General features: G+C 41.2%; 2 protein-coding genes and 2 long non-coding RNA genes across 9 annotated transcripts; 2 read left to right on the top strand and 2 right to left on the bottom strand.

Moving 5' to 3' along the window:
* Positions 1-35,147: 35,147 nt before the first annotated feature.
* On the bottom strand, positions 35,148-40,173 carry LOC125390619 (uncharacterized). Its single transcript, XR_007228823.3, has 3 exons — positions 40,114-40,173; positions 38,980-39,249; positions 35,148-35,596 (listed from the first exon to the last, which is right to left on the bottom strand). It is a non-coding gene; the product is annotated as an uncharacterized LOC125390619 (long non-coding RNA).
* Positions 40,174-40,259: 86 nt separating this feature from the next.
* On the top strand, positions 40,260-89,445 carry Znf475 (zinc finger protein 475). 6 transcript variants are annotated; one of them, XM_087896061.1, is made up of 6 exons: positions 40,260-40,422; positions 45,002-45,088; positions 55,726-56,156; positions 65,155-66,283; positions 85,847-86,027; positions 89,278-89,445. In XM_087896061.1, the coding sequence occupies exons 4-6, from the start codon at positions 65,360-65,362 to the stop codon at positions 89,427-89,429; spliced, it is 1,257 nt and encodes a 418-aa protein (XP_087752187.1). In that variant the 5' UTR covers positions 40,260-40,422; positions 45,002-45,088; positions 55,726-56,156; positions 65,155-65,359; the 3' UTR covers positions 89,430-89,445. The 6 variants fall into 6 exon arrangements, with proteins under 6 accessions (XP_087752187.1, XP_048275590.3, XP_048275591.3 ...); XM_087896063.1 differs by lacking the exon at positions 40,260-40,422 and adding an exon at positions 41,961-42,023; XM_048419633.3 differs by lacking the exon at positions 55,726-56,156.
* Positions 89,446-112,399: 22,954 nt separating this feature from the next.
* On the bottom strand, positions 112,400-116,897 carry LOC125390649 (uncharacterized). Its single transcript, XR_007228832.3, has 3 exons — positions 115,969-116,897; positions 115,216-115,365; positions 112,400-112,971 (listed from the first exon to the last, which is right to left on the bottom strand). It is a non-coding gene; the product is annotated as an uncharacterized LOC125390649 (long non-coding RNA).
* Positions 116,898-116,970: 73 nt separating this feature from the next.
* LOC125390442 (glycerol kinase-like) lies at positions 116,971-118,839 on the top strand. The gene has a single exon (XM_048419464.3). The coding sequence runs from the start codon at positions 117,004-117,006 to the stop codon at positions 118,654-118,656; it is 1,653 nt and encodes a 550-aa protein (XP_048275421.1). The 5' UTR covers positions 116,971-117,003; the 3' UTR covers positions 118,657-118,839.
* Positions 118,840-122,101: the final 3,262 nt, after the last annotated feature.

The following is a 122,101-nucleotide window of genomic DNA, read 5'->3' as shown; positions in this document are numbered from 1 at the left end:
TTACACAATTCAGGACCACCCGCCCAGGGGTGGGACCACCCACAATTCTAGTGTCTCCGTCCTAAATCAGGAAACTGCCCCACAGGTTTGCCCACAGTTCAATCTGGCGGAGACACTGTCTCAACAGATTCTTTCTTTTCAAACCCACTCAATCTAGCTTGTGTCAAGTTGGCAAAAAACAACTAAGCAACCAACCAATTAACAACAAATAAATTAAAATAACTAACCAGTCTACATCTTCATTACAAAGATGAAGGGTTAATTAATCACAGAAGTGGAACAGAACTGTGGAGTGGTAACGTTTATTCATAAAAACATACATTACACAAATATCATAAAATTGAAAGGTACAATAAAGGGATATATAGTAAAAAGTTTTCCTTCTCCACTGCTCATCAGACTCAGATACTAGGGAACCCCAGGAAGCTCTTACTAATATTTTATGTGTCAATCTATATATACACATACAAAAGCACATAAGCGTATGTAATTATCCCAAAAATACATTTAGGAATTGGTGTTTTAATGTCTTTTTTTCTGTTACTAATCTACAACCTATCTACTAATCCTGATAATCATTACATGTTAGTGAAGATGGAGTAGGTTTGCTGTGTTTGCAGACTCCTACAGTGTTCCTTAACTATATTAAGTTTTATCTGTATAACAAGCCTTACTCAGACCGACGTCCTTTCCAGTGTTTTGTAGGCAACACCTCAGTGGGTATCCTTGTTCTTATAGCTTTGACCTCATGCTCGCACATGCAAGATAAATTCCTAGAAATTACATTTTAGTAAAAAGATATATGCATTTTAAACTTGTTAGCTACTTTCAAACTGCCTGCCGAAAGGATGGTTTCGGCTTCTATCCACATCAACTGCTCCTGCTTTATGAATCTTCCTTGTTCCAGGATGTCCCTAGGTATTTTAATCTCTATCAAGCTGATAAAGGGTTATTTACTGTGGGCATCTTCTCGTGTATAGAGGTAGTCTGTTTTCCCATTCCTACATGTTCATATCCTCTGTCTCCTGAACTACGCAATCCTTTCAATTTGATTTAAGGGAGTAAGGGTATTGAAGAGTGAACTGGGCTTTTCAGTTTTTTATTTGTTTGTAGTACTTTTGTTCTGGACAAAAATTAAATGTCATTTATCTGTTTTTTTAGTGAATAACCCTATCTTTCAACAGTCTTTTACTTTGCTTACAGGCTTTAGAAAGCCATTGTTATTTTGAAAGTGAAAAAAATCTTCCAATATTTCTTTTTAGTATATTTATGGTTTCCTTCCTGTACCAAAAATCTACCATTCTTTTCAATATGAAGAGAAATTTAGATTTTTGCTCTTGTCCATATTACAAAACTCTTTTAATGACTGTATTTTCTTGTTACCTTTTTGATGCTATGATAAAATCCCAGGAACAAAAGCAGCTCTACAGGAAGAGAGATTTATTTTGGTTTAAGGTTCTAAAGAAGTAGAGTCCACCAGGATGGGAAAAGCCAACTAAGCAAGGACAACAGTTGAGCGACTGGCGGTGGCAGAAGCAGGACACTGATCACGTTTTTATCCACACGCAGGAAAGAGAGAGAGAGGAAAGGGGGAGAGAATGAGAGAGGGGAGGAGGGAAGAAGAGAGAGAGAGAGAGAGAGAGAGAGAGAATTGGGTACCTCAAAACCTGTCCCTAGTGTCATACTTCCTCCAGCAAGGCTTCACCTCCCTAACAGTGCTATCAGCTAGGGACCAAGCATTCAAGCACAGGAACCTATGCGGGTCATTGCTCATTTAAACCACCACTCCGCAGGATGTTGTCTTCTTGAGATTCCATCTGCCATCTATCCCTTGGGACTCAGTAACTCGGCAGGATCATTCAAACCATTTCTTCCCAGCAAGGTCTGTTTCTTTTTCTCATTATAGCTCATAAATAAAGGACAGTGGTGTGTGCACAGTGTGCAGACACAGATAAGCCGCCAATGGACGGTTTCCCCAAGTCTTGTGTCATTCAACTGGTGGAGAGCAGGGCTATTCATGTGTGTAAGTTGCTGATTACCTTCAGTGTGTGGAACAGAATAGTCTGCTATTAAGAGAATAAATAAGGTCTGCTGCACTGCCTTCTCTTTCAGATCTACAATAGCAGTTGCGAGACTATGTCACCCAAGGAGCCGTGTGCTGAAAAGCAATGTGGAAATGATGGGACCTTTGCAAAGAGAGGTGGAAGGCATCGATCACACGAACGCCACCCTCAGGAATAAACTAGTCCTGTACTGTGAAAGAAAGTGACCAAAAGAAAAGTGACACCACGAGGAGGACCACTTATATCCCCAGAAACCCTTAAAAATAACAACGACAACAACAGCATCAACAACGAAAACAGCAGCCATGAGCAGTGAGCACATAATCACACTGTCATGTAGGCAAATTTCCCAAAAGGGCAACCACTGGGAAGCCTGGCCTACTTGGGAGCTTTAGGTTGGAAGAGATTCTGTCTCAGAGATCAAGGTAGACAGCATCTGAAGAATGACCCTTGAGGTTTACCCCTATTTACAAACACACCTACATATGTGCCCAGACACATGCGCGCGTGCGCGCGTGCGCGCGCACGCACGCACACACGCGCGCACACACACACACACACACACAAATACAAAGATAGTCAAATGCTATCAAGTCAATAAAACAGGCTATTTCATGAAAGTATTTTCTACATTTTTTTCTCAACAACCTGAAATAGTAGGTTTATCTGTATTTACAACTCTTTTAACATTCCCTTCTGAGGATTAAAATCTTAGCGGTTTTCATGTGATGACTTGGGTCAAAATGGATGATGCTAGCATTCATGTTCAGGTGAAGGCAGGTATAGCCATGCATAGGTGATCACTGGGAAGAATGAGCGTGGACATCTTAAAAGTTAGAAAAAGGACATAATAGGAGGTGGTTCAGCCAAAATCTCAGCACCATGTTCAGCACTGCCCACGTAATATTTCATGGAGTAAGGCAAGTTATCTTATGTAAATAAGACAGCTGGCCGCAGAGAGGCGAAGTGATTGGCAATCACATAGTCAGTAAACGCTAATGTCAGACTGGGACAATTCTACCAAACAGAGCAAAAGAATGTTTGAAGGCTCGGGAACTGGGAGTCAGCATTTTTGGGAAAAAAAGGAAGTTAATAAGGCAAGGTACACTGCCCCTCAAGTGACCTGAGCCATATCTTCCTAGGGCACATTTCTCCACAGTCAGCTCCCTGGATGCCGCTTCTGCGTTGGGTATGACAGAACAAAATGAAGTAGTTCCCTCTCTGAAGGCACAGGGAGTGGCCACATCAGGGCAAGTGGAAAGGCTGATGAAAGGGAATGCAAGACCTCACCATCCCCACCAGCTGGGCTGTTTTGGACCAGGTCCTGGCAAGAAGATTAAGGCCAACAAGGAGACAAGGAGGCACCCAGGGGATGCCTACCCTCTGCATCTGCCTGGCACACCCATGCACTGACCACACAGCTGCCCTTGTCGAGACAGAAGACTCTAGATTAGGCTGGGACAGTCTGCTACAAACTGGAGAGGAGGAAGGATGCAGGGGAACTGGTCTGAGCTGGTGTGGAGCCCCAGAACCCTGTCTTGTATCTGTTCATTTTCTAGGGGCTTTCCCCAAAGTTATTCTGGTCTTGAAGCCTGCCAGACCTGGCTTAGGCAGCCAGAGAACAAAGGGAGAAAACATCGTCTGTGCTTGTACCTCGGGAAACTGGCAAATGTTCAAAATGAATTGTATGCGTTTCTGAGATTTTGAATACCTAATCTTTTTAAAATAAGGTCTCAAGCGTTTAGAGTTTAGGAATATGTGTGGGACGAAATATGACTGTAGCACATAGATTTTTTTTAAAGAAGAAATACACTCTAACTTTCTGTAATGTATATTTTGTTAGAGACACATGTATATTATTGTTTTAGGAACCTGATTATTTGATCAAGTATTATTGCTGGCAGTGATATTTTTTTTACTTAAAACAAAATACATAAATAATGAAAAAAGTCCTAATATTTTATCAATAAAAGGTCTCACAGAAAACATATGCTATAGTATATATTCTACTTAGTAAACAAAGCTTGCCATTTATAGGTTTGAATTCTTAGTTTTACATCCTTCTTAGGAGTACTAAAAGTTTACTTTTCTTTTAGTATCTTTTTGTTCCAAACTGAAAAACCAAAGGAAGAACAGGAAAGTAGTTGTGTTGGCTAATTAACATAGTTAACCCCTGTGTGTTTCACATTGGTAAAATAATTTATACAATTAAAGTAATGGTGGACACAGCATGGGCTTAGGACCAGTCACGGCCAGTGAGACTTCTGCCTTTGTCACATATTGCTGTGTACTTGTGGGTAGTGGCTTTGACTTCTCCGAGCCCTCTTTAGTCTTTTCTCCTGTAGGATGGTGACCATAAAACCCATCCTGGCAGGTATTGATGAGATCCATGGCATCAAGTCGTTACTTAATAGCGGTGTTGGTTACTATTACGTGGAATGTAAATTGTCAACCCAGAGCAAAATGTGCCCTGGACTGAAGCTGGCTAGAGCCACTGTGATACAAACGAGACCACAATCTACCCGGGTTGTCGGGATTTCTCTCTATGTAGTGGGACAGAACAACAGAAGCCTGAAGCTGACTCTGCAGGGTAAAGCTAATGCCGCAGGAGTGGAGCAAGGACCACAGAGGAGAAAGGGTTTGGGGTCCTCTGTCCATCTCTGCCACTGTTTTATTATTTCTAGAATACTGGGGGTGGGGAGCCGCTTTGAGCTGAAATGAAAGACGCGATTCTTTTGTTTTGGAACATCATTTATCAATATGTTATTTTCCATATCTATAAACAGTATTTAAAAGTGAAACAAAATCGGGCAGTGAAAGCCCGGTGTTTATTTTCCCCTTGGAAGATGCGGTGCTCCGTCAGACTGTTTGGAAAAGATGATTTTTCTGCTTTGGTCAAAGTGGCCTACTTTCTTTTTGTGTTGAAAAGCTTTGAAATGAGAAGTTATTTGTATTTCCCCAGGGAGTGTCCACTTTAGGAAGAAAGAAAATTATATGCCTGAGGAACATAGTTGGCCAGTTTATTGTTTATGTCTACCCTGGGCTAGCAAGGAAATACATAGGATTTGAGTCTACTATCTGAATCTATATTTTCTGGAAAATATAAAATATAACATCTCATTTCATTTTATAATGGCATAATATTAGTCTCCTTATTTAGTGGTCCTTTCAGGTGACTTCTCGATCATGGGGTCACAGATTAAACCGAATCAGATCTGAAGAGAAATGGAATAAACAAAAGAATTTTAAAAACTTCACTTTAAAAAGTAAAAATGTTTCAGTTATTTGAGTACATTCTGACCCCTCTAACGTGCTGATTTTGACAACATTTATAAAATCAATTTCTTCTGCCATTGTTTCTTCTGAGAAATCAGCATCGAAAGCAGCTGGAACATCTAGGGGTTCTCATCATGAGTAACGTGTAATGAAGTTGTTCTTAGGCCAAAAAGAGTTTCGCAAAGCGCACAGAAAAGAAATTAATTAGTAAAGTGCAGCAAGTACGCGCGAGGAGTCTTGGAAGCTGGTGTTGGGGAGAACCTCGTTCACTTGTGCTAGGCGCCCTCTTCTGGCCATTGTGAGCAATGTTTACTAGTTTACTCCGTCTTACCATGAAGCACACGTGCAATAGAGCATGTAGTCTGAGCTGAGCTTCACTTTCTAAAAATAGAGGACATTTAATTTGTTGGCGTTGGACTCACTCGCCCGCCTCAGTCCAGCACGTTTGTTCAACAGGCTGTGCCTGGCTAGCCCCACGTGGCAGGAGTGGCCTTTGGTGAACTGGAGAATTTCCTTACCCATCTTTTGGGCTTTACTTTCAGCCCAGGCGATCATAATCATGGTCTGATTATTCGACAGAAAGTGACAGACTTGTGGGATAGACAGGCCACCTCCAATATTAACAGGCCCAGAACAGAACATCTCCCCAACTTCACCCCCATGAGAGTCAGCTGTACGCACCCCAGCGTTCTCATGCTCAGGGAACAGGGCGCCCATGGAGACTGAGTGTCCCACGTAAAATGTTCCTGAAGCTACCGGCTTACTCACTTTCCCATACGTTTTGGGAACTAGGAAGAAGGCAGTAGAACTCGGAGCCAGAAGCCTACCACTGAGAAGCTATGATCTCAGGAAAGGGATTCTCAGGAAAGCTAGCTTTGAAAGGACAAAATGATTTTAGCGTCTAAAGCTATAGACTCTCAGAGTGGGCATGGCTATGTCTTCTAGTCTCCAGTCTTAGTAGAGGATATGCATGAACTGTCAACTTGTGCTGAGAGCTACAGCAGGTATATTCTACACAACCAATCACCAAACAAACAAACAAGCAAACAGCCATCACCCCCACCAGGCTTGCTGACTGTTGGTTATAAATTTGTTAGATTTGCTGCATTCAATGTTCTACAGCTTTGAGACAAATCTTCATGTCAAACCCACCAATGCATTGATTCATGCCACTGAGACCGAGTGTGTAACTGTGCAGGTCCGTACACTGCTTCCTGTGCCGCAGGCAAAACCGCCCTGTGTCTATGTCATCAGAGTTCCCGTCTTTGGTCAATGGAACAGTACTGGACTGGCTTGCACGTTTTTACATAGCACACAAACGAAACCTCAGCCCAACAATAGCCTCCCAGGAGGCTAGAATTTTCCCTGCCTTCTCTAAGGATCTATTTACCTTCTTTGTATGTGAGATTCTACACCAGCTTTAGCAGCTGATTAATGTCCCATCCAACACTGATAATAGGCTGTCTGTAGACATCAGAACACTTAAAATGCTCAGAATATGTAAACACACAGACAATATGTTTCTTGTCAGAAATCAAAATTCAGAAACAATTTCTCAAATGTTGATGTCTTGATGTTTTACACAATAAAATAGCTCAAGCCCACCAGGGACTAGATGCCTAGCCATTGCCCTCACGAAGATGAAGGGAGTGAATTCATTCAACACAGACAGCCCTAGACCACACTATGGTTTCAGTACTAAGAGTTAACGTTACTGATATTTTAAAAAGTGAACCCAACATTGCCTGTCAAGTCCTCGTAAAAAGGGTAACTATGGGTATGTAACAAAGGATAGCTAAAGAGATAAGAAAAGTGAGATTATTATTTTAATATTAGTTTTAATTTCATTGGGTGCCTACTGTCCTGGTAATTTTTGTTCTCTCTCAAAAGTTGAGTGAAAAAAATAAGCACCCATTTGGAATCCATATCACTGAATTTAGAAGGTGTTGATAATTTCGCTAGATCCAGGCAAGTGATGGAAACCAAGGCATTTAAACTGCAGAATGTTCCCACCATATGGCAAAGTAGACTCCAAGAAAAGTAGCATGGAGAACAATAATTATTTGTATTTTTTGAGATTATAACATCATTGCATTATTTCCCACTTCCCTTTCCACCCTCCAAACCTTCTTATATACTTCTTTGCACGCTTCCAAGTTCATGATCTCTGTTTTCATTAATTGTTGCTATAGACATGTGTGTGTGTGTGTGTGTGTGTGTGTGTGTGTCCTCTGTGTGTGCACATATGTGGAGGACAGAGGAGAATGTTGGATATTTTGCTCAATATGCTTCGCCTTATTCCCTTGCAACAGGATCTCTTGCTGAATGTGTAGGCAGTCTGACAGTAAGCCACAGGCTTCTTCCTGGCTTGGGCTTCCTCCCACAGTACAGGGAGTGCAGATGTCCAGTCAAACCTGGGCTTTTATTTCTGTACTGGGAATTAGAATTCAGCCCCTCATGTACGCACAGAAAGCATTCCTGTGCACTGACCCATCCCCACCGCCCCTTCATCCCTCTTTTCCGAAGTGTCTAACATTCTATCCTGCATTCAGACCCTGCTTATTCTTAACACACAAAGCAAAGCTTGGAATTTATTGTTTTAAGTTCTACTTCAATGAGATCTGAATTTCAGCAAAATTATTTCATAAAGGATTTTGAAAAGCTTGACCCATAGATTAAAATCTGAGCAATTGTATTATTTATTAACAGACTTAACAGACTATCAGCTACTTTTACCCTGGGAAGGTGAACGTCTAGGACTAACTTTAATTCTTTAGGACAATAGAGCAAAGGAGGAAACAGGATAACCATGTGGCAACAACTGAAACACCAAAAATCCCATTAGCTGTATTCAACTTGGTGAAATCCAACCCACTGTTGCTTCAAGCTTGGTTCTTCCTATTGACTTTATTTACTTGCCCATTGGTGCGCCCTTTTGTGATCCGATGTGTAACAACAAAATAAAACAACCTGTTACAACCCAATGGGTAGCAACAACCTATAAAAAGGTGTGTCTAAATAAAATGAGTGAGTACTGACAATTTGGGGAAAAAATGAGAGTGAAATCTACCCAATACTCAGGTAGCTGGTAGGCTCTAAAGGAAATAACACTCACATAAGCCCTTGTCTTGTCTAAGACTGAAAAGACAGAAGAATATGGTCCGTGACTCTCACCACCTGCATATCCTCACCCCATCAATCTCTCTCACCTGTATAACCCCCTTTGTCCTCTTTTGTCCGTTGTACTACAAACATGAAGAAACAACTCCACAGACAGGTCTTTCCTCATATAATAGAGCTGCCTTTCATTTGTGTTCTTATTACAAATGTGTTGACAGAACACTGGCAGGGCAGAATGCCTGTTAATGCAGAAACCCACAGGAAGACAAGGGACTGCCATGGACATAGTGCCCAAAATTAACAGTCATGGCACTCAAAAATAATTGCTTCTTTCTGCTTTCTTGTTAACTGTATCACGGTTTGTCTCCCCCATGGACCCTATGGCGACTGACACCATATCGTCACTGTTAACTAAGCAACCTGTGGGCCTGCAAGACGCCAGAAGGCATGAAGGTCTTACCATCAAACTGGGTGACCTGAGTTCAATCCCTGTGGTGGAAAGAGGGAACCAGACTTGGTAAGTTGGCGTCTGGACTTCATACATGTGCTATGGCTTGTGTGCACACACAAGCAGAAAAATAGAGCAAAGAAAATGCTGCTATTTGAAATAAAGCAAGAATGTTTTTTCCAACTTTCTATTTGGGTATGTGACTCAAACATGAATGAGAATGAGTGTGTGTGTGTGTGTGTGTGTGTGTGTGTGTGTGTGTGTGTGTCTGTGTGTCTGTGTGAAGGAAACAGGGTAAGAAGTAAATAAAACTTACAGGGAAACCTGAATATATAGAATTTTCTCAAAACTTTCTTCTTACCTGGTACCTGCTGGGTGGTTTTTTTTTTTCAGTTTCTTCTTATTTTCTTATTAACTTAACAAATTCAAACATGGCAACTTTAGTTGATCTGGCATAGACTTTGACTTGGTAACAGAAAGGCATCCGATTATCTTACAAAGCAATTCTAAGATTTATGCCCTTCAAACAGTGTTCGACAGTTCTAGTTTCAAGCATCCTTACTAATACTTATTTCACCAGCCTGCTGAATCAGTCATTCAGGTTGGTATTGAATACCATCTAATGCAATTTCAAGATTAGCTCTTTGCTTGATTTAGAATAGAATTTTGAAATTTCCACAAAAAAGCTCATGACACCTAGAACATTTTCCCTTGATAATTAGAATTTAAAAACAAAACAGTCAATATTAAGAAAACCAAGCATATTGTCTGTCACCATTAGTTGTAGACTTGTTTTGCACGATCCTAGAGTATGTAATAAAAATGCATTGTATTGTACAGATGGGCTCTCTGAGGACCAAAAGACACTAGATGCTCCCTCTTAAGAGAGTTTCTCCAGGGAGGAAGCAGGAGTGCATATTAGAAACACAGAAGTATCAAGTCAGGCAGAAGTAGGCAAAATCCGAGTTTGAGGCCAGCCTGGTCTTCAGAGTGAGTTCCAGGACAGCCTATACACAGAAGTTCTGTCTCAAGTCCACAAGAGAAGAAAAATTTAAATATATAAGGTGAGAACGAAGGAGCTATGGGAAAATGTCAAGTGGCTTCACATATGTAAGTGTAGCCTTTCCAAGAAAAATTGGCAGAAAGAAATTGAAAAAGTGGTTCACACTCTCCAAACTTGTAAAGAGTTAAAAATTTATAGCCTCAATAAGTATAATACTAGCCACAAGAAACACCACATACAGATTAATCACAACCAAATTTGCAAAACCTATAATAGGAATGGAAGTTTCCAAAAGAGGTAGAAAGGAACACAGATAAAATTCTCATCACATTTTTCAAAGAAATAATTCAGATGGCAAAATAGTGGAAAATACTTTTAAGAAACTACGGGAAGAAAACTGACAGTTTTAGAATCTCATGCCTAATCAGTTCTCAAAAATATGAGAGGTAAAATAAAGATTTCTTTCTGAGCTATTCAAAAAGCTGAGAAAATTCATCAGCAGATCTGAGCTACACTAAAGATTAAATGGGAAACGATAGCAGTAGAAACAGACATTTGTAAAAGGAGGGCATCAGGGAAGTGCACGTGCAATGCTGTTTTATGGAAGGAGGAAAACTATTTTCTAGATCTACTTGAGTCCTAGTAACTGGGTTGGAGAGATGGCTCAGGGTTGTGTGCTTGCTTCTTTTCCAGAGGACCTGACTTTGCTTTCCTGTACCACATGGCTGCTCCTGTACTGACACCTGTAACTCCAGCTCCAAGAAATCTGGTGCTCTCTTCTGGCCTCTGAAGGCACATATACACACAAACACATAAAGAAGTAAAGTAAAACATTTTTGAAAGATGACTATTTAAAATGACAGCCAAGTATTGTATAACTTATAACAGTAACAGCTGCGTGAAAATGATAACAATTCTCCAGAGGGGAGAAATGAGTAAGCTCTGCAAGAATTGGTATAATCCCAAACAAACCAGGTTGGTAAGATAACACGTTGCTCTCTAAAAACTGACATCAGGCCCCATTACTGAGGATGACACTCACACCACTCGTTGAACTTGGCAAAATAGAGCTAGTGCCTACCTAGCATTCATCCCTATGTTCTAGTATCTTTACTGCAGGAAGGTATTATGCATGCTGTCAAAAGAGAAACATAAACACCAACCCAGCCACAAAACCTTTGACCTACAATCTGTCCCGCCTACAAGTTGTGCTGGGGTAATCGTGGCACAGAACTTGTGGGAGTAACCAATCAATGTCTGATTTGATTTAAGGCCTACCCTACCATATGGAACCCATACCTGATACTGCTTGTGTGACCAAGAACCAGAGAATAGATAGCACAGAGACCCAGGGTAAATCAAACACTACTGGTATAAAAACAAAGCGAAAGAACAAGTATCAACAAAATGAGTCCTAATTATATTTTGCTATACTCATAGATCAGTGCCTTATTCAGTTATCATCAGAGACACTTCCTCCCGCAGCAAACAGGAACAGATGCAGTGACCTACAGCTAAACCTCATGGTTGGGGTGGGGGGGGGGGGAGAGAGAGAGAGAGAGAGAGAGAGAGAGAGAGAGAGAGAGAGAGAGAGAGAGAGAGAGTTTGGAACACACAGCTCTAATTCTCTCCCTCTCAGAGCTCAGAAACGGAGGTGGAAAAAGAGTATAAGAACCAGGAGGGATGGAGGACAATGGGGGAACAAGGCTCTCTGAATTAACAGAGTGAAGCAAACCCAGGGCTGACACAGGTCTGCACCAGGTCCTCTCCATACATTTTATAGCTCTCAGTTTGGTATTTTTATGGGACTCCTGAGTGTGTGAGTGAGCAGGTCTCTGATTCTCTTGACATCCTCTGGGACTCTTCCTCCTGTGGATTGCCTGTCCCAATCTTTTTACGAATTTTTGCTTTATCTTAATATGTTTTATTTTGGCATGCTTGCTTGCTATCTCTTAGAAGTCTGTTCTTTTCTAATAAGAGACAGACAGCAAGGGAGTGAATCTGGAGGGGAGGTGGGAAAGAACAGAAAGGAGTAACAGGAAGGAAACTGTAAACAGAATATATTGTACAAGAAAAGAATCTATTTTCAAGAAAAAAAGAAATGATCTAACATCACTGTTCCATAAACCTTCCCCGAACCTCTAAAGCAACTAAAATAAACAAGTGGAAACTTTAAATAGAATCATAAAAATATTCAATTCTTTAAAAGGGGAATGACTATTTATGTAACAGCTGGTATATGTCAACTCAATAGTGTCGGGAAAGATACTCACAAAATCCAAAATCCATTCATATTAAAAACCTACAAAGGGCATGTAGCTCAGGGTCAAATACTGACTGTTCTCCTGAAGATAAGAGTAAGAGGCAAATGTTTCTTTACTCACATTTATTCAGTGCTAGACTTGAGAGTCTGATCATTTAATAAGATAAAAATAATAAGGCATCTAGAAGGGAGTAAAGTCATCTTTATCATAGACAAAATAACCATCTTTGTAAGACATATGGTGGAATCTACCAAAAATGGAATTAGTAGGTGTGTTTAGCAATATTGCGGGATATGGAGTTATTATAATAATCCAACTATGCTTCTATACACTAGCAATGACCAAGTAAAGTCAATGCAACTTGCAAGATATCTGATAAGTAAGAAATATTTAGGGACAGATTTACAGCAGCTACAAAGATCTATACGATGAAAGCCACAAAGCCCTGGTAAAGGAAAGTAAAGAGGGAAAAAGTAAGAGGGGAGGAAGAGTCTGCTCAGAATCAGAAGACATTTATATATTAACAAACAGATAACTCTCACCTTTAACCCTAGCACTTGCAAGGCTGAGACAGAATGACCTTGAATTAGAAGTCAGCTTCAGCTGCGTAACAAAATATAGTCCAGCCTGTGCTACATAATGAGTCAATCTCTGTCTCTCTCTTTCTCCGTATCTCCTTTCTCTCCACTCCCTAACAACAACTATCAGTCTTTGTTTTATCTATAGATTCCATACCTTATAATCTAAAGTGCCAAATGGCTCTTTTGTAAACATGGATAAGCCAATTCTATAACACAAGTGAGAAGTTAAAGACAACACAGCTACAATTTTGAGATAGAGAAACAAAGGAAACAATATTGATTTAAAGATAGACACATTAAATAGAGAATAGAAATAGATCCACATCTATATATCTAGCTGATTTTCCACAAGATTCAAGGCGATTCAATGAAGAAAGGATAATTTATTCAACCAGTGGTGCTAGAACAAATAGATAGCCAAAGACAAACAAGTAAATTTTGATCCTGTCTTTGAATATGATATACAAAAATTAATTCAAATTTAAAACCTAGAACTAAAAAATGCCCAGAAAAAACAGGATTCAATCTTTTTGATTTTAGGAAAAGATCTCAGAAAACAAAACCAGCAAAACTCACATAAACATTGATACAATGCAGTCCGTCAAAATTTAAAATGTCCAGGTGTTTTGTTTTATTTTATTTTATTTGTTTTTTTTCTTGGTTTTTCAAGACAGGGTTTCTTTGTGTAGCCTTGGCTATCCTAGAACTAGCTCTGTAGACCAGACTGGCCTTGAACTCATAGAGATCTACCTGCCTATCCCTCCTGAGTGCTGGGATTAAAGGCCTGCACTAGCACTGCCTGGCAAAAATGTTCAGTTTTAAAGGACATTTTGGAGAGAATGAAGACAAACCAAAAATGGTTTTTAAAAGCCCTTGAAAGTTATATACACCACAGTGGCTTTACTGAAACTTTAAAAAGACACTCAGAATTCAACAGTGTGCAATCCACTAAAGTGGGAGAAAGATGTCCGCCATCTGCTCACCGAGGATCTATTAAGAGTAACAGATGTGCAACTGAGCTGACGTTTAAAATTAGTCATCGTTAGTCAAATCGCAGTGAAAAACCGCAACACATCTACTGGAATAACCAGAGCTCCAGGCTCGCTCATATCAGTCTCTGAGAAAGGCAGAGAGGATTCCTAACTCTCAAGGACTGCTGTCGACAATATAAAATAGTACGATTGCTTTGAGAAGCACTCTGGTGATTTCTCACAAAGATAAGCAGGCACCTGCCAGATGGTCCAACCATCCTTCCTAGACAGTCACAGATGACAGCTACATCCCCTTGAAGACTAAGATGCAAATACCCAGATCAGCTTTATTAGTAACAACCAGAAGCTGTAAACAACCTAAGTGCCCATCAATATGGGAGCATAGTAACCACCATAGCAACGCACCACTCGGCAGGGAAGTGGCCATCTGGAAACACAACAATGTGGATGAAGTAGAACTATTTTTTCCAAGTGAAAAATTGCAACAAAAAGAATAAATACTGTGTGACTCTAATTATGCAAAATTCTAGCAAAATGAACTAGAGTGTGAGGGGTTTTCAAGGCTGACCCAGGTTGATGGGTTCAGATTGAAGGGGAAGGACAGCAAAGCCCAAAGAAGCTCATGGAGATGATGGGCATGTTTGCAGTCTTCACTGTGGTGGTGGTCTCACACACACACAAATAAGTTACTTTCTAAGATACCCACCCACACTTCCTACCTCCAAAGATGGAAGGAAAGAAAAATCCCTCTGCTGCGTAGATACTGAAGACATATTAATATTGAGAACAGTTAATTAATATTATTTACTTGTTTTTGAGGCAGCCTCACACTATAGACCAGGATAACTTGAACTAGTGTAGACCAGGCTGGCCTCAAACTTGTAGCAGCCCTCCTGACTCTGACTCCCACGTGCTGGGTTTGCTGGCGTGCATTCTCTACACTGGGCTGGATTGTGGGGAGAGGATTTTGCAGACACTGTGTCACGTAGCTTAGTCTGCCTTCAAATTCACTTTGTGTTCAAAGATGACCTTGACCTCTTGATAGTTCTGCTACTGCTCCCAAGGGCTGAGATTATAGGCATGAGAAGTCACTGTTTCCAACTGAGAGCAATTAATTTTTACAACTTTCTGCCTACTGGACAAGCAAAATAATTCCAAAGTTCCAGACTTAGCTTTTAGGTATTTATGTACCGGTTATGTTCACCTCTTCCAGGCTTCCTGGTCATCTCTGCAGGGTGTTATTTGAAAAAGAGTTTGTTTGCAAATATAGAGTTCAACAGTCACTGATTTATGAAATATTGAACACAGTTTAGCTAATGTATTTAATATAGAAACATATAAAATTCAATTTACTGGGGAAGCCCAGATACAGTGTCTAATGACCAGAATCTCATCACTATTATAAAATACCAGCCTCCAAACAGTGATGGGGATAGGATTTGATTTTTAGCAGGATAACATAAAAGGTGGCTAGTATGTGATGAAGAACTTCATTGGTTCTTAACTAATAAGACTTCCTTCCGATGGCGTGTCATTTCCCCGAAATTTCTAATGCCTGGATAAATTCTGCCTGCACATCTCCCACATCAACTAATCCCTCAAATTAAAAAGACAAAATTCTTACTTATTCTCTTCTCTTTCACACTACTAGAATTATACTCAAGTGGTACCTAACTACCAAATGTATCTTCTAAGGAGCTAGGAGTTATGTTTATTTTTATTGTAAGTGTACCCTTTGGTAATTTCTCACACACGTTATGTGTGTGTGTGTGTCTATACATGTATAATGCATTTAGATTTCTCTCATCCCCCACCCTGTCTTATTTCTCTTGAATCCATGCTATTGCTCTCTTCCCTACAAGTTTCTTTCCCATGTTGATGTCTTGTTTTGTTTTGTAACGGAGTTCAGTCAGGGTTCTCTGAGTATCGTGGTTATGAGTTTTCTAGGGGAGCCTGGTGGTTTTGTCAGTGGGTACCTAACTCAAGATAATGACTCCTCCCTCCCCCTTATTCAAAATCTTTGGTAGATAATAGTTCAGCACTGAGAGCTCAGATCCCAGTCTTGATTGGCTGTTTTAATGTTCAGTCTCGTTCGGCCCCAGGACACTCAGTCAGAGCTGCTGTGAGTTCATGATTACAAGGTTTGCAGTGAGCAGAAAAGATAACGTTGTACAGCCCTTATCCCCTCCCCTTTCACATCTTAAAATCCTTCTCACTACTGCAATACTCGCTGAGCCTTCAAGGAAGTAGTGTAATTGTCTTCTTTAGAACTGAGCACTCAAATGACCCCTTTTCTCAGCACCTTCAACAGCCAACAGCCTCTGCATTCTGCCCCCCCCCAACTTACAGAAAAGAAAGTTTCTCATTGAGGCCAAGAGAATAGCATTTGTCTGTAGATGTAAACGTAGGTGTTTAGAAGGCAATTTGATGCAATATCAATTTAACTAAACAACAGTAGTAAGTTCCCCCTAAGGCCTATGGCCTCCCTAACCTTGAATTTTTAACCATGTTCACAGTACCAGGCTGGAAATCCCTCCCTCGAAGCACACCTCCAATTCCATTAGAAGCAGTTGGAGACCCCATAATAGTTGCAATGGTCGGCACATTTTGCCTGGTGAGTTGTTGTTGTACCTCCCAGAGTTCACAGCTGGGTAACACCATTGACGTCTTCCTCAGCAGTCTTCACAGTACTTTATACACAGTTTTTAAAAGTTTAACAATAATAAAGAGTATAAGAAAGCCTGTTTCATGCAAACTATGAAGAAAGCAAGAAATAAATTGGTCCTCCAGTCAGTGTATAAGATTGGATGGATCATGACTGACGCTTGACAACATCACAAGGAGGAAACTGAGCCAGCATTAAAATTAAATGCAGAGTAATGCACTTGAGGATTTGGGCAATGTCTCCCTAGCTGTCTAAAATCTGCATACCAAAATTAGGTCAATGTCATATTCTTCCTCAAGTTTTAATGATTTGCTAGCTCCATGATTACCAGGTATCTCATGTTTAAAGAACTGTCACACTGTTCTAAGGTTCTTATCTTAGGACTATGTATCACAGTCCACGCTATGCTTTTTCTTTTAATGATGTCATGCATGAAGTAGGGATGCCTCTTAAACAGTGATTCTTCCATTTCCAAACCTAGACTTTCTCCTCTGTCCCTGAGATCAAGCAAGTTGTAACTTTCATCCCTGGAAAGGCAGGATGTAAGCCCCCTTTCAGTCTGGTTTTCAGCAAAGGAAACTTCAATCATCATCAGTTCTTAATGGATTGAAGTCTCAGAGAGACAAAATGAGTACCCCCCCCAAAAAAACCAACAAAACAACAGCAACAAAAAGTCATGGAAACTTATGGAGACAGGGAAAGAAAAGACCATTCACCCCTCACCCCACCCTGACTCCCTGCCTGCCTGAGTCTAACTGGCTGGGACTAAAATTCTTGCAAAGGGCTATAGTTGTTTTTCTGGGAGAGCCTCACAGTCCGCTGAAGAAAGAGATGGTCAAAATGGATGCCTTGACTTTGCAATGACCTTTTTACGACCTATGGTTTTGCCGTATCAGTCTGCAAATCTATACGATGCACTTCATAAAACCATCCTCTAGTCTTGCTTGCTGAAGAAATTTCCTTAGGTAAGATAATCGCACACAGGCATTTTTTTTATACTTAATCTTTTAAATCCTTTGAATAATGGGACTGTGAAGCCACCTAAATCATGTGCATACAGTTATTGTTAAAACACTTAAAAAGCACTTTCTTGTGAAACCCAACACACCCTCCTTAAGTAGGTACAGATGTCCTGTTCCTACCTTCCCCCCACCCATGCTCCTGCTTAAAATGATAAACCTTTCAGTAAGCTCCAAATCTGGTTTGAAAATTAACTGTTTAGTAAATAGCGGCTCTTCCCCTCAAAAGTATAAAGAAGTTATAGGTAAATGATAGCAGACGCTTAAATAAGTTCTCATTGCGAATGACAAGCGTACTTCTCACAAGGTGGTGCATAACTAAATGGCCAGTGAACATTCCAGAAAAGGATCACTGTGGGCTAGTAGGGAACAGCTTTAAAAGCAGCAGGCCTGAAGCTTGGTCCTGGAGGGTTGTGTAACAGACCAAATGTTTGGCTAGACAGAAGAGACACACAATTGCTTTTAATAAACGGTGGGCCAACGCTTCGTGTTTAGAGAGTCAATATGTTCAGGGAATGCATTCTGCCAGTAAAGTCAGTCCCTGTGGATGCTGCTGCTGGCTCCTCTGCCAATGAATCTCTTCTCCCAGGCCAAATACACAGTGTGACTGGAAGTCTCAAGGGGTCAGTTAGAAATGCCCCACTTGTTGGAAGCAGGATGTGTTTGTGGAGTTGGTGAGGCACCTGTGCCTACCCATACCTGGCCCTAGTAATAAGCTCTTCATTTTTCCAAGTGGCAAACTTGTTCACAGATGTTACTGCAGGGGAAGGAAGTGCTCAGTTTTCACGGCGAATCTGTTCTGAAGAAATCATTACACTCCACTGAGGAAATGCCATCTTTATTTTGGTATTCCATTAACGTCGGAAACTTTTATTATTTGCGAGGTTGACCAAAACCATTTTTTTTATCCACAAATAAACATCACATTCCTGTTTAATATAGCAAATGTTATTGGTCTTTTAAAAAAATAAAGAACAGGCAGGTCATTCCTGTCCCCACCCAGCAGCTTAGTGATCTTTCCGGTATCAACAAGTTAGACACATATACTTTTATCCTGTCCTCAGTGGAATGTCTAATTCAAAATGTTGAGACATTCTGATGGTCCCTTTTCGTCCTTACATGACTGAAGTGGCAGCAAAGAATTGGCAGTGACCAAATGTTACTGAGGGACATTTCACAATGTATCTCTCTGTGGCAATCAAGAAATTCCCACCTAATAAAAACTATTACTTGGTCTCATAAATTGCAGCCTTTTCTGAGACGGATGAATGCAAGAGAGTTTAGCTGGGTCCTCTCTTTATTCTTCTTGACTGAGGAAATATTTGTCTCTTAGGTAATCAGAATAATGCAATTACAACTTGGTTGGCTTTTGATTAGTTTTGCATATATATATATATATATATATATATATATATATATATATGAAATCTGTGTCATGTAGAAGACTGAAAGAATGTTAGGATTAATTGAAGGCTCCTTTGATTGCTTTATATAAATTGCCTCAAACTCCTCTATGGTAATTGTCTTTGTGGATACAGTGGCTTGATGGGGCTGGTGGAATGGCCCTCAGATTCTGTTCCAGCTACCTTCTGTTGAAATTCCAGTCTCCACTCTCCCTTCTGCCGACTGAGTGTGACACTGACTTATGCCACCCTAGATGGCCAAGACCAAGGCTGTGTGTGGTGAACAAGGTCGCAGACAGCATGGGGAGAGTGAAACAGTTCCCTTGCCTATGAGATGTTTGTGTTTGAAAACATCCTCAACATTCTCCGACCAAACCAGCCCCACTCCAGCTTCTCTTCATGTTGTAGCTCTGTGTTCTTAAAAGTCTTGCTGCTCCTGACACCAAAAATACCCATTGTGTTTCTATCTCCCAAATTTGTCCCATGGCCGTTCTCTCCAATAGAGTTTGCATGAAAATAGAAATGGTCTCTAAAATACTGAACAATATCAGAGCCACTAAACATGTGCGTGCATTTGAAATGAAGCACCGTATTGAATTTTAATTATTTTACATTTATATTGCAATAGCTTTTTATACTGGATAGCATAGCTTTTTCAGAAATGGTGTTGACTGGAAGGTAACCCATTCTCAATTGAACAGACCTATTAATATGTGTTTATCAAAGATACGGATTTCTTTCTGCGGCATCTAAAAGAATTCCTACTTGTTTATGACTGTGTGTTCACATACATGAGTCTTACCACATAAACTGAGCCTGCCAGTCTCATATTTCTCAACCATATTTCTTTAAACATATGCTTATGCATTCATTAAATGCCAGTATCAACTGTAAATTAGCAAATCTCAGCTCTACGTTGAGGCAACTGACAAATTTGTAAAGTAATCCAACAACTTAGTTTATCTAAATCATGCTTTTAAAATAGCTTCTATGACTAATGTCAGGGCACTCCACTGTAGGTATATATATGCTTTCTTCAGTATTCAGCAGAAATTGGCACTTTATCTGTTGATGGGAGGCTTTTCTCTCAAGCAGAATGCGCCTATGTTATTAGGGTCTCCTGCTTCTCACTGTCCCCTGGGGTACAGAGAGCAAGTTCCCCCATGCTTCCATTCTTCCAGAAGAAGTGTTCTTATCCTAAGAGCATGGACTTTGTTTCACAATGTATATTTACCTTCTACATTCCTTCCTTTCAAACGTTTATTACAAATGTTAATCTTCCACAGCTGGGCTTTATTGTTTGTGGTGAATGCATTTAATAGAGCCTGTGAACACTTCCCTTGACCAAAAGACTGTTTTCTTTGAGCCAAGGCCTGACACAATATTTCCTCTCTCAAACACGCCTCTGTATAACTGTTTGCTTGTTTTCCATTTACGTTTCTTCTGTGTTTGGCTCCAGTCCTTCCAGGATTGTACACGAAAATGGATCTCTTGTATTCACATGTTGATATGCACATGCATTCCTTGCCGGGCTCAGCTCTTCAGCTTGCATACATGTCTTCCTCCACTTGCGGGACAAAGCTGTTGTCTGAATTCTATTGGGCAAAAAGAGTTCTGCAAAAGAAACCTTCCGTATTGGACTGGCTGTTCCCTTCATTTCAGTCCTTCCTCCTAAGTGGAGTCTCAGTGTATACTGGCTTCTGTCTGCAGCAGCTCTATCTTGCTAACTCGATGGCACAACACTTGGCAAGCTTTGATTTGGTCATCCTTAATGCTTAGGAGTGAGCTCATGAAGTCACAGTTACCTTTATTATTTTTCTAGATTTTGAAAGTAGCACAACCATATGAATAAAAATACAAAGAAAATTAACCATCTGTGACCTTAATGAAATCATACTTTGTTTTCATGGGTAAATTTTTATATTGTTATAGTAATGATATCCATACATTTTAGGGTTTTTCTTTAGAATCAACTTTTTGTTAGATTTTTCACACATTGTGTCAGAGTTTACACAACTCTCCTTTCTTGTAGCTACCATTTTCCCCAGGTAGACAACAAATCTGAAACAGGAAAGAACAGATATGGCTGCTTGAATGAGAATGTCCCTCATAGGCTCACATACTTGAACATGTGGTGCCCAGTTGGTGATGCTGTTTGGAGTGGTCTAAGGGGTGTGACCTTATTGTAGGAAATTCTTCACTAGGGAAAGGCCTTGAGGTTTCTAAGTGTTGTGCCATCTCCATTGCTCTCTCTGCTTTGGGCTTATGGCAAAAGACATGGGCTCTGTCTAGGTGTCCTGCTCCAGCTGCCATGCCCGGCTGCTTGCTGCCCATGCCTCCCTGCCACGACAGACTCTCATCTCCTGGAAACCACAAGCCCATTCTCATCCCTCTGGAACCACAGCCCATGGAAACTTGCTCCTCTAAACTGCCTTGGTCGTGCCGTTTTATCACAGCAAGGGGAAAGTAACTGCTACATGGAGCAAGGTAGGAGCTGCATCATCTCAGGTGGACTTCGTTACAGAATTAGGCTCTGGAATCTCACTTACACCAATCTTCCACTGAGTCGGTAGCTCCAGGCTCTCATTTCACAAATTTAAGGAAGCATTTTCATGGACTATGAGGGAAAGGGAGGCTTAGAAAGGAGTTTATAGGTCTTTTCGATGAGAGTGTAAGACAATGTGAACAAGTGGAACGCTGGTATGCCTGAAACTGTTCGATCCTTATAGATAAAGTAAGTGGTCCCACATATGGGTCCCCATCTGAGACATTTATGGGCTGAGATACAGGCGTTGGGCTGGTCCTGCCATGGGCTGTGCGGACAGCCTACCCACAAGGTGTCTAGGAGTCTCTCGCTTTTGGTTGCATTTTCCCATGTAACTTTGCAGGCATCTGTGACCAGCCAGGTGGTATAAAAGAAAGATAAGAAGCCAAAGCAAGAGCCAGAACCCACTTCTGGCATTTCTTGCCTCTGCCCAGGACAGAGTTCTGGATATTTCTGGCCTCTAGCTAAGGACAAAAATCAAGGTCCCTGTCTCTAAACTGCCTGAGAAGTTTCTATCTCCCATTCTCAGCATGATTTGGCTCTGGTAAGACCCTTCTAACATGCTGTCTTTCTGCATCTTCATATGGTGGAAAGCAGAAATCAACTCAAAGAAGCTTATTTTTTTTTTAAAAAAAATGTATGTTTATGTAGGTATGTGTAGTAGCTGCTTTTGTGTTCAGGTGCCCACAGAGGCAGGAAAAGGATGTCACAGCCCGTGGAACTGAAGTTACAAGCAGTTTTAGTTCCTTGACATGGGTAGTAGGACCCAAACTCATGTGCTTGAGAAGAGCAGGAAGTGCTCTCAATTGCTGGGCTGTCTCTCCAGCCCTAGGCCTATTCATAATGGCACTGGCTATATTGTGTAAGTAGTAGTCCCAAAGGGCACCCACTGCTGCATTTGGTGAGGATATAGACACTTAGACTACAGCACCAAAAGAGACACTGTCTCTGTCTTGACAACCACTTTTGCAGAACAAACAATATTTGGGGGGAAATTAAAGAACACAAAGGGATGAAACCTCCTACTCTTAAAGCCCTGGATTTAACATCTGATTAATGCCCAACAAAGGAAGAATTAGAAAAACCATAAGGCATGGCAGAGAAAGGTGGTTCTGGGAGGAAAATAACACACAACCCAGAAGCATATCCATATATAAGGAATTAAAGGAAGACTGAGCTGGAGAGGAGATCATGTAACTTAACATTCATCAGTAACCATAATTCATTAGTAGTCTTTGGTTGGCTGATGGATAATTGAATTATATTAAGCTTCCTTCCAACAAAAGTCAGTTCACTTTAATACACAGCAATACATTAGTGACTGGTTCGACTACTTATTTCCAATATTAGATAATACAATTTTGTCTATTTTAATAGTCAAGAATTTGAAAAGAGGGTATTTATATTTTAATTACTTTTTAGATCATATGCAATGATTTTAGGAAAACACTCAAGAGATCTGTGCAAAGAGATCTCCCAGAATTCTTTTAAGTCTAAAATTCTGATTGTTCCTCCTTTGGCTTAGGGTATAGAAAGCCTTTGGCAGTCTGTGAATTCACTAGAGAGAAGGGTAATAGACAAAATTCCTCATTCATAATCATTATACATATTATTTTTTTACAGTCATTCATAAGCAGTGTCGCTAAGGAATAGATTTCACTGGCGTTGCTTGGATGGCACAGTCTGAAATGGAAATGGTTCCTACTAAGTTTTCTACTTGGAAAACAAAGACTTAAGGCAAGGCTGCCAGGTGTATGAAGAGCTGGGAAGCAGAAGTATGTGGCAGAAAGGTGGTATTGCTTACAAAATTTGGAAAAAGTTCATTTGTGGTATTTTTGTCTTATTTGTTTGTTTTGATTTTTATTTTCAATTTTTTGAGAAACAGAGAGAAAGAATAGTCTTAAAATATTATCTGAAAATTTCTTATCGTTAAAAGCATATAAGAAAGAACAAAAAAGAAAGCAGAACAGTTAAAAAATTAAATATATATTCTTATAGAATTTATAGTTATAAAAAAAGCTGGTAAGTAGCTTAAAGTATATAGTCAAGCGATTTCCTGACAATAGTCAATCTAGAGGAAAATGGAAAATATCTTTGAAAAAATATTTTTGCAGAATATTGAATGTTTTGCCTTTCTGTTGTATAAGCCAACATGGTCATGTTTTTCCCTATGCTCTTGGCTATTAGCCATGTATTAAAAGGCCCATTCAATACCTGAGGAGGCCATGAAAAACTGCCCTAGATAGGAAAGGCAGTAATCAATGTAGTTGCCAGCACTAAATGAGGTGGAAAATTTAATTTCTATTTGATTCTAGAAATCATGTTAACCAGTGTTTGCAGGCTGATCACATGACATTTAAAGCTGGCTAATTAAGTTTTGTAGTCGCTGCTGTCTCTCAAGAAATAAGCTGCTTCTCCTTCCACTGAGAAGTCATACTCACTCTCGCTCTACACCTTCCTTAACTTGTGGCTTGTTTTGAACAAGAGAAGGGAAGCAGGAGGGAGGCATCAGAGAATGCAATGAGATGGACTCACTTTGACCCAGACCCATTCAGCAGCCACAGGGAAACGCAGGGTCATCTGAACTACTGACTCAATAAAAATAAAGTCCTCTGGTAGTCTCAGCCAAAGGAAAATGGACGACAGCAAATAAGCCTTCATCTGGATGCACTCCTTCTGCTTTGTAGTTAAGCCAGAAACTTTCAACTTCTGCCAAAGGAGTCCTGAGAGTTCCCGGGAAACTCTCGCTGTCTTTTGAAGACAAATCTACTTTTTCCCCTACAAGTCACTACGGCCATGATAATAAACAAAGCAGATGCTCTTTCAGTAAGATAGCCCAGAGTTGTCCACTCCATCATCCTTGCTATTCCTGAGGCAAAATAGCAATCTCATACACCAAGGACCCAAAGTTATACTGTCACCTTTAGTAAGAATATCTGTTTATATCACCACGGAAGAATTTAGCACAGATATAGCAGTGCTGTGTAATTCCAGACTCTTTTGATTTGTTTTAATTCATTTTATGTTTATTCTACTCCCGCTCTCTGCTGAGTTCAAATATGAGATCATGGTGTCTAGATCAGAGTGACTGACAGAAATGGGCCTATGATCAATAATCTGTACTTTGTCTTGATCCTCAGCGTGCACAATAAACCCACATGGCCAGAAGGCTCCTTCTTCCCGTCAGATCATTTACCTACAAAATGTCTCTTTAAGCTTCTTGCACACAGAAAACGAATGGTCTCAGAATAACATTTCACTAGATGCATCTCTCAGAGTGATCATTAGTCAGGCACTTGCTGGGTACTTCTCGACAAAATACTAGAAAAAGTTCTTGAGGCTTTATTATTATTACTAGATTTATTATTAGTGACATTTGATCAATCGGAATCCTGTGGACCAGAATGTGAGAAGGTACTGAACTAAATAAATCAGAGCCAGAATGAGTTAAATTAAGGGAAAAGAACTATAATGTGGTATGGAATTTCTTTATAAAAGTACATTCTATTGGGGAATTACCATCAATAGAAAGAGGAGGACTTATATCCCGGGGTAATTACACACCTGCAGTTGTTGCTGAAAAATAATTATTTTATTTAAATTCCTGGTTGTGTAACCTCCTAGCAGCAGCCTGACTAGTGAATTTGATGGACTCATGTGTCCTCAATGCATTCTTCATTTTCTATCCTCATTTTTTCTCTATAGATGCTCATAACATAATAGTGGGAACTTGAGTATTTATAACACTGAGGAGGAAACCACATGATTGTGGAGAAATAAGGTGCAAAGTATAAAATTCAGGTATCTAGTACTATACAGCTACATCTCGTTCCTGAACTGCTTACCCTCAGACTACTAACTGAGTTTAGTTATATTTCTAACTGGAGCTACTGTTAGTTGATTTTTCAGAAAATGAAGCCATTACCTAATTCATGAAGTGAAAAAATTGAGATGGTAAACTAAAATACCAACAATTTAGACAGAGGTATATATTCATTCTTTGTGAGTAAGATGCATTCAGGATAATGTGAAAATTATTTTAAATGTGTTGTTGTTAAAGTTGTATTCCCTAGTATTTGTTTGGGATTTGAATAAACAAGTGTTATACTTAAAATGCATATTAGCTTACTTGTATCACAGAATTTGCAATTCTGTAACCCATGTCTTCAATAGAAAATATCAAAAGACACCTTTGGGTGTCAGTAAATTTCACTGGCTAATTTTATACATTCCTCTATGGGAAATCACTTGCTCTTTTATATCTCAGAATAGCTTAATAAGAATAAGAAAATAGTAAAAACTCTACAAAATCAATCTTCTTTTCTGCATTTTTGTGCTAATATTAAATAGCAGATAGTTATGCACTTAAGACATTTTTTTAGAAGCACACCTGAGTGTTTTCTGATCCTGTGAAGTCCACAGACACAGACTTGCCATTTCTTTGACCCTTTGGGAGACGTCCGTAACGTTTGCTATCTGGTTGACCATTTACAAGCTTAGTTTTAATTGGCTCTGCTTAGTTCTTGTAATAGAACAGAACTGTTGGTAATGTGACAACTGACCATTTAAACAATAATAACATTAAATATTTTAGTCAAACAAGAATTAGAATAAAGCGATTCCATTAAAAACGAAGTCTAGAAATCGGAGGTCCGTTTTGACTTGAGTGACGTGATGGCATCATCAAAGACCCAGATACCTTCTGCTCTCTGATGTTTTCATCGCTCCCTCTGCCACCATGTCTAACACGCTGACACAGTCCCGTGCTCACATTCCTTCTTCAATCCTAGTGAAAAGCAAGAAGCTGGAGGGAAGGATGGAAGCAGTTTTCTCCTTTCTGCTTCTGTACAACTTGAGAAGGAGCATGCTTGCCGGGAGCCTTAATACTTTATTACTCAAGCTGTGATCTCCCAGACCTCAGAATCCACGACCACCTGTCAACTTTATCAAAATACAATATTCCAGGGCTGACCCCAATTGGCTATTCCTATTTTGCATCTTAATAAAATTCACAGGTAGTCCCCCGACCCAGTAAAGTTTGAATGTTCTACAATATTTATGTTTTCCTGTGGACTTGAGTTAAATACCGGACACAGGCCTATCCTAGGGTGAAAGAGAAGATGGCAAAGTAATCTTTCTTGGCCTCTTCAGTGGAAACAGGAATGAGTACACAAGATGGAGAGGCTGTTGGGCAAGTTGTTTCCAGAGTCTGATGTGGTATTTTTCCATGGACAGAGTAGTATCACACGTCATGCTCCCTGCACTTGACTCTTGCCTGCTGTGACTCTGTGACTTTCTTGGTGCCCAGGGAATGAAACCTGGCTTCAGAAGCAATATTTTCAAGAGAAGGTTGAGACTTTACCCTTGTGGTTTGGGGACGGTTCCTCGTTTTTATAATCTTGAGGTTTAAGAGCACCGTCTGACCTGGGGGAATTCAAAGCACAAACATTGATACTGGCAGAATTCAACAGAAGGTGAAGATTGTAAAATAACAGGTTTCTTTGTAGTTCTAGTTGGTATGAGATCTATTTTTTTTCTCCACCGGAATGGCTAATGAAATTTATTTTCGTGTACATTTTTTCCCCTTTGCCATGCATTAGTTCTAAGGATTTATGGCAAATGTTTACTAAGAAGCTTGCTTTAAAATATGAAATAACTGCCTCAGGGGAGCTTGAACTAACTTTTTAAATGAGAATTGCAGTGTTTCACAGTTCAGCCATTAATAAACCATGTCTTAAGGGTTTCATAAAGTAAAATTGTGACAAGTTTTCCAATCGTATAAAGTAATAAAACATAATGGCAAATGGGGTGAAAATAATAAAGCAAGGGGAAAATGCATAACCTAATCTTTGACTAATGCACTTCTAAATGCCAACTTAAGTTCATTTAGATGACCTGATGACCTTCAATTGCATCTACAGGTTTACTTAGAGCACACCTAGTAATCAGTCCTACGGGCTAGTCAAGGGCATTTTGAAAATCAACCTTGGGTTCCATTTTGTTTTGTCTCTGGAAAATATGTGTTGTCAATAAACCTACCTCGTTGTAGCATTACCAATGTAGCATGACACCAACTGTTGCCTTCCTGACTAGATGGGAGACCCAGAGACACTGCCATACTTACAGAGAAAAAAATTGTAAGACCCTTCAATATTGAAACATGTTTGACCTCAGAAATGCTGCTTACATACACAATGTGTGCTCCTAAGCTGAATGTGTGATAGAGTGACGGGTGGCAGGAGAACCCCACACCAGGGGACAGGATGCTCTTTACCCTGCTAGTCATGTTTTGGGTGCACACAGCTCTCAGGGAATTGGCTGGAAGGCCCCTGCTGAGATCCTTTGGCAAACTCTGGTGCCCATAAAACAACTGTGACTTTCAATAAAAGCTCATGCCATGGGTGCCAAGGCAAACTTGCGAAAATTGCCCTCTTACAGGCAACCCAGACAAAACCTTAGGAGGGCTAGAGTCACTATTTAAAGGCCTCTTTGAAAGCCAAGAGAAATGTATCCCTGATTTGTTTGAATACCGGTCCTTGTAAATGGCGAAGCTACAATGAGCCAATTTGCGTTTCATGCCTACAACTCGGATTGGGCTCAGCCTAACGTAGAGAGTGGAAACAATAAGAGCCTGTGGCCCCCCTTTCCTCTTAGACTACCTGGAGCGTTCATAGAAAAGCGGCAGCATGTTTGATTAAGAAACTATAAACATTAATTCAATATGGTTTCTCTTTTTTTCTTGGTGTTTGAATTTAAGATTCTCATTATATCCATTCAGTCTAGTGCTAAATCAGAATTGTCACCACTGGCTGCTGGCACAGGTACCTGGTAATGAGGATGAAAGGTACACGGAACAATTTGTGTCTCTCTGAGTCACCAAATGTTCCTTCCACAGCACAAGTGTGTCATGGGTTTGTCACATCTGGTCTTGAGCAATAGAAGCTGTGGTGGCCACAAGGGGGATTGGGCGGGCTACTGGTCTGCAGGATATGGGGCAATAATTATATGTGAATATTTGCCCATAATTTCATGGTTTTTTGAGAATGCTATATAGGAGCTTGTAATAGAAGTTGCTACTGGAATTGAGTGCTTATAGTTTTCATTTTAAAATTTGTAAATGGTGGCTGAGTATGCAGATATAGATAGATAATCCAGTCCAGAAAATAAATAATATCAAAAGAGAGTACAAAAAACACATTTTGTGGGTTCTGCTTTCAACAGGGAGGAAAATTTTCTTTCTCTAGATTTTAGTTGTCTTTTCCCTTAAATAAGGTGGAGAAAATGCAAAACAGCTAATATTTCTTAAAATAGTAACTCTGTAATTATAAAAAACACACCCTTTTAGTGAAATCTAGTGTTAGAGAAAGACAATACGTTATTGATAACAACAGAGAACATCAGTTATACTCCTCTAGTCAAAACATTAATAATTCCCCATGTGTTGATGGGAGGATGTTAGGAAAAGGAGCACTGGGTGAGGAGGAGAAGTCTGGTAGGTTAGAGGCTGTAGAAGACAGGGCAATGGGTTACTAAAGGTCTGGAGGAAATAATAAAAAGAGCATATGCTAGGACAGAATCTGATGAAGACTAAACTCACCTAGCTAACATCATCACCATGGAGGGTCCTCGCTATGCTATGCTTTGAGGAGATGCTGGCCCACTTGGGTGTGGTTGTTCTTAAAGGACCCAGATGATCTTATCATCCCTCTGTTCTGGCTTTCGTCTCACATCTCAGAGTCTAAGTTACTTACACATCAGACAACCCCTACCTTCACTGCTGCCCACTCCAGTAATCCCATTACTGTTGCCATGGGAACAACTGGCTTCTATTTCTTGCCCTGGGTTTTGTCTAACTGACCTGTGTGTGACAAAGTGATTTTATTCTCAGTCACACCTTCTCTCACCTCAGATGAATATCAAGAGCTCATATGCTCAAGGCAGATGATGTTAAAAAGAATATGGGCCCCGAAATGGGCCTGGCTGGACTAGCAGTCATATGTCAAAGGTGACCTCATGACAGAGGTGAAAATAAGAATGAGCTATGCAGATCCTCTATGCCTGCTGCTTTGTATGTAATGGGAGTCCTTAGGTACGTGCTCTGTGCTGAGAAAGAATCTGTTGGCTCACTGTATTTTAGAAACAAATCGTTCTTGCTTAAACCCCACTTCACAGACAGTACAGAGCACAAAGCTCGACATTGGCACTCTGGTTGTTTTAGACCAGATAAATCAAAATTTTGTTCATTTTGAAGTGCATTTGTAAAGATGTTTGCCAGCATCTCTGCTCTCTAGCCATGAGCAACACCCCCTGTGTGATATGTAACAATACAAGATATCTCTAGGTCTCGACATTGCCAACCCCAGTGGTAAAGGAATTACCATTGCTTGAACATAACTGATTGAAGATGGTTTTCCTATAAAACTTCATTTTGGCTCAGATCGAGCTAGGGTGGGTATTGGGAAAGCATTGGCTTTATCTGCCATCTTCATCCCTTTGAGTCACATGCATCCCCTTCTGGCTGTGCTAGATAGCTGGCTGGAGTCAGGGGGACACCTGTGTACAGTACAGGCCCTCCATAAGAGTCAACTTGAGGTGTGAGTGTCCAGCGTGGTATCTATATAGCAGACATACTTACCCTTGCTAATATACGCTGTTCCTTTTGTAAAACTTTCCTCCGTGGTTACCCAAACCTTTCTGGCTTCTTATCACAGACATTTGGGAAACCAGGAAGTGAAGAGAGACCGAAAACCACTGACCAAGGGAGATCCTAGTCACCTGCTGCTTGGTGCAAGACCTACGAGCGCATTGGCACTTTCTCCTCACCACCCTTAAATGATGACACCAGGAACTATGACTGAGAGCTAGGGTTTAGATTCCTTACTTCTCATCAGTATTGAGTTGAACCTGAGGAATTTTGACTCATCCCAGCCCCATGCACTGGAGCGGAAAGAACATTTATTTTTAATGGGTAAAGGGGTGGTGATTCTATGAAGAGTCTTAAACTTGCTATGGGGCAGGGATAGGAAAGACTCACAAGTGGAGTGACTGCAGATCACTGGTGAGGCTTAAGAGAACATTTCAGTATGAGACAGGAATAAAAACTATACGGTAGGAGAGAGATGGATAAAAATGAAAGAAAGTACATGAAGACTGAGATACAGGGGCTCAGACCAATCTTTCTTAAGAAGGCAGTGGGAGACTGTGTTCATTACAGAGGCTTTTATTTAATAATGAAAAGTTTAATAAGTAATACAGCACAGCAAATGTCTCTGAAATTCAAAATAAAGTATTACGTTGTATGAGCATTAAAAAGCCATAATTCCAGAAACAGCCAAAAACCTTTAATATATTAAATGATTGATGATAAATGAACAAAACCATTTAAAAGTCGGTGCTTAAAAACACTAGCAATGTCACTGAAGGCAGAGATGCTGCTCTGGTGAAGATTTCTTCTCAAGAGGAGACATCTGAATCCAGTGAAGAGGAGGCAGCCACAGAGTAAGAGAAATTGAAAGTGCTACAGAGAAGGAGATAAATGTCGAAAATAAAATGCCAGAGAGGTGAAACATTCTTTCTCAGAGAATGAAGGGAAAATGAACACAAGATGGAATCTTTTAATAACTAACCTTCTGCCTTTAATGAAGACACTGAAATGTCTCACTGGCCTACAGGGAGTGAGCTCTCTCAATTGATTGTTCACAGTCAGTTACAGATTGAACCCTTATTCTACACTTTCCCCTTCTTACCACTTTTCTTCGCTTAAAAAAAACAGAAGAAATGCAAATGTCCATATTAAATGTCTGTAATATACAAATGAAAAGTCAAGATATTACATTGTCATCAGCCTTGAGCACCGATGAAATCTTTGTGAAATCTTTGTGAAATAAACTCATGAATAATTATATATTGAACCTCCCTTGTTTATAAGTCATAATGATTCAGACAGGCCAAATGTCTGAAGAGAGGCAACTTATTTCAGAAAGTCAATATTATACCCACGGGAAATTTGAGTACCGACCCAACGTTAACATTTTATATCTCTTGTCATCTTCAACCAGCTATTTGTACCTTAAAAAATGGTAGTAGAAAGTATGCATTTGGTTGAGGGAGCAAATATAAGCACCCATTTTGTATGAGTCTTGTGCTTGGTTGTGATTTAAGGCAGTTGAAAAAGAGCTGGGTAAACTGAGTAGAAAATTATCAGGAAAACCAGGACTGCTCGGACTCAAAGCAAACATTGAAAACCTAGAACAGTTGTTCCTTGAAACAGTAGGATTTATAATGCAATATATACAAAGCACGCCATTATCACTAAGTATAATACTGAAGAAATATCCCTCTGCCATTAGAAAGAAAGGGTCAATTCTTCTATATAAGGTGAGAGAAAGGCTTAAGTGAACATGGAAATAAGTTGGTTGGGGATGTGAAGACAGGTTTGGCGAGTTAACTGAAACTAAGGCTATATGAAAAAACCATATGGAAATCTACTGTTGTGTAAGAGAATCAAAAGAAATTAAAAATAAAGTTTGGATATAAAGTCAGATGCATATGGATCACAGGGGTAGATTTTGGAGACAATGGGAAAAGGGTAAATATGATCAAAAACATGCAGGAAATTCTCAAAATTAATAACGACCTATATTAAAAAGTAGAATGTGAAAACTGGATTGTGAAGGGAAGTATCCTGCCTGGGTGAAAAATCTATTTTTAAATGAAATTTCTGGTCCTTGGTATGGATTACTGAAGAAGGACGCTAACAAGAAATCCCACACTAGTTCAGAATTGAGTATAATAAAGGGTTATTTATTTAGGGGTAAACTCACAGATCACAATCCTTTGCATGAATGGGGTACAGGAACCGAATCACACCACCAGAAAAGAGGCTGGACCCATGTTTCACATGGGCACTTATAGTATAAGAGGCCACGCCAAAGTGGGTAGGTAACTTAAAGGCTACTGGTTGTAAGATTTCCTACATAACTTCCACCTTTTGTTTAAATAAGAGAGTTTTAAGACTGATACATAATTATATACAATAAGAATAAATATCAGGTATAAAAATAAGAATTAAAATATCAAGCAAGAAACATGTGATAAATATCTCAATAATTATCCTATCCTAAGGAGTTTTAAGTCTTGTATTATAAATAACTTGGCCAAGTCATGAGAGAAAAGTAACTGCAACTATCTAGTCTTCAATACCATCAAAGACCCGAGAAGGGAAATAATATGACTTGAGTAAGTAAGAAGAGCAATCAAGCAGCTTCCAAAATTTGTACAGACTTAGTTCATCTTTGTAAAAAGTCACTAAAGAGTTCTCTCTGGCCCTGTTTAGCCCTGGTATATAATTCAATTAGTTTCCTAGTTCTTAAATCCTGTCTCAAGCATTTAAGGGTGCTTTGTGTCATAGGGACAAGATTTGTTCATTGGAAACGGCTTGAGCCTGTGGGTCAGCATAAGTGCCCTCACTAAGAATTTGATCTTGGGAAGTCTCAAGTCCTTTTGATTTTCCCTGTTGTTCTAAAATTTCAGCCTCTTCTCTGAAATAGCATTTAAACATCAGTTGAGGCCCATCAACCAGGACTGCTGAAACTAACTGAAGCCAGTTGTGTAGTGTGGCTTTGATGCTAGAAGCCCATGTTGTTACCATCTCCCTAACAAATGTGGAATGCAAGCCACAAATTACTACAGTTTATTAATTTCTTTTAGAGCATTCATTCCTACAGGTATCCACCTACCTTCTTTGGATCCTTTTGAGCCTGTAGAACTTGATGCTTTGTCAGAGTAGATTAACTGGTAGGAGGGTAAAACCTTGGGTAAGCCGTCTCTGACAGCTACTGTTGATGTTAAGTCCTGTCCTTGTACCTTCTTTCCCTGCTCATCAGTTCTAATAATTTCCTCAATCAGTTCAAATCTTTTTACTACTGTCTTTTGTAAAGTATGAATCTCCTCACCTGGTATATATTTCTAGTGATTTATTGAGGCACCTAGCTTCTGCCTCAATAAACCGAATCATGCCCCTGGAATAGAGGCCAGACTCACACTTTACATTGGCATATATAGCCTGAGTTTCAGTAGTTTACCCTGAAGCAATACCTGACTGCAGGAAGAACCACAAACTGAGATTATCCAAGCACCACTCAAAAACAGATCATCCAAAGGAAATGCCTAACATTTCAACCAATGTTAGGTTGAAATGTAGGTCCAAATGTAGATAGGACCACCTGCCAGAACACACTCACTGGGACATCCCTAGACAAATGTCAGCCAATTAGGGATCCTAAACCTCAGAAATCCTTTATCCCCACCTTTACTACTATAAAGACCCAATTCTAACTGAGCTCAGGGCTCTCCGTTTATTCTAATATATTGGACATGTGGGGAGACCAAGTTTGCAAACTTGCTTAAAATAAAGGCTCTTTGCTTTTACATAAAAAAAAGAGGTCACGCCCAAGTGGGCAGGTAACTTAAAGGCCAGTTGTAGGAATTCCTACCGCGGGTAACCTCCTTTTGAGTTGTGGGTCAGGAATCTCTAGCTCCCAAAACAGTGACGCTATTGCCATTACTCTTAATTATCCACTAGAACTAGATAGGAACCTGTTGCTGAAGACATCACACACTTCCATTACACGTCATAGAAACATCAAGCTAGAATTGAGCTGTAAGCTTCCTTCCTGCTGGCTAGATTTCACAGTGTCTAAAGCTACTATTCGGGCTTGTGAAGGAGAAATGTCATCCATCTCTGAGCTACAACACCAACCAACAGGCAAGATGCACCCTGGTGCAATAATGTCATGACTATTATGGAAGTAACCACATACATTCTTACTGGATCTGATGTCCCTTCCATAGGAGGGAATTCATGGTGTCCATGGGAAGCTTGATCAAAAGCCCCTAGCAACAGAATTTATAGACCCTAGAGGGGAAGTTACCACTGTTGTTTTGCTAAATGCGCATAGTGTCAAAATGATTTCTAAATGTTTGTCACATAGACTACTGCTGCTCTCAACACAAGTCTGAGGAGTTTGTGCCTAAAGTGTCTGGCAAATTTAGTTGTGTAGGCTTCTTAGCACCCTTAGGCACCGTGAAAGCTAGGCAGAAGGAAGGATGCTTACAACTCAGGGTCAGCTTGATTTTTCATTTTACAAAGGATAACTGGTCAAAATGCTGAGATTAAGTGACTGTTGAGTGAGTGCTCAGCCTTAAAAGGAACAGCTATATTACCCTTCTCAGTGATCAGGGAATGCCACAGAAGAGGGGGGAGACAAAGCGTAAGAGCTGGGGGACGGGTGGAGTGCCATGAAATGCTTGCTTGCAGATATGACTGTCACACCCGAGAACTCACAGCGGTTACCTGCCCGAGACTGAGCCCATTGACATTCAGTCACAGATGGGAGGGGCTCATGAGATCGCACCCTTCCTTGGGGAAGTATAGGCGCTTAAAGGTTGCTGGGAGAGGAGAAATCATTCCTGAGGGGTATAGCCAGGGGTTAGTGGTCAATTTCCCTTGCTTAAGTGAGTAACCCACCATGTTCATGTGAGCAAGTATAACTAAATGCAGTTGGTCACACACTCAGAAGCACACAGAAGTGACAAGTTCAGTGATGGGTAGGGGCTAAAGAAGGTAATGGGGTAATATAAGCAAAGTTATATGTGGATATATGATAAATAACACCTACATAAAAGAGAGTGTGTAATAACTAATTAAATAAAAAGCAAAATCTTTTTTCAACATGATATTTTTATTCACATTTGCTTCTCAGTCCTTCTTTGCACACCCCCGTGACCTCCCTTGCAATAACAACAAGGAAAAAAAGTTCAATTTGTGATATCTATATACTCACTGCACCATGGCCGAACTCCCAGTGGTCTGCCCCCCTCCCCCCATAGAACTAAGTTCTTCCCCTTTTACACCTCTGCTGGAAGTCGTCTATTATGGCGAGCGACATTTCAGCCTCATATCACAGTTTTTAAGAGTCCCCTTCTATGGCTTCCTGTCTAGGCTATTATTCTGGGGGAGGGTTGGGTGGAGGTAGGGGTTATCACAGAAATCTTCCACGTCCCTCTTTCTTAACTGTGCATCTGCAGCCATCAATAACACTGCCAAAGTAGCTTATTTGCTCTTTAGGGTCCGAGGGCATCCACATGGTTTCTAGCCACACCACAGACCTCAGAACAGAGCTCCTGGTTGAAGGTGGACCTCTGGCAGCACATACTCTAAAAAACAACAACAAAACAAAACAGAAAAAACACAAAACAGACTCTTAAACAATAATCATATACTCTTATTAAAGTGATGAATCTTTAAAAAGAAAAAAACACAAACCAATCTTTCTGTCTGCCTTAGCAAAGTTTTTATTATGTTAAACATAAAGCAAGATAGTTTGATATTTGATATTCTTCACTAGTTTTTGCTGTTGTTATTAGGACTTGACTTGGGTCTCAGTTACCTAAACAAGTAACTTAAAGTTACCTGTTTATATGTCTCATTGATTTAAAAAGCCAAACCAATAATTTCCTTTGGCCAAAGACAGCAGGATATATAGACTAGGTATAGACATCATTCAGATGTCCTTTTTGATTTAAGTTCATCTCTAAAGGAATCTGCACAAAAGTATAGAAAGTATAGTACATTTACTCCTTTTCAAATAAGTCTACTTTTCTCTTGAACACAGATAAAGGAAAATATTCTGTACCACTCTGGGCAATTTTGAAAGGGCTAGCAGTTTTTGTGATCTCTTGATCACTTTTCCGTCCATCACCTTAAGCACCAGGTCATCACCATCTGGTCTTTGCCTGTGTGGCATCTGCCATGCATTCCCTGCAGGAGCAACAAAAACTGTCTCTGTGGGAGGCAATGCTATTCCAGCGGTTTGTGGTCCAGGAAAGGGTCATAGGACATAAGCGGGAAAGAGGTAAACCTGTAACACTAAAATATGATTAGGAGGATTCTCAACAAACGTGGGACTGATATCAAAAGTGCAGTGCGAAGCTCTGCTCTAGAGTAAGGACTCGCAGGCTGCGGTATAGGACGAGATAAATGCTTTTTTTCCTTTTAGAAGTTTGTATTTAAAGTTGATTTTTTTCCCCTTTCTAACCTATCATAGGATGTCTATTTGCAAGGCTTTAAGTTTAGATATTTCAAATTCGGTGTAGTTTGTCAAACTCTATGCAAAGGTTATTTGTGTGTGTGTGTGTGTGTGTGTGTGTGTGTGTGTGTGTGTGTGTGTGTTGGTTCTCTTAAAAACATTTTTTTCTTTATAACTCAGACTTGCAGTCTGACAGCAAGGCCTTCCAAAAGGCAGAGTGGACGATGATAAATCATTCGGTGGGAGAAAAGCATATCACTGGAGATTCCCTTTGAATTAACCTTGCAGTCAGTGACAAGTCCCTCAAAGCCCCTGGAGCTCCAGTGTCTTTATCCATCAACAAAGTATACTGCAGTCAAACCTTGTGAGTTGTTATAGAATTTCAGATAATGGGTGCGGGGTGCCTGGCACTCACTGTTTATGACTTGGAGGTCAGCCTAGGCTACAAACTGAATTCAAGGCCATTCTGGGTTGCATAGCAAGACCATATCTCAGAAGAGGAGAAAGAGGGAGGAAAAGGAAGAGGAGGGTAAGGGTGAGAGAGGAGGAAGGGGAGAGGGAGAGGGAGAAGGAGAGAGAGGAAGGAGAGAGAGGGAGATGGGGGATAGGAAGAACATAACTTTGTGGCCTAGAGCAAGGCATCCAGCAGAACTATTTCGCCAGACCTCACAAACATTCTCTTTACATCTTACTACAACCACGGAGGGGAGAGGGGGCAGGGTGAATCCTTGCAGGCAGAATATAGCTCCTGCCAATTTAAAAAAAAACACATAAGAGAATTATCAATAACTTTTGGGGGTAAAATACAAGCTTTCATCATTAAGGATAGATGACGATCATCAAAAATACCAATGAGGAGAAGGAAGCATTTCTCCCACACTATAAAAATCATCTTGATTTATTCTTTTAATGAAAAAGGCTTGGGAAGGCACACCAGCTGTGGTTTATGAGAGGGAAATGGGCCAGAATTTCTTGCAGCAGGGTATTTGCCACGGGTCAGATCTGGGGTATGTGTGGACGCGGTATCACCCCACATTGCCATAAGCGTGCTCAGGCATCGCACAGTCTGTGGTGACTAGCTGGGTGTTTGTATGAGGCTGCGTGGAGCAACAGCAAGGCAGCCCAGCTTTCTCCGCTGGTGCTGAACAGCCCTTGGGTGGAATGTTTGGGGCTGGGGCAGAAGCAGCAGGTCTATGTTGAAGCAGTCGCTCTCTGGTTTTCCACTCAACACGTGTGAGCACTTTAGCCATCACTGTAAATCACAGGCTTTCCCCCCAGTGATATAAATGGGACGTGTAAATATTTCAGGTTCACCAGCCTCCAAGTATTCTTCAGATGTCTCGGGTTCACCCAAACAGAACACATCCTGCGAGCACATTCTCCCTTGCTTTTCTTTCCCCGTAAGAACTGTCTCTGAGTTATGTGAAATAGAATCCATATGTTTCTGCCTCGCTTACACTTAAATAATCAAAAAGTTGTGTCGTGTAAGAGCTGCTTGCTGTCCAATCTGTCTCGAAGCTCGCTACCCCTCCCCTCCTCCCAGACACTCAGGCAGTTCGGCCCCTTTAAAAAAAGTCCAAGTGAAAGAGAGAGAGGAGCAGGGAGGGGGACAACCTAGGAAGGCCTGCTTTGCCAAGATGAAATAATCTTAAGTACCACAAAGTTCAATTTGGGCAGAAATGGCAAGCCCAAGAATTTCAAATGAGTCCAGAATGCTGGTGAAAACAAAGGCGCCTCTAACCATGTTCAAAAACAGCTTCAAGAACAAATACACACTCACACGCACACATACGCACACACACACACATGCACAGCTGGCAACTTGGTAACCACACCCTGAAGAAAGAGAGGGAAAGGGTGGACCCTGAGCATCCAGCTAACAGCTAGCTACTCCAGCCTGTCATTCCCAGTTCCCTGAGAGCAGCCTGTCCAGTCCAGATGCAGAAGTGGAAATGCAAGCTCTTGTGGTGTGTCCTGGTGCCCTAACCTCATATTTCCTGCCATTCTGTCACCTGGGCCCAACAGACGACCGTCGTGGAACTCAGTATTTGTAAAGGCACTGAGAGACAGCCTTTAGCTCCCAACAGGGCCAACATCGGCACGCTGTGTAATGTGAGAAACCTAACTAGAGACCTGTGAACTAATTAAAAGGCAGATGTAAGGCTATGTCTCCTTGCCTCCACCGTGAGTCATTGACATCTTAGCCGCTCCTATGTCACATTAGGCCTGAGCATCTAGGTGACTACAAGAAATGTATCCAAATTAGAAACGCTCCAGTGCTGCTAACATCCTTAAATGTCCGTGAACGATGTCACTATTCATTTTCACAGCATTATCACAAATTATTACGAAGGACTTCGTGGTCCAATGGGATCTTTATGTGTGGCGTTTGCAGTGACCCCCAGAGAATGAACAGTCCCACAGATTACTAACTCCTCTGGTTAGTCTTGTCAATCTGACACACCCGGGAAGAGGGAACCTCACCCGAAGCATGGCCCCCACCAGACTGACCTGAGCCCATGCCTGTGAGGTTTTTCCTAACTGGTGACTGAAGTAGAGGGCCCAGTCCACTGTGGGCAGTGCCATCTTTGGGCTGGTGGGCTCGGATTATATGAGGCTGTTCTAGACGACAAACAGCTTTCCTCCACCATCTCTACTTCGGTTCCCGCTGCCAGGTTCCTTCCTTGAGTTTATGCCCAGGTTTCCCTTGATAATGGGCTGTAGCTCCTTTCTCCCCAAATGAGCTTGGGTCAGAATTTTATTCTAGTAACTAAAAGCAAACTAAGACACATACACACTCCAGTTATCTTCAAGGCAAAATAACAGTATGTTTATTACTGTTTATTACTAGGAAACATTAATAATATATCCCTATGTCTTACCAAAATGGGTAATAAGGATAAACGCCTTGGTGTGTCTTAAACATGCACATGCATACACCTGCTTGCACATACACATACAGTATGCATGTGCAGAATTTATTGAGTTTCTACTCTGATGTTTGTAGATTGTCCCCCTAGCCATAGAGGTGTACCTTCCCATAATTATAAGCTCTTTCGACTCTCAAATTTTATGCATGAAGAACATTCCAGTAGAAGGGTACTGCCGTTACCTTAATATCTCTAAGTTCTTTTATACATGAAAACACATTTTAGATCATTACTTCATATGTATTTCTAAATGTTGAAACTGAGCTGTGGAGGCACATCCCTTTGACCCCAGCACTCAGGAGGCAAAGGCAAGTGGATCTCTGAGTTTGAGGTCAGCCTGGTCCTCGGAGCCAGTTCCAGGACAGCTAGGGCTTCACAAAGAAACCCTGCCTAAAAAAATTAAAATAAAATAAAAATAAAAATGTTGAGCTTAAGTTTTTAATGTGATTTAGAATATACTTTAGGACATATTAGAAAAATAAATTAGGTATAACCTTCTAGGACATCAAGGCAGAGAACTCCTTTTAAAAAACAGACAGAACATTGTGTTTGGTGGGTGGGGACTATTTTATATATAAGAAAAACTCTTTCTAATGTCTAGATAAAAGGATCAGTAGTATAACAAGTAAACCTTTACTTTGACAAAGAATAAGTTATACTTCCACATGAAAACCTGTGGCAAGCTCATCTCCCTCGGCTTCCTGGTGCTCAGTACCTTGGTCTAGTTCCCAGAGAAAGCGAAGGTCCAGTCTACTCCTGCTTCCTTCACCCCTTGTTTTGGAGTCTACTGAGCAGTTGCTAGAGAGCCTGTCCTGTCCCTTCTGTTGACAGGTTGCCAGGATATATCCAGGCAACGGAAGTTGGGTGCCTTTTATGCAGCAGCCGTGCCTTCTAACTCTCAGTCCCATAAGGGAAATGTGAGTCTTGGAGTTCCCAGCTCTAACACCATCCTCCCTGGATCCTCAGAGGCGGTTGGAATGCCACAGTAAAGGCCCAACATCGAGAGGGGGACAGGCGCTAGAAGGTAAGCCTTTTAGAATACAACGTTCTTGTCTCAGAGTGTCTCAGTCTCAAGCCTTACTCTCATTCAGTCATCAGTTATTACCTTGATTTCCTCCACAGTATCTTTTTCAGTGTACAGTAAATATTCCTTTGTGAGAGAAGAGAAATTAAAATAGAAATTAGTCCTGATAATAATGATACTTCTCAAAATAATATTTTACTATTATTATTATCTACTTATTATTATTAAATGCTGCAATAATTTAAAGATAACCATATTTCATTTAGAGACACAGTCTAATAATTTTATTCAAAGTAAAGTAAGCTTGTAGCACTAATGCCGTATTAAATTTATCGACCAGCTTATCCGCAATAAAAAAACAGTGATAATGGGTTCAATTACTCAGATGAATTAGATTTTTTTTAAAAAAATCAACTTGAGTAAAATATAATCAAAGCTGAAGTCTAAAAGATAAATTCCTAAATTCAACTAATTTAATAGAATACAGTCACACAGAAATCCTCCCAACCAAGGCAGGGGCATTTTCATTGTGACAGAAACTGTCCTTATGTCTTTCCAGCCTGCCTTCCCTCCATGGTGCTGGCTTCTGTCACCAGAGAGTGATGAACCCCCATGAACTCTGTGTGTCTGTAGTAATGCAATGAGTGCTCCAGCTTCTGCCTCCTCTAGAGGTGGAGAATGTTTCTGGAATGTTCTGTGCTGCTGGTCAGTTCTTTGATGGGCGAGCATAACGCCATGCTTGTCGCACGTTTGTTTAGCTAATCTACCAGCTGGTGTTTGGTTTCTTTCCAGTTTGGACCTGCTGTAACCAAGCAGCTGTAAACACTCCTGTACAAGTCTCCTCTCTGCTGCAATTTCACTCTTTAAGTCTTCCGGCGTCACTGAGATTCATCTGATAAAATATCCATGCCTTTAGGGACTATCAGGAGGTGTTTTCATGAAGTACGCAACAGGAAGTGATTGCCAGGTCCGACCAAATGAAAGCGCCCTTCACCAGTGTTCATCACATCCGACAGGGGCCTTGTTTGCGTTGTTCTTTTTTGGTAGAAGGAATGCTTGTGATTCTCTGTCTTTGTGCATTTCGGAGATATACTGAAGCGTCGTCTTCCATCAGTATGGTTGAGACTAGGTCTCCAATAATTAAACTCAGCAATCTGGATCAAAGCTTTAACTGTTATCTTAACTTTACTCCCAGGCTCCAGTTGCTGGTAACTACCACTCTACTCAAATGACTAACAGGCTTAAGGGGAAAAAATGCTAAACATCCCTAATCATCAAGGAAATATAAGTCAAAGTCACCTCCCATGTATTAGAATGTCGTGTCAGAATGATTTTTTAAAAAGAAGTGCTGGCAAAGATGTGGTGGAAAGGGGACACTTAGGGACACGCTGTTTGTGAGATTGTAAACTCAAAGCCCTGTTATGGGAAAGTGTACAGATATGCCAATGAAAATAAAAATAAAACCTCCCTGTGATCCAGCAATCTCATTTCTGATATATGGTCACAGGAAATGAAATCAGTGTGCTGTACCGCAGCCTCATTCTAGAGTCAAGAAAGGACACCTAAAAGTCCATCAGCGATGAACGGACAAAGAAACCACAGTACGTACGTAGAATGTGGTATATGGTCTCTATAACAGAACATTGTTTACTTTTAAAGACAAAGAAATTCCTGCTTGAGGGAGTAGAGAGAACATGAAGGACACTAGGCTAAGTGAAAGAACCCAGGCACAGAAAGACAAATGCTGCCTGATCCCCCTCCCATGTGCACTCTAAACATGTGCACAGACTTTCTGGCAGTTATGTTTTTATTTATCTTGACTTAGATCTAGGAATGAAATTAGTAGGTTCAAGGTGAATGGTTACTTTTAATCGAGTATGGGATGGTCTCTTTGCATAGAAACAATTTGAATTTGCCATTGACTTCTTTGTCTGTCTCTTTTTAATTGCCTATCCACACCTTTGCCCATTTAAATATTTTTCTTATCTTTAATGATCCACAAGCCACCAGATACACACTTCTTGGGTAGCCTTACTGATAAGTTGGACAGATGCCAGCAAAGGGGTTGGCATGAGTATTCACCATATAGGTCACTTCAATATGTATTCACCTTCACACCAAGCTCTGTCATTACAGATCAGCACTGCCCACCCTAGCGTGTCACATGTATGGAATAATTTAGCACATACTCTTTTGTATCCAACATTTTCAGCACCCTGTGTTTTGAGAGGACTCACGTGTCTTGAGAGTGTGTCTGTATTGAGTCAACCCTCTATGTAAGAATACGCTGTAACTTTTCATATTTGCTCCTGCTGGCATGTAATTATGCTTCCAATTTTCATTATTATGAGTAAAGCTACCACAGATATCTATCTGCATGTGGCTTTTTGTGGATATGGAATTTCATTTTTATACCATATGTAACCTGTGCGAAATTACCACAAGTGCTAACAAGTCTTTGGAGAGACTGTAACATTTCACGTTCCCACTATGAAGATTCCCCACATTCTTATTAACACTCAATTGACACCATTTTAGCTTTAGGCATTACAGTACGTATGTCTAGTAACTCTGTGGTTCCTGTTTGCATTATTCTTTTATAAAAATTACTGGGCGGTGGTGGCGCACACCTTTAATCCCAGTCCTTGGGAGGCAGGCAATCTCTGAATTTGAGGTCAGCTTGGTCTGCAGAGTGGGTTCCAGGGAAGTCAGGGATTTGTAGAGAAACTCTATGGAGCACTCCTTTAATCCCAGCATTCAGGAGGCAGAAGCAGTGGGATTTATGTGAGTTCGATGCAAACCTGGTCTACAGAGTGAGTTCCAGAGCAAACAGAGCTGTTACAGAGAGAAACTCTTCCTCAAAAAAAAATTGTACAAGAAAAATTTCTTATTTATTTTTATGTGTAAAGGTGTTTTTCCTGCATGGATGCCTGTATACTATGTGTCCAAAGAAGCCAAAAGAGGATGTTGGGATCATGAGACTGGAGTTACATATAGTTGTAAGCCGTTGAACACGGCTTTGAACACGGATCCTTTGCAAGAATAGTCATTTCTCCAACCCCATCTGTTGGCAGCTTGCCAAGGCCAAACAGCCAGGAACATTCGGTAGTGTTTCCTGTGTCCTACTGACTAGATGCTTCTTGTTGTCCGAAATCTACTCAAAGATTTGTTCTCTTTAAAACTTACATTGTAGTGCGCTCGCATACAGATATACACAACAGATTCTTCCTAGATATAAATCTCAAATATACTTCTTTTCACTCTGCTACTTGTCTTTCAGTTACCTTAATTCCGAAGAGCAATAGTTTCTAATGTAGAAGTATCATTTATTATACTTTCACATTTCCATCCTTTCAGTTCTGTTTTTGCGGATGATATTTTGCAAATATCAACAACTCAAAAATATTTCCCTGTGCTTCCTTCCAGGAACTTTCTAGTTTTGGCTCTAGTAGCTCTGTGAGTTATTTTTGAGCGGTAAAAGTAGAGAGGTGGTATCTGTTTTTACCCGTGAGCACACCCTATCTCCCACTGTCATGTGTTAGAAAGGGCTCCTTTCCTCCACTGAGTCATCCTGGCAGCTTTGACAACAAATGAACAAACCACAGTTGATTATATATTTCTGGACTCTATCACATGCATCTATTGCCTATCCTCATTTGTATTGCTAATTTCAATAAAGCAACTCGTATTGGTTTGTAGGGATGGAAGCAAGAATTTGAAACCAGAGCTTGACCTTTGGTGACCGCTTGCCAATCGTCATACATAAAACCTGAATGAGATTGGGCCATCTTCCTTGAGTGTTATATACATATCTTCCTAGGCAGTAACCTAATACTCAATGACTGCCCAAGCAAAAGCAAAAATATGTAATAAATTTATTCCCAAAACTTAATAACAAAAGTTAACTAATTTTAAATTATTTAATTTTAATTTATTAATTTTTACTAACTTATCATCTATTGGTATCACATGACATATTCTAGACAAGGAAAAGAGAGGAGAGTAGTTCTTGGCTCATAACTTGAACACAGACATTATTCATACCAGTACCATCTTGCCTATTTAACAATGTATTTTTCACAATATAACAATGTATTTTTCACAATGACAGAGAAAATTTAAACCTACTAAAGTAGCATCAGATTAAAAGTTTTAACATCCTGTGAACAAGAGAAAATTATCAGTACACATGTTTGCAAAGCTAAAATATTATTTATTCATTTCCAACTTTGAAGTGTCTGTCATAAATATCCACTTTGAGCCAGAAAATGAAAACTCTAATTTGTGTTCTCTTTAAAATTTAGATTGTTTTAAATTAGTTGTGCTTCCCTGTTATTTCAGAGCTTGAATCCCATATAATTGTCTCTAATATAAATTTGAAAGCAATGAAGAATATATATAATTCCAGAACACCTCTCCTGAAGGAAGGATGATGATTCCTTCGAGGTATTAAAGACATGGGGAGGTGTTCTCCAAATGGCAATAACAATGTACCGTAGCACAGCAACGCAGGCAGAGTGTAACAAGGTGATTTGCTAATGGGTTAAACATGGTGACAAACTGTAAATTTTCTGTGCAGGGTTCAAGGAAGCCAAGCATTTATTTGAGAAAAGGCCAAGAGGATCCCGGAGAGAGCTGTGCACAAGCAAAACTTGATAGCGATCTGGTATATTTTGAGTATTATTTTAAAATTCACAGTTATTAACGACTGCATCCTTCACTTAAACTTTCTTTTCCCAAGCATGTGCCTGCATGAACGTTCATGCACTATGTGCATGTATTGCAGAGGCCAGAAGAGGGCGTCAGGTCCTTTGAAACTAGAATTACAGATGGGTGTAGTCGCCATGTGACTGAGGACTGAGAACTGAATCTCGATCCTCCATAAGAGCAACAAGTGCTCTTGACCACTGAGCCATCTCTTCACCCCAAAAACTTCATTTTTAAACAAAATCCCATGTGTATGTTCCCATGCAGGGAGCACACATATTTCTCCATTATGTAAGAGTTGTAAACAATTTAGCTTTATAGGCCATATAGTCTGCCATCACAAGGCGAAAAACATCAAAGACAGATATGTAAAAGAATAAACATGACTATTCTGCAATAAATATTTATCACACGAGGCCAGGTTAGGCAGCTGGCCAAATCTGGCGTATGGTCTATAGTTTGTGCACCCATGACCTAATGTTTGAGTGACTCTGGTGAATTATCTTCCTCAAACCATACATTAAGTTTGAAAGTCTGTCCTTCCTCTGGGGATCAAGTATTCTGAGCTCTCTTCAGAAGAGAAATGACTTTCAGAGAGAATTAAGTTTGAAATTCCTAGGTACCCATAATGCTTAGGTATGAAAGGGACTATGGATAAAGAGTTTCCAAGCAGAAAAGAGAACATCCCTTTTGAGTTTCTGCCTGAGTATGCAGTGCCCCGGCACACTGACTAACTGGCATAAGGCCACTCTTGGGGCCTCTCACTGCTATCCTCTAATCTATTCTGGTCAGTCATTAGTTTCTGAACAACTCTACCCTGAGGTATAGTTCTTGGTCTGGTACATAGCCTTTGGCTGGGGTCTTATTTGCCTTGAACTAATTATAGATAGATGTCTCAGCCTAAATAGAATAGTAATCCCTTTACGAAGAGGAATTAACAAGATTTAAATGCTCAAGTATCCCCGAGACTTAAAATAAAATGCCACAAAAATCTTCATTTCTATTTTCTATTTAAATAAATGCCTTGAGTTCTGTTGAAAACGTAACGTAAAATAAAGTTAGCCTCCTTCCACATAGGGTGTGTTTTGTCAGGCCTGGCAATAGGCCACGGGCTGTCAGTCCGACTGTAGAGAGCAAATAAGTCCCCAGTGCCTTGGAATTCATGTCCAAGTGAAGGAAATGGATACCACACGTGCAAACCCAAAACCCAAACAAAACCACATGTTGTACATGCAGTTCAGAAAACAAGCTGTGATTATCACTGAACAGAACTGGGGGCGGCAGCTGCAGAATCTGTACGTGTGTGTGTGTGTGTGTGTGTGTGTGTGTGTGTGTGTGTGTGTGACTGGCGTGCTGGTGTGCGTACATGTGGCTGTATGTCTGAAAGAAAGTGACAGCAGCTCACAGAGGAAAAGCAGTCGGGGAAAGCCTCGCGGGTTTATAAGATTTGCAGAGAGAAGTGAAGAGAGAAATCAGAAAGCCAGGCAAGGAACTAGAGGAAGGTTTTAGGCAGGGGAATGGTCGCACGCAAAGCTATGCTCCAGGCACCACCAGAGTCTGTCGAGGGTGAGAAAGATGCTGGCTTGTTTGAGGAACTGGTGGTGAAGCGAGTAGAGAGGAAGGGAACAGGGAACGAAGGTAGAGATCTGGGAGGGGAGGTTACAGGGATCTCCATGGTCCAGAGTCTGAGTTCTATTTTGAGAAGGGTGGGTAATTGTAAGCATCTAATCTGGGTCGGGACACTAGGTTCTGGCTGTCATTTGGAGAGGTAAACGTAGTTGCTAGGAAAATAAATGCTTTAGAGGAGTCAAGGTGAATGTGGTCCTTCAACACCATGGCTGACACAGGATACGAATGGTTGGATAACTTTCCTGGTCGTGGACTTCTGAGCACATTCAAAGGAATATCTAGACATGTGTTAGATGTAGAAGTATTTCCTGTGAGTTAAAGCAGTATCATAAGTTTTCCTATATCAGGTTGGGGACAGAAGTGACATCATCTGAGAAAGGAGACACACCCAAATTCATAAGCAAAAAAAAAAAAATGGATCACACAAAAAGTCACTCTCTTTTCTGTGATTTTAGTAGAAAATCCCATAGGAGAGGAAAACTGTGGGGTTTTATTTTGTTTTGTTTTGTTTAGGTTTTGTGTGTGTGTGTGTGCGTGTGTGTATTGTTGTTGTTGTTGCCTTTTGCCTTTCTTCCTGTGTTCTTCTCATTGGCCCTGTGTCTCTCACGCAAACTATGGTCAGTCTGGGACTCTAACTGGAGAGTTAGGGCAAGGGGAGCTTCTTATCCAAAGTTAAAAAGCATGTCAAAAGACCACTTCAGTGAAGTTACTGTGATATGAGCCAAGAAGAAAGGAAGAAAGAGAGAGAGAGAGAGAGAGAGAGAGAGAGAGAGAGAGAGAGAGAGAAAGACAGCGATCTAGAGATTAAAAAAAAAATAAACAATTGGGAAAAACCTCAGATTTCATGTTTCAGCCAACAGCTGTTTTTGTTAGTACCGTGTGACCCGGTTACAACCCAGAATACCATTTGTTAGGTATGAAAGCATCCTGGATCAAATAATTGTTAAACAAAGGTCAGAATTATTATGACTTCATTGCTTTACCTAGAAGGCATATGGAGAGGGAGGTATACATGTGTGTGTATAGTATGTGCTAGCAGCTTAGGAATTCTGTATTCCAAGAGGGGCAATTAACAGCAGAGCACTCAATGAAGTGATAATAAATATAAACAATGAGCCTTTAGCTCACTGCTAGTCGTATGCATTCATTAAGGTATATAATAAATACACATATAGTCAGAGTACTCATAAATATGTAATAAAAGTTAATATACTATTTAACTCAGTTCATGGCATTTCCCCTCAAAAATACTAGGTGACTGTGTAATGTTACAATCAGAAAACTCTTGGATTGCTTTATCTGTTTATTTCCAAGTTAGCCATCTCATATATGAAACACATGACATTCAACAAACCACAATTAAAACCACATTTTCCTCATCAGTCAGCCATTCCTATGTAAAACACATATCAAGTGGAATCTAATTATCTTAACTATTGGGGCATGAATGGATGATAAGACATGCCCAAATAAAGTCTTTTACAGAGATTTCTGGGAGAAACTTATGGCAAATAGCAAGTGCTGTTTTAAATTAAAGTCACTTGAATGGACACTATCCATTCCTTGCCTAAACAAAATAGGTGGTGTTGTGGTACACTCCCAATATGATTACCTCTAACATAACCAAATTAATTGTATTATTAATTTTGGGGCTGAAACTTCACAGTTAACTAAACAGGATTTGAAGCCGGAAACTGTGCCATTCTTCACACGTTGTTTACAGGATAAGCTTCCACGTGTACTGTCTCAAACACTGACTCCAGAAGGTCTTGAGATGTTTCCCTTGAGATGTGCATAGCGACACTATGCACTCTTTCCATGTAATGTGGAGCTTAAAACTGCTGGAGCTTGGATGATGGCTCTGACAGGTGCCACGCTGGCATGAGGACTCGAGTTCAGATCCCCCAGAAACCACACACAAAACAAAAACACCACGAGGGTGTTGTAACTCACCTACAATCTCAACTCTCAGAAGTCAATGTGATTCCTGAATTTACACCTGAAAGCTACGTAGCCACACACCATCGAACTGAACTCCGATGAAGAGCTAGGTTAGACAAAAGACTGAAGATACTAGGAAAGGCCCATCTTCTGTGCATGAAGAGAGCAGAGAAGATCATCAAATATCAGCGTAGCAAGAACAGACTTTGCAACCCTGAGAAAAAGGCCATGACCTTGGTATTGTTTAGCTTTTGATTACCTCCAGACTTTCTGCTTTGATGAAAAAGATACACTTCTATTTCCCTAAGTGACTGATGTAGTTTTTTTTAACTTATGGTTACAAACAATTCTCACAGATACAAAATCAAAGTAACCATATTGTAACAATTAGCCTGTGAACTCACGAGTGGAAAGGTTGTGTTATTACGAAATAGCTTGCAGAAATGGTGACAAGAACACAAAAGTTATGCCACAGATGCCTGCTTGGGACTCTACTACCTGAGGAAGGATGCTGCATGAAATGAATTCATCCTTAAATGCAGTTCCAGGCCCTTCTCACCTGCCACAAGTGTCCTCAGATGATGGGACACATGTCATCAGGGAACAAGCACAGGAGGAAGTCACTGGGACCTCTACTGCCTGGCTCAGTTCAAAAGCACACAGAATACCTGTGTTAGGGGAATTCTTCGCCCAAGTTTAGAAGACTTGCTTCTCAGGTCTAAAATCCAAAATAATTCTTCAACCATGGCTCATCACTTACAGAAGGCTAAGAAGCAAGCATCACTGTTGCTGGTTAGACTGTCAATCATACATTGTCCACACCGGTTTTCAACTCTATATTTGTTAAAGTCTCTTGATTGAACCATTTAAAAATTCTGAGCAGAACTGGAGACCATCCTGAACCCCATTTGTAAGAAGGGTTGAGAAAGGCCAGTTCACAGCCAGGTGCTGTGAGTTAGCCTATGTCCAGTGCACAGCACTGTGCCAATCAGCTGCACTACGGGGGAACACGGCCACCTAGAGCCAGCTAACAGGGAGATGGAACAAGTGTCCTAAGCAAAGGGAGTGGGGGTGGCAAGCAGGATTACAATTTACCATACGGTTTGGATGAGGTTAGAAAACACGCTCTTGTTTCTCTAGAACTCTCAGTATTTCCAGGACTGTGGCTGAGATGTGTTTTTATTGAATCTAAATAAAATGTGGTTTGAGTTAGCTAGAGAATGAAAACTTGAGAACTTCTTGGGGTATTTTAATAAAAAAGGAGAATAATTTCAGAAATGTTGCTAATTACATTTTCCGGTCTGCTGAATTATGTATAAAGATGTGATCAAGTATGAAGATGGCATTTAAAAGAGTTGTAATAATAATTGTGATATGTGTGTGTGTGTGTGTGTGTGTGTGTGTGTGTGTATGGCATCTGACAGCATTTTATCCTTCATTTAATCTTAATAACAACCCTTCCAGGTGACTTTTACATCCCACAAAACAGGAAGAAACAAGTCTAGCGATGATAAGAACTTCACTTAAAATTCCACAGCCAATAGGAATTTTGGATCCATGCTACAAACTTAGCTAAGTCCAAGTTTATGTAAGGGTACTAAAACAAAGCAAATAAAAAGACAATAACAATAAAAACTATGCACACTAGAAAAGAAGTACTGATTCCGGTAAACTTCTTTTTCTGCTTTTACTTAGAAAATTAGACCTTACCTAAAAGAGAGCGAGAGAGAGAGAGAGAGAGAGAGAGAGAGTGAGAGAGAGAGAAAAACAAGCAAACTTTGGACACTAGAGAAGTTTTTATGGTTTGGCAAACCACTTGTCCTGCTTTTACTTAGAAAAATTAGACCTTACCAATATCCTTAAACAATTTGCTTGGCTCTGTCCTTCCTCCCTTCTAATGGTGACAATTCAATTACAGTTAAGAACTGAGAGCCTGCAGAGATGACTCAGCAGGCAGAGAGTTTGCTGTGCAAGCATAAGGACCTGGGTTAAAAAACTCCAGGATCTACTTTCAAATATGAGGACTCTTGCTTATAACCCCAGCATTTGGGGCGAGCAGAGAGACAGATCCCAGAGCTTGCTGGCAGGTTAGTCTACCAGAAATGGAAGGCTCCAGGTTCAAGGAAGGTCCCTGCCTCAAAAATTAAGACGGAGTATGGCAGAGGAACATAACCAGCAGAGAAGTAAATGGCAAACTATCTTGACTTCCTGTCTTACTTAGGGATTTTACTGCTGTGAAGAGACACCACCACCACAGCAACTCTTAAAAGGAAAACATTTAATGGAGAAAGCTCACTTACAGTTTCAGAGGTTCAGTCCATTATCATCATGATGGGGAGCATGGCAGCGTTCAGGCATATGTGGTGCTGGAGCACAGAATGCTACATCTTGCAGGCAACAGGAAGTTGACTTTCACACTGAGGGAAACTTGAGCAAAAGAGACCTGAAAGCCCACCCCCCACAAAGACACACTTCCTCTAACAAGGCCACACATCCTAAAAATGTCACTCCCTTTAGGGGTCATTTCCTTTCAAACCAATACACTTCCTAACAATATATTGTTGAGAATGAATTTTCCTAATATTTAAGTTCTGTGTAAATAAGTCAAAGCAATAGAGGAGAAGACTTCAGAGGCGTTTGTCAAGATTTCAGCTAAAATAAGCATATGTCTGCTATGAGTGACACAGGATGGGGCATGAATTGAAAGATTTATTGTATATTACATATAGTCTCAGTATTGTGAAGAGCATAGAAGTCTTAGTAATTGAGTTTAAGTTGTATTTTTGCAAATTATACCAATTTCTTTTCCAGCTGCAAGTTTTCTGTTAGAGGAAACTGTAATACATGTTTTCAAGAAACTGGAAACATGATTTACGTGGTTCCTAAAAGTCCTTCAGATTTCATAAGTCATGCACTTTTTTCAATCTCATGTGATAGGATGTGTGTGTGTGTGTGTGTGTGTGTGTGTATATATATATATATATATATATATATATATATATATATATATATATATATATATATATTTGTGACTACTGTGCCCAGGAAGTGATTCACTTAAACAGAGCAAACCTTAAGGGGCTTCTGTCCCAAGATGTCTGTAGAACAAACACCCACTCCCCACCAAACAAACAGCTGTCAAATATGGAACTGTCACGTGCAAATAAGACAAAAACTGCTTTCTGTCTGCAAAGACTGGAATTGCTGTTTTCGGCAAGGATGGACAGTGGTGATATTATAAAACCAGCATTGGTTCCACTTCCTCTTCCTTTGTCAGCAGGGAACCTACAGACTGAGAACTATTTTATCAGCCCTGTGTTTGTGTTCTTCCACATGTGTTTCTCCCAATTTTCATTTAAAAAGTAAAAGATCACAACGCCCCCCCCCCAAAAAAGAAAATCTGTGGAATGTTTCTGTTTCCCAAAGTGGGATCAAACGTCCTGGTAGCAACTGTGAGACAGTGCATCGTTTGTTTCCAATATATTTTCCTAGTTAGTTAAAGCAATTTTTTGCCACTTTGCTTCTCATTTCATTCATACCTCTCAACCTCCCAGCTTTCCCCCTCCCTGGTCCCCACATCTCTCTCTTTCTCTCTTACTTTTCTCATGCCGCCCACTGGAACTTATCTACACACATCCATCTACACACTCAACATTTACTCATGCATGCAGACATGTTCCCACTCACAGCCATGCAGATATCCTATCAAGCAATTCACAGCACCTAAATATTCACATCTATCTACACCTCCATACCACTGGTAGCTCCCTTGTTCATGCCTACCTACACACACAACCATCTACGTACTCAGACTTATCTATGAACATATATGTTCACTCCCCTAACTCCATGTATTCATCCCACGAACTTGTATCCATCTACACACTCACCTACTCACACTTAATTCCATACTCACATTCATCCACTCATGCCCCATCTTCTCATGTGCATACACACACACACTTAATCTCAACCCTCACAAAACCTCATACATAGCATACAGAAACTTGCTTCTCTCTATAAGTCAAGCCCTGCCATTTTGCAAGCATGGTGTGCTTTAGGTACTGATATCGTTGCACACTCAGCTGCTCCAATGACTAAAATTATCTTTCCTTCCTCTCCCGCTATCTGATTTCTATTCATCCTTCAAAAATAACTTCCGTGTTTTTTGTCATAAGAATGAACATAACTACAAAACTGAAATCATCAAATTGTACTTCAACAGTGAAGTAAAAATGATATATAAGTAAAATCCTACATTATGCAGCAATTAAAAGCAGCAGATTATTGAAACATACAACACGATCAAATCTTCAGGAAATCATGCTAAATGGAAAAAGTCTATATACTGTCTAAGTTTATTTGTGCAATATTTTTATGTAGAAAATTTTAAGAATGAAAGATAGATTACTAAGAATAAGCTTTCAGGAGTAAGTGGTTACTAGGAGTAAGAGATGGAAATTTGAGAGAGATGAAGAAAGGAAGGTAACTAAGAATAGAAATAATAGAGATTCTAATAGTATTGGGAGTCATTTGGTATCTTGTCTGTGGTAGTAGTGGATGCTCACACATGCAGTAAAATTACATAAAGCTTTACTTATACACACAAACAAATTAAATGGTATTCTGGATTTTATTTATCTAGTTCCCGGGTGAGACACTATACTGTAGTTTTGCAAATTGGAAGAAAGGGAACAAAGGAGCAAGGGATCTTCATAATATTTCTTTCAACTATATTGAATCTATAATTATCTCAATAAAAATTATGATTAAAATATGTTAATGTTATCATCACACCTACAAATTTAATGCAGTTTTTAATATTCAGGCAGCAAGATACATTTTAAAGGGCTCTGGTATGAAAAGGGATAACATGAACCCTTGCCAGTGGAAATTCCCTAAGTATAAGAGAACAGTCAATCTGTCCCACACAGAGGGAAAACTTGGCACACAGCAAGCCATATGGTCAAAACTGGGATCTGCAGGCATGATGAGAAACAGAGACCAACCGCTCACCCGGACCTGAAGCACCAATCTCTGAGCCGAGTAACTCTCCATATGCGTTTTCACAAGGGGAGACACAGCAGGAAAACAGTAAGGGACTCCCATCCTTGGGATGGCGCCATCATATTAATGCCAATCATTTTCCTTTGTCTAATCCTCGTCTATCTTTGGAGAGGCTTCAAATATGATCCACTTAAAAAATTAATCTCTCACTTATAAAAATGAAAAGCTTTTTTTTTCTGAGTATCACAGGCAGTACTCTCCAGTGCTCTTATTATACAGCATACAACAGCTCTCATTTGTGGTTTGCCCATGTTTATGCAACTCCCTCACCGAGTATGAGCTGGTGACAGTGATGCCCACCAACACCTGATGTCAGGGGTTACACGGAAAGGCTACACAGAGGGACCGCGAATTAGAGAATCTACATTATTCCAGAACTCCCAAACAAAGAATGAATGACTCTACAAACCAGAGATGCATTTTCAGGTCAGAATCAAAACAGAAAGTGACTCTTCCAACTTCATAAGGCCCAAGCGCCTACGTCCAATTGCTAGAAAAGGCTGCTTGTAGAACCAACACTGCTGCAAGCAGAAATGAACTCTGCCACGCATGGGACACCATCATTAATAAGAAATGCCAGGAACTGGCCAAAAGGAGTGTGCATTTAAGTCAAGTTTCTGCAGAGTATATGCTACAGTAATTTTGTTTATGCCATGATCTGTTGCCAACTGAAGGCTGCATAGCCCTTTTTAGAGCCAGAAGAGGAAGGGCGGCGGGTTTGTCATTGCCGTGGTTGACTGTCTCAGGTTTTTGTATTTGTCCCCGAGTTTTATACTATAATAAACGGTAAAAGAAATCCTTTCAAGTATACTTAATGATGATTCTCTCTGATAAACATAAGCAATGCAAAACAAACAAAGTAGTCAAAGAAGTCAGAGAATAATGAGGGGGAGCCAGAAAGACATACTGACCTCAGTTGGGGTAAAACAGAATCAAAGTCGGCAGGCTCTACGATTAGAGATTCTCACCATCCTAGAGAGTGACAGTAAGACTACTGAACAATTTTGTAGATTTGTTCATCTGTTATTGTGGAGTGATTTTGTTATAGCTCATTCCAGACAACCAGCTGGGGCATCTCACCAAGGCCCCACCTGTGTGATGGAGTACTCCACTGAGTACTATGCAGATGTGCTTGCTTGCTGTGCCATGATGTAAACTTCTAGGGTAAAGTATGGACAAGAGTAGTGCATTGATCTATTGGCAGCAGGCTGTGGCATTCACAAAACTGAGTTCGGTTTTTTGAGATGGTTTTATCTCTTATTATGTCGCAAGTTAGCATAAAATCAATGGCTTAAAAAGCACAAATGCATTATGTGACAGTTCTGTGGCAGTCAGAGGTCTAGCAGGGACCTCACTGGGCACAAGCTGAGATGTTAATAGGTCACTTGCTTTTCCAAAACCCCTTAGAGAGGATCTGTTTCCTACTCTTTCCAGATTCCAGAGGCGACCCACGTGTCTTGGCTTGTTTGGTTTTTTTTTTCTCTGTCTTTTAAGTCAGCAAATGTTTGTTGAGCTCTTTTCATGCTTCAAATTCCTTCTCTCCCTGCAGCTTGGGGACAGGCATGGCCCTTCACATTTGTGACTAGAAAGATCCCATCACTCCTAATATCCAACAATCTGCTTTCTGTAAACTATAATTGAGTTAGCACTTAAGTTATACATGTCTCTTGGAAGCTTATTAACATAGCTTTTATCGTCTGAGCCAAATTACAGCAGCCGGAGACTCAACCACTGGCTGCCTCATTCTTTATTCATTTCCTAATTCTGTCCTTATTGCATTGGGTTGTTCTAGATGAAAAGATTAAGATAGGGCTAAGAACGATAAGGGATGATACAGAATGCAAAATGTAGAAAAAGAGCCAGTTGAAAATGCAAACAAAATAAGGCAAATACCTCAGCCTTTGTCATCTTCTGTGTAGCTGAAAATATACCCGTACATCTTCCTTCTCTTTACTACAGGGGAGCAGGGCAAGACCGCAGATACTCTGGCATCCATGGTGTTTGACAGCAATTCAACAATGAGTGGCAAGAACCTTCAGTACATTGTAAGCCACAAGATATCTAAGCCATAGCTATTGGGTTTTGAATAAAGAGCTGTCACTGTGTTTCCTGCTTTGCTGGACTGACAGGACACAGAGAGGAAGTAAGTTCCTCCCGGGGAGAAGGATGTGAATTCTGGTGATCTTCACCAGCAAAAGACGTCTTGTGTGCTTTTTTCCGAGAAAGAAAAAGACGTTGTGCAGAGAATCCTGGGTCATCAGTGAGTTCTAACCATAAGACCTATGAAGGAGTGTCTGCACGAGATGCAGTGATATCAAACAGAATGACAACAGCCTTGGGTGGCATATCCGCACAGCAAGAACCTAGGAGCACAGCAACGAAAGCCCACGGTGAGAACCAGTGTTTAGCTTGTAGGCCCAGGTGAACTGCCAAGTCTCCGGACTCACTCCCTGTCAGCTAATGAATCAGAAGATAGAGCCTCCCTCATTGGTGGATTGGCACAATAGAAATCCAGCCTACTCATAGGCCCTGGTCTGCTTGTTACTTCCTGCACAAGGACTCTCCTCAGATACAGCTCTGGGTAAAGAGAGCCTTGTTAACAGTGTTGAGGCCAATAATGAATGTTCTTAATGATCAGTTTAAGAGTTAGCCAGGCTCCAGGAGACTCTGACCTCCTCGAAGTAAATAGAGCCAAGACACAATGCTGTGTCTGTGATTAGGTCAGTGGGGGTATGATTAGAAAGGTCACTCTGGCACACAGTGACAAGTGTCTGTCTTTTGCCAATCTACACTGGCCAAGGACAGCCATACGCATTGTGTTTGCTTCTACCTGGACACGCCAGTGCAGTGACTACGCTTCAAACACCGCCACCCTTGACTTGGCAGCCTATGTGCCAAAAGTATTGCATGAAGCAATAATGACCCAAGAGGGTTACAACAGTGAAACTCTGTCAGGCATCCTATGTGATGAGGCTAGTAAAACGTGCATTGATTTGAAATTCTTTTAAAGTTTGAATACTAAAACCTGAATATTTTCCCTAATTTCTTATGATAATCAGCTTAAGATCTCATTCTAGGCTGAGAAGGAATTACAGTCTGTTCTTCCACATTGTTAGTTTAATCTAATTTATACTTGCTTCTTGACAAAATATCTTGGCAGCAGAAAAAGTAGACCAAATTCTTCAATCCTCTCTAATGAGAGCTTTTCAACTCAAGTCCTGAAAATTCTACAATTGCTTGTATCGTTAATAGATTATTTGATTCTTTCATTGACTAGTTCATTAGAAAGAAGACGTCAAAGTCCCACATAAGAAAAACATTGAGTGGTAAAGCAAGGTCCATTGACTTAAATAGGACAGGTTAAATTCCATGCATTGATAATAAAATGTGCAAATAACTTCAAAATGTTCAGATGACCCCATGAAACACTTTTTCCCCCTACTTTTGTTCCCCCACTCTATTGTCCTTGTTATGGGTTTTCTAAACACCGGTTCCTTTCCCCTTTCTTTTTAAAATTACATGTGTCATCATTCTGACACTTCCATAACTTATAGACATTCTTCCGTATGTCATTGATTCTTTTCTTCTTGGATCTTCCCCTCATTCCTCAAACCATGCATTTCATCTTCAGCCCAGTTTCGTTTGCAAGATTCCCTCCTAAATTTTTACCAATAAGGATGTTGTGACTTTAACAGTCATATCTTTCAGAAAAGATAAGATATCTTCAACTGGATTCTAAAGTTTCTGATGAGTTAGGATTTGCAAATCCTTGAAGTGGTTTTCAAATATCCATTTCAGAAGAAGACTGTGGGAAAGGGTCAGTTTCAAGAGAGGTTCACAAGCAATCTTACAGACTCAAATGGCTCTAGGGTGAAGCCTGAACTATAAATTAGCAAAGAGAACTGACTGAGAAACTTCAGAAGAGTCCATACTGGCTATCTGACCTATGGCTTTCTTTGCACTTTGGCTTATATTGGTCGTGTGATAGGAATGCAAGCTCGTTACGCTAGATCAAGTAAATGCAAACAATGATTCATGTGGCATCTCTAATTTTAAATTTAGTGTCAAGTAATTCATTTTTAACACTTTGAATGCTACAATGAAAGCATACATGTGGACCACATTTGGTCTCTGAGCCAATATTTGGAATAGAATGATATGAAATATGAAGAAACACAGTATGTGAATGCACTGGTTAGTGTGTGGTTGCTGTTGTTACTGTCAGTTTGATACAAGCTATTGTTATCCTCCATAAGATGGCCCTGTGGAACATTTTCTTGACTGATGACTGATGTGGAAGGGCTCAGCTCCCTATGGGAGGTGCCACCCCAGGGCAGACAATCCTGGGTTGTATAAGAAGACAAGCCAAGGAACCAATGGAGAGCAAGCCCAAAGCAGCGTCTCTCTGGAGGATCTGTTTCAGTTCCTGCCTTCAGGTTCCTGTTCCCAGACCCTTGCCTTCAGTTCCTGCCCTGACTTTCCTTGATGATGATGGACAGTAACCTGTAAGCCAAGGAAACACTTTTCTTCCAAGCGCTTTGGTCAGTGTTTTATCACAACAATAGAAAGCAAATTAGGACAGTGACATTCCTTGACCACTCCTTACTTACTAGCCAGAATCCTCCCTCCACCCTCTTCTCTGTTACTTCTCTTTCCTCATCCTTCGTATTTCTATACACGGCAGGCCTCTAGTGTGGTTATACTGATGGTTTCACAGTCGTTTCTCTACGAAGCCACACATCAGTCTGACAGTTACGTGGCCGTACCTGTGTAGCATTTACAGCTTTGTACCTTGTGATTTGGGTACTCAATATAGAGTAAAAAGTACAGGTTGGATCTAATACTAGCTTCCAAGGGGTGACATTATGAGCCTTTACAACATAAAATGTCCAGGCAGAAGGCTCCACTTAGAGGGATAAAATGTTCACTTCTCTCCTTTCCCTGTAGCTTGTCTAATACCACAGACTATTGTGCTCAGACCTGGCAGTTAGAGTGAATGGATATAAAAGAACTTTGGGGTTAAATGTCTTTATAGTGAAAAAAAAAAGAGGAAGGGGATTTCTTTAAAAAATTAACCATTCAAATTCAAATCAGAAATACCCCATATTCCCTCAAAGCCACACCTCTGACTACATGACTTTCTTTAAAGCATTCCTATACTTATGTCTGAAATACTGTTCTTTCAAGCTATATAGCTCTTAGGTTCCAGCTGTTCTCATGGGACCTGGTGTCAGTTCATATCAGATTTCTTGAGGACCACACATTAACCTCTCTAGTTCTTCCCAGAAGAATACTAGCCACCCAGCTCCCATCAGCCCTTTTGATAATCCTTGGTCTCTGAATTGAGGGGCTTTACTCTTATTCTTATATAGAGCAGGAATGGCCTCATGAGTGGATGAGCAGTAGGAACAGAGAGTCGTACAAAACCCAAGGAACCCTAGCTAGGCCTAAAATGACAGGTTTTCCCTTACGATGTAGTTCAACTAGTGACAAGCAGAGAAGTGACATTTTCTAGCTCATAACATTATTTTGTGAAGTTACAAAACCACATTTTCAGGGTTCTGAGTGAGTTTTATGGTTGAGGTAAGCACCCTAATTTCTAACAAGTTATAAAAGAATTCCTTTACATTTATACTTATTGCAATACTAAAATAATGTGTAACCTGGAAAGCATAATTTTTTATTACTTATTCTGAATCTGTTTGTAAGTATCAGGAAATAAAAATCATATAAGTTATTCGAGCAGAGGGAATTTGTTCAAAGTGCTGTTGATTAGCAATGAAGCTGTTTCCTAAGTAACCAACAGTAAAAGCGAACAACAGAAGGGAGGTGACAGCTCCAGCCCTAAGACTGGAAGATGATAGGGGCAACGTCTCAATTACAAACACTTAGACACCCAGAGCCTAAGGAGCCAGGAACCAGAGCTTTCAAGTGCCAACTGGCAACTGGCTGCAGATACTGTCCAGTGGAAGACAGTAGGCCTTTCCAAGGGATATAAGGCAAAATGGGATGCCTCTGCAGCTGCAAAACGGAAGTGAGCTGCAGGGTAAAGAGGAGCTGCTGGAGAGATGTTCAAAGCCTTCACAAGAAGACAAGAAGCCATCAACAAAGAGCGTGTTGGCTCTTCCTGCTTCCTGGAGTTCTGCTTTTGTCGCCACTGCAGAATACAGCATGAATAGCCCTGGAGGGCAGTGCAGGCTTGGGGAGAGAGTTTCGGAAAACACAGTAGAGAAGAAGGTTGGGAGGATTGATATTAATTCAACCATGGGCTCAATAACTGTTCCTTAGTCAGGCAGTGGTGGCGCATGCTTTTAATCCCAACACTCGGGAGGCAGAAGCAGGTGGATCTCTGTGACCAGGCCAGGCTGGTCTACAAAACTAGTTATACAAAGCTACAGAGAAACCATGTCTCAAAAAACCAAAATACATAAACAAACAAACAAACAAATAAAAAAAAATAAAAATAAAATAACCATTCCTTTACTTCTTTAAGAAATTCATGCGAAAAGTAGCTTTTGTTTTCTTGAAGAAATAGGTCACTAAATTTTTTTTCTAAAATTATCTCTAAGGAATGAAGTTGCATGAATAACTTTTTAGAAAAAAACATTGGTTTGATATTTATAGTTTTGAGTATTTCACATCTGATTTTCAGGGGGAAAGTTACATATTTTAGCAAGTTAGCTTTGCTCTGAACATACACCCCCTGAAATATCTTACTAAAATAAGAGTTTGATTTGAAAGATTGTGACTAGAGTTTAAGTAGTATTTTTTGTTATTTAAAAATTTCATACATGTATACCAGTATTTTGATAACACCCACCTGAAATCTACCTCTCCAATTCCCCAGAACTCTCAAACATGTCTCCCTTCCAACTTCATGTTCTCCTCCTCCTCATCATCATCATCATTGTAATTATTGTTATTTTAGCCCTCTGAGTCCAGTTAGTACTGACCATCTGTGCCTGGATGTGAGGCCATCCACTAGGAGCATGGGCAACCTACCAGGAGTCAGTCATACTTCTGCAGAAAAGTGACCCTCCCTCCCTCCCTCAACTGCCAATAGCTTCACAGCTAGGGCGGGACCTCGGTAGTGTCTCTCTCCTCCATTTGGAATTTGTATCTGACTTAATCTCCTATAGGAAACCACAGCCGCTGTGAGTTACATATTCAGGAGTCATGGTCATGTCCAGAGGACAGCATCTCACAGGACTCCCCCGACCCCAGTCTCCAATTCTTACATTCTTTCTGCCCTCCTCTTCCATAGTGCTTTGTGAGCCTTGACTGGAGAGGGGATAGGCTGATATAAATCTAACAGCGATGGTTAAGCACTTCCAATCCTTTATACAATAAGCATTTATTTTGTGCTGTAGCAAAGGCCATTGTTAAATAAAATATCTCAGTTACTATTAGGTTTTCATGGGCAAGTGACCTCTAAAATGCACAAAAAGGCACCTCTTGCTCATGCAGTGTGTTTTACACTTAACAGAGACACAAGTTCATGCCAGTCTGTGCCAGGTCATGTCAAGTGTTACACCGATATAAACTCGTCCAAGATGGCTGCAGGGGTTCCAGATATGATATGTATGTTCTACACATCAGTGCCTATAATCCTAGCACTTGGCAGGAGGAGGCAAGAGATCATAAGCTCACAGCCAGTCTGCAGTTAGGGCTCAGGGCCTGCCTCCAAAGAAAAAGGAAATCTTTCTCAAGTCCCACCAGTCTGTCCACTAACTCTAAAAAGAGCTCATAGACTTTCAGCTAAAAACATGCCCAACTCAAAATTAGGGCTGCATTAGCCAGGGGAGTTGGGCAGCATGACTTTTGGTAAGCAAGGAGCTACCTCTGCCAGGCTCTGGGAGGGATATGACCTCATTCACCACAAGCCTCCGTGTAAGTGGGGATATTTGCTCCTTTGGAAAAGCAAGACTTCACAGGTAAGAAAGTAAGAGATTGTATTAGGAGACAGTGCTCACATGAGAAGCTAGGGAAAATGGAGGTTACTGAACTGTGTAAAAGAAAAACACAAAAGATAAACCTTGTTTGCCTTTGAATTGTGGTCTTTCAGGATGAGCTTCATCTTTTTTCTTCTAGTTTTGTTCATTTGAGGAATTTGGGCTCCAAACTTAGAGAAAGGGGGCTGCCTCGTGTGCTAACTGTATTTATTTTAAAGGACTAAAGCAGTTTTGAAAGACTTGGCTACACTTTTGGTTGTATTCAATGTTTCTTCTTTTAAAGAAACGCTGTTTAAAAGCAAAATGGGCTCTGGATTCCCACAAGAGTTACATTCAAATTTGTGCTTGTTTCTCTCTTCCCATGAAGAGAAGGGCATAATCTTGATTAAATGTTATACCTTCCTGGTATCCCTTAAAGCTCTCTTTGCTTACTAACACTGTCTCATGATGATTCTGAATGACAGGCCAGTTTCTTCATGTGGATTAAGAATATGCAGTGAGTTTTTTTTGTTTTTTTCACTTTTGCTCTGATAACCAACTTCCGGGGTAAAATAACCAGCCATCCTTGCCCCGGCACACTGCCTTGGCAGAGTCTGCAGCAGGGACATTAGATGCTACTCCCCAAGGGCCCCCAAAGTCTACTGACTTCTAGGCACCTCATCCCTTTTACTTTCATGCCTTCACTTGTGCTAAGACATACTTGTAGGAGAGGCGCTCAGCGGGAAGAAACCCGGAATCTTAGGATGCTTCCACCTCCTGCAGGGACTGTTCACTGCCCACTCGGGTTCTCCTGATGTAAAGGCGGTGGCGATGGAGCTGCAGGCCGAACGCCATTTGGCCTCATTGGTCTTCACAATCATCCCTTGCCTATCAAGACACACTAAACAGGCCACTTCCCAGACACCTCTACCCCGCTCCCAGCCCCTCCCCTGCCCAGTTACATGGAGGAGCCTGAGGAAGCTGGTAAGTTCAGAGGCAGGATGTGTTACACCTCAACCAGAAGAAACTTGCCGCAAACCGTATTTACGAGAAAATAAAATGGCCCCTTCCCGTGAGGAACATCCTCGTCTTTGGAAGCCCACTGTTTCCTCATTCTGTTTTTCTCATCCGGGCTCTCTCCTCCCACTCCTCTTTGCCTCTCAGGAAGGGAACACAGAGACTGGAGAGAGCTTAGGCGCCTGCCCAGGAGGCATATGAATAGTGCATTAAAACAGGGCGGAAACTAATGGGAAGCCACTCGGAGGAATTCAAGCTGGACGAATAATGGAAAGAGCGGCACACTGGAGCCAGCTAGAACTGGAATTGAACCCCAGTTCTGTCTTGGGCAACTTGCTTCTCTTCTCTGGCTTGCAGTTTGTTTATAAGACTGAATAATCTGAATAATACTATCTGCCTCGTCATCATAGCAGAATTAACTGAATTATGTACTTAGGCACATGAAAACCAGTGCAATGTTTGGCCCCACGGTTGACATTCCCTAAATCCTAGTCCCTTCCCTCATGAGAAGTGGGATAGGGGAGTTGTTGGGGTAGGTAATAGGGTTTTTTCCTTGTTCTACTGAGAATTGACTCTCTCTCTCTCTGTCTCTGTCTCTCTGTCTCTCTCTCTCTCTCTGTGTTTGTATGTGTGTGTGTGTGTGTGTGTGTGTGTACATGTGTGTAGGGAGGAGGGGCTCAGAGACAGACACAGACAGATGGAGAAGCAGTTTGAGAGAAGAGAGCCTATTTTATTGCCTTGAGTTTCCTAAACTCTTTCACCACTTTCACTGTGACTTCCTGGTATCAGGGAAAATGGATAACTAGGTCAGAGTAGTCAGTAGATCTGGGAATTTTACCCACATGCTGATAAAAGGTACTAAAATCTCTTCACCATGCTCCCCGTGTCCCCCAGCCTACTTGTCCCATCCTCCCCTTGTCCCCTAACCCGTTCTTTTCTAAGGGTACTGAGCGAGTGATCCATTGTTCTGAGTTTCGTTTTCTGTGTTGATCACTCTGCACATTGGGGCCAGCACATTCTTTTCCTGCCACGTGTTAGCAGCGCTGTCTCAGGAGCTGTCAGAATGAAGAATCGTCTCTGTCTCCATGCCAGACCTGAGTTGATCCTCTAAACTACAAAGATTCAGGCCTTTCTTGGCACCCAAACACAGGACCTTGGCTCAGCTCTCACAACCCTTCTCATGCCTTACAACGCTTATAACTGGGCTTTTCATGTTATGAGCCTAAAGTCGTATATTGACTGACAATGCCGAGTCTCTGATCAGGTGACTATCTGGGACCTAAGAAGATGCTCTTTGGCTCCAACCCTGACTCAGGGATCCGGGAAGTGAATGAGGCCTTGAGATTTCTGAAAACAACCTTCCTCAGAATTAGGTTGTTAACCCACAGTGACATTTACTCATGATTTTCCCCAAGATAAAAACTCCTTGTGCTTCTGCCCATAGCAAGATCTCATTACGCTATCAGTCTTTCCTTCTGGTTTGTTCTTTTATTTTAGAGAAAACCAGAGATCATGTGTTTCTTTCTTTACAAAAACTGGTTGCTGAGCATACATATATAAAACAAAATAAATATATGTAGTAAATAAATATATGTAATAAAAGAATACCAAGCAATGCCCGAACATCTTGGTCCCAAGAAAGGTATGCAGGTATCAAATGCTGGTTCTATAAATATTCAAGAAGCCAATGCATAGTGTCACCAACAATACTTGACACATTTCAACAAAATTTGCTTCACTTGTTAAATAGTAAAACAACAAAAAAAAACCAATCTTTTGCTTTATAGAACAGTCTGAGTGTCACCTAAAATATTTGACACATTCCAACAAAATTTGTTTGACTTTTAAATAGGTTTAAACACAAGGTTTTTTTTTATTATTTTTAAGAAACATTCTGAGAATCCTGCTGTTTTCACAATTATCAAAGGGGTCTAGGGCACCAAAGGGTTAAGACTGTGAAGAAGGTCTGTGGGGTCAGGAAGGTTTTCTACAGGGTCTACTGATTCTTTTAAATTTTGCAGTTTACTGTTTTCTCTTCTGTAGATATACCATTCTGTACTCCGCCTGTTGGCACCTGTCATCCATGTCTACGGAAGGCCATTTTTAACCTTCTTTGTGTATAATTTTGCTCTCCTAATTTCAGTATCCTGCCTGCAGTTTGTAAATGAATTATTCACATTTGTGTCGGTGTTTCTTGAATATTTATAATGTGCTGGTTACTGAGCTAGCCAGAGAAACTACATGGTCAGTTTAAAAATACTGCATACTGCCTTTTATCGGTTTATAATCTAAGGTGTGTGTGTGTGTGTGTGTGTGTGTGTGTGTGTGTGTGTGTGTTAGAGAGAAAGAGAGAGAGAGAGAGAGAGAGAGAGAGAGAGAGAGAGAGAGAACCTGTATAGTAACTTCTTGATTTATGTCTTATGTCCCTTACTCCTTACAGATCCTGGAGACATCTGAGACTTAATGGGGACTTTCCAACATTCCAGACTGCTGTCCTACAATGAAGCTCTGAGTCACTGACCCAAGTGCTGGCAACAACATGGAAGCCCAGGACATTCAGCGTCATGCACGGTCAGTCTAAGCAGCAGCCTAGAACTAGCGTGGCCTGAAACTCCAGCAAACGCTAGAGAAAGCCTCCAGAGTTCATGGAAAGAGAAAAGGAAAGGATTCCCGACCAATCACAACGAACTTTCCACCGCTCCAAAGAGCCCACCTTCCTTATCCATCAGGGTGCCCTGCCTAGTGACTCTCACTCGACCCTTCTGCCGGAAACACAGTGTGGAGATCTCACCGAAAACATAAAGACCAACACTCAGAAAAGGAGACCTGGAACAGTGATACTATCAAAACACCCAAATAGAATTATGTCAGGGAACCAGCCTAGCCCTCCAGTGATCCCATCCCGCAGGCCGGGGTTCCGGATATGCTACATCTGTGGCCGAGAATTTGGTTCCCAGTCGATTGCCATTCATGAGCCCCAGTGCTTGGAGAAGTGGCGCATTGAGAACAGCAAACTCCCCAAGCATCTGAAGAGGCCAGAACCCTTGAAACCACAGCCCATCGGTGGCAGTGGCTCCTATAGCCTTCAGGTAGCCAATGAGGAGGCATTTCAGAGTGCGCAGGCTCAACTGCTCCCTTGTGACTACTGTGGCCGCACATTCTGGCCAGATCGTCTCCTGGTTCACCAGAGAAGCTGCAAGCCAAAGGGTGAGAATTCCAGAACGCTGGGCATGGATGGTCCTGATGCGCCTACTGGTCTCAAGAAAGCTTCCAGTGGCATTCCAGCCCGACCAAGGACTCTCATCTGTTACATTTGTGGTAGGGAATTTGGCACACTGTCCCTTCCTATCCATGAGCCCAAATGCTTGGAAAAGTGGAAAATTGAGAATGACCGACTCCCTAGAGAGCTGCGTCGGCCACTGCCCGAGAAGCCCCAACCTCTTCCAACTGGACAACCCAGCCAAGAAGGGGCAAAAATTCCTGACTCGAACTTAGAAAGAAAAGGCGGCCCAAATGTACCCACCAATTCCAAGCAACAAAGGAACATGGCGGCCCCGAGTGAGGACAAGGTAACTGACGTCATATAAGATGAAGTAGTTGGACTGGGGACATATTGCATCTTCAAAAGGGATAAGAGAATTGTTCCGAGAGCCCGCCCCCTCAGCCCCAAGGATGGTTTCTCTCAAAGTCTTTCTTACTTGTGTTTTAAGGTGGTCTGTCCAAGTGGATCTCCTTTTGGACTCCAGGGGCTATGTCTCCTTTGGCAAAGTAGACCTAACAACAACACACTTGCCTGATTGGTTCATAATCCTTTTCAGTCCTACGGCCTTAAAGAGATGGACCTTCCCCCACCCCCACCCCCACCCCCCCCACCCCCACCCCCGGCTCTGATCCCTCACCCCAATAATCCCTGGGAGAGACTGTTACTTAAAATGAGTCATTAATGCTGTGTCTACATTACAGAGATATAATTCCCATTCCAACAGCCAATGTTTATTGCTGGTTTATTTTAGTCGTCTACCTTTGGAATTCAGTTTTGGCAATGCTGGGTTATGCTGTTTGAGTTTATCTTACTAAAATAGAATCTGTGTCAAAAACCCCAAATGACTTTAGCAATAATTAAACACTGGGGTGCTTGCTAAGTCTTTCTGCTCTGCAGATGCAGTATGGTTTTGTTTAAGGCATACATGTTATAAGCAGTGGGGGGTGGGGTAGGAGGGTGTTAGCCCCAGGATGGATTCTGAAACAACTAGCTATGCTTGCCTGGTTCTGGGAAGTGCTCAGTTCTGTGCTGTTCTGTACCCTACATGGAAACTCTTCATAGGGTTGGGTCCCCCAACTTCAGTCATTCTAAACAAGCATGAACTCAGGTATCAGCCAATACAATGAAAGTCCTGGGCATTTTCCTTGGGGTCTCACCACCAGTGGGATTGCATGGGGGTCCTTATGGAGGTGATTAATTGGACAGTATAACATGGTACATGCTCTCTGTTCTATCATTAAATTGTGACACTAGCCTGTCACATCTTACGTGTCAAACCTGTAAGAGATAGGAGGTAATCTTTTCTCATGGCGATCTGAATTCCAAGAATGCTCCAAGCCTCTAATCACAGCCTCTTGACAACAGCCTTTGGCTCTATAATGTTTTTAAATTAAGTAATTTATAGGGAACAAATGTTATTCATACTGAAATTAAACTGGAGTGATAGGGGCACATCTTTTATTGTGATCTAGTTCCTCATGCCTTTGCTTTTTATTACTTACTTTACTTTGAGGACTGTCTAGTCTTGTTCCTAGTTCCCATGACTAAAACTCACGAACTCACTGGTTTTGAAGATTCCATGGCAGTGATCCTAAAGCAGAGAAGTCCGGTTAACAGACTAGGCAGCTTTTCCAGTGAACACTGAAGAGAAAATAAAAATCAAAACAGCTAGATTCTTTGCTTGATGAAAACCCAAATGCTTAAGTGTGGTGTGGGCTCCAAGTGGGTTTCATAAACCCAATCTGCTTTTTCCATTTCCTGCCTGCTGCTTTTCTTCCAATATGTGTGGGGTCTGGAGTCAGAGAGTAAAAGAGTCTGTGCCACCAATCAACACAACCCTTCCAACATTCTAATGGAGATCCTGCTGCCTGATTGCAGGCATTCACTCCGAACATTCTCATTACAGATCTAGAACCAGTGAGGACCATAGCGGGAATCTTGTGCGTATGGTTGTAACATACTTTGTGCTCCAAGACTGGAGTCAACAGGTTGAGCACAGCATGCTTCCCCAGTCACCACTGCTAAAAGAGAATGACGGGGCCCCATGATGTCACCAAAAGACACCTTCCTTACCCATCCAGTTCACTGGAGGAAGAAATGTCAGCAGAAGTCAGTGGTGGCTTCTCCATGATGCCTGCATGTATGTGACAGTTCAGGGAAGCCCCCAGAGGACTAGATGTTGTCAGTGTACACCCAAACCCTCAAAGGTCTTGCCTTGCCACGTGTCAGTAAAAAAGTAGCACCTATCACTATTGTTGAGGACCAGCCTTGACTGGATTCACATGTTCCAGGGTAGGAGCATGAGGATTAGAATTATTAAGCAAAAAGGAATGGAGATAAGAGAGAAATGAGAGAAGATGGACATTCAGTGATTACTGAACCCACCTAGCTTTTTTTTTTCCCACTTTTTTATATATGTCACTCCAAAAGGGGAGAAGGATGCACCAGACTTCATTAACATGCTAAAAGGGATAAGCAGAGCATCTCTGACCTTTGGTTAAGATGAAGCTGATACACCTCTATACTCAAAATACTAATTAACCACTCTAGGTCAAGACGTCCTGTTTTGTAGCCACTTGTCAATAACTTTGAAAGAGCCAAACAAGCAGGAACTCTCTGACCTCTAGCAAAGGTGGAACCGAGGCAGCCCGTCTGTGGGCCCTGACACTCTGTTACTCATTAGCTGGCATATTTGGGGCCTCAGTGAAGACGCTGAAAGGTCATCTAACCAAAGGTTCATATTCAGTTTTAAATCAAGCTTGGGTTAATTAAAATGAAGCACATTTTAGACTTCACTAAAGAATTGTGAATTGATAGACGTTATCTGACTTGTCAGGCACTGTTTTCAAAGTGCATTCAGAAGAAAGCCTTTCCTGACTAGTGTACCTTGCTTTCTTGGTCTGTCTCTTGAAAGTTTAGCTTCTTTCTACCATTTTCAATTTCATACAATGAGTCACCGTTTTTCACAGAGCGCTGACCTCTATGTCTTTAGATTCTGCCCATGATGAAGTTGTATCCGCCCATGATGGCTGACTGAAGTATATGCGCCTTGCTTTGTGCAGCTTGGATGCCTGCTTCAACTTTTTCTCTTGTCAATTGGAGCAGTTTTTCTTTGGAATTCTTGATCTAACTTTGGAGTAGCATCAGTCATTTTGCCTGATATTCTCAAGAGACTCAACCTGAATTCCAGAGAGGAAAAATAAGTTCACAACAACAGTCACGGTACTGGGAACACAATTTGCTCCAACTGGGTGGCAGTGACTTTTGCTGGCCAAGTGTAGTGTTGCTTAGAACATTCCTCTGCTGTAGACTGGTCCTGCCTTCCCTTAGGATGCAGCTGCTGTTGTTCGCCTTCTATCAAAGAGAACAAAAGTAAATGCCAGCAAGAGAGAGATCTAAGGTCTCCTGGGAGATCTAAGTGGGCATCTTGCTTTGTCCTTATATGAACTCAGATTCCCTTGCTACGTATGATCTGAAATACAGAGCCAAATTCTTTGTGATCTCACAGAAAAATTGTGAGGTGCTCTAGCAACGTTTAAGAGGAATAAAACCCTGGGTGGAATGATGGAAAAGTGTGATTGTCCTGCGGCTGTTGTCTGCCTCTATAGTAACACGCACCACTGTGATTGTCCGGGGTCCGTTGGCTGACTCTGTGTTGTAATGACCACCATTGTGACATTTCCTTCCTCCAAAAGAAGAAAAGCGTGGATGAACTACACCTCACTGTTGTTTAATATTAAAATTGTTATTAAATTCATTTGAAGTTTTGATGCACAGTGTGGAAAAATACAGACTATTGTTTTGATTTTACTATTGTGCTTGCTTAATCGAGTACTTGCATACTCATTTTGTAAGTGATTTTCTGTGATATCTGCTGAAGAGTGTGATAAAGACTATGATTATTCCTTATGTTAAAATGGAAGGAATAAATGTTAACAGTTGGGATCCTTTCAGAAGCTGATTGTTACAGTCTTTAGCTTCAGATCTCTTTCAGTTAATTGGAACACAGGATGATAGTTAAACACATAATTATAAACCCAAACACAGTCTTGGCCCAATGACCTTCGTTAGGTAAGGCTGGGGGGGGGTTATTGTCTTAGGACTTTGCTGATAACACATGAACCATTCCTAAAAACCCTGCCTTATGTTGTAAGGCAGACGTTATTTCTATTAAGGGATGTTATTATTGTTTACTGTCTTTTCTGCAGAAGACTTGTCTCCCTGAATGTGGCTCTGGGTACTTTGGGCTCAGGTTTCAGCTGAAAGTTTCTCAGCTGTGCCACTAGCATCTGGTGCTGCCATCTGCTGTTTGCTTGTAATGTCGTCTGCACTATCAATATGTGACTGCCTTTTTCCTTTTAAAAAATATTTATTTTTCTTATTTTTAACTACATGGATGTGAATGAGTGTGTGTCTGTGTGTATCTGAGCAAAGGTATCCCAGGAAGCCAAAAGGGTTCAATCCTCCCTGCGGCTGAAGTTCCAGGTGGTTGTAAGCTACCTCCTGCAGGCACAGGGAACTGAACTTGGGCCCTCTGTAAGAGCAGTAAGTAAGTCCTATTAACTGCTGAGTCATTTCACCAGCCGCTACTCCTCTTTTTTAATTTTGTGTGTGTATGAGCATTTTTCTTTCACACACGTATGTGCACCCCATGTTTACCCGGTTTGCTCAGAGGTCAAAAGAGAGTAGCAAACCCCCAGGAACTGAAGCTACAGATGGTTGTGAGCCATCACGCACATGCTGGGAATCGAACCTCAGTTGTCCACAAGAGCAACAAATAACGGAGTCATCTCACCAGCTCCTCCAGCCCCCCTTTTAAGTTCCAAAATTTTGAGAAGGTACCATTGTAATACAACCGCAAACTCCGGTTATTTGGTCCTATGTGGTTATATTAGATGTGAAGTTAGAGGCACCGTTTTTCTGGGGGAAATATCTCATTCCTTGAAGAAAAATATTTGATGGGATCATCACAACAAGGAAGGCAGAGCAGAATTCTCATCTCTGTGAATGCGCATCTGTTAAACAGAAAGAGTATGGGAGCTTAGGGACAGGAAAGAAAAAAATATGAACTAATTTTATTCAGTATTTTATGTATGCATCCATGTTACTGTGACAACTGCCTGAGACAGAGTCATTTATGAAGAGCATTCAGTTCTCACATTTTGCAGACAAGACAGTCCAAGATCAAGGCACCAACAGTACCACTGTCTTAAAAGGAATGTTCTCTGCGTCCAAGATGGCACAGTATGCCGCTCCTCTGGAGGGAGCAATGCATGTCTTCACAACAGGAAAACAACGGAAGAGCCAGGAAATGTTTGCTGGAACTTCAAACCCTTTTGTAAAGCTTTCAATCTTATTCTCAAAGATGGAGTCCGCATGGCCCAATCACCTCCCCAGACTGAGCCTCAGTATGTGTTCCACTGAGGCTGATGGGTTGGTCAATCTGACCTTTTAGAAGGAACACAGTCAAACTGTGGCCTTTTGTGATTAGCACTTTCTATCTTTGTATGTGTAATCTGCTTTACATTTTCTCTCATTTTCTGATGGGAAGTTTGAGGTTAAGCCATTGCCCAGAGTTAGGTAGCAGGTTCAAAAGTAGGTGCTAGAGCCAGGTCTAAATCTAAAGGAGCATATCTTTTAATGTCTTTCTGGGAAGAGCAAAGGAGTGATACAAGCAAGGGTCCAGAGGCATGGTGGAGCTCAGGAGTAGGAGACCTGGGGTTTCAATATCAAGTATGGAAAGGAGAGAAGGGAACGTGGTTGCCCTGCAAAGTCTGAGCAGTAGATAAGACAAAGAGGAAGGAAGTCTGTTCACCTACCAGTATCTATCATTAGACATTGACCTAAGCACTAAGTACAAACTCATTCAAAAGATGATAAACCCAGCTCTTGGTCCTAGGAAGAAATGACAGGAAAATTTAAAATGTGATCATATAGTATCATATTTTGATAACACAGTGTGTTGTGGTAGGAGGCCACACATAGGACCTTGGCTAGAGAAAACCTCTAGGGAGGTACTTCAGCTGAGAGTAGCATTAGCCAAACAGGTGTGGAATGAGGCTGTAAAGGGAGACTACACTCTGACCTAACCGTGGAACTAAAAAAACCCCATGTGGCTGGCATCTAAGGGGGCAGGAGATGATGGAACACAAGAGGAAGCGGTAGGGGCGGTATCAGGGCCATGGTGATCCCTCAAGCTGCCCTCCACAGAGCAGGGCAAAGTGTTTAGCTATATCAGGAACCCTGTGATTGGTCACACACTTGGAGATGATGTCTGATCAGCAGAGCTTGGTGAGAGTTGAAATGTGGAAGGCTGAGGACGCAGGCCGAGGAGAACACCCAGCTCTTTAACGGGAGCACCGACTTCAGTTGCACCATGTTCTAGGAAGGGAAGGAAGCTCTAGGGAGCCCAGGACCAGTAGTTTCATTCTGGAAATGCCAAGTCAAAATGCTACTGAGATACTTAAATAACTTGACCTGGGCTATGTGAGTGAGTCTGGGACTGAGAAATGGCTGGGGTGTGCATTTGTTGGTTATTAACATATACAGAAATCTGAGTGAGTACAGAATAAAGAAAAGCAGCCTGAGGGCCTGGAGGGAAGGCTCAGCAGTGTGGAGCATTTGTTGCTCCTGCACAAATGGAACAGAGTTTGTAAGATCCACATGGTAGCTCACAACCATGGCTCCAGTTCCAGGAGATCTGATGTCCTCTTTTGACCTCTGACACCCAAGTACACCCAGACATATATACAGGCAAAACACCCGCACACGTAAAATAAAAATAAATAAATCTAAAAAAATAAAAAAGAAAGAAAACCAGACTGAAGCTGGCCGCTGAAGGATAATGAATATGCGAAGATATGACCAACTAGAAAGGCCTTGAGAGTGTGCTCGCTCTTGAAGGTGATAACCGAGAAACTGTCAACAGAGGAGGGACCACAGACGGCGTGAGGAGAGAGCAAGCGGAGGAGGACTGAAAAATAATTTAATTTGGGCATATAAATTTAGCTGGGAGCCTTGGAAAGAACATATCCATTTGGTTGGAGTTGTAGAGTTTTAGGGATATTTTAAGAAATTTAGCTCTCCAGCCTAAGAAAGAAACAGTGGATTGGATAGAAGTCGAGGTTTCTTTAAACAGTAGGAGCTTCGAGATGAAATTTGAATGACCAAAATAATAATTCAATGGAGAGAAGGAGTGGATCAAAGTGATAGGAGAAGGTAAAGATGCTGTGGAGGAAACAGACTCCAGGGCCTAGGATCACCAGTGTGGAGAAAGAGGACTTTCTGGGCTGGAGAGATGGCTCAGTGGTTAAGAGCATTGCCTGCTCTTCCAAAGGTCCTGAGTTCAATTCCCAGCAACCACATAGTGGCTCACAACCATCTGTAATGAGGTCTGGTGCCCTCTTCTGGCCTTCAGGCATACACACAGACAGAACACTGTATACCTAGTAAATAAATAAATATTTAAAAAAACCCGCAAACTTATCCACTGACAGTAGGAAGGTGGAGGGGGTTGCAATCTGCTTGTATGTTTCCTCAATTAAAGGCCAGGCAGGCTTTTACTATTCAGTCCACAAGAAAGAGAGGAAAGGCTAGCTCTGAGTCCTTAGTGCTTGACTCTTCGTGCCTTCTGTTAAACTGAGCTCCTGAAGTCAAGACCAAGGCTCATAGAACTGTTCTCCTCTGTCATCCCTAAATCTAAGAGTAACATGGGACGGTTTGGAAATGGTAGTGGCCTGTGGTTCTGACACTTAATCCTCTTCGGTGGCTCTAGCTCACCTGCTCAGCAGTACTGATGTCATGAAAATCAGCCTGACCTCATAAAGTGTCCTTTGATGATGCTGTCAGCTGGGCTATTTAATGACCAACTCCACGTGACGTTCAATCATCTTTCCTTGGGGCCAATCATGCCCGAATATCAGGGCCGCATCCTAGGATCCCGTGGCTCTCAGGTGTACAATGAACAACAATAAGGTAACACCCCTAACTCTTTCCTATACTCTTGACTCTGAAAGCTAACCCAGGTGAACCTGTGGATGGGGTATGGGGTGTGTGAAATCCTGGGGTACTGGGAAGAGTTACACACTTTTAACACCAAACTTATGATATGAACGTTTCATATAAAATGCTAAAGACAACACCTACCTACACAAATGGTAACAACATATAACTTCAAAAATAAGAAGTCTGCCTCAGATCATACCAGAAGTTAGTAACACTGCTAGAAATTAATAACCCTTCCAGGATTTTGCGCTGGGCCACCTGTATTTTTGCTTGCTGCTTCTTTAGAAGGACAAATGCCAATTATTTGTCACTTCTGTGGATAGGATCATATATTCACAAGGTAAAGGCTATTTAAAATAAGTCATAAAAATCAATAAAACTATACAATGGCTATATTTCTTACAATTGTGTCTGTTTTGGGCTGTTGAGAAGATTCAGTGGATAAAGATGCTTGCTGCCAAGCCTGGAGTTGTATCTCTAAGACCCAACTGGTAAAAAGAGAATCAACTTCTATAAGTTGACTTCTGGCATCCATATGCATGGATATATATGATAAATCAATAAATAAAACCAATAATAAATATAATAAGTGTTAGCTAATCTTATGTCTTCATAAGCCTGCTTCTTCCCATTGCCCATTTTCTTACCTCCAGCCCCAAATGCAGACATCTGTATTTCCTAGAAATATACACTAAAGACTTTATGATTTGGAACATGATTCCTACAAATCCAAATCCCAGCATCAGCTCTAACTCCTTCTCTACATTTAAAAAAAATCAAATGTAGTTCACCATATCTTGGCTTGAGTCCTTCATAAACAGGTATATCACTGTTCTATATGAGGCACAAATCCTGCATTATGATTGTGCAGGGAACATCAAGAGAAATTGACTTGAGCCTTCATTGTTTGTTTACCATTTGTGATGTATAAGCAGCACTTCTCCCTTTCTGTATCTTTTTATAGCCTTTACCAGTATATATTCTCTACCATATGATGTACAAGTTGTCAAAGGCTCAATACAGGAATTCAATACATTTCTAATAGTCATGTCCAGCTACCTGCCTCCGGTGCAATGATCCCATTTTTACAGTCTCCAAGGAATATACACATCTTAATCAGAGAGTGCAAAAACAGAAATGTGTTGCTCCCAACTTCAGGACTGAGGAAAATAGAGGCACCAGGGGGAACGAGGACAAGTCACCCTCATGATTGAAAAATTTTAAAGCAGCTTGCCACTTAAAATTGGAATTGTTTCTGGCCTGTCTGACATGATAGCTTTTTAAACATGAGAATCCACTTCCGAGCACACTCCTGAGCTGGGAACTTTTGCATCTAAAACACAGCAAATTCATCTTGGGAAACAACTTCCTGCCCTAAACTCGGGGGGCACCATCTACACTTTTCATTGTTTCCACAGTGGTCACTGGATAAGTTGCTTGACTGTCTTGCCTGTGGGTTTCCCTCAATGTTTCTTTCTTGCTTGATTCAACTCTGTGATCTAGAAGTCAGCGGACCACGAGAGTGAGACCTGTTGTTCAACTGATGAGCGCAGAAACTGAACATCCAAACATCTTCTACCAATTTTATTCCAAGAAAGTTCTGTTTTTGGCAAGGATATGTTCAGAAAATTAATATCCTCTCAGGCATCAATGGCAGTGGCAGAGTCTTTTTTTTAAAAAAAAAAAACTCAAATAAGAAAAGAAAAAATGAAATAGGAAAAAATGTTTAACCAAGAAATTATTCCTTGGCTGGGGAGATGGCCCAGGTAGCAAAGTGCTTGACTTGCCAGCATGAGGACCTAATTTGATATCTAAAACATCACACTTAAGAAAAAAAGCCCAATGTGGTGATGCAGATTTATAATCCCTTCATGGGGGAGACATAAACAGATGAATCCCTGGACTTCATTGTGGTCAGCCAATCTACAATGATCAGAGGTTGAGAAATTCTCTGCACTGCAATGGGAAAAGCAAGAAAGTATCTTGAAGGTGGAATCCCATGTCTCATAGAAGTCTGTATTTTGCAAAGAAACAAATGCATTTAAAGGAAAAGACTAAGATCAAGGTGATCTCTGCTCTTCAGAAAGAAACTGAGGAAGTGCTCCCCAGGGCCAGAACACTGAGGCTGATGTGTCTACAGTCCAAGAGGGAGCAGGCTACATCTTGAGCTGGTATAAGAACCTGGCAGTGTTGTACACGTGGTGAGATTTCAAGGTAGCTGTGAAAGCAGAACAGGAGCAGACATGGGGAATTTGCTGGTTTTTCTCAAAGCCAAAGACTGACTTAGTGGCCGAGCAGGCTGTTCATTGACAGATGGTTGAATCAGATAGAGTTGAATTAGGACCCAGAGATGCACAACCAAGTCATGTTTTTCAAGTTTTCTACTGAATTTGCCCCTTATGTAGCAGTTTCTTGTGCCCAAGGATGGCTTCAAACCTTCCATTATATTCCGCTGCAATTGAGACCATGTTTCATGTTACATTCAGTGTAGGCAACCCAGTGATTAAGACTGGAAGCTGTACTAACTTTTGGATATTGCGATATGTATTTAGGGGGCAGTTTGATACTAGGTCTACTTCACAAAATAGTGGGTCCACCCTTAGGACCTATGAGCACTCCCACCCAGTCCCAGCCGTGGATTATTGGTCAGATTTACACTACTAGGCACAAGTTTCCTCCTGAGCAGGCATTAAGTTCAATAACAAAGTGTTTGGCCACCCCCATAACATTCATGCCATTATTGCACCCACAGATAATTTTAGGGGGCTCATTGTAGGTTTAGTTTTTATTGATTTCCCCACCAGAGATTCAGTGTTTTGAATTGGTGACTTTTAGGAGACTCTAGGTAAAAAACCAAAGTCACTGAACAAATAACAAAGCTTTCTTGGCCACTGACATGTTAAAGCTCATGTCTTAGAAATTAAACATAAAGGGAATTACTCATCCCAGAGGGATCAAGGAAGGGAGAAATGGGCTGCTTAGAGTCACACTTCAAATGCTTTCAGGGACACAAAAAGTCTAGCGTCTAGAAAACTTCCTGGCCTGGAAACCAGGCCCCAAAATAATCAGTCTGCACTTACATATATCAGGGGGCAGAGAAGTCAAGAAAACATTGCCCCCACTCAGCAGAAGCCCCTCTTTAATAGTTTCATCTGTCATTAGCTAGGCACAGGCGAATGGGGTTTCCACCAGCCTGATACTTACTCATGAGTAGACCTAAAGAATATTTCCCAGAAAAGTGGGTTAAGTGTGGTTATTCCCACTGCTTAGAGCCAGTTCTTGGTGCTGTGCCCTGTCCTGGGCTGAACACACTAACAGCAACTTCCAGAGCGACAGCATTTACACCGCCCCCGAGTCACTGAGAGATGTCCAGGCTTTTCCTCCTTATATGTCCCTCCGTGCAGGTCTCTTCTGAATCAGTCACAGCTGTGCCTCGGGCAGATGGCTCTGCTTTGTTTCTGCTCAAAATACATTGGCACCGTCAATATTTAGAATACCATTGTCTTGCCGGCTTTTGTGAAATTGAGAAATAGTTGATTAAATCCAGATAGTCGTAGACTAGCTGGGCCTGTTACTAGCCAGGCTCCATCTGAGAGACAAAATACACACAGATATAGGGGGACACTCGCAATCCAGTTTTGAGACATGTCATGTCTATCTCTTTCATGGTCACCGCTGTTTTGACTTTAAATGTTTATATTTGTATCATTGCAGATCAATGATTACAACCATATGATTGACTAACACCTGAAAGTAGGCGTGTCTTTTGCTAATTTGCTGGGAGTTGTGACTTAGGCCAATGTTCTACATACCTATTAGGATGCTTTTTCATTTCTGGTTCCCTTGGTTCTCCCGGACTTTTAGGTTAATGAATGATTTCAAGTGAACACATAGAATGGGACTATTTTGATCCAGTGATGTTATGATGCAATCCCTACACAGAAATGGAAAAGCTCTCTGTGTTTAGGAATATTTCCAAATAACATAAATCATGTTGGGGGGGAAATCAGGTATTTAATCTGCAGATTTAGTAATAAGAATATAATTTACACCATGATGTGGTTTCTTTGGCACAAGTCTCACCAAAATGATCTCCTTATGCTTCCGTGACAAGCAGTAAATCTAGGCCTGGTGACGGAGCTTGGCAGGCAAAAGGTGCTGACCACCAGGCCTGACCACCTGAGTTCCGTCCCTGGGACCCACACGGTGAAAGAAGAAAATGAACTCCCATAAGTTTTCATTTGACCTCCACGTGCCGTGGCATTGCATATGCATACAGTGTGGACTCACAGCTCTCAGGAGGCGCTCTCTCTCTCTCTCTCTCTCTCTCTCTCTCTCTCTGACACACACACACACACACACACACACACACACACACACACACGAGTAGAGTTCTCTTGAAACACCCTGTAACACTGCCCCCTGCCTTTTTGCACTACAAACGTTCACTTGCAGTCACTATGAAGCTGATGTAAGAATTTCACAGGTTGAATGATTTTGCTCTTTATTAAAACCACGACTACGGACTTCCATTTTGATTTTTCAGTGCTTTTTCATCGAGATTCATGTAACGTTGATCTTATTTTTCCCCCCTTTGGAACAATGTCTTCATCTTGTAGATGCTCTTGGAAACACACACATTTCACCATGGTTTCCTTTGCACTGAGCCATGCCAAGACCATCAACAGATGCTTAGCACCCTCTCCGGGCTCTCTGAAATGCTGTATTTATTCCCCCTTCTAGCAATGTTTCTCTTAATCTTTTCCACCAAACCGTTTTTCTTGGTCCTCATCTTTGTTCTCTTATCTTCATGGTGCTGTCAGAACTGTTCATTTTCACTGTGAAAATGAACCAAGTGGGGGCAAGTTATGTCTACACTGATTGAGAGAGAGGTTTCTAAATGTTCACTTGCCTTCTGTGTTCACCAGACTTGCCCTAACCCATCCAATATCAGGTGCTCTCAGTGAAGAAAAACAGAAAGCGCATGAACGAAAAGAAAGGATGGTGCATGGAAAATGATACTAGAATTCCACTAGTGGCCAGTAAAGTGACTGAAAACATGAAGAACTAGTGGATTCACGTTAGAAACACACACACACACACATCAGCTTTCCCTAAAGCATCTTTGTCTATAGTCAGTCTGAATTGTCTGCCTATATTTCCCCTGAAAGAACCAGAGGAGAGCCGTCATGAGCCAATAGACACACCTACGTAGCAAATATTTCTTATTCTTGTGAAGCGCTTCACTCTGGATAGCATTCATGCAGAGCCAGAGATTTGCTTTTTCAAATGCAGCTCTACGAAAGCTATCGGAAATGTTGACAGGAAAACTAGATCTAATTCTTTGCTCTCTACAGAGCTCAAACTTGTGGGTGTTTCTTTGCCTTTGATTTCACTCTCAGCAGCTGGTTGGCCCTGGCAGGCTCCATGTGGATAGGGTTGCTGCCCTCCTAGAACCTCTAGGGCGGCCTCCCACTGTTCCTATCTGCAAGGCTGTGCCAAGTCATCCAATGCTGTCTGTCACGCATTCAGCAAGAGGGGTCATGCTGCTGACTCTATCAAGATGGGGTCTTCCCTTCCTGGCCATGCTTTCCAGCTCCCAACCAAGCCACTTCTGTCTGTAAACACTGAAGAAAGAATTCAACTAGTAAATCTTTACGAATCAGGGTAATGGCGTTGACCACACATCACAGATTGCTCAATGAAATTTCCGACTAACAATTGTGAAGTTAATGAAAAATAAATTAAGTTATCTTATATCATTGTTCAGACCCATCCGGGAGCATTTTCTCCTCAGCCACAATTGGCTTGCCTACACCTCCCTATATTACGACTTCACAGGATGATGCTTAAACCTAAGAGTATGAAGTATGTTTCAGGTCAGCTGAAGTTCAACCCCGAATAGAGAGCACAGGGGAAGCTCTCAAAAGAGTAATATCCCCTTTTATGGTGGTAATTTTCTCCCATGTCCTTTGCAGTTGTCTGCAGGGTGTTTTTAGGCCTCGGGGTCAGCCTGTTTGCTCATGACTTTCCCTTGCAGAGGAATCTTTACGACAATTTGATGTGAATGTCTTCACTTAGGAACTATTCCACTTAGCTTGCCTGCTAGGCTCGGTTAAATGCTGGATTTTCGTAAGGTTCCATATGGAATCTTAATAAATGAATTCTCCTCGAAGTAAAATGAACAACTTCTTATTTTTCAACTGAAAAGCCTGCCTTTAATGAACCTTCCAAATGAATTAACATGGAAAGGAAGCAACGGGAACTACTAGGTATCTCGAAAAGTATGGCTTCTGCTTGATACTTTCTTGTATGTCTTGAATTTCCTGCCTTCCAAGTTACTTCGCATGGGCTGTGTGATTCTGCATGGCATGAAAACATGACAAACAAGCACCGGTTTTCTCAATAAGCACAGTCTGTTGGTATCATTTACAAGTTAATAAAAATATTACACCTCAAATAAAATCCACGTTTCAGGAAGACGCTCTGATTTCACTTTTAATTGGCCTCTTAATTTATTGTTTAGTCTTCTAGGATCTATTTTGCTTCTGGTAGTCAGAAATCATAATGGTGGGTTTTTTTGTGATCTTGTTTTGTGTTTATCCCATTTCAGTAGACTGATCAATAACTGTGGCTAAAGGCAGACTTCTAAAACATATATATTTACCATGTTTTATTTCCTCAAAGGATAAACTACTATCCACTTGATTTGTTCCTATCTCCATTCCTCCTGGTCCTGCTAGAGAACATATGGGAAGGGGGCCTTCAATGCTACTGGAATCTCTTGCAACTCTATTTGATCATTTTTGCTTTAATTGGTATTTTTCCTAATTGAATCATTATCACATTCCCACAGTACCCAGTTTTATTATTTTAATACTTGATTTCCCAGAATCTGAATCTTTTCATCCCCTGATCGTGTTACCTAGGAGACGAAGCTCATCTCTGTGGGTTCTATCAACTCTGACCTTACGACCACCTTTATGTAAGTTGGTCTATTTTTTCTTTCTTCCCTTTCCTCTGAGCTCAATGGCTTCAATCCATGCTTGATCCCATTTCTCTGCCTGTGGAGGAAGACCCTATTTTGTAATCCAGTCATATAAACAAGCCTTTCTTGACTCTACTCACGCCCATTTCCTTTCTTCAAGCTTTTAGAAAACATTCCCTTCCTGTAGCTCTAATTTTGAATGTCTAACAGTTGAGGTTTATGTGGTTACCTGGTACAGGAATTATAACAGTTCCGTCTTTCCACCCTTCCTGCTCCATCGGGTTCACCGTGCACCACTCACTGACATATACCTAGTAGTGAAGATGACATCTTTTTCTCACCTTCCAATTCTTTTTGTTACATTTTACAAAGTGGTGACTCCACCTTGCTGGAAGCCAGGATGGAGGATCTCCAAAATTCTGGACAGGTCTTTTCTCTCCATGCCTCATTTCCTAAACTGAAAATTTGAACATTTCTTTGTATTTTTTTACCTGGAGTTTCATATCTTCAATATTCTTATTACAGACATTCTACTTGTATTTTTTCTCCATACTCTAATCCTTTTATCCAAAATTTTCCTATTCAAAATATTCCTTTCTCTGTGAATAGTTCCCAGATCTATTAACATTGAATCGCAGGCCTACCTTTCTTGTTTTGGCTGGGATAACTGAAGATAAATTCTATGGAAGGTCAGTCTCCTCAAGTTCAGGACACAGTGTTTTCCTGTCTCTTCAGTTTGCTATTGCTCATTTCTCCCTTTCCGTCCCTGGCTGTCATCTTGCAGAATAAAATATTGCCATTTCTGGTCCCATTATTCCCTCAGCTACAGAACAGTCATTTATTGGCTCTCAGTCATATTGGCCTGGTAGCCACAAACTACCAGGCTAATATTCCTGATGCACAATTACAGCTTAGTCAATGCTGAATGATCTGGATCACAGTAAAATCCAGACCTCAGCATGGCTTTTTTCTGGCTCTCCATGACCCTGCAGTTTTTGCCTATCTGACTCAAGTTTCCTACACTGAACATAAGACATATCAGCTTTCTTTCTCTCAGTGGTTACACAGAATATTTTCCCCTATTCTTGCATGTTTGTGTTCATAGAAATGTGTTTCTCATAATACAAACTTAAAGTTGCATGTTGTCTGTTTATCCAGCCTGGAAAATGTATTTCTTTTACTTGTATTCTAATTTTTATTTTTCTGGCTTTTGAGACAGAGTCTAGTTCTTTATCCTAGGCTGGACTCAACCGCATTATATAGCCTGGACTGGCCTTGAACTCATGGCAATCTTCCTTTTTCAGCCTCACAGTTACTAAGATTGGGTGTGAGCCACCTTGCCCAGCAACGTGTCTTTTAATTGTGCTGTTTAGTCTATTTATATTTATTGCAATTGTTGATTGCTTCTTCAGGGGGAAAAAAAGACTTATTTAGATATACTGCAAGAGGCAGCAGGGTAAGCAGTAAAAAGAGTACTGCTCCTAGCTAGTTATCGTATTTGACATTATTTCTACATGTCTTCCTGTCTTAATGCTATTAATTATCATATTTTGGCGGGCTGGTGTTTTTGTTTCTCTTTTATTACTCTTCCTTCTTTGGAGATCGGTTAATTTATCACATCTGGGGTTTGGTTGGCCATTTACCTATTGATTTTAGTTTCGCCCTTTGTATACCTGTGTATAGCACTAGTGGCTACTATATACATTGAAATAAACACATTTCATTCATAACATAAATAGTCAAAAATTATTTCAAGAAAAATATAATCAAATTAATAATAACAATTTTGATTTTTGTTCTACAATGTTTCCTTCCTTCCTTCCTTCCTTCCTTCCTTCCTTCCATCCTTCCTTTCCTTTCCTTTTTCAAGACAAGGTTTCTCTATAGCTTTGGAGCCTATCCTGGATCTCACTCTACAACCAGACTGGCCTTGAACTCACAGAGATCTGCCTGCTTCTGTCTCCCAGGTGCTGGGATTAAAGGATCTGTCTCACACTGTGCTCTTAGTGACTATAACTTGTTTTATACATATAATTCTGCTTTGGATATTTTGCCTCAAGCAGCCCCTTATCAGAGAGACTTAATATTCTATAGAACAAAGCTATGAATATTCCAAAACTTATTTATTGACTGACCTATTTGTGCTTTATAGTATTCCCATTGTTTCTTACAGAATTAGACTATTTTCTGATATTTCCTTTTGTCATTTAAAACTCCTTGTAGATGGAGACTGTGCTTTGTTTCCCTGCTGCCTGGACCCAAATAATGTGACAGAAACTATATTAACTACAACACTATTTGCCAATAACTTAGAAGTATTCCTAACTAGCTCTTACATCTGAAATTAACCCATTCCTATTAATCTATTAATTAATAGATTAATCACGGGGCTGTGACCTACAGGCAAGGTTCTGGTGTCTGTTTCCTTTGGCAGCTACATGGTGTCTCCTTGGCTCTGCCTACTCTCTCTCTTTAATCTCTGTTTGGATTTCCTGCCTAGTTTTACTCTGGTAAACCATTGGCAGAAACAGTTTTATTCATTATCCAATAAAAGCAACACATATGCATAGAGAAGAACATCCCATATCAACTTCTCTCAAAAATTTTGACTCAATAAGTCTGTAAGTAATAAATTCTTAACTGTTCCTCTGGTCAAAAACACCTTTATTTCAGGTTTTGAAGACTATTTTTACTGGAGTGAAATTCTGAATTGACATTGTCTTTTTTTTAAGATTTATTTATTATGTATATAGTATCTATCTGCATGCATGCCCACAGACCAGAAGAGGGCACCATATCTCATTACAGATGGCTGTGAGCCACCATGTGGGTGGTGGGAATTGAACTCAGGACCTCTGGAAGAACAGCTAGTGTTCTCAACCACTGAGCCACCTCTCCAGCCCGACATTGTCTTATAGCAGGATAATTTGTTTTGTTTTGTTTTGTTTTCTCATCATTAAAAAAAAATGTCTGTTCATTATTTTGTGACCTCTGGGGTTTTTGTTTGTCTGTTTGTTTTTGTTTTTTTTTCCTCCTGCAGAGAATCCTTGGAAGGAAATAAATGAAAAAGAAGGAAGCCTATATAGTATGCCTATATAGATATAACACAATTTTACTAAGGACTTTTGGAAAGCTATATGAAATTAACCCTAATGAATTATTTATTCACCCATTCTCATCTGTATTAGCCAATCCTGTTGTGATCAAACATCTAACAAGAAGCAATTTAATGGAGGGTTGATTTTGGCTAAGATGTGCAGGTACCTTCTTCAGTGACACACCCAGGGGTGTGTCTCCTAGGTGATTCTAAATCCAGTGAAGTTGACAATGAAGTTTGTCACACAACACTTTGTCAACCCGATACTGAACATGTCACTTTCAAGCAGTGCCAGTCCACCCCGGCTCAAAGGCTCCTACTTTTCCTGTGACGAAGAGTCACAGCGGCTTCAACACTGTTCGAAAGCCAAGTCCATCAGAGACTCAATAATCTCTTAACTGTGAGTCCTTGTAAAATAAAAAAGCCGCAAATTTTTAATATACAATGACTATGCAGTCCTGTTCCAAAAAGGAGAAACTGGAACAGCAAGTGAAGACAGGGCCAAAGAAACACTAAAATAAGCAGGGCAAACCCCAACCACTACAGCTCTGTGTCCCATCATCTAGAGATTACTCTTACTTACCTAGCTTTTGTTTATTGACGTGTGTGTGTGTGTATTTTTGTGTGTGTGTGTGTACCACAATGGGTATATGAGAGTCAGAGGACAACTTGTACGAGTTGCTTCTCTCCTTCTAATGTGTGGGTTCCAGGGATCTAACTCAGGTTCATCAGGTTTGGCAAAGAACTCTTGTATTCAGTGAGTCCTCTCGTCTCCCACTCTGAGGGTCCTTATGTTGTCATATGAGATACCAGACATAATCAGATTTAGAGTGTCTTCCCTCCTCAGTGGAAATGCCTACGAAGTCATTCTCAGAGGTGTGTCTCCTGGGTGATTCCAAATCCAGCCAAGCTGTCAATAAGGATCACAGTGAAGAGGTTGCCAAGTCGAGCAGTCGTCTTGCCTGTAGTCACTCTTACTCCAGACTCAAACAGAGGTGAAGGTACTTACAGTAGAAAGAGGCTGATGTGAGAGAACGTGGTTAGACCTAAGCCACCTGCCCTCTGACGGCACCTTCATCTTCAGTTATGGGCATATTAGATCTTGATGTTACTGAGAGGAGAATTCTAGCCTCACTTCCTCTTGCATCTCCCAGCATTATAATTCAGATGTAAGGGTTAAGAAATCAATTCATCTTGTAAACCACAATGAAAGTGAAATTTCAGACAATACAGTATGAAGACTTCTGGTTGGCCCTGAATTTCAGACAATACAGTATGAAGACTTCTGGTTGGCCCTGAATTTCAGACAATACAGTATGAAGACTTCTGGTTGGCCCTGAATTTCAGACAATACAGTATGAAGACTTCTGGTTGGCCCTGAATTTCAGACAATACAGTATGACGACTTCTGGTTGGCCCTGTCTTACCCCTTTCCAAGCTCAGATCCACTCATGTAACAACACAGCTTGATGTCTTTACTGCCAAAGATGTCAAATTCACTAGAGTTTTTAAAAATGAGTTTTATTTTTTATTTGTGTGTGTGTGTGTGTGTGTGTGTGCGTGCCTGCAGATGCCTATGGAATCCAGACGGTGTTGGATACACTGGAGTTATAGGCAGCTGCAACTTGCTGGGAACTGAATTCAGCTCCTCTGCAAGAGCAACAAGTACTCTTAACCACTAAACTACCTCTCCAGCCCTGAGAGCTGGAATTAAAAATATTAATTTCCAAATAAAATGTCTACAACTATCCTTTATCTAACGGGTTTTCTATTATTTTCAGCCAATAATGATAAGGCGTCCACCAACAGTTGTTTGTTACATATGTGGTCGCGAATATGGGACCAAATCTATTAGCATCCACGAGCCACAGTGTCTGAAAAAATGGCATAATGAGAACAATTTGTTGCCTAAAGAACTAAGGAGACAAGAACCGAAAAAACCAGAAGTTAGAGCCATTACTGGTAAGTTCTTACAAAAAAAATCAGAAAATTAACCATATTTTCTTACTAGTTCTGTCATCTGAAATCAGCAGCACTTACTGTCCTCAACGAAGTGGATTAGGTTTTTAACAGACATTCTGGAATATCTTTCCAGTCTTGTTTTCAGAGGCTGAAACATAAAGACAGTATGTCCTGGCAACACCTTGTGAGAAGGACCCATGGGAACTTACCATGTTTTCCTAGAGTTATTTTTACATATTATCACACATAATATTTTTAAAATCATGACGCTTAAAGATACTTGGGACTCTTCACAGCCTTGTTTTCATTTATAAATGTGTCTTGATTTCCTCACAGCACAGGAGTCCCCAACTCAACGACTTGCAGGGTCTACTAGTCAGGTTACAAGGCTGCAGGAAGTGTTTCCTCTATGAACAAAAATGAAAGGTGCCCTCATCCAGCTGCTGCTGTCATTAAGAAATCAGCCCAAGATATTTGTGCTTTCCAATACATGCAAATGAAACTAGAAATCTAGAAATCTGGATAGAATGTCCAGATTTTTTCAATCAATAATTTTATAAAGTCCTGTGTAACCCAAGTGAGCATGGAGCTGTTCTGTCTCATATGAAGGTCACAGAGTGCTGTGTTTCCAAAGTATGAACAGAGTTGAAAGAAAAAAGTTTATATTATATAAATTATATATTATTACATATAATAATATATATTATATACTATTTTACTATTTTATATTACATATAAAATACAAGGATATATACAAGTACAATGTATAATAGTTATATCACAATTATATATTATAATCCCATTATAATATATTGTATATGAATGTACATATGTATACATATAATACCTATATTTATATATAATTACATATTTACATATCATAGATTTCAATAAGTTTGATATATAATAATTATACCATAGTACATACATATTATGGTAATATGTATAATTATATGTATATTTCTGTTATATAATAAACATTGTATATATATAGTATATCATATATGTGATGTTTTATGTTGTATGTGTAAATATATTTACACACTTGCCATGCAAGCTGTCTCAGTTATTATATTTCTATCATTAATGTTTTTCTCATTTGATTTTCTCATTCCTTAACAGTTATCTTTTATTTTAGGAGAAACATTGTTCGAATATTTTCCCTATGTAGCCAAAGCTACTGCTCAGGCTGCTTGGCATTGGCTAGTTCACGGCATTCCTTAATTTGTGATCCAAGGAGAGTATGACCTTCATAGAGTGAAATCTAGATTGTTATAATAAGTTCTCAATACTATTGAAACCCAGCTATTCACAACCCTTAGCAAAAAAAGGGACTTTGTATAGAGGTTGAAAAAGAATTCAAAATGAGCATCTTGGGGCTCGAGAGATGGCTCAGAGGTAAGGAACACAGATGCTCTTGACAGAGGATCTGCGCTCTCTTCCTGTCACCCACATAGCAGCTCACAATCATCCATAACTCCAGTTCTATGAGTTCTGACACCCTCTTCTGACTTCCTGAGGCATCATGAACATGTGTGGTACATTGACGTACATGGAGGCAAAACACCATACACATAAAATAATTTTTTAAAAGGAAAAAGAAAGTACCCGCCCACTGAAATCATAGTATTTGTCTCTAGAGAGACTATGTATTTCACTGGTTTCCTATTACTTCTCATACGGTATCTGAAGTAACTGTTCCCAGCGCTCTGTATCATTTTCTTCTGATCTTTTTATCACATAGCTAGAAGTGAGAAGAGCTTGAAATTCCCTGGAAGGGGCTGTCTCACTGCTTGCCACTGTTGACAGAGAGAAAGGGTAGATAGATCCTATCATTTCACTTGCCTACAGTTTTCCTCTTGGCTTCATTTTATCTCTGAAGGTGCCCCTCTCCTCTAGGTAAATAGAATTGACTTCCTCTCCCACACACTCAGTGCAGTTATGGAGTTCAAATAACACTTTTCCTGGATCCGCAGTCAAAGCCCTATGCAGAAGCATTGCAATGAAAGAGCCAGCGCAATCCTTCCCTCTACAGAGTTCGCGAGGCACTCACAACACACGTTGATGTGCTGGAGAGATGACTCAGCCGGTAAGCGCACATGCTGCTCTTGCAGGAGCGCTGAGTTCACTTCCCTGCACCCAAGTCTAGTGGCTCCCAGCTGCCTGTACCTCCAGCTACGGGGCATCCAATATCTCTAACCCCCGAAGGAACCTGTATGCATGTGTCCATACCCGCACACAGAGACATACACACACAATTAAGAATGAAAGCAAATCTTTAAATATACATCCATAATCTGTATAACCGCGAGACCTGTTTTATCTAAAGGTAAAATGCACGGGGTTAAAATCTCCATGGAAAGGAGGCACACTAAGGATCTAAAGGTTTGCTATGGCTGTGTGAATCATTAAGATAGAAATCAAATGAACGTAGCCTAGTGTTTTAATGAAGTAATACATTTTGAGTGCCCAGCCACATTCGGGGGCCTATTTTGGGAGATTCTAGGACACAGTCAATTTAATGTACTAAAGTCATTCTATTTATAAGGCTTATTAAAGTTAAAGCCCACATTGTTCCTCTAAAGCAAAGCCATATGCCTTTTCTCTTCCATACCCCGCCAAAAATGATTACACATTTCTCAGCTCTTTTTCTTTTTTTTTCTTCAGGACACTTCTTCCCCTCAACTTGTTTGCATTCTTCATTTTAATTAGTCAAAAAGAACATCTGAGTTTATGACCATGAAGAGACGATGTGTTTTAGGGTATAATTCTTTTAAATTCACTTTCAGTTTGTCAGTTTGGGCTCTGCAAACCTTCCAGCAAAGATTGTATAAGATGAAAACGCAAACATGCATTCTTTTCCCGCTGTAAGCTTATATTTAGAACCAACAGAAAGAAAGCCAAACGTTGTATTTGCAAGATAACAGCGTATAAGCAAAGATGTTAATGATTAGTGAAGAGTGCATATCATAACAAGAAACTGTCTTTCCATTTTCATATCCAAAGCGTAAAAAGCCTCCAGTTCGTAGCTAACTCCTTTCAACCCCTGCAAGAATGCTCAACACATTATTTACTGATATTAATTTCTGCCAGTCACATGATTTGCTTGCAAAAGCCAGTCCAGAGGTATTTCCTGCGACTAGTTTCCATAAATAGTAGAACATGGTTCCCTAGAATGGAAACTAACACATTTTACCTTTCCATTCTACTTTTTTAAAAAGTATTTCCCTTCTTCCCTTACTTTTTGCAGCTAAAGGGTTCTATGATCTTGAAGCCTTAAACGAAGCTGCTTGGACAAGTGCCCAGAGCCAATTGGTTCCCTGCGACGTTTGTGGGCGGACCTTCCTGCCAGACAGACTGATTGTTCACCAGCGATCTTGTAAACCTAAAGCTGCCAAGTAAAGCCTTCTCCTCAGCACTGAGTTTACAGGAGTGAATGCCTTCAAAGGGGAGGGAGGTTTCCCAGGAAGAAGACGAAGGTGGGGAGAGGATGCATGGAGAACTAGAGTTGTCTGAGTGCTGGCCCAGCCCTGAAGGCCTGACTCTGGGCAGAGCCAGCCAGGTTCAGTCCTGCCTGTAGGGGTTCATGTCACACTTTTGTCAGGCGCAATTACTAGCAACTGGCTTATCATCAAAATTGTTGCCAGTTTTCTACCGTTATAATTTCCTCAACAAGGTTGATCCTCAGAGTGAGGCCTGTGCCCTGAAAATGGGAGGCTGAAAACGGTAATTCGAGGCAACTCCAGACTGTTGGCAATATACATTTCCTTCCTTGTCCCTTGTTTTCTGACCCAGGGATCCTTTTACACTGAGTTACTGATTGAGAAGCTTCTTTTCCCTCTAGAGTCATTTGACAGGATACATAAGCTTAAAGGGGCCGAAGCTATAAAAGGGACCGTAGTTAACTCTTCCACTGTTTCTAACGGCAAGAACAGCTGCTGAGGTACTGCCTAGTCAACAGCGCCAGCGTCACGTGTCAGGAGACCTCGGCTACACAATTCATCAGAAAGGGTGGAGGCTAGCTCCTTCCTCCTGCGGAGGTCTAGCAAAGGTTCTTTATACCTTCTTTGGGTTTTATAGGTTCTTCATTGTTGATTCTAAAAGTCTGCCAGGAAGTTCTCTGCCTCCCCACCCAGGCCCACGCACCGTAAAGTGGATTGTGAAAGAACTTTGTATTTTAGAGTCCTTGAATGTGTTTTAATCCAGGCGGGGCTCTCCCAGAAGGAGGCCTGTGGCCAGAGAGGTGCTCTGCCCAAGAAACTCTGCTCTCCCAGGCAGCGTGGCTTTGCCTAGACTCCGAGCATTCTACTTGGGATCTTTGTTCATGATTGGGCTGAATTCCAAGACCAGGAAGACCCACCAGCTTCCTGCAATCCCTGCCTTCATGAGTTTAAAAGCACAGCCAGTTAGAAATTCATGGGCAAATTCATTCAACCTAATATTTTGGTCCTACATCTACTTATTATCTGGGGTTGGGTAGGGTAACTGTGCTAATCATTCTGTTTGCCTTTCTGTCTGCCAAAGGAAGCAGATGAACTTTTTGAAAGGCCCAGAGATCTCTGAAACAAGAATCTTGTGGAAGAGTTGGCATTCAGCGACTCATAGTTGACGGCTCCTTTATTTCAGCTTGTTAACCTAACTGAGGGAATGTGGCATAGTTGAGCATACTGTGGAGCCAGGAACTGTGTTACGGGCTTTGTATACTGTGGCCTATGTACTTCTTAGATTAGCTCCCACAAGGAGATGGAGTTGTGTTTATTTTACAAATCGGAGAACTAATACTTAGACTAAACAGCCAATTTGGGAGCGCACTAAGATTGAGTTAAGCAACCAAATAAAGAAACAAACTTGGTATTTGTTGAGCTTTCAAACCTATTGCTGTTTATGACAAATATCAGCACCATAAGATGATGATTATCCAGGCAAATATAAAGGACCCGACAGAGGAGACATTTCTCTCACAGTGTCGAGGAACTAAAGCAAACAAGAATCTTGGCGCACTTGGCATTCTCCTGCTAATCTGGATTTCTCTTAGATGGAGGGGAAAACATAACTTCCAAGTAGGTCGCGCAGAGGTTTCTGAAAGATATTTTGGTGTTTTGCTAATGTTCCGGGAATAAAATGGGAGGGGAGGAGAGGTAGAGCAAACATCCTGGCCTCGACTCTGAAGGGAGCTGCAGCTCAGCATCATAAAGAGATTCACGGGCACAGCCAAATAACAGCAGCTGTTTCTGCATTAAGACGAATTAAGTCTGCGAGTCTCTGAACTGTTTGAAAACAAAGGGCTCATCCAGGCATTATCACATCCTAGGAGACATGTGAACGGGCTTGAAAAGCCATCAAGGAACTTACTATGGGGATTCCACATATGGTTTCACCTCAGCTGGTCCTCAAATGTTCCATGGAGTTAAACATGGAGAAAGCTCAGTTGTAATGACATCACCCTCAGGTCCTGGTCCATTATGAAGTCAAGTTATCAAATCTCCCCATGAGTAGGAATGAGCTCACCGGATCTCTGCCAAATAGCCCCTCACTCCGGTAAGTTCACATCTGTTGAAGATCTGTGAAGTTCTCAAAAGAAAATTGCTTCTTTAACAATGGTTGGCACCCTCGCGACTCAAGAATGCGAACCTTGATATGGTTTCCATAGTAATCCCCTACATGCTGAAGAAGAACTAGTAGATAAAGGTACTTAGTTCTACATTAACCCAGGTAGTTTTTGATATGAGCTACAATGCCATTAAACACACCAACAATCAAACAATACCTTCTTCACTCTGTAACCTAGTGCTGTATAAACTTCATTTGACTATCTGTGAGATCATGGGAAAGATTTCAGGATTTCTTGATGATCCTTTACGTATCAAATTTACATAAAAGTTACAGGTCTGTCCTACCAACAAGTAAATGACAAGTGATGTTGTCGGAAGGGGCATTGCTACTATATGTAGCCACTTAAACCCTTTATATCCATTATAGGGGCTCTCCAGGCAGCTACATCATAGTATTTTTGTAATAAGTATTTCCAGATGATGTTTCAAGGTGATTCCTTGCTATGTTGCTTTGATTTGGGGAACATGGGTCTCAGTTCCTTTGTAGAAAAGAGGAAGCTACTGTCCATAGTTGGAGCTATGAATAACAAAGAGGTATCAGAGTCCAGTGTCTTCTGCTTCCTGAAAGCAAGCCTTGGCCTCTTTGTCCTTGCCTGTTTCTGCTATTTCTTCTTTTGGCTTGTGTCTAAGACCAACTGGTATGGTTTGAATCTCATATCGTGTCCAGGCAGGAAGCTTAGCCTTTTCCTTCCTTTACCCTGAGAGGTCCTTCCCCTAGACTGGCAGCAGGCCATCTTTCCTTATCACTTGCCTTTCATACAGATTTGCTATCTGGCTCGTACAAACAGTTGGCCCTGCCCTCTCTCTGTAGCAAGAGATAAAAAGTAAGATTTTCCCTACACTTGGAAGAAATATCACAAATGAAAAGCAGTTGGTCTTCCAGCAGAGGCCAAATTGGCAGGAATATTGGAAAAACTCTGACCCAGTACTGCAGGATGGTACACTTTTATTCTTTTTTAAAATATCATGTCAGAAAAATATTCGAATAGATATCCTCAAAGGTCAAAGTAGAATGAGATCTCTTGTTCTCTATGTCCAGGTAGACTTGGTCCTGCCTTTTCATTAAGGCTGCATTTGAATGGTTTAAATCCCACTGTTCTCATCTGGGGCAAAAAGGAAGATGCCATCAGAAGTTCTGTGCCCTGTGATTCCATAGTGTCTCTCTGGAAATGCTTTTCATTCCTGTTTATAAAAGCACAAGGTTAAGTGAAAATGCATATAAGCTTCACTGCATGAAGGTGATACAATGAGCTACAATGAGCCACAGTCAGAAACAACATAGGCATCAGAGAGGAAGGTTCCTTCCCTGATTGACACTGAACACTCCAATGGCTCGCCTGTGATATCCCACAGCGGCCACAGCAGTGCAAGCGACCCCAAGCGGCAGCAGTGCTTCACTGTGTGATGGCGATAAAGCCCCAGAAGTGAGGTGAGGCAGGCCCCGTGGTGACCGACCTCCCCGCCACTGCTCCCGTACCTGTCACTGCCATGCTGCATTTCTAGTTCGACTTCACTCCGGAGTATGCGCCTCCTTTCTGCCATCTTCTTTTCAGGTTCCACAAAACCACTATTTAAAAACATCCTTCCATAACGCCTGCCTTTTTAAAATTGTTCCAGAGATATTGTGGACTCTGCAGGCTCCCCACAAAGCCTCCGTGGGTCTCTCAGGCTCCATGGAGCAGCCCCAAGGCTTCGGGGGTGCTGAATGTCACCACCATCTTGACTCTCCCAATATCTGAACTTGGTGCTTAGTTGGTGAAACTCACTGGGAAGCGTTAGGAGGTGGAGACTTGCTGAGGGAAGCATGCCACCAGTGAGAGAAGCATGCCACTGAAAGACCCCCGATTTGGGGAGACTCTTACTCAAGCCTCGGGATGACGCGACCCCCCCCCCCCCCAGTAACTCACGAGAGACTGTCCTTGCTGCAATCACACGAGGTTTAATGACAAGATGACAAGACGGGGACCAGTGCACCGGGGCCGAGACTCATAACCCACACAGGGGAAGAGTTTGACCTCAAGTGACCGGGAGAAGTAGTTTTTATAGGAAGAAACCACATAGCCCAGTAATCCAGTAATCCGAAAGGGGGGGGGGGGCAGGGAGGATGTCACAGAAGATTCCGAAAATTCCAGTGATGATTACAAAGGGGCAATTCCCTGCCTCTCAAGATCATTCTCAAAGGTCGTAATCAGCTAGTTCCTATTCCGGTGATAATTACTAGGGGGGTGACAATTACTAGGGGGAATCTCTGTCTCTCAAGATTACTCTCAAGATTACAATCCACCTTTATCTTCAGCTAGTTCCTGGAACCCTGGAACTGGTTAACCTTAGATTTCTGATTCTTCTCTTCCTGCTAGATTTTTGGCTCTATTTTCCTGTTAGGGGGATCTGGATTTATCCAGGTCTTTCACCACCAGTGTTAGTATTCCTTCCGGCATCTGTGTTGCCTCCTACTTGGGGTTCTGACAGGATTCTTCCTCAGCTGTAGCCATTAAGAGCATGCATGTCCTGTGCACATTCACTAGGTTCCCTTTTCAAAAGTGGATCTTACCCATCTCCCATCTCTCTCTCTCATTCTCTGTTCTCTCCTCTCCTCTCCTGTCCCTTCTCCTCCCCTCTCCTCTTCTATTCTCTTCTTCTGCTCTTCCTGTCACCAGAGGCCAGTCCCCCCTCCCCTTCCCCCTTTTTCCCATTCCCTTTTACCAATTAAAAAAAAAAAAACCCTCCATGTGAGCACTGTCACATGGTGTCTTTCTCTCTCCTGGCGGTTTTTAAATGACAACAGCTGGGGATGTGAGAGCAAACCCTAGCTTCCAATTTGCGCTCTCTTTCTCTCTCTCTCTCTCTCTCTCTCTCTCTCTCTCTCTCTCTCTGTCTCTCTCTCTCTCTGCTTCTCGTTTGTATTTGAAAACGTGAGCACTCAGCTTCCTGCTCTGGCTGCCATGCTTCTCCACCATAATGGGAACCTATCCCTCAGGAAAGGGGAGCCTACATAAATTCTTCCTTAAGATGTCCTGGTCATGACGTTGTAGCGCAGCAACAGAAAAGTAAGTAATACAACACCTATGCAGCATAAGGTAGAAGCCCACGTTGATCTCTCCAATCCCCAAGAGAGAATCGATTTTCCACTGCATCCTCTACTAAGAGACAACTAAACAACACTCCCGGGGCAGAAATGCAGGAAATGCTGAGTGGGCGACCCATCAAAGCAATTTGAAGGATAGGGAAGGGGTGGACAAAGACAACCAGATTTGATGACTGATAAATTAGCAAGCAGTAAATTTACCTTGGGCACTTCACATCTGTCTCTCAGCTTTGAAGCTTCTTCCCTCTGTGACCCCTTCATTGTTCTCATCCTTGTCCCTACTTCAGCTGTATGCTCCACAATTGCCCAGACTTTACTTCTGTTGGCGGAAAATGTAAATACTCCATGTTCCAGGTATTCTTCTGTATGAGTTACTCCGTGTAGCTGTGAGCTAATTATCTAACAGAACAATGCGAGAAGGAGGATTTATTTGGACGCAAAATTTCATGGGCATTTGAACATCAAGGCAAAGAAGGCAGAGTCTATATCACCACACCTAGGAAGCAGAGAAGATGGTGAGAAGTGTACAGGAATAAGAGCTCACCCCTAACGATCTACTTCCCCCGCCTTGACCCATGTCTTAATCTCCTAACATTTCCAAACTTCCTGAAATAGCCCAGCTACCTGGGAACTATGCTTTAGCAAGTGAGGCTGGAGGGGTAACTTCATATTTAAATTATAACATCCTTCTCCTGGCCCCCAAAGGCTCTCATGATCTCATCTCATAATGAGCACGGACTTAACTATTCCTCTGTTGTTCAAAAGCTCAGATTCAAAGTCACTTCTGAGTCTCAAGACAAACTATTACCTGTAAGCTTCTATAAAAATCCACAGTAAAAATACCCATGGCACAGAGAAAACATTTACATTTTAAACGGGAGGAGTGAAGGCATGGTAAGGGGAAATGGAACTAAAGCAGGGCTAAAACCCAGCAAGGCAACTATCAAATCCAATAGTTCTATGTGTGGCATGAGGACCATGTATTATCAGGACTCAACCTTGAAGGAGCTTGTGCAGCCTTGTCTCTGACTTGACATTCTCAGCACATAAATCCTCTCTTCGAAGATGACTGCACTCATTGCCTGTGGCCACCAATGACCCATAGTTCTAACTTCTCTATGGGGTCTCCACTAAAAGATTTCAACTTCACAGCTTCATCTATTGTTTTGTCTGGGGTTGCTGACAGGAATCCTACCCCTAGCGTACTGCTGTGATTCTCAGGCCTTCTTTTGAATTGGATGTGAAAGCGTTTGTGACCCTATAGTGTAGTGAGGGGCTGCGGGCAGGCCTGCTTTTCGCCTCACCCGGCTCCCGCACGGCTAGCTTAGTCCCAGAAATAACAACACACAAATTGTATTCATTTAAGCACTGCCTGGCCCATTATCTCTAGAGAGTTAGTTACTGACTAACTCTCATATCTCAATATTAACCCATTTCTAATAATCTGTGTAGCATCACGAGGTGGTGGCTTACCAGAAAAGATTCAGCATGTCTGACCTGGTGGCTGGCTCCATGGCTTCTGCCTCATAGCCCTCTTCCCAGCATTCTGTTCTGTTTTCTCCGCCTACCTAATTTTCTGTCCTATCAAGGGGCCAAGGCAGTCTCTTTATTGACCAATGAAAATAACACAATAGACAGATAACCCTCCTCATCACTATAGTTCTTGCATCCTGAACTGCAGCTCACCATGCCTGTCTGCGCTCTATGCACCGCCATATAGTTTGTGAACTGGGCAAGGGGCTGGAGACTGAAACACACAAACACACAGACAGACAGAGAGAGAGACAGGGACACGGGTCATCCTTGAAGCCAGAATGCCCCCTTTATTGTGTCCGGGGCAGCTTATATAGGGATAGCCATGCCCCCACCAAACCCGCCAGAAACCACTCTCCTGCCATCAGGAACTCCTAAGGGTCTCATGCTCAGAGAAGCTGTAGGCACTCAGATCAGGGGAAAACAAGTTGTTTATAAGAAATTCAGGATCTGGGGTTCACAGCTCCCAACACTGAACAGGTGAAAAACCAGGATCTCACAGTCTGCCATCAGCTTGTGTGTCATCTCACACATGTGCACTTGCCCAGTCATGGCTGCTGTATCTTCTGTGTAGAGAGGACATGTGGTAGCTCTCTCTTCTCAGGGAAACATCTTTTAAATGAGTTTATACTTTTATTCATGCTGCCTGTAAGGAGTGTTTTCTAGCCAATTCCAAAACATCTTTTCTATTGTCCCAGTGCCTTTTATAATTACCTCCCTTACTACCCCTGTGTGTGTGTCTGGTGGTGGAGCGGGGTACACAGAGAGAGAGAGACTATTGTGTAGCGGTTTCCTCTTAGGTTAAGCTCTTTCATCCTGCAGGGAAGCTCCTTAAGATATAGGATGTTCACAAGGAGGTAAAACAACAGGATATTCAAGGGGGAAGACAAAACATTCTATCTTGCAGGGAAATCTATTAAGCTTATTAAGTAAAGAATTCAATGGTTTCAGAAAGCTTTTGAAACTGACCAAATTTACTATCACACACACACACACACACAGTGGGGGGGGAGTCAAGCATATATAAGTTGTAAGGACTGTGGAGTGTAACATGACAGCCGGCTTGTTGGGGTTTCTGTCCCGCCCAGTACCCCACAGCCGGCAAGTCCCAGAAAAAATCAATCACACAGAGATCTCTATAAGTTATAAAGCTGATTGGCCCATTAGGTCAGGCTACTTATTAGCTCTTATAACTTATGTTACCCCATTATTCTTATCTACATTAGCCACATGGCTCAGTACCTTTTCCAGCAGGGCAGCTTACAACTTTCCTCTCCGGTGGTCTGGGCAGAACTGCTGAGGGAGCTTCCTGCTTGCCAGAATACTCCCAGTCTCTTTGCTCCACCTCTACTTCCTGTCTGGCTTTCCTGCCTATACTGCCTGCCTGGCCAATCAGCATTTTATTAAAATGATTGACAGAATACAGACAATTCTCCCACACCAGTGGAGAGACAGATTCAATGAGCTGCATGGAAGAGCTATCTAGAAAGGCCACTCTCCACGCTGCTGAGCTGCCTGCAAACTGTGTACAGTGTGCTCAGGTTTCCAGCTCTCATGAGCTTCTACCAACGTGGGGGTGAGATTTGGGCCATTTTTGCTTCCAGTAGTAAACCACACATACACCTGTAAGTAACCCAATAAAGCTCAGTAGTTCACCAAGCTGAACTTTAGTGATATTCATACTTCGGTTTGTCATTAGTTTTCTGTCTGGGGTGAACAGACGTCAGTTCATGTCACTGCTGGAAAAAAGTCACACCTGACTATGGCATGGTACATGTGTAGTTGGTCATGACAACTTGTAGGTGTTACTATTTCCCATCACATCCAGAGTGCTGACCCGCTGTCAGCATTCAGGCAAAATCTTAGCCATGCAAGGCGTTAGCACTTCCAGGTTCTATGGTCATGCATGCGCCATCAATGTTCAGGCAAACTGCCTGGCCACCCCACGGCTTTAAGCACTATGTAATCTTTGTGAAGTGTAGTCATGTAGTCCGTGCATGAGGTAGCTACAAAAGCCCCTGTGCACATGTGCTAGACGGCCTTTAAAAGTGGACATGCCTGCTCCATCTCTCTCTCTCACCATGATGTTTCCAGACAGTACTGTTCCCTACCCTGTTGCCCCTTTCCTCTCCCTCTGTTAATAAAACTCTTAAAATGGGTTTCATTGCATACCTTGTGATCCACCCTCACGCCCAGTAATATCAGTAGGGAGTTAGTGTTCTCCTTCCAGTACATGGGTCCCAAGAATTATACCTAGATTACCAGGTTCGGGGACGCATGTCTTTACCAGCTGAGCCATTTTATTGCACCAATCCTTCTGATGGCATTAATCTCCTTAACAGACACACCCATCCCTACAACTTTAGATGCATTTTCCCCCTGGTCACACTTCATTTTATTCCCATGTTTTAACTTTGCTATTTGCTCCCAATTCTTACTATAACCCAAGTTAGAAAGCATCCAGCAACAACCACCCCTTGGCAAATACTCAGCTGCATTGCCTTGGAATGCCTTCTGCCCAATTAGCCCTTCCCTTTTGAATTTGGATTCACTCAAGGTCACAGGACATAAAGAAAATATAAGTTGTATTAGCTACTACTTTTCCTGTGATAAAATACCCTGATAGAAGAAACTTAAAAGAGGAAGGGCTAATTTTGGTCAACAGTTTGAGGGGACAGTCCATCAGGGCAAGGGTGTCGTGATGGAGGGAACTTGGGGTAGCTGGTAACATTGTACCCACAGTCAGGAAGCAGAGAGCACTGTAGACTGCTAAATTTCCCACCTCCTTGTACAGTCCAGAAGGAAAGTCTTAATAAAAAGTGTTGATTATTTTTTATGGCTTGTCTTTTTACCTAAATTAAACTGAGTTGGTTAGTTCATGTCAACTAGGCACAAACTAGTGTTATCTAGCAAGAAGAAAACTCAACTGAGAACTGCCTCCATCAGACTAATCTGTGGAGCATTCTCTTGATTAATGGTTGATATAGGAGGGCTAAGCCCATTGTGGGTGTGCTGTTCATGGGAGGTGGAACTAGATTATATAATAAGAACCCAAACTGGGCAAGCAAGGGAGAGCAATGCAGTAGGCAGCTTCTAGTCATAGTTCCTGCCTCTGCTCCTGCTTGAGTTCCTGTCCTGACTTCTCTCAATGATGGACTTTGAGATGTGTGAGTCAAATACATCCTTTCCTATCAAGTTACTTTGGGGCATGGTGTCTGTCAGTGTAACAGAGAATTAAATGGATACCTCACCTAATGAAGAGAATCCCTTATTGGTGTGCCCAACTGCATGTGTCCTAGGTGACTGAGTTCCTTAAACCCTGTTACATTGATGTTCATTACCAACCATCATACATATCATGAGAACAGTCATTACTCCACATTCCTATCAACAGTATGACCTCCAAGTTCCTATCAGGATTGCCCATGATACTGTGTTTATGGAACTCTAGGACTTATCTGTCTTGAGTCTTCAAATGCCTCCAAACTGTATCTAAATTGAGTTCCAAAGGCTTCCTTGAGCTACATTATTAGAAAGACACAGCAATAAACCCACTTCTCTGCTACAGTTTTATGTATCAGTTACTTTTCTCATTGCTATGAAAAACGCCCCCAAGACAACAAAGGAGGAAGGATTTATTTTGGTTCACAGTTTCAGGGATTTCAGTCCATAATGAAGGCAGAAGCATGGTGGCACAGAGTAGTCCATCCACAACATGGCATCCAGAAATCAGCGAGAATGGCAAAATGTGTCTAGTGATGAGGTACCCACAAGAACTTACCCCTTGTGACATGCTTTCTCCAGCTAGGTACCACCTCTCAAATTTCTAAAATCTTCTAAAATAATGCCACCAGCTAGAGACCTAAGCTTTAACACAAGAACGTGGGGCTGGTGGATATTTTGTATTAAAGACTTAAAATCACACACCTTTCCTAATCAATCCTTCACACTTTGTTGTTTCTCAACTTTAAAGGATTTTTTTTTTTTTTTGGTGGTGGTGGTGGTTTCTTGAGATGGGCTTTCTCTATATTCTCTGTGTAACAGCCCTGACTGTCCTAGAATCCATGCTACAGACCAGGCTGGCTTTGAACTTATAGAGATCCGTTTACCTCTGCCTCAAGTGCTGGGATTAAAGGTGTGCACCACCACCATCTGAATTTTAAGGTGTTTAATTTGAAGAAAATCTAAGAAGCTCATCTTTAACAAGCTGTTTCCAGAGAATCAGCTGACTGAATTATTTCATTGATATGATAAAGTTATTTTAAGAGAACGTTCATGGTAATGGTGTAGACCTGGGCATCATGGTACACTCTTGCATTTCTAGCTAGCATTTGTAGAATCATTGTTAGTTCAAAGCCAGCCTGGACTGCATAGTGAGTTCCTAGACTGCAATATGAAACCCTACCTCAAACAAACAAATGAAGATGGGGGAAGAGTAGGAATAGGTTTTCTATAACACAATAATAGTTTTCTCCACCCATAAAGTAAGCAAGATCAAGATGAATTGAAAAAGTAAAAGAACAAGTTTATTTGAGCAAAGCAACTCCCAGATGAGTTCTCCAGTCCCAGAGATGGAAGCAGGAGAAGTCAGGCTCCCAAACTAAAGCAGGAAGCTTGTATAGCCTGTAGGTGAGGGGTAATGATGTGGCTGCCATAAGTTGGGTTTGTGCCCAAGTATGGTCAAAAACTAAGTACTTTAGGTAAGGACTTGGGCTACTGGCAACTTCAGGGGAAGAGCTGTCCTAGCCGCCAAGAATGTGAAAGTGGGATTTCTGGTGCCTTTCTTTCTTGGAGATTCTCTGAGAGGGTGGGGTTTTGGAGAGAGAGATCACACAGGAGTGGGCTAGAGGTTCCAGCTGAACAAATAGGAAGAGAAAGAAAGGACAAAGAAAATGCTAGATCTTTATCTAAAGTAATTAAACCCATGCAGCAGAATTTTAGACAAATATTAAGATGGGTATAAAGAAAGCATGAAACTGGTGTTCTTTTTAATTGTTAGTACCCATTTCCCTACCACATAGACCTCTGCTTACTCCAGGACAAACGCATCTCTGACTGTTAGGATATCCATTCACAGCTTGGATTGAAGTAAGGTATTTAATATAGCAAACAGACCTAATACATAGTAATTGCTTAAAATAAGATCAGGGATCATTTCTTGTTCTAAACAGAGCACTGAGCAAGAAAGCAGTTCTATATGTTTTCAAGGAATCAGAGGCCCCAGACTGATGAGTATCTGCTGTTTTCGACATTCAACATCTAGGTCTCAGAAGTTACCTGAGGTAGGAGCCTCTTCTCAGTCTTGCAGCACAAATTCTAATTGATATTAATAATAAAACCCAGAGTCAGATATAGGAATTAATGCTGAAGATCAGAGAAGCAAAGCAGCCAGCCACTGAAGAATTCTTTAACTTCTATCAATCCTCAGACCACCAAAGGAGCAATATTGTTCTCAAATTCTCTTCAGACTTCATCCTCAGACTGCAGCTGTCTCCTCCAAACTGCAGATTGCACTGAGTTCTTGTCTCCTCCTGCCAAATATTCCTCTTTTCGCCAAGTCATGTCACTCCTGTCTCCACCTCCCTAGTGCTAGGGTTAAAGGTGTGGGACCCCAAGTGCTGGGATCACCTTTGTGTGAGCTCTGTAATCTTGTGTAGCCCAGGGTGGCCTTGAACTAACATAGATCTTTCTGCCTCTGTCTCCGGAGTCATGGGATTAAAAGTGTGTGCCTCCACTCTCTGGCCTCTAGTGGCTTAGCTCTATACTCTAATCTTTAGGTAAGCTTTATTTGTTAAAACATAAACAAAATATCACTTCACAGTCTACCCAAAGAAGAAAAAAGTAAAACGTTTCAAGCCAGGTCTGCAAGAATGTGAGTCATTCCTTATATTCAGTCGCAAAGAAACACACACACACACACACACACACACACACACACACACACACACACAAACCTTAGTCATATGACTGCATCTAAGTTCAAGGAAGCTGGGCATTGTGCTCTAGCTGAGACAGCAAGAGAAGAGGAGCAGAGATATGAGGAGTAATTAGTCATCTCTGCCATGTATTTGCATGTAAATCAACAGTATTTTTAAAAACAGCGGGGAAGATATGTCACAGACCAGCCTTGACAAAAATACCTTTCTTCAGGATAAAGGTGTGGGAATTTAGAAATATAGTAAGGAATATGAAGATGCTCATGAAAATAAATGAAATGGAGAAACATATAGGATAGTATCGGGAGAAAATTCCAGTGAGTACTGGAAATTCGCCTGCGTTTAATTTCCAACTGCTTAAAATACCTCTGACCCCAAAAAAGTGGGAATAAGACAAAAGACGACATTGACATGACACAAGGAAATGAACAAACCAATAGAAGGTCGTGGGCAACGTCCATAGTTAAACATTCTGTAGCTAGAACAGAACAAATCACACTCACACCACAGACTAAAACATTCTGTAGGCAAACCACTCCCTGGGTGGAATTCCCAGATGTTTCCACAAAGGGAACTGGAACTTATTTGAATTCTTAGACTTTTGTTTGAGGTCAAAACAATGTACTTCTCTATTTCTGGTGCAAAGAGCTGGCTATTAGCCACACCCGTAGACAATAACCTTGAGAGAGCAGAACTCTCTGACCTGTGTTTGAGCTAGAAGCACAATAACCTTGAAAGAACTAGAAGAAAAGGTCAACTTTCTGACCTTTGGTCAGTGGGGGAACAGACTCACATTTTCGGACATCCACAAAGATAGGATACTGTTCTTGGTCTAGAGGTAGATACCTCGTAAAGAAGAACGAAGATGGCAGCGCTTAAAGTCTGCTACTGTTTTCTCACATAGGATCCTAACATCAGCCAGTTTTTAGAGGAAAGAAACTTTTGCTACTTGTTTAAAGAAGTGCTTTATAGGTATTTTTGATATGCAAAATTTGGTTCTGAGTTTAGTCTCATTGGAGACATGAGAAGTCATTTTTAAAACATCTAAAAGTAGAGCTCTAATTCTGAGCAATTACTATGAAACAAATGGATCACTCATCCTCTGGCCAGTACTTGACAATATAAATTGGAGTGTTTGTACTCCACACTAGATCTACAGGACCTATCATTGTATGAGAAGAGACTGGGGTCATAGGACCTTGACAGCAAGATAGAGTTGGGCAGGGGATACACCTTTCACTGAAATAAGGCAAGGGTACAAAGTTATGTTTTATTTATTCTGGTTTGTTAGGAGCTGGTCCAGGGTATTGAGGTAAGACATAGTGGGGAACCTATTGCACAATTTCTGATATCTTGGTGATTGAGGAACAAGAAACAGGTATCCCCTTCTATAGGGGGGCAAAGTCAACACAAGGACAAACAGGCTGTGAAAACAGCAATAACGTCATGAAATGTGAAGTAGCCATTGGGGAGCATCGGATGAGAGGCAACAACCAAGGCAGGTAAATACTTTGTGCCAGTCTTTCCACTCTCCCGAGAAGACTTGACATTCTTGATCTCAACAGTGGGGATCTTGGATTTTTTTTCCCCAGCAGAAATTTAAATGGGAGCAGGGGAGCTGACTCAGTGGCTAGGAACTTGTAGCACAGATGTGAGGATCAGCATTCAGAGTCCCAGGATCCCTGAAAAAGCCAGGCACCTTGGTGACGGCCTGCAATTTCAGCCTTTGAGAAGCAGAGGCAGGAGCTCCTTAGGGCATGTTGGCTAGCTAGGGAAAGTTACACAGCTAGGGCCTATGAGTTTCATTTAAGGAGCTGCATAGAGCACAGTTCAAGCGAACGATTAAGCAAAACGATTGAGTACCAGGAGCCAGACTGGCTCGCATTTCTTTAACCCTAATACTGAAAGATGCAGTCACAGGTTTCAGTATGCATCGCTTGCTGAAGCAAAACCTTATGAAAACCTTAGGTTAGATCAGATGTTCTGATAGCTTTGAGGTGAAAAACAAAAGACAATCTAAAATTTTAGAATGGCTTGTAGTTGAGTGAGGAATCTTCGAAGTCAGGGAATAAGAACAAAGCAGTTCAATTACTACTAGCTGAGGCACTTTCCTTGCTAGCACTGGTTGATAACCAAAGGTGACACCTATACCCATTTCTGTCCTCAATTTCCTGATATAGAAAGCTACTGAGGAGTGAGTATGCACCCTAAAGATTTAAAGTAGAACAGACTGATTCTTTTTCATATATAAAAGTTTAGGCTTGGGATTCCTTTAAGATTCCTTATAAGATTACCTGTCAAGATAAGTAATAAAGTAATTGGCTCTTTGTAACTGCAAAACACAGCCTGCCAGTAAAAGACCTGAGAAGAATATCTTGCTTGCCTACATGGGTAATCTATAACAAGTTGCTTGGGTATGAATGCATGTGGGTTGTTGGGATAAATGGTTTTTCATGTGTAATATGTAAAATGCTTAATCATGTAATGGATATAGAAAATGCTGTTTTTTCTACTTGTATTAATTATAATCATTCGCTTGAAAAGCAATGTAACCACATTGTAATTTTCATATTGCCTGAAAGATTTTGCTGGGGTCAATAAGCTGTAAGGGAAAGAAAAGTGGGTTAGAAAGAAAACATCAAGAAAGAAAGGATAGAGAATGCGAAAAAAAATAAAGAAAAGGTCAACCACCGAGGGAGGGAGGGAGGGAAGGAGAGAGAGAGAGAGAGAGAGAGAGAGAGAGAGAGAGAGAGAGAGAGAGAGAGAGTCTTTTCCCTAACCCCCCAGATAAAAATGTCTAATATGCAGACTCTGGATTCCCTTTGAGCCCTGCGCTGCTAGAGGCTGGTCCCCAGGCAGTGAGAGCCCCGCAGGCTTAAAGCTACACAGCTGGACAGCCCTAGAGGAACCTGGGCTCCTCCAAGAGTCGCAGGTGTGGCTGTCTTTTGTTTTCACTTTAATTGCCCTGGTTTTGTTAGCCTCTTTGGTATTTACATTGAACTTCCTGATCATTTGACAATTTAACTTGTGGCTATGTTTTCTAGAACACAGTTCAGTTAGACAGAGCCTGTCATTGGTTAGCGTACACATGAGTTCTTCACTCCTCCTGACCATCTTCCAGTTGCACTTGCTTCTTGGCTCAAGGTGGCTTAGTTAATTCTAGTGTACAGGACCAGTAAATAGCTATGAGGGAACTACAGTGGGAAATCCTCTCACATCTTGTTCGATCAGAGACAAGGACCACCAATATTCTAGACTGCCAGGTCAGCTTAAAGCAAGTTACCAGAGTTAGCGCTGTAGTTATGTCTTAAAGCTGAACTATCTCTCACAAGCTCGTGTCTGGGCCTTTGGTCTCCAGCAAGCAGCACTACTTTGGGAGATTGGGGAACCTTTGGTATTGTTCTTTTAAAAAATATATGATGATGGGATGGTGGGAGCAGCTTCTATCCGACAAGGATGGCTGTGGGTCCCTGTAAGATCTCCAGGATGGCAGCGCCATGCGGCCGGGGGAGTCAGGCGGTTGGGACTACCTGAAGTGATTCTCTAGGGTCAGGCGCTGAAGGTGTGACACCTTCTAGTTCTTAGCCCACCAAGGTGCTCCCCAGCCATGCTCTAAGTCTTCCACTATTACAGACTGAGCTGCCCCAACCACCTTGCCTTCCTTGAGGTAATGAACTTCTGTTCCCAGAAACTGTGAACCAAAGTGTATTCTTCCTCCTTTTAAATGGTGTCTGTCACAGAAATAAGAAACATATTGAATAAAAGTTATCTGCTCTGGTTTAAGATACTGTTCAAATCGTTTTATAAACATCTGTCCTTTCCAACCACTAGTACAAATTCAGATCACTTCAGACGATAGGAGTACTTAGATTCAGAAGCAAACAAAGAAAATTCACACTCCTTCTAGCAAAGAGGAAAGAAAGTCCATATGTAATGGGAGATCAGAAAAGGTTCTAGGGTGTCTGCTAGCAGGCATGCTAAGTATGGCGGTTACCTGTGAGACCAGCAGTGGACAGGAAATTGGAACAGCTGGGGCCAAGAATGAATGGTAGTATCCAGGAACATATGTACAGGAAGGGGAGGGGCATCCACAACGGGAATATCAGTTGTAGCTTCATGTCTCCCAAGGACCCAGCTTTCTGTAGGTATTTAACACAACTTGGACAAATTGCATGACTTGCCAGTTTTCTTTCTGGAAAGTATTTGACAAGATTGCTGTAGAAGAAGAAGTGTAGGAGAATGGCTTGAAAGGCCTACAGGATATAAATCTGCCTTTCTGGTTTTATTTCTGTCTTCCTTAATTTCCAATCTCTCACAATATCATGCCCACCCCCTTTCTATTTTCAAAGGCAGGAGCTCAAATAGATTTGTTAATAAGGCCTCTGGCACGTTCTGTCCAGAAGAGGGCAGCATTTAGAAGCAATCAACACAAGTCATTGGCAGCATTTACAAGCAATCAACATAAATCACTGTGGCCCAGGCATAGAAGTTTCAGGCCAAGATTTGGTTCTTTCTCTTTTTTGTTTATTTGTTTATTTATTTTGTGCTAATACACTCTAAAAGGGATTTGCATTTACTCCTGAAGTAAAATCATGTAACCCTTTCATCTCCCCCTTCCCTATCAATTTTCTGAAGGAATAACTGTAAATATTTAGAGTATAGATTTCAACTTGGCTTCGTGACAGGCAATGTTTTGGCCAGTTTTCTAACAAAATGTACACACAACATAAAATGTACTATATAGATACATTGAGCAGAAAGAAAATAGCAATTCAGGCAAAAATATTTTTCTTCAAGTATGCCTGCTTTTAGGCAGTTGGGTAAGTCTTATACCTCTTTATTCCTTAAGTATAGCAATTTATTAGTTTTTCCAACACATAGTTATTGAGAAAAGTGCTGTCTGTACAGCAGGGTGACACACAGTAAAGCTGGGCTATGTTGAGTTTGAGATATGTAGAAACTAGGGAATGTTTTACATCTATGAATGGATACGAGGGATACAAGGGACCATGATGTCCTGAGAATCTCGAATTTCTGGTCATGCTTAAAGTACACATCCAAGGAGGAATGACTGTCTATTAGAGAACAATAGTTCATAATTTTTGATTAAAACTTTTTTCTATGGCAAGGTAGAGGTGCTGGGAGGAGGGAGGCTGCTCTGTGGGTCAGGGAGGAGGAATAATGGATGAGGTCCAGAGCATGAAGGTCCTCACTTAGCTTCAGGACACTTGGTATCATCATTCGCTTCCTTCCTAGGACGTTCTAGAAGGAATTGTGGTGGAAGATTAAAGAGAGGCTTCTGGGCCTCCCTTACATCTCTCTGTAGGTGTACTGGGTGTGAAGAAACATTGCCTAATTAGAGGTCTCATGCCAGTTCAACATTTCAACACATTAGACCCTGGTTTTCTGTCTCAGGCATGTGATGACTAACTTAAAGAGTTTCACCAACATCCACTTCCAAACTATATAGTCACTTAAGTTTCTTTTAGCAATTTTATATTTGATTCTTAATTGACATGGGATTTTAATTATCATACACAGTAGCGATATAACTTTTATACTTAGTAAAGTTTATAACCATGATTTTAATTATCCTCTATATAAAGGGCTCCACCTGGAATGTTCTGTTCTTCCCTAATCGGTTTCTCCATATCTATGGCATCACATTACATCCACGGCCATATCCTTAAAGTACACTCTGAGCTGGCTCTATTCTAAATGCTTTTCTAGTCATTTCCTCTTTTAGCTAAAATTTAAAGTCAAACTTGTAAAATGATAGCAACAATTCTGCTAGGATATTGACCTCTGTTGACTTCAAATGATCAACTATTCAAAGACTTTCCAGCTTACGCGCAATAGGAGCCCCTTCCTTTCGGGGACACAGCTTGGGATTTGTGATTAAAATCATACACTTTTCAGTCTTAACTCTCTCTACTCAACCACACTAATTTGTTGGGTACAAAAACTCAACCATGGCTGTGGCTGAGAACATGAGCGGACGCTCGAGGATAGTAAAAACTTCATATTCTGACAGTTTCCAAATACTAAGAGCCCAGGTTCATTTTTCAAATGACTGTTGCATGTTATTGCATTTTTATTTTTTAAAATGCTCTAGGAAATACTTGTGACGCTTCACTTTAGACCATGAATGTAGTCTTATCGCTATCTCCTGCGTATAAGTTAAGGTATAAAGGCCTATGAAATTAATGGTAGATGCCATTGTAAATTGATATGTAGTTGGAAATGCACCCCATTTCTTAAAAAATAAAATAAAATGAAAAAGGAAACTAGCACCCTTAACTATATCTTTCTGTAGAATATAGATAGGCCCTTTAAGAAGGTTGGAGACAGCTCACTTCTTTACTGTCCTAGACTAATCAAAGCACATGATTAGTAATATATCACTGCCCTAAAATTGCATCCTGGGAAGTGTTTTCACTTAGCTTTAATGGAAAACACTGGGCGACCACTAAGCCCTGTGGAGAAGTGGTTAACTATTATCCTTGTTTATGAAGTAGGATGAGTTTAAAGAGGAGTGAGTGCTGAAGGCTAAGCTCTTTGTTTCTTCTTCGTCAGTATTTTTCCATCCAAATTGAAATTGAAACATTGACAAACGTCAGCAAGCTCAAGTTAGCTGACAAAAGAAGCCAGAGGCAGAGAGTTAGAACCAGAGATGGCTCCGCAGATAGCACAGGGCCCAGCAGGTGGCAATAGAGGCTCCTTTCTTCCCTCCCTGTCCAGGCTCTTCCATCATTCGCTACTTAACCCATCATTAAGGCACACATAATTTTCTGTGGTCTCCTTGTTGTCATGGAAATAAGGATGCAAGGAACTAGGGTTGGATAGGAAGAAGGCAGTACGGAAAATGTAAGCCCGGGAGTGCTTGTTTCATTTTCCCAGCTCACTGAGCCCGCCTTTGCATAAGCAACATGGGTAATTCAGTGGTCTCTGCACAGGCTCAACATCGTAAAGACTTTTTTTAGTTGGGGGAGAACAGTAAAATTTAATAAGAAATAACTTTCTGCTTAATAATTAGGTTCAGCTTCTTAGTTCAAAGGGCGCTCACTCAAATGTTTGAACTACTAATGATTGTTTAAAAAAATAAGTGTTTTCATTCAAAGAAGAGGGGGAGCGAGCAGGGAGGGGTTTTTCAGGAAACAGGTTTAGCGGAGGGCATTTCTATGATAGGGTAGAGCGGCATTTTCGGGTCACCCAAAGTGAAAGACGAGCTGATCTGCAGGACGTTTCCCTTGATTTGGCCTGAGAACAGGCAGGCGTTTCTTCCAGGGCTTTAAGTTTTCGTTTCCTTTTATTTTTAAAACACAGTGGGTGGAAACAAAGTAAACTTGGGAGCTTAAAGCCCGAGCTTAAACTCGCCAGCCCCATCCATGATTAGGTGTGGGGTCTTAAGAAATGACTCATTCTTTCTGCGGCTCAGTTTCTGGATCCACAAAGCGTTTGCCTCACAAGGTTGTAATCAGTATAAAGTGCCCCGAACAGTGTTTTTGCAAAGAAATAACGCAACTAATAACGAGTATTGGTGAAAAGACCACTAGCATCCCTGCTTATTTATTTAGTATCTATCCTACATTTCCCAGGTCCTTAAAAGACCACTTAGGTCCGTGTGCCTGACATAGCCATTCACATACACTCAACATAACGGAGGACTGATTGGAAGCTGAAACCATATGCACTAAAGTCCCTCCTTGACTTGGAGGGCACATGCTCAGCTGGTAGGTGGAGAGGAGCCACCAAACCCACACTAGGGTGTGAGGAGGGTGACAGAAATTTGTGTAAAGTCGCTGACATTGTAGAGTTCTCCCTTTACCACAGCACAGCTGTGAAGGAAGATGTGGGCTTTGAAAATTTATTTGACTTCCTTTGACTATTGTTGTTGCTAGATAATGACCAAGAAAATGTCTAAATGAACAGCAGAACAACTTTTAGTTCTTGTGCCGAGAATGCTTTCGGCATAGGGGCTTTGTCTTGCCATTGAAACCTCAGTGCCAAGAAGCATGCTGGCACAGAACACACGCTTAAGAACATTTGTGAAGGTCCTGTGCATTTTCAATATGCACAACATTCTGCATATATTGCAGAGCGTACTAGAAAGTCAAAACATGGTCTTGACCCTCAAGCCAAAGGAAAAAGACAAGTAGTTCATCAGCTCCTACCAGTGAGTCATGCCAATCAACAGTGTTAATGCCGCAACCAAGAAATGTTATATTTAATTGCTAATTAATGAAATGGAGTTTATGCATCTCCGAATGAGGACTGCAAACAGCTGGGAGGGGAGGAAAGGAGAGCTTGGTAGATTAGAGAAGGGAGACCCAGGCCAGCTAGCAATTCAATGGAAAGGCTAGTGAAATGACTATAGTGGTTAGATTTTAATTTAGCTTTTTACTATATTCCTCCATTCTCTCTCTCTCTCTCTCTCTCTCTCTCTCTCTCTCTCTCTCTCTCTCTTCTTTGTGAACAAGTGTGCTATGACCGTCATGTAGAGGTCAAAGGACCTTGCATCAGCTGGTTCATTTCTAACTCTGTCATGTGGGTCCAAGGTATCAGGTCATCATGGCTTAATAGCAAGTGGTTTACCAATTGAACCATCTTGCTAACCTTAAAATTAAAAAAAAAAATAAGTGTGCGGATATGAATTTTCATGAGTGTCAATGCACACACACACAAAGTACAGCTCTCATCTTGAAGAGAATAAGAGAGGCTTATTCTGGAGCCATTTTGAGAGGTCGTGGTCTTGGATCACAGATTTAGATTACCCCAAATCCCATGTTCCAATGTGAAAGCAGTGTCATAAAGTTTCACAGTTTTCCGAAACAAAGAGAGTTCCAAATTAAGGCGAGCTTAAAATACAGGTGAGCACATCAGCACATCAGAGAGGAGGCTACGGGAAGATGGAGGAAGTTTTCTATTGGCCTAACATTCTATCTAATGACAATCTTATCTTCTGGGGATCTGCTAAGTAAATAGATTCCTGTCAATTCGTTTTTGATCAGTAGCCACATAATGTTAGTGTGACACACACGGGCAAGGAATGACTGCTCCAGGATCTAAAGCTAGTTCGAGATGAAGTAATCTTCTAGACCTGCAATATTCCAATCTCGTCATTGTTCTGGAGTTCTAGTCAGTCAGTCTCTTCAGCAAAGACTTCTTTTCAGGAGTTTTCATTCACGCAAGACAAGTAGTGTTGTAGTTTAATGTGAAATCTCCCCTACAAGTTCAACTGATAGCACCATGGTGGAAGGTTCTGGAACCTTACAGAGATGGAGTCTTGCTAGAGGAAGTGGATCACAGGGGTCAGTCTGGAGGTTTTCAGAGCTGGGCTCTTCTTCCTGTCTTCTTGCTGCTTCCTAACTCAGAATGCAATGTGACCAGAACATAGTAAGACAAAGAAAAACATCTCCTACATATCTGTAGAGCACATTAATGCAATTCCACAGTCTATACCCCAGTATTTCTTTCTGGAATGTGTTGACTCTTTAAAAGTCTGCTTAGGACTCTGAACTACAAGCGGCATGAATAACGGGTGAAATTCCTTCCTTGGCTCTACTACAAGAGGGGTCATTAGGTTAGAGATGGATTGATAGGGTTGGAAGTGAAGAGTAAACTCATGAAGTCATGAAGAAAATCTCAGCATTTTGCAACCTTTTATAAATTAGCACCGAATCTCTGAAGAAAGGAGCATTGAGAGGAAAGTCTCATTTTTTTTTCAGGACAAGCTGACCAGAGATAATTCATTCCTACCAGTCAGGTCCTAGCATTCAAGGACAGTATAGGACCCAGAAGAGAATAGAAGCTGACAATTATGTTCTCTTGGGGGAGGAGGGGGAAACAGGCAGGAGAAGGGGTAGAGGAAGAACTAGGAGAATAGGAGGAAGAGGAAGAGAAGGTAGTAGGAGAAAGAGAAGTCAAAACAGCCAAGCATGGCTAACTAGATGTGAATATTAATCACTGGATACTATTGCTTGGTGTGATTCCAAGAAACAACTTACATTCCATACATGGACTTTCTCTAAACTCATGAGACATTTCTTTTTCCGAGTGTTCTTTTGATTTCTTATCTGTTGTCACCAAGGTATTTCTTAATGACCCGGCCCTGGAAGTAACAGCATATCACCTATTACAAGCCAATCACCATGACATTGACGTTAACTTGACAAAAATCACTTTCCAATCTACTGAAGACTTTTAATGGGTCCTGGCAAAGGAAGAGGTCAGTTTGAACAATTGTAGGATTACCGAAGCACATGAGACATTTCAGAATGCTCAAAGAATCAGTCCGTCCTAGATGCAGATTGCTGAATGTCCATCCCGTAACTATCTCTAGGACTGGAGAACTTTGCAAGCGTTTCTTTAATGCCTCCAGCCATTTCTACCACTGCACAATGAGTTTAGTAATGCCACTCAAGGAACTGTGGCTAGAAGTTAATGACATCGTTCGTGTGAAGTGTGGCACATAGCAAACGGCATTCAAGAATAATCATTGAGCATATTTATATATGGTATATGGCGAAGGAGCCAACATGAGGAGGGCAAGCGCTGGAGAAGCACAGGAGCACCGCCTCTGGAATCTCGTCTTTGCACAAGCTACACCCCTTCGTTCTCCGGAGGATGCAGATGGGAACGCACCCAACGCAAGCAGCTGGGATCCATTCTCTCTGGACTCCATCTCGCAGCAGACGTCCGCATTAGCACGCAGCATCTTTCCTCTGGGGTTTGCAGTTCACGGCGTGTCTTGGGGTCTGATACACTGCAGCTACCTTCTAATGAAACCGAAGCAATTATCTTAATTTTTGCTTAGTAAGACTTTGCTGGACATGCCAGGCCTGGATAAATAGTTTCTGACGGATGAAACAGTTTATAATTCCCCAAGAGCTTTATAGCGTTCCTGGAAAATAGACCTTTACACTTACTGTGTGTGCACAGCAGTTGCTGTGTGGGAAGAGTTCTCAGTCTAAACAACAAAAGCAACTAAGGATTTCTTTCTTTTTTTTTTAAAGCATATATGATCTCCCTACAAGACTAAGGCTCTCTTTTACTTCAAATGTTAAAACTACTGTTTGATTTTAGTATACATAAAAACACAAGAGCAAGTATGAGCCCCATTCATACGCTACCCATGTCAGCCTTGCAGGGCCCTTTCATGGATGCTGAACATGGCTTTTCTTTGCCCCTGCCTTTACAATTCATGGCGAGTCTGACCTCTTGTTTTGGGGCCTTCTCTGGCGTATGAAAATAATAAAGGAGCTGTGTATTAAGCGGAGGTTAAGTAGCCTTTGAAAGTGTTGTTTAGGTTTTATATGATCTAGTTAAAAATAAATGGAAATAAAGAGAAATATTTTAACTTGCTCCAAATGGCATTACAGTGTGACAGGAGAGACTCATACACCTCTATCCATTTACTCCTCAGTCCTTAGTTTCCATCAGACATGCCAACAGCAGTTGGTAAAAGAGGTACTTGCCCTCTTTCCTCTTCTTTCTCATCTCATCTTTTGGCTCTAGGTCATCGTAATGTTCTCCCACCCTCTTGGCAGTAGCATTCGTGAGTCATGTGAAATACCGCGCGACATTTTGAATTTTATTTTTATGTACATGATCAGTTAGCATAATAAAACCCCTGATTTCCCTAGACATGATGTTGAGACAATTCTCCATGTGTCTCCTGTTTCTGTGCATCTTACAAATAGCAGACCTTTCGCCCTGTTAAGGATATTTGTATGTGAGTAGCCCTGGAAGATACGCTGTCTCCCTCCTAAGCAGAGATCAGGCAAATACTGCTATTGTGAAAACATCGCTGAGGTCCCCTGACCTCAGAATCTCTGTTCTGTACCAACCCACCATAGCTTCAGGAGCATCATGGTTCTCCCTGCATCGACCTGGAGAACTGGGGGCTCTGCCATTACCACAGAGGTATGTTTCTTCTTAATGTGTGCAAAAAGATCTCTACCTCTGATTAGGAACCTAAGTCTTTTTCCAGTAGTCAAGTACTGGGACATTCAATGGACATACATGTAGGCTAAAATTTTAAATTTTCCCCACTTTTTAATGTGTAATTTTAACTGAAAATGATTCCCAAATATCTGCTGATGTATAAAAGCCAGGGAAAGCAATCTTCGCACATGTACTAGGATTTGTGCTTTAGCAAAGAAAACTGTCTTGATACCAGTGCATAAAAAGAACTGCGCTTACTTATTTATGCTCCCTTGAATCATTATTCTGGAACCCTCTTTAAAACTGCCAACAAAAAGCATTCAACCCTTAAACCATTTTCTAAATGTTATCATTCACCAAGGATTAAATCCAATAAATGACTAGAGCCATTTGTGTTTAGCAAAAACATGAAATGTATGTGTGTCCCCACTGTAAAGAATGACTGAACAGCCTGATTCATTTATTCAGATCAGCTCATCTGCTAAGGTTAAAAATATTTGTCACAGATAGGAATAAAATAGGCATGTTTCTTGATTTTAGGTAAGTTGCCCACTAATGGAAAGTAAAATATTAAAAACCATAAAATACAAATTACATAAAATACAAATTATGAATACTAGAAAACTATGAAGAAAATAAACACTCAAAAATACTGTAGAAATGTGATATTAAAAGGTAGATAATTTTGCTTTTTTTGTCTCTAAACCAAAAGTTTTATATGTTAACATGACTAAAAGCATTTTTCTTATACATGCTTGTGTGTGTACCTATGTGTGTGTATCCGGCAACCAAACAGAAAATGAAAACTGAATCTGAGAGCAGTGAGACGTGCCTGTAATCCTAGCACTGGGGAGCCAGAAACAGGAGGGCCTGGAGATCAAGGCCATTATTTGGCTACATATGGAGTTTGAGGCCTCCCTAAGGCCTTTTGACTCAATAAAAAAAAGTTGCATAAGAAAGAAAAAAGTACGAAAATATGTGTCCTTCACAAATTTACCCAACCAAAATACCACTTCCCTTGTCTAAAGACAAGAAAGAAAACGTTGTCCCATTGACAGTCTTGGAGAAGAACTTACAGTTTGTTGGTTATTGCAAGGGAATTAGAAGCTGGAGAGTCTGAGAAAATGAAGAGGCATTTCATGTCCCAAGGCAGCAAAGTAGATTTAAATATGGAAGATTCCTTCTCCTTTTTCAGCAATGTTTGGAAATACTCAGGTGACTGAAGCCTGCAATGACAAGCATTTAACATATTAATTAAAACACAAGCCCATATAAACATGAATCATTTTGAAAACACATAGCAACAGCTGATTATAACAGTAAATTTTAAAAAAATCAGAAAAGCAGAAACCTATCAAATGTCCTACATAATTGAATAGTATATATGTGCGAATGCATATATACTACTTGAGCAGAAAACTCAATGAACAGGGTTATCTGGTGTTCTGGGAACTACTGGGAATATTCTGATATAACCATATCTGTCTGTCTTTCCCTTTTCTGAATGTTCTTAGAGTAGAGTATGTCTGTCCCCTTGACTTATTGTAATTAATTTATTTGTGTTTGGACTATTCTACATTATGCCCATAAGTTGATAAAATTTGTACTTTGGGAAGGCTTTACCATAAAATCTGAGTATAAAGGGCTATTTTTGAGTGCAGATGAAGAAAAGATGAGAGAGAGAAGGATTTGATGGAGTCTTTTTAGAAGCTATTATTATGCACACGTAGATTAAAGGAATCTAATCCTGTTGAAATTTTCCTTTGAAGGTGGTGCCAGAAAGGAATTTATTTTTCTTTGTAGTAATGCTAGGACTTAAAATAACTTACCTAGTAATTAGTTACTTCATGGGAAAGAAAAGTCTCACTAGTGTTTGCGTTACTAGAGACGAAGGCAACGAAGCCAAGATGCGGTAGACCAATTCTCTTCCTCAGTCAGCGGTGGTAGATGTTTATCTGCTTCTCCTTGATCACTCCGTGTACATCTGGATGAGGCCAAGGCTTTCTGCCAAGAATACAGAACTGATCCTTGTTAGCCAGGAAACCATATTGCGTGCAGCTATTGCTTCTGGCTTGATGACCCTCACTGCATAGCTCCCTTTGAACAATGATCGGTCAGTATAAGTTTCCTGCTGTTAAAAGGTGACTACAGTTCACCTAGGCTTAAGATTTCTGCTTTCCTTTCTTTTCACTATTTCCAAAAAGTCTAGGAGATGAAGCAGAAGGCATAACCAAGAACCTTAACGAGTTAGAACTCTCCAGATGATCAGAAAAGCATTGAACTTTCTTGTAAATATACGGGAAACAATGAGAAGAATTGGACCAAGGAAGGGCATGATCATATTTTCATTTTCTGGTAATCATTCCTTCCCGAAGCTTGAATACAACCCTGTTTAGAACAGGAGACTGGGAAATGACCAGCCAGGAGGGCACGGCTATAGGTCACTGAAGAGAAAGGTGTGGGTGACTTGTACCTAGACAATGACAGTAAATTTGGCAAGAGGTAGTAATTTAGTGAACAGGCTGGATTTCCTGGTGGGTTGTGAGACTTATGAGAATAGACATAATTGGCTAGGATACTGGCAGAGAAACTGTGTGAACTAAAGGAAAGTTTGTTTACTAAGGTGGGAACACAGGACAGCGGAGGGAGCATCCCAGGTTAACTTTTGAACAAATTAGGTTCAAGACGCCTGCGTTATATCCAAGGTTGGTCCTACTCTGGAGATCAGGGATGCTCACGGATGAGGTAGTTACCAGGAAGTCAGAGGTTCAACCAATCGCCTCTGACCTCGTGCCGAACCCTCCCCCGCCCACTGTCATCACCAAGGAAACCAGACGCGATAACCTGCCACCAAAGCTGGATTCATGGCAGACGCTAAGCAAGCAGTTTTGGGGCCGTTGGTAGGGGCGGTGGATCAAGGGACCAGCTCAACACGTTTTTTGGTTTTCAATCCTAAAACTGCTGAAGTACTTAATTTCCATCAAGTGCAAATAAAACAGGAGTTCCCAAAAGAAGGATGGGTAGAGGAAGACCCAAAGGAAATCCTGCAGTCCATGTACGACTGTATAGAGAAAACATGTGAGAAACTTAGACAGCAGAGCATCGAGATTTCCAAAATAAAAGCTATTGGTGTCACCAATCAGCGAGAAACTACTGTAGTCTGGGACAAGTTAACCGGAGAACCTCTCTACAATGCGTTGGTGTGGCTTGACCTAAGGACCCAGTCCACTGTGGAGAAACTCAACAAAAGCATTTCGGTAAGCAATAATTTTGTCAAGACCAAGACAGGCCTCCCAATCAGCACTTACTTCAGCGCGGTGAAACTTCACTGGCTCATTGGCAATGTGAGGAAAGTGCAAAAGGCTATTGAAGATGGCAGAGCGCTCTTTGGGACGATTGACTCATGGCTCATCTGGAACATGACTGGAGGCGTCAATGGAGGTGTCCACTGTACCGACGTAAGTAACGCGAGCAGGACCATGATTTTCAATATCCATTCTTTGCAATGGGATGAAGAGCTCTGCAATTTTTTTGGAATTCCCATGAGCATCCTTCCCAGAATCCGGAGCTCTTCTGAGATCTATGGCCTAATGAAAACGGGGGCGTTGGAAGGTGTGCCAATATCCGGGTGTCTGGGGGACCAGTCTGCTGCTTTGGTGGGGCAACTGTGCCTCCAGGATGGACAAGCCAAAAACACATATGGAACAGGCTGTTTCTTACTATGTAACACAGGCCAAAAGTGTGTAACTTCTGAACACGGTCTTCTGACCACAGTGGCATACAAACTTGGCAGAGACGAACCTGTCTGTTATGCTCTGGAAGGTTCTGTAGCTATAGCTGGCGCTGTTGTTAGCTGGCTCAAAGACAATATGAAAATTATTAAGGCATCAAAAGATATTGAAAAACTTGCTGAAGAAGTAGGCAGTTCTTATGACTGCTACTTTGTTCCAGCATTTTCCGGGTTATATGCACCTTATTGGGACCCCAGTGCAAGAGGGATCATCTGTGGACTCACTCAGTTTACCAATAAAAACCATATTGCCTTTGCTTCCCTAGAAGCTGTTTGTTTCCAAGTCCGAGAGATTTTAGATGCCATGAATCGCGATTGTGGAATCCCACTGAAACATTTACAGGTAGATGGAGGAATGACCGAAAACAAAATTCTTATGCAACTGCAAGCAGACATTCTTTGCATTCCAGTGATGAAACCTTCCATGCCAGAGACAACTGCCCTGGGAGCCGCCATGGCAGCAGGGGCAGCAGAAGGAGTTAGCGTGTGGAGTCTGGATCCCAAGGACTTATCAGTGGTCCAAATGGAGAAGTTTCAACCTCGGATCAAAGCTGAGGAAAGCGAAGTCCGTTATTCCACATGGAAGAAAGCTGTGATGAAGTCAATGGGTTGGGTTATGACTCAGTCTCCCGAAGGTGGTGGTGACTCCAGTATCTTTGCCAGTCTGACTCTGGGCTTTTATGTAGTGAGTAGCATGATGATACTGATTGGAGCAAGGTACATCTAAGGTATCCCACAAATCGTGCTACCTTGTGGATTCTTCACTTTAGAGCAATCCAGCAGTTGTCTCAATGTGATGCCTCCGTTTAGACTCTGAATTTGTTGTTGTGTCCCTTGTTGCATGTATCTCAAAGAAGACCCATGGTGTGAAATAAAGAAGGGCCGCAGTAAAAGAAGTGCCACAGAAGGATTACTTTCTTTTTCTTAACATTAGCCGTTTTCACTGGGGTGAGCCCCTCTGAGTAGAACCCCCTCCAGGGTACTAACATCCTGCCCGTTTCTTATTCACATTTTGTCCATTGTGATCTTTGACCACACTGGGATCTGGATGAGCCGGGGTTTGTGGCTCTGCACCCAAATGCCTACTTATGGGTTTTTACTCACCTTCTAAAAGTGATTCACATTTTGTTTACAATACAGCCTACACTACAAGGCATTTCCAAAGAGACCACATCTGATTACGTGTGCTATTGAGTTTTTATGATCTACTTAATTTTTAAAATCCTTTTTTGCTTTTTTCATTTTTATTTTTATTTATTCTTCTCTCATATTTTCTCTCCCTCCTTTCCTTACAATCCTTCCTTCCACCCACCACCCCCATCCACTCCTCTTCCTTTCCCTTCAGAAAAGGACAAGGCAAGGCCTCCAAGGGATATCAACCAAACATGGCATATCAAGTTGCAAAAAGAGTAGGTACTTCCCTTCATAATAAGGCTGGTGCAGGCAACCAAGTAGGAAGAAAAGAGTCCCAAAAGCAAACAAAAGAGTCAGAGACAGGTCCCGCTCCCTCTGTTAGTAGTCCCACAAGAAGACCAAGCTACACAACTCTTACCTATATGCAGGGGGCCTCAACCAGATCATTCAGGCTCCCTAGATGTGAGTTCAGTCTCTGTGAGTCCCTATGAGCCAAGGTTAGTTGATTCTGTGGGTTTTCTTGTGATGTGCTTGCTCCCTCTGGCTCTTATAATCCTTCCTCCCTCTCTTCAGCAGGATTCCCCAAGCTCAGCCTAATGTTTGATTGTGGATCTCTGCATCCGTTTCCACCAGTTGCTGGATGCATCCTCTCTGATGACTATTGGGCTAAGTATATCAGAATATCATCAGCCATCATTACACTGACATTTTTTTTTTCTTCCACTCGTGTTTGGTTCTATCCTAGGTCTCTGGGCCATTCAGCTTCTGGGTCCCGATTTCTCCAGGCAGCAACAGGAGTGGCCTCACTCTTGTGGCATGGGTCTCAGGCTGGAACAGTCATTGGGTGGCCACTCGTACAATCTCTGCACCACCCCTTACCCCAGCATGTCCCATAGGCAGGACAGACTGTAGGTCGAAGGCTATGTAGCTGGACTATAGCGTCCCAGTCTCCCTACTGAAAGTCTTGCCTGGTCACAGGAAATGAACAATTGGGGCCGCCATATCCACATTTGCTAGGAGTCTCAGCTGGGGTCATCCTTGTAGATTGCTGGGAGTTTCCCTTGCACCATGTTTCTACCTGATCCCCAAATGCCCCCATTTTCCAGTTGGCTATTTTAGTACTCTGCTCCCACCCACCCAAGTCTACCCACAAAATCTCTTCTATTTCCCCTTCCCAGGGAGATCTGTGTGTTCCCCCCACCCTTGTTACGTAACTTCTCTGGGTCTGTGAATTGCAGCTTGGTTATTCTTTACAGCTAATATCCACTTATAAGTGACTACATACCATTTTTGTATTTCTGGGTCTGTGTATTCCATTTTTAGTTGGATTATTTAGTTTGTTGATTTGTACTTTCTCAAGTTTGTTATATTATCCTGGAAATCAGCCCTCGGTCACAGGTGGAGCTGGTGAAAATCTTTTCCAATTCCGTAGGCTACCCATTTCGTCCTATTACCTTAGTGAAATTTTTCAGTTTCATGAGGTCCCATCTATTAAATGTTGATCATAGTGCCTGTGTTATTGGTGATCTATTAAGAAAGTTGTCTCCTGTGCCAATGTGTCAAGGGTATTCCCCACATTCTTTTCTCTCAGGTTCAGTGTATCTAATTTTATGCTATTTTGATCCACTTGGACTTGAGTTTTGTGTACGGTGGTAGGTATGGATCTCTTGGCATTTTTCTGCATGCCACATCCAATTAGACCAACATCGTTTCTCAAAGATGTTTTCTTTTTCCATTGTATAATTCGGGCTTCTTTGTCAAAAATCAGGAGTCCACAAGTGTGTGGATTTACATCTGAGTCTTCGGTTCAACTCCATTGATCCACCTGTCTGTTTTTCTGCCACTCCCACGAGGTTTTGGTCACCAGGGCTCTGCAGTAGAGTTTGAGGCCTGGGATGGTGATGCCTCCAGACATTTATCTATTGGACAGGACTGTTTTATCTATCCTGGGATTTTTGTTTTTCCATATGAAGTTGGAATTGTTCTGCCAAGATTGTAAAGAATTGCATTAGAATTTTGATGCGGATTGCATCGAATCTGTAGATTGTTTAGAGTAAGAGCCATTTTTACTATGCTAATCCTACTGATCCATGTGTATGTGAGATCTTTCCATGCTCTGGTATCTTCTTCAATTTCTTTCTTCAAAGACTAAGTTCTTATCATAAAGGTCTTTCACTCACTTGATTAGAATTATAGCAAGATATTTTACATTATTTGCAGCTATTGTGAAGAGTATTGTTTTTCTGATTTCTTCCTCAGCCTATTTATCAATTATATATAGGAAGACTACTGATTTTTTGTGGGGGGGGCATTAATCTTTATCTAGCCTCTTTGCTGAAGGTGTTCATCAGCTATAGGAGTTTCTTGGAAAAAAATTTTGCTATAGGAGAATTTTTGCAGTCATTTATGTATATTATCATATCACCTGCAAAAAGCAATACTTTGACTTCTTCCTTCCCAATTTGTAGCCTCTTGATCTCCTTTAGTTGTCTTATTGCTCTAGCTAGAACTTCAAGTACTATATTCAATAGATATGGAGAGAGTGGACAGCCTTGTCTTGATCTTGATTTTAATGAAATTGCTTTGCATTTCTGTCTATTTAATTTGATGTTGACTACAGACTTGCTACACATTGCTTTCATTATGTTTATGTATGTCTCTTATATCTCTGATCTCTCTAAGACTCAGGATTTTTTTCAAAGGCTTTTTCTGCATATAATGAGGTGATCATGTAGGATTTGAGTTTAGTTTATTTCTTCAGTTGATTTATACAGTGGATTACACTCACTGATTTTCGTATCTTAAACCATCTCTGCATCTCTGGGGTGAAGCCTACTTGGTCTTGGAGGATAATTTTCTTCATTTTTTCTTGTATTTAGTTTTTGAGTGTTTTGTTGCATATTTTTGCATCAATGTTCATGAGTGAAATGGTATGTAATTCTCTTTCTTTGTGTTTGTGTGGTTGGGTATCAGGGTGATTTTGGCATCATAAAATCAATTTGGCAATGCTCCTTCTGTTTCTACTTTGTGAAATAATT

This window comes from Myodes glareolus, chromosome 13, assembly GCF_982192425.1.
Source record: "Myodes glareolus chromosome 13, mMyoGla1.1, whole genome shotgun sequence".
Lineage (NCBI taxonomy): Eukaryota > Metazoa > Chordata > Mammalia > Rodentia > Cricetidae > Myodes > Myodes glareolus.
The sequence above is the reverse complement of the archived record's forward strand: the minus strand, read 5'-3'. Positions and strand labels throughout refer to the sequence as shown.

Excerpts from the sequence above, each read along its gene's own strand:
- Znf475 (XM_048419634.3), top strand. The coding sequence starts at position 65,360 with ATGGAAAGAGAAAAGGAAAGGATTCCCGACCAATCACAACGAACTTTC. Across the intron at positions 66,284-85,846 it reads CGGCCCCGAGTGAGGACAAG|CCAATAATGATAAGGCGTCC; the intron begins GTAACTGACGTC and ends TATTATTTTCAG. Across the intron at positions 86,028-89,277 it reads AGAAGTTAGAGCCATTACTG|CTAAAGGGTTCTATGATCTT; the intron begins GTAAGTTCTTAC and ends TACTTTTTGCAG.
- LOC125390442 (XM_048419464.3), top strand. The coding sequence starts at position 117,004 with ATGGCAGACGCTAAGCAAGCAGTTTTGGGGCCGTTGGTAGGGGCGGTG.